This window comes from Podarcis bocagei (assembly GCF_964188305.1).
Source record: "Podarcis bocagei genome assembly, chromosome: 16".
Taxonomy (NCBI): domain Eukaryota; kingdom Metazoa; phylum Chordata; class Lepidosauria; order Squamata; family Lacertidae; genus Podarcis; species Podarcis bocagei.
Genome location: NC_138142.1, coordinates 40,388,498 through 40,529,821, shown reverse-complemented (window position 1 = coordinate 40,529,821; position 141,324 = coordinate 40,388,498). Strand labels below are relative to the sequence as shown.

The 141,324-nt window shown below is 47.0% G+C and overlaps 3 protein-coding genes and 7 long non-coding RNA genes across 13 annotated transcripts in view; 4 read left to right on the top strand and 6 right to left on the bottom strand.

Annotated features, from left to right (window-relative positions):
* The first annotated feature begins 27,304 nt into the window (after positions 1 to 27,304).
* Positions 27,305 to 56,457, top strand: LOC308575355. The gene is made up of 2 exons (XR_014002806.1): positions 27,305 to 27,705; positions 55,764 to 56,457. It is a non-coding gene; the product is annotated as an uncharacterized lncRNA (long non-coding RNA).
* LOC308575613 lies at positions 36,169 to 38,342 on the bottom strand. The gene is made up of 2 exons (XR_014002885.1): positions 38,069 to 38,342; positions 36,169 to 36,860 (listed from the first exon to the last, which is right to left on the bottom strand). It is a non-coding gene; the product is annotated as an uncharacterized lncRNA (long non-coding RNA).
* LOC308575338 lies at positions 39,660 to 71,342 on the bottom strand. Its single transcript, XR_014002785.1, has 3 exons — positions 70,738 to 71,342; positions 42,414 to 42,518; positions 39,660 to 41,182 (listed from the first exon to the last, which is right to left on the bottom strand). It is a non-coding gene; the product is annotated as an uncharacterized lncRNA (long non-coding RNA).
* Positions 44,757 to 46,713, bottom strand: LOC308575386. Its single transcript, XR_014002837.1, has 2 exons — positions 46,655 to 46,713; positions 44,757 to 45,445 (listed from the first exon to the last, which is right to left on the bottom strand). It is a non-coding gene; the product is annotated as an uncharacterized lncRNA (long non-coding RNA).
* Positions 58,062 to 65,459, top strand: LOC308575347. 2 transcript variants are annotated; one of them, XR_014002797.1, is made up of 4 exons: positions 58,062 to 58,319; positions 63,846 to 64,411; positions 64,918 to 65,230; positions 65,265 to 65,459. It is a non-coding gene; the product is annotated as an uncharacterized lncRNA (long non-coding RNA). The 2 variants fall into 2 exon arrangements; XR_014002798.1 differs by lacking the exons at positions 63,846 to 64,411; positions 64,918 to 65,230; positions 65,265 to 65,459 and adding an exon at positions 59,527 to 60,856.
* LOC308575375 lies at positions 61,388 to 62,363 on the bottom strand. The gene is made up of 2 exons (XR_014002827.1): positions 61,969 to 62,363; positions 61,388 to 61,480 (listed from the first exon to the last, which is right to left on the bottom strand). It is a non-coding gene; the product is annotated as an uncharacterized lncRNA (long non-coding RNA).
* A 12,122-nt stretch (positions 71,343 to 83,464) lies between the features above and the next one.
* Positions 83,465 to 88,594, bottom strand: LOC308575342. The gene is made up of 4 exons (XR_014002790.1): positions 88,267 to 88,594; positions 86,069 to 86,154; positions 84,928 to 85,022; positions 83,465 to 84,049 (listed from the first exon to the last, which is right to left on the bottom strand). It is a non-coding gene; the product is annotated as an uncharacterized lncRNA (long non-coding RNA).
* A 13,500-nt stretch (positions 88,595 to 102,094) lies between these two features.
* On the top strand, positions 102,095 to 114,195 carry TNFAIP8L2 (TNF alpha induced protein 8 like 2). Of its 3 annotated transcripts, none has more exons than XM_081173852.1 (2): positions 102,095 to 102,495; positions 111,402 to 114,195. In XM_081173852.1, the coding sequence occupies exon 2, from the start codon at positions 111,411 to 111,413 to the stop codon at positions 111,969 to 111,971; it is 561 nt and encodes a 186-aa protein (XP_081029978.1). In that variant the 5' UTR covers positions 102,095 to 102,495; positions 111,402 to 111,410; the 3' UTR covers positions 111,972 to 114,195. The 3 variants fall into 3 exon arrangements, with proteins under 3 accessions (XP_081029978.1, XP_081029977.1, XP_081029979.1); XM_081173851.1 differs by lacking the exon at positions 102,095 to 102,495 and adding an exon at positions 107,075 to 107,603; XM_081173853.1 differs by lacking the exon at positions 102,095 to 102,495 and adding an exon at positions 111,193 to 111,279.
* A 4,086-nt stretch (positions 114,196 to 118,281) lies between these two features.
* On the bottom strand, positions 118,282 to 127,621 carry LYSMD1 (LysM domain containing 1). Its single transcript, XM_081173865.1, has 3 exons — positions 127,044 to 127,621; positions 123,078 to 123,418; positions 118,282 to 119,121 (listed from the first exon to the last, which is right to left on the bottom strand). Exons 1-3 carry the CDS (start codon positions 127,221 to 127,223, stop codon positions 118,956 to 118,958), a joined length of 687 nt encoding a protein of 228 aa, XP_081029991.1. The 5' UTR covers positions 127,224 to 127,621; the 3' UTR covers positions 118,282 to 118,955.
* A 3,082-nt stretch (positions 127,622 to 130,703) lies between these two features.
* The window catches only part of LOC308575208 (sodium channel modifier 1-like), a 15,201-nt gene continuing 4,580 nt past the window's right edge, over positions 130,704 to 141,324 (top strand). Inside the window, exons 1-6 of the mRNA XM_081173837.1 lie at positions 130,704 to 130,863; positions 133,165 to 133,235; positions 134,898 to 134,986; positions 138,744 to 138,841; positions 139,313 to 139,413; positions 140,639 to 140,814. Of these exons, the coding sequence (XP_081029963.1) occupies positions 130,813 to 130,863; positions 133,165 to 133,235; positions 134,898 to 134,986; positions 138,744 to 138,841; positions 139,313 to 139,413; positions 140,639 to 140,814 (586 nt within the window). The 5' untranslated portion in view covers positions 130,704 to 130,812. The remainder of the gene's footprint in view (positions 130,864 to 133,164; positions 133,236 to 134,897; positions 134,987 to 138,743; positions 138,842 to 139,312; positions 139,414 to 140,638; positions 140,815 to 141,324) is intronic.

Sequence of the window (141,324 nt, the reverse complement as noted above, 5' to 3'; positions counted from 1 at the left end):
ACATAACAGTTACCCTAAGAGGTTTTGGCACCCTTCACAAACTACAATTCCCAGGAATCTTTGTGGGTTGGGGGGGAATCAATGTGTTATAAGAAAAAACTGCTCCTTTCCCCCTTATGGGGTATCCAAGAGCCCGTATAGAGTCCTTACGTAGGTTTTCTATCAGTAGGAGAAAATACTGTAACAGAGGCCAACCAGAGAATATTGAGAAGCAAAGCAGCTAGTAAGCCTGATCTTTATTAAACTGTTGCAACAGGGTCCCCCGCTCACCCCACGCAGGGAGGGAGGAGAGGCACCCAGAACAGTGGTGTGCAAGCTCTTATATAGACATCTGAAATTGCCTCACCTGTAGCTGAAGACCACCCCCCAAAACATCATACATACATCACAAAAGGAGGTGGTCCCCAGCAGAAATTTGAGTGTGTTGCTTCTCTCCTGTCTGCCAGGATACCTGATCATGCCTTATCAATTGCCTTTTCTGGGTAGCCTAGCCATTCCTTGGAGATGGTAAATACTTGGTTCCTGAATCTCTTACGCATATTGATAGTGTGCTCAACTTAACAGATACAGTGGTACCTCAGGTTACAGACGCTTCAGGTTACAGACGCTTCAGGTTACAGACTCCGCTAACCCAGAAATAGTACCTCAGGTTAAGAACTTTGCTTCAGGATGAGAACAGAAATTGTGTGGTGGCAGTGCGGCTGCGGCAGGAGGTCCCATTAGCTAAAGTGGTACCTCAGGTTAAGAACAGTCTCAGGTTAAGAACAGACCTCTGGAACGAATTAAGTTCTTACCCAGAGGTACCACTGTACTTGCCAGTCTGTATTTACAGGGAGGGGTAAGCCCCCACAGTCCAAAGACAATTGGAAAGCTTTCCCCATCTCCTTTCTCCTTGCAGGGAAATATTTGAGGTTAATTTGGGAGAGTTAAAATGGCTTCAGGATTGTTCTCCTGTACTATTTCAGACACGTGGTTTATATACAGTGGTACCTTGGTTTACAACCATAATCCGTTCCCGGAGGTCCAGTTGTAAACCAAAACAGGTTACAACGCAAGGTGCACTTTCGCCAATGGGGCCTCCCAAAAAAATGGGTTGTAATCCAAAAAAAGGGACACGCACTTCCGGGTTTGACGTGGTTGTAATCCAAAACGGTTGCAAACAAAGGTAAAGGTAAAGGGACCCCTGACCATTAGGTCCAGTCGTGGCTGACTCTGGGGTTGCAGCGCTCATCTCGCTTTACTGGCCAAGGGAGCCGGCGTACAGCTTCTGGGTCATGTGACCAGCATGACTAAGCCACTTCTGGCGAACCAGAGCAGCACACGGAAACGCCGTTTACATTCCCGCCGGAGCGGTATCTATTTATCTACTTGCACTGGCATGCTTTCAAACTGCTAGGTTGGCAGGAGCAGGGACCGAGCAACGGGAGCTCACCCCGTCGCGAGGATTCGACCCGCCGACCTTCTGGTCGGCAAGCCCTAGGCTCTGTGGTTTAACCCACAACGCCACCCGCGTCCCCTGCAAACCAAGGTACCACTGTACTTATGTATGTGTTTGCCTTGTACATTTATTGAACATTTATTTTATATATATAAGACCTTAGAATTCCTATAACACATGGATGTTTAAAGTGGTATCATAGTGCTCTAAATGCATGGTGCAGATGGGACCTAAGCATCAAATGTGGAGAGTGGGATCCTGTCCACCTCTACTCTGAGTGAAGCAAGCCCGGTTGCTCTGAGTGAGACTTACTCGCACGTATGTGCGTGGCCGTAGGACTGCCACCTTAGGCACTTTAACAAGTTCAGGTTTTATTGCGGCCAAAGCCAGTGACACTAAACACCACAAGATCAGACAACAAGAAATCAGCAACAACCTCAGAAAAGAAAAAAGGTTACACAAGGGAACTTTGCAGTGTGCCATTCAACAGAAGAGATTTACGCTTCCTAATTACTAAAGTGCAAAATTTAGCCACCTCATATGATATTGAGCTTGAGGAATCTTCCAGGAGGTATTTTCGAAGAATTTCAAGGGAGGATTCCAAATAATATTGAAGGGGTATAAATTTTGATAGAAGCGGATTGTTGTAGGCACTTTAACTAAACAGCAGCAACTGCCTATAACTTATAGGTTGTTGAATTTAAAGAGCCGGAAGCTCTTCCTTGGGCTGCTGAGAGGATTAAATTAATTTAACCTGCCCCGCAATTCAATTTAATTGACCGCCATCACTTTATGAGTTATTCTTCTCTCATCTCCATTGCTCTGCAAGGCAGATTCCTGGAAAATAGCAAGGATGCCCCAGCAGGGATGAGCTACATAGGAAACTGCGCATACAGAGTCAGACCATCGACCAGTGTAGCTCAGTGCTGTCGACACTGACTGGCAGAAGCTCTCCAGGATACTGTCCGTCCCCCCCCAAGTCCTACCTGGAGAAGCGGGAGAATGAACCTGAGACTTTCTGCATGCAGGGCTGCTGCTTGTGCTGGGCCCAGGGGTAACCTGGGTAACCCGGTCCAGGTCCAGTCCCGAATCCAAGGGTTCTGCGAGGAGTCAGTCCAACAGGGCCAAGGCAGGAAACCAGGCAAGGTCAGGCACAGGGTCACAGGCAGGTTCTGGCAAACAGCAACGTTGCTCCCACAACCTGGGGCAGGGTCCAGCAGCCCTTTATCTTTGTCGGGGTAACGGCCAGTCCTGATCCCCCGGCGATTCACCTCCCTGTCTCGCCTGAAGGCGAGCACTCCTCCTGCGAATACCAGCGGCGTAGCGTGGGTTGTCAGCACCCGGGGCAAGGCAAGTAATTTGCGCCCCCTAACCCATGGATTTGCGCCCCCTAACCCTACAAATCTATGCCTATGAATGATGGTCCCTCTCTCTCTCTCTTTCTCATATTCCAGTTGATTCCCATTTCCGCCGATCGATCCCCGAAGCTCTCACCCAGCGAAATTCGTGCGTAATTACGCTTCGCCATCCCTAATCCTGCCGCTTCCACCGGGAAATCATGACGATGCGTTTCTCCTCTCCAAACTTTCCCCGGCCCTTTGCCGGCCGGTGCAGCCCTTTTGGCTACGAGCTCCCCTCCTTCTCTGCCCGCTTCCGACCCCACCTCCCTGTCCAGCCTCCCTACCTCCTGAAAAAAGGCGCTGGCGCCGAGCAGGACACCCCCGCGGCCATCGGAGAGAGGCGGGGCCGAGGGAGGCAAGCCAATGGGCGAGGCGGGGGTAGGTGGCCACGGGGGCGGGCGCTGCCGCAGTCCTTGGGTGGGCAAGGTAGGAGCAGGCAGAGGCTGGCCGGCCGCTCTGACAATATTGTCCAGACTCGCGCCCCCCCAGATGTTGCGCCTGGTGCAGCCGGCACCCCTGGCACCCCCCACGCTACGCCACTGGCGAATACTCAGGTCCCTCCTTCTCTCAGACCTCAGTCTCTGCAGCTCGGGAGAGGTTGGTGGTTTACTAGACCCAGAGGCCGTCTCAGCCTCTCCTGACCAAACCGGTAGTGGAGCAGCTGTAAGTAATGGCCCAGCTGGAGGCAACGAGGTCATCCCCGCATCTGGAGCCAGGGCAGGATCAGGCCCCTGACTCGGCCCAGCTGGTGCTTGTTGCAGGGGAGCCAGTGCAGAATGGGGCTCTTCAGAATCAGGCCCCAGACTTAGAATCATAGAATCATAGAGTTGGAAGAGACCACAAGGGCCATCGAGTCCAACCCCCTGCCAAGCAGGAAACACCATCAGAGCACTCCTGACATATGGTTGTCAAGCCTCTGCTTAAAGACCTCCAAAGTAGGAGACTCCACCACACTCCTTGGCAGCAAATTCCACTGTCAAACAGCTCTTACTGTCAGGAAGTTCTTCCTAATGTTTAGGTGGAATCTTCTTTCTTGTAGTTTGGATCCATTGCTCTGTGTCCGCTTCTCTGGAGCAGCAGAAAACAACCTTTCTCCCTCCTCTATGTGACATCCTTTTATATATTTGAACATGGCTATCATATCACCCCTTAACCTCCTCTTCTCCAGGCTAAACATGCCCAGCTCCCTTAGCCGTTCCTCATAAGGCATCGTTTCCAGGCCTTTGACCATTTTGGTTGCCCTCCTCTGGACACGTTCCAGGTGAGGTCTGACCAGAGCAGAATACAGTGGCACTATTACTTCCCTTGATCTAGATGCTATACTCCTATTGATGCAGCCCAGAATTGCATTGGCTTTTTCAGCTGACGCGTCACACTGTTGGCTCATGTCAAGTTTGTGGTCAACCAAGACTCCTAGATCCTTTTCACATGTACTGCTCTCAAGCCAGGTGTCCCCCATCTTGTATTTGTGCCTCTCATTTTTTTTGCCCAAGTGCAATACTTTACATTTCTCCTTGTTAAAATTCATCTTGTTTGTTTTGGCCCAGTTTTCTAATCTGTCAAGGTCGTTTTGAAGTGTGATCCTGTCCTCTGGGGTGTTAGCCACCCCTCCCAGTTTGGTGTCATCTGCAAATTTGATCAGGATGCCCTTGAGTCCATCATCCAAGTCGTTGATAAAGATGTTGAATAAGACCGGGCCCAAGACAGAACCCTGTGGCACCCCACTGGTCACTCTTCTCCAGGATGAAGAGGAACCATTGATGAGCACCCTTTGGGTTCGGTCAGTCAGCCAGTTACATAACCACTGAGTGGTAGCATAGTCAAGACCACATTTTACCAGCTTCTTTACAAGAATATCATGGGGCACCTTGTCAAATGCCTTGCTGAAATCAAGGTAGGCTACATCCACTGCGTTCCCTTCATCTACCAGGCTTGTAATTCTGTCAAAAAACGAGATCAGGCTAGTCTGACATGACTTATTTTTCAGAAATCCATGCTGACTATTGGTGATCACTGCATTCCTTTCTAGGTGCTCACAGACTGTTTGCTTAATGATCTGCTCCAGAATCTTCCCTGGTATTGATGTCAGACTGACTGGGCGGTAATTATTTGGGTCCTCTCTTTTCCCCTTTTTGAATATAGGGACAACATTTGCCCTCCTCCAGTCTGCCGGGACTTCGCCTGTTCTCCAGGAATTCTCAAAGATGACTGCCAGTGGTTCTGAGATCACATCTGCCAGTTCTTTTAATACTCTTGGATGCAGTTCATCTGGCCCTGGAGACTTGAATACATATAAACTAGCCAAGTATTCTTGTACTATCTCCTTAGTTATTCTGGGCTGTGTTTCCTTTGCTGAATCATTTGCTCCAAATTCTTCAGGTCAGGCATTGTTTTCTTTATCGGAGAAGACTGAGGCAAAGAAGGCATTGAGGAGTTCAGCCCTTTCTGTGTCCCCTGTTTGCATTTCACCATTTTCTCCTCTGAATGACCCCACTGTTTCTTTGTTCTTCCTTTTGCTACGAACATACCCATAAAAGCCTTTTTTTGTTGCTTTTAACCTCTCTAGCAAGCCTGAGTTCATTCTGTGCTTTAGCTTTTCTGACTATGTGTCTACACGTGCTGGCTGTTTGTTTAAATTCCTCTTTGGTGGTTTCCCCCCTTTTCCATTTTTTGTACACATGCTTTTATAATCTTAACTCAGTTAAAAGTTCTTTAGATAGCCACCCTGGCTTCTTTAGGCACCTTCCATGTTTCCGTCTCATTGGTATTGCCTGAAGTTGTGCTTTTACTATCTCCCTCTTAACAAACTCCCAGCCATCATGAACTCCCTTTCCTTTTAGTATTACTGTCCATGGGATCTCACCCAGCACTTCCCTAAGTTTTATGAAGTCGGCTTTCTTAAAGTCAAGAAATTGAGTCCTAGTATGCTTGGCTGCTCCTTTCCGCTGTATAGTAAACTTCAGAAGAGCATGATCACTTGTGCCTAATGATCCTTCCACTTCTACCCCACTAACCAGGTCATCAACATTGGTTAGGACCAGATCTAAAATGGCTGTTCCTCTTGTTGCTTCTCCCACTTTCTGGACAATGAAGTTGTCTGCAAGGCCAGTGAGGAATCTGTTTGACCTTATGCTCTTGGCTGAGTTTGACATCCAACAAATATCCGGGTAATTGAAGTCCCCCATTACTACTATCTCCCTTCCTTTTGCATGCTTGGCCATCTGTTCCAGGAAGGCATCATCTATGTCCTCCGTTTGGCTTGGGGATCTATAGTAAACTCCCACAATGAGGTCCCTGTTATTCTTCTCTCCCTTAATTTTGACCCAAATGCTCTCACTTTGGCTTTGAGGTTCTAAATCTTGGATCTCTTCACAGGTATACACATCCCTGACATATAACGCCACTCCTCCTCCTTTCTTGTCTGGTCTGTTTCTCCGAAATAGATTGTATCCCCCCATTATTACATTCCAATCGTGGGACTTATCCCACCAGGTTTCAGTGATGCCTATTATGTCATATTTAGTTTGCTGTACCAAGAGCTCAAGCTCATCTTGTTTATTTCCCATGCTTTGCGCATTAGTGTACAGACATTGAAGTCCATTAATCATTCCCCCATGTCTCTTATTTAAGGATTTTTTCCTCCCACCACTAGGTCTGCATGCTGTTTGCTCCATTTGGTCTATGACATTTGAATGATCATCTTCATCAATTGATAGACTCCTACCTTCAGGAGCACTGTCTCCCTCCCCCACATTAGTCAGTTTAAAGCCCTCCTGATGAGGTTTCTGAGATTTTTGGCAAAAACATTCCTCCCAACCGTTGTGAGGTGCAGCCCATCGCTTGCCAGAAGTCCATCTTCAAGAAACTGCAGTCCGTGATCTAAGAATCCAAACTGTTCCTGTTTACACCATTTGCGAAGCCAGCTGTTCACGTCCACTATTTTTCCCTCTCTCCCTGGGCCACGTCGTTCAACTGGGAGGACAGATGAGATGACAATTTGTGCATTTAATTGCTTCAATTTCCTGCCCAGAGCCTCGTAGTCTCTTTTGATCTTCTGGAGGCTATTACTTGCAGTGCCATTGGTTCCCACATGAACCAAGAGGAGGGGGTATTTGTCAGTGGGTTTTATGATTCCTTGCAGTCGTTCAGTTACATCTTGGATCTTAGCCCCGGGGAGACAGCACACTTCCCGAGACATCTTGTCAGGCCCACAGATCACTGCTTCTGTTCCCCTCAGTAGGGAATCCCCTATCACCACTACACGCCTCCTCTTAGGTTTGGTCGGGGTTCTTCCGTGAGCTGTCCGTTCCAAAATCGCCTGCACATTCTCTGAGGACTGACTTTGCTGCTCGTCTTCATATACCTGATCGACTGTAATGAGGGAGAGATCCTCAAATGGAGTCTGCTCTTCGTCTTCCATGCTAGGGAAGAGGACCTCAAAGCGATTGTGTATTTCTAAACAATCAGAGCGAACCCTGGGCCTCCTACTTATTTGAGTCACGTTTCTCCATATATCTGGCTCCTGTGTTGGTGAACTAGCCTCCTTCTCAGGGGAGTCCCCTGTCTCCTCCTTGGTGGAGACGGTGTGCTCTGTTGCTTCCAAGAAGAGCTCCAGCTCTCTAATTCTTTGGAGCGTAGCTACACGTTCCTCCAGTTGCTGGACTTTGTCTTCTAAGAGGGCAACCAACATGCAATTGCGGCAGGTAATGCTGCCTGCAACCTTTGGCAAGATGGAAAACATTGCGCAGGAACCGCAGGCGACTGCAGCTGTTCCCTCCCTCTCCATCTTGAGAACGTGTCATTGGGGGTGGCTCAGCGGTCCTCCATCATAAAAAGCGTGAAGACAGGACAAATAACTCCCCCCCAAAAAAAAACCTAGGTCTCCCCCAACAAACGTTTGAGACTAGCTCCCCTAAATCTAAAGGATGGATCAAACTGATCCACTTGGACCAGCTGGTGCTTGTTGCAGGGGAACCTGTGCAGACTGGGGCTCTTCAGAATCAGGCCCCAGACTTGGTTCAGATGATGCCTGAGGCAAAGGATCCAGTGCGGACTGAGACTCCTCTGGCTCCGAGTCCAAGCACGAGTCCCAGGCCATCACACTGCTACTACTTCTGCAGTGGTTGGGAGTTACTCGTGCGTAATCCTGCCCCGTTTGGGCATTAAATTGCCTGGTTAAACCCTCCGGACTGCACAGCCCATCTCAGCGTGGCTGCCCTTAGTCACTCGTAGAATCTGACTGTGGGCGTTTCTTAAAGCGTTGCCAACATAAGAGTTGTTTGACGCCCAATCGTCTCCGCCTCTCACTGCGCAGGAGTCTCCTGCGCAGGGCGGGCGTGGGCAGTGGGGTGCTTGGGCTCTCCTCACTAACTTCCAACGAAGAGTCCTGGAGCCCCTGCACCTCCCTGTCCCGTTGCTCTCCTGGATCCCTGGTGTTACACTCGTTCTCTTCCCCTTCTTCCCGGCTGAGTCTCTCCCTAGCGCTGGGACCTTCTCCTGCAGAATCAGAGACCCTCTCCTTCTCCCGTGCCTCTGATGTCAGTTCCCTGACAACTTCCATCCTTAAGGTTTCATTGGCACAAAATGCAGTACAGATCTGTAGGCGTAGACCACCTCCCAACTTAAACTACAGTGGTACCTCAGGTTTCATACGCTTCAGGTTACAGACTCCACTAAATAGTGCTTCAGGCTAAGAACTTCACTTCAGGATGAGAACAGAAATCGGGCTCTGGCAGCGAGGCGGCAGCAGGAGGCCCCATTAGCTAAAGTGGTGCTTCAGGTTAAGAACAGTTTCAGGTTAATTACCGACCTCCGGAACGAATTAACCTGAGGAACCACTGTAATTCGTTAAGAAAACCCCCAAACTTGGTTCTATGGGTGACTCTGGGTCAGCTCCCTGCGGTAGTTTATTGTTGTACTTTGTTTTTAAATTTATTGTTGTACATTGTTTTAATCGTTTGTTTTCCTTCTGTGACTGTACCCCCAAGTTTGTTTTATAAGCTGGTCTCCGACCGTAATAAATTATCTATCTCTCTATCAGTCGCCAAGCAAAGTGTGGTCAAACGTGGCCTTGGAATTTCTGGATATAAACTTCTAAAGCTGAGAAACTCACTTTGGAATCAGATGAGCGTGAGAAGAGCCCAAATACCAGGATCGGTCTGAAAGGGGCCAACCTAGTCCAGCATCCTGTCTCTGTAATGGTCCGATGCCCCATAGAACCTAGGAATCCAGATAGACTTGCTCTGGACCTGGAGGCTCCATAGGAACATCGGCTGGCTGCTGGATGAGCCAGAGGGGACCCAGTCTAGCCCAGTCTCCTGTTCTCTTTTTTTTTTATAAAATTTTTATTAGTTTTACAAAATTTTAGAGAACAAACAAACACTTAAAAAGACAAACATACACGTATAATTTCATAACATATTTTCATAAACCTCTTTTCTGGGACTTCCCCATACCCCCCCTTTCTGCATCCCAATGTCCATAATTTTATAGCAACTCCCAATTGTTACTTTCCAACCTCTGTCATCTTAGTCATCTCTATATTCTGACCTTATATCACTGTATCCCTTTGTTCCTGAAAACCACAACACTCTAACATTCATTAAGTTTATAATAGTCCTTAAGATAACTTTTGAATTTTCTCCATTCTTCTTCCGCCGTCTCTTTTCCTTGGTCACGGATTCTGCCTGTCATCTCGGCCAGTGTCATATAGTCCATCACTTTCATCTGCCATTCTTCCAGAGTGGGTAGATCTTGTGTCTTCCAGTACTTTGCGATGAGTATTCTTGCTGTTGTTGTAACGTACATAAAAAAAGTTCTATCCCTCTTTGACACCAATTGGCCGACAATGCCCAAGAGAAAGGCCTCTGGTTTTTTAGGGAAAGTACATTTAAGTACCTTTTTCATTTCATTATAGATCATTTCCCAGAAAGCCTTAATCTTCGGGCATGTCCACCAAAGGTGGTAGAAGGTACCTTCAGTCTCTTTACATTTCCAACACTTGTTATCGGGCAAATGATAAATTTTTGCCAGCTTGACTGGGGTCATGTACCACCTATAGACCATTTTCATAATGTTTTCCTTTAAGGCATTACATGCCGTGAATTTAATACCGGTGTTCCATAACCATTCCCAGTCAGCTGACATAATGTTATGACCAACATCCTGTGCCCACTTAATCATAGCCGATTTGACTGTTTCGTCCTGTGTATTCCATTTCAGCAACAAGTTTTACATTCTGGATAAATTCTTAGTATTGGGTTCTAACAATTCAGTCTCTAGTTTTGATTTTTCCACCTGAAAGCCAATTTTCCTGTCCTGTTTGAAAAACTCCATTATTTGATGATATTGAAACCAATTTTGTACTTTATGTTTCAATTTCTCATAACTTTGTAATTTCAACTTATCTCCATCCTGTTCCAAAATTTCCCAATACTTCGGCCATCCGACCTCCATATTGAGTTTCTTCACTGCCTTGGCCTCCACTGGTGACACCCATCTAGGGGTTTTGTTTTCCAACAGATCTTTATATCTTATCCAAACATTGAACAATGCTTTTCTAACAATGTGATTTTTAAAGGCACTATGCAGCTTGATTTTGTCATACCATAAATATGCATGCCAACCGAAAGCATTGTTAAAACCTTCCAGATCCAAAATGTCTGTGTTCTCGAGGAGCATCCATTCTTTCAGCCAGCAAAAAGCTGCTGCCTCATAGTACAATTTTAAGTCCGGCAGGGCAAAACCCCCTCTTTCTTTAGCGTCTGTCAATATTTTAAATTTGATTCTGGGCTTTTTGCCCTGCCAGACAAATTTCGAAATATCTTTCTGCCACCTCTTGAAACATTCCATCTTGTCAAGAATCTGCAAGGTCTGAAACAAAAATAACATTCTAGGCAATACATTCATTTTAATCACTGCAATTCGGCCTAACATTGACAATTTCAAATTTGACCATATTTCTAGATCTTTTTTAATCTCTGACCAACATTTTTCATAGTTATCCTTATACAAATTCACATTTTTAGATGTCAAATAAACCCCTAGGTATTTCACCTTCTTGACCACCGTCAACCCTGTCTCCTCTTGGAATTTCTCTTTTTCCATATCTGTTAAATTTTTTCCTAAAACTTTGGTTTTTTGTTTATTCAACTTAAATCCAGCTACCTGGCCAAACTGTTGGATTATTTCTAGGACCTTTTTCGTACTAGTGTTTGGCTCTTGCAAAGTCAATACTAGGTCATCTGCAAATGCTCTTAACTTATAATGTTTAGCTCCGACCTGCACTCCTTTAACCTGCTGGTCATTCCTAATCATATTCAGCAACAGCTCCAGAACTGAAATGAAGAGTAATGGGGAAATTGGGCACCCCTGTCGTGTTCCTTTTTCTATCTTAAGTTCCTCAGTTACTACATTATTTACAATCAATTTAGCTTTTTGTTCAGAATATATTGCAGCCATACCATTCTCAAAACCTTGGCCTACCCCCATCCCATGAAGATTCTTTATCATAAAGCTCCAAGAAATATTGTCAAAGGCTTTCTCCGCGTCCACAAAAATCAGTACTGCTTTAGTATTTATATTCACCTCTAGCTTTTCCAAAATATCTATTATATTCCTTACATTGTCTGCTAGGTGTCTTTTTGGGAGAAAGCCTGCTTGGTTCTTATGAATCTTTTCCATCAGCACTTTTTAAAATCTTTTTGCCAAAATGTCTGCAAAAATTTTGTAATCCACATTAAGTAGTGATATTGGGCGGTAGTTCTTCAGTTGAGTCTTTTCAGTCTCTGTCTTTGGTATGAGTGAAATATATGCTTCTTTCCACGATTCAGGTGCCTTTTTTCCCTCAAGGATCTCATTACAGACTTCTTTTAGTGGTTGAATCAACCATTCCATCAGCGATTTGTAGTATCTGGAAGTCAGTCCATCTGGTCCTGGAGATTTGCCCAGTTGCATATTCTGAATGGCAGCCTCTATCTCTTGTTCTGTTATTCTCTGGTTCAGATCCATCTTGCTTTGATGAGAGATTTTTTGTAATCCATATTTATCAAGGAATTTGTCTATATCTTCTTCATTTTGCGGGCCTTGAGTATAAAGTTTTTTAAAATAACTCAAAAAGCAATTTCTAATTTCATTAGGTTTAGATATATTCTTTCCATCCACTTCTAGGCTTGTAACTGTATTTAATTTCTGCCTTTTCTTCAATTGCCATGCCAGAAGTTTGCCACATTTATTTGCTGATTCAAATGTCTTTTGTTTCATTTGCTTTATCTTCCATTCAATCTCTTGGTTCATCAATTCCATATATTGTGTTTGATATAACTTAATCTCTCTTAAGATCTCCTGGGACTTTGGTTTTACTCTTAATTTTTTCTCTCCTTCCTTTATCTTTTCCAAAATCTTTTCTTTTTTCTCATTTTGTTTTTTCCTCTTTATTGAGTTTTGTTGAATCAAGAAACCTCGCATCACCGCTTTGCTTGCGTCCCAGATCACTCTTTTCTCCACGTCAGCCCTCAAATTTATTTCAAAATAGTCTTTTAAAGTTTTTTGGGCCTTCATAAGGATCTCCTTGTCTCGAAAGAGGGTGTCATTCATTCTCCATCTAAATTGACCAGTTGTTGTAAGTTTCATTTCCATCTTCACGGCGTTATGGTCGGAGCAAGTTTTTGGGCAGATTTCTACCTTCTTAATCTTTGGAGCCATGCCACTAGTAATCCAAATTTGATCAATTCTGGTCCAGGTCATCATTGCTTGGGAGAAAAAGGTTCCCTCTCTCTCCAGAGGGTTCCTTGTTCTCCATATATCTATCAAGTCCATGTTTTCCGTCATTTCAAAAAAGGTCTTAGGAAGTCTCCCTTCCTTGGTAACTGTTAGTCTTTGTGCCTTGTCCATGTTGGTGGAGACCACACCGTTCATGTCTCCCATAATTATCATATTGTAATCCAAATAGTCCGTCAGAGTTTCATGAAGTCTCTTGAAGAAGTCAGATTTACCTTCATTTGGTGCGTAGATTCCAACAACTAAAAGTTTTTCTCCTTGTACTTGTATCTCCACTGCCAAATATCTCCCTTGCTCATCTTTAAACATCATTTTTGGGGCCCATTTCTCTTTTACATAAATCACAACTCCTCTTTTTTTAACTTTGTCTGATGAGATAAATTCTTGTCCTAGTCTTTTGTTTGTAAGTAATCTCCTGTGAGCTCTGGTTATGTGGGTTTCTTGTAGACATATCAAGTCCAATTGTTCTCTGTTCAAAATGTGAAAAACTTGTCTTCTCTTCAAAGGCCCATTGAGCCCATTACAATTCCAGCTAAGAAATTGCAGAGCCATTTTGTTATTTCTCTGACACTCCTCCAACAGCTCCAAGTTGTTGCTCTTCCTCTGATGGTGGTGGTTTGTGTCCAAGCGAGAGATTCAGAATGTCTAATGCTCTCCTCTGTTCTGCAATTGGGTCCACAGTCCCCTTCTGCAGGTCCTCTTGATTTCTTTCCAAGAATTTGTCTTTGTCTTTAATAGTCTTTATTTTGACCTTCTTTCCCTTGTAATCAAAAGACAGTCCCTGTGGGAATTCCCACCTGAAGCGGATGGAGTTTTTCTTTAACAAAAGAGCTAAGTCCTTATAAAAGTTTCTCAAATCCAAAATATATTTTGGAATGTCTTTAAAAATCTGTACAGCTGAGTTTCCAATTTGCAAGGCCTTTTCAAAGTGTAGTCCTAGTATTTTATCTCTTTCTTCCTTAGATCTAAGTGTAATCAGGCAGTCTCTCGGGGTCTTTCTATCCTGCTTTTTGCCCAATCTGAAGGCTGTTGTAATTTTAAATTCGTCTTCCTCCAGATCCCAGCAATCAGCAAACTCCTGTGTTAAAAACTCCGCAAGGTTGTCACTTTCGTTCTCTGGAATCAATCTCAATTTCAAATTTCTCTCTTTTCTCTGTAATTCCCACAGAGCCAAAGTTGCGTCGTGCTCATGAACCTTCTTGGCAATCGGTTCTAAATTCTCTTGTGTCTCTCCAGCGATAGCCCTCGCTTCTTCAGCAATTTTACGTGTAGTAGAATTTTCCTCAACCAATTTGTTTATAGATTCTGTGTTCTGGTCTAGTCTTGCTGAAATTTCTGTTAATTTTTGTGTATTTTCTGAAGTCTGTTTTGTCAAAGACTCCAGGGATTGATTTATCTTGAGCAGGGCTTCTGTCACGGCTTCCATAGAGACAGCTGTCACTTTTTCTTGTCCTGTTATTCCTGTAAGTCCGGCAGTTACGCCTGTGATTGAGCCTCTTTTCTTTAGCTGTTGTTGCTGCAGCTGGTGCTGTTGTTGTTGTTTGGTCTTGGCTCTTGTGACTATCTCTTCTTGTGAGCCACTCATGTCAAGGTCGTTTCCCACAGGAGCTGTTCCCCACTGGAAAATTCCACTGTCTTAGGCTGTGCCAACCTTTACTTTACCCTCTAGGGGGAGCAAATCAAAATGGCCAAATATAAAATGTTCAAATACAAAGGCAAAGAGAATATCCAAATACGTAGGAAAGGGAGAAAGAGAAAAATTAAAGCAAGTGTAGCTGGAGGCTTGTAACTGCAAATTGCCACAATTTCCCAGTAGATACTGTCTCAACTTACTCTGATGTACTGTATCCAGTCAATGCAGAAACTTTGTATCACAATGTAACTTTCACAGGGAAAAGTCAGTTCAGTGTCCTATTGTCCTAAAAGGCAGACCGTTTCATGCTCTTAGACAGCTGAGGCAGCAGAGGATTTTTCTTTTAAATAAATCATGCAGTTGCCAAAGTCTCTTTTGCCTCCCCTCTGCCCTGCTAGCTAGAGGGGAGATCTAAAGTCCAAATGTCAGGTTTGATTAAATAAGAACGAAGTCTTTAACGGATGCAGCTTTAGAGTTCCGTTGCTTTCACTTTCATGCAGTCGGGGGGAGGCAGACTTCCTTGATTTTGACCTCCCCGCTTTCAGCCAAATCTCCAAATTTTAGATCCAAATAAAAGTTCCGTTTTACTCACGGGTTTTTTTCTGTCCGTAATTTACAGGAAGGAATCGGCGCTCTCCACTAATAGTGACGCGGCTTCACCCTGCGGGCTGGGTAGCGATTCTCAGCACCGCGCTCCCCCGATGTTGTTCCAGAGCCTTTAAAAAGGCTCTTTCTGCGGTAAAGAGGGGGCGCTTTTGGTGCCCACCGAATCTCCTCGTTCACAGGCTTCCGCGCCTGTGATTTTAGGGGTCCCCCGCTTGCCGTAGCGGGACAGACCCGAACTCGCAGGGCAGTCCTTCTCCGGAGCTCGGAAAAAGGACCGCCATTAGCGCTGGCGCCGACCGGAAGTCTCCAGTCTCCTCTTTCTCACAGTGGCAAACTAAAAGCCTCTTCTGTTAGACACGAAAAATTTTCTTTTCTTTTCTTTTCCAATGCCCTGGATTTGAACTGACTCCCTGGGAGCAAACTGCTCTCCACTCCAAGCAAGCAGTTTCTAAATGCTGTGAAATAAAATAAATATAATATTATGAACGGTGACGAGTTTTAGCTTTAGGGAACAAAATTTCAAAACACTCTCATTTCCTAAGCTTTAAGGAGGAGTCTGTGATTCTGCCATGTGTACAAACTTCCTCCTTCTGCTGTACATCCACTTGGAAGATGCATCTGCCATGCTAAAGCGTCCACATGAATACAGATAGAAATAGAAATACAAATCATATCACTGAACATCACACGCAGAGGAAAATTGCTTTGCAAAAATGTCACCACCCGCCGTGTGTCTCCCCCCCCCCTTGGAGTCCTTCAGAGAGAAAATGGTTCCCCTTGTTCTTTTGGTTCCCTGAAATGAGCCACAAGAGATGGGCGTAAGAGATGCATGGAAGAAGGCACAGAGAGTCCCAAAGTCATGGGAAGAGCCTTTTGCCTCTGTGGGAAGCGGAAACGGCCCTTTTGCTGTGGGGCTCAAGATGGCCGCTGGAATCCACTGTAAAGGAAAGGCTCTGGGCCTCAGCCATTTGCCACAGGCACTAGAGAGCTGTTTCCTCAAAGGCTCTTGTCTCTCCTTTAGTGGAAAACAGAGAACCGCTCTGAAGCCCCACAGCAACGTTACACGGAGAGGACTAGTGGCTCCAAGCCGTTGCTCTCCCGAGGAAAATGGCCGCCTGCTTCTCCCTCTCGCACAAGGGTTGGTGTGTGGCAAAGGTCTGCGCTGAGATGAGAACAGGGTGAAGAGGAAGGGCAGCACTCTGCTCCTCATACCCAGGAGTTGCTCTTTACCATTATGGAAATTGGCGTGGGGCGAAACGGCATTTTCTCATCCCACTGGAATGGCGCCCCAGTTCTTAATCAAGACAGCCACCATCCTGTGTTACTGGAATTCCCCTCCAGAGAAAAGAAAAAACAATTTTCACAATATGTAATTAAACTGCGGAACTCCCCCCCACAGGAGACAGCGATGGCCGCCAACTTGGATGGCTTTGAAAGGCAGTTTCGTGGAGGATAATAAGGCTACCAATGGCTACTGGCCATGGAGCCTTCCTTCTCCCTCCTCCGCTTTCTGCCTCTGGGTACCCGCTGCTGGGAAATGCAGGTAAGCCTTTGTTTGGATGGAGGGGAGGTTGTAGCCTCTTTAAGGGAGCTGGGTGTGTGTGTAGCCTCTGCCTGCCCCTCCTCCTTAAGGATATCCTCTTTAAGGGATCCGGGGTATGTGGATCCTGTCCAATGCCTGTCCCCCCCCCTCACAGTGCTACAATTCCCAGCGCCCTTAAAGATCTACAGTGCCTAATAATAATAATAATAATAATAATAATAATAATAATAATAATAGTAATAATAATTTATTCACAACCCACCCATCAGGCTGGGTTTCCCCAGCCACTCTGAGCGGCTTCCAACAAAAGATTAAAATACAATAATTCATCAAATATTAAAGCCTTCCCTAAACTGAATTCTATGAAGAGGGGAAAGTGTTTTAAATGTGTTTCAACGATGAAGTTTGTCTGTAGCCGTGATGCTCCACATATGATGCTTCAGAAGCATGAAGGCTTAAGAAAAAAACCCAAATCCCATAAAGAGGAACACGAAGAACTTCCAAGATGAAGCTGAGCCAAAAGAAAGCAAAGCAGTTTCCTGAGCCAAGAAGTCGCCTGACATGTGTTGTGACGTGGGGTTTGTGATTTCAGCTCTCTTGACATAATATGCTGGAGACAGTTCTCTAGTAACACTTCTTTATTAAGGCAAACAAGACTGACTCCTGAGGAGGGGAAAGCTACATTTATAGGGACAGGGGACTAGCTAGAAAGGATACATTTTGGAGGGAACAATATCAGGCAATCATAGTCCTGCCTTTTGGAGGGAACCAATAAGACAGAGGATCCAAATACAGCAGCTTAAATGAACCAATAGTAGCTGTACCCTCTGGAACCAAAAGGCAGTTACTTTACCCTAATGCAAATACAGACAATAATAATACAGATATAAAATCCTTTGACTCAATACACAACACCCCTCCCCCCCTAGTGAGCACAGCAGACGTAATCTCTCAGGTACTGTGGGGGCCTACAACTTCTACTTGATCTCCTGACAACAGGTGTTGCAGGTTCTGGATTGGGTGTTACCTGTGGTAGAGGGGCTGCTCTAGGGGTTTCGTCAGGAACAGATGGAGTCCCAGACATTTCAGGGTCCCCTACCTGTACCTCGTCATCATGAGGACTAGCAGACCCTGGTTCATTAGCTGAAGCCCCTGGTGACTGCACCTCTGGGCCATTTTCACTCTGGTCTTGCCGCTCTGCGTCGTTAGCCAGGGATGAATTATCTGATTCCTCCCTGCTGCGCGCCCGGCGCCTCAGCTGATCTATATGTCTCTTCCAAACTTGCTCATTTTCCACGGTCACATAATAGGACACAGGTCCACTAGCCCGGGTGACCACACCAGCCACCCACCGCGAACCTCGTGAATAGTTCCTCACCCAGACCAGATCTTCAGGGGCGAGATACCTTGTTGTGTCAGTCTCAGCCTGGGGGGTTGCTCTTGAATTACGGTTTGGCATTTTATCCGGGTGGACATAATCCAGCACCGTTACCAGTCTTCTACCCAAGAGCAGCTCAGCTGGCGACTTGCCCATTGCAGTACACGGCGTCGCATGCTGCAAAAATAACATTCGTGCGATGCGAGCTGACCAGTTACCCTCCATTAATAATAATAATAATAATAATAATAATTTATTATTTATACCCCGCCCATCTGGCTGGGTTTCCCCAGCCACTCTGGGCGGCTTCCAAAAGAATATTAAAATACTATGGTACATCAAATATTAAAAGCTTCCCTAAACAGGGCTGCCTTCAGATGTCTTCTAAAAGTCTGGTAGTTGTTGTTCTCTTTGACATCTGGTGGGAGGGCATTCCACAGGGAGGGCGCCACTACCGAGAAGGCCCTCTGCCTGGTTCCCTGTAACTTGGCTTCTCGCAATGAGGGAACCGCCAGAAGGCCCTCGGTGCTGGACCTCAGTGTCCGGGTAGAACGATGGAGGTGGAGACGCTCCTTCAGGTATACTGGACCGAGGCGCAATGGATTCTTTGGCTGTTCTTACCATGCGCTCAGCCTGCCCATTGGAGGATGGGTGAAAGGGCGTGGATGTGACCCCTCTTATGAAGTTATCAGCCAAGAATGCCCTGAATTCTTGGGATACAAAAGCTGCCCCATTATCTGATACAATGGTCTCAGGTAACCCGTGGGTTGCAAACAGCTGCCTCAACACCTTGATTACGGCAGCTGATGCCATGCTAGGGACCATCGCCACTTGTAACCATTTGGAATATGCATCGACGATAACCAAAAAGACCTTCCCCTGGAATGGCCCAGCAAAATCTAAGTGCAGCGGCTCCAGGGAGATCTGGACTGCTCCCACCAGTGGACTGGTGCTCTGGCCACTTCTGGCCGCACCTCTTGGCATGCCTTGCATGTTCGTACCCATTGTTCTATGTTCTGGTCCATTCCAGGCCACCACACATAACATCGGGCTAGCGACTTCATCCTGACCATTCCCGGGTGTCCCATGTGAAGCGTCTCAAGAACCCTGTTTCTCAGTGGTGCTGGGATGATCACCCTATCTCCCCACAGGAGACAACCCTTATGCATGGACAACTCGTGCTGCCTAGTCGCATAAGGCCTGAATTTGTCTTCATGCGGACCACCTGGCCACCCCCTCCCCACCCAAGTGAGCACACGGGAGAGAACAGCATCTTTCCTCGTTTTCTCAGCTATATCAGTAGCCGTTACAGGAGCCCCCGGAAGTGTTTCCAGCATCATTATGTGCTCTGCTGGAGCGGGATCCTCAGTGCTCCCGCCAGGGAGGGGCAATCGACTCAGCGCATCAGCGTGGCACAACCGTTTCCCCGGCACATGGGTCAAGGTGTACTGGAACCCGTTCAGGAATATAGACCAACGCAACATTCTGGGGGAGAGAATTTGTGGCGTTTGTTTGTTCGGGTTGAACAACCCTAACAGTGGTTTGTGGTCCGTTTCAATGGAGAAATGGCAACCGTACACATAATCATGGAACTTTTTGATTCCTGCCACAATTGCAAGCGCCTCTTTGTCAATTTGAGCATAGTTGCGCTCCGTGGGCGACAACGTAAGGGAATAGAAAGAGATGGGCTTTCCCGACCCATCCGGTTCCCTATGACTTAGCACCGCCCCCAGGCCGTATTGAGAGGCATCACATGCCAGGACCAGCGGCTTTGCCTCATCATAATGAGCAAGGACGCTCCTGCTACTCAGCATTCCTCGCAAGGAGTCAAAAGCCTTCTGCTGCCCCTGCCCCCATCGCCACACATTCTTTTTCTGCAACAGTCTATGTAATGGTTCAGCTACCGAAGCTTTCTGGGGTAGGAACGAATGATAAAAGTTAATAAGTCCCAGGAATGACTGCAACTCCGTCTTGTTCTGTGGTCGTGGCACCTCGATGATGGCCTTAATCTTAGCATCTGTGGGGTGGATGCCTGATGCATCAATTTTAAACCCCAAGAAATCCACAGTTGGCACCCCAAAACTGCATTTATCCTTTTTCAGTTGCAACCCCACCTCCTTGAACTTGAGCAACACTGCACGAACACGCGCAACCAGTTCCTGTGGGTCTTTTCCAGCAATCAAAACGTCATCAAAAAATGGCAAGACCCCCGGCAGACCTCTTAACAGGCGTTCCATGAGCCCTTGAAAAATCCCTGGGGCCACACAAACTCCAAATTGTAATCTGTTAACTCTGAACGCCCCTTTATGTGTGACAATAGTCTGTGCTTCCGCTGATTGTGGGGTTACTGGCAGCTGTTGGTAAGCTTGTGCCAGGTCAATTTTGGTAAACACCTTGCCCCCAGCCAGTTTAGCCAACAGATGTGATACGACTGGAATGGGGTATGAGTTTCCCCTGAGTGCCTTATCGATAGTGCATTTGTAATCTGCACAGATCCTGACTTCCCCATTTGCTTTAAGGGGCGTGACGATTGGAGTCTCCCACTTAGCAGAGTCCACGGGTGAGAGAACTCCCTGCTTGACCAATTTATCCAGCTCTGCTTCGATCTTGGGTTGCAGTGCAAATGGCACTCGCCTTGGTTTGAGTCGGATTGGGGCCACCCCAGGGTCCAACTCGAAGTCAACTGGGGGCCCTTTATAACAACTCAGTTTTCCATTAAAGAGACCAGCAAATTCTTTGCATAATGCCTCGCTCATCTCAGGGCAGGTTTGGATTGAATTAAGCCCTGATATACTCAGTCCCAGGGCGGGGAACCAGTCAGTGCCCAGGAGACTGGGGCGACTGCCCTTCGCAATCACCAGTTTGAGTACAGCCTGCTTGTCCCGGAACTGTACTCTCACGGCACACATTCCCATAACATGGATGCGGCCCGCTGAGTATGACTGCAAGGTTGCCGGGAAGGGCTCCAGAGGGGGCAACTTACCCCTGGGGAAGCATGTCCTCGCGGTCTGGTCCGACACGATAGTGAATCCAGATCCGGAGTCCACCTCCATGTCGCACTGCTGACCCTCAATCTTCACCTTGACGTGTGCCTTGCCTTGCGCTGGGAACTGCACGACCCTCCCGTTGATCTCCGTTACGTAGTGGCAGTCCTTTAGAAAATGGGTTGCTGTGGGCGGTCTGCGATGCTCCGGTCTAGGTGCTCCTGTCGCTCCCAACACCGCCGATCTACAGACCCTGGCGATGTGACCTGTCTTCCCGCACGTCCGGCACATAGCATCCCGGAAACGACAACTCTTCCGCTCATGGTTTCCGCCACAACCTGGGCACCTGCCTCGGTGATCTTTGTACACTGTGCAGGCCTGACGCACTGACTCGACCCCACAGACTGGGCTCTGGCTCAGAGTAGCCTCTAGCTCGTCCATGGCATGCGCAACTTCTATCTGTGGCTTAGGGGCCTTGCGACTGGCTTCAAGCTCCTCTCTTTCATAATTCTCCGTGGCGGTGGCCTCCTTCAAGGCTGAAGCAAGGGTAACCTCTTCTTTAGCCACGATGCGTCTTCTGGCTTTCTTGCTGCTCAGACCACCGATAAACCGATCCAGGAGAGTCTCTTCCAGATTTTGGAAGTCGCAGTGCTGAGCGAGCTTCCGCAGTTCAGCGAGAAATGCAGATACAGACTCCCCAGTATGCTGCTGCCTCTTATGAAACTCCATCCTCCGGGCCATCTTGGTCTCAGTAGGCGCCAAGTGGCTTGTTAGGCAGGCAAGAATATCTCTGAGAGATGTCTCACATAGCTACGCTGGAGCAAGCAATGCCTTGGCCAGCTTGAAGGTCTCAGGCCCACAGTAGCTCAGGAATGTGGCCCTGCTTTTGCTGGCATCGGTGATCCCTTGAGCCTCTGCGAAGAACTCGAAGCATTCGACGTAGTCTTCCCACATGTGGGGCTCTGATGGCTGGAAGGGCTCCAATACCCTTGGACTCTCCATTGTCCTGTGGGCAGGGTCGTCTTCTCAGCTGGCCAGTGAGTCTTGTTCTTAGCTGCAATCCGGACTCTGAGGCAGGGCTGCGTTTAACCGCTCCTCAGCATTCTGGATCCCACCTTTGTCGCCAGTTGTTGTGACGTGGGGTTTGTGATTTCAGCTCTCTTGATATAACATGCTGGAGACAGTTCTCTAGTAACACTTCTTTATTAAAGCAACAAGACTAAAGACTGGGGAGAGGAAAGCTACATTTATAGGGACAGGGAACTAGCAAGAAAGGATACATTTTGGAGGGAACAATATCAGGCAATCACAGTTCTGCCTTTTGGAGGGAACCAATAAGACAGAGGATCCAAATACAGCAGCTTAAATGGACCAATAGTAGCTGTACCCTCTGGAACCAAAAGGCAGTTACTTTACCCTAATGCAAATACAGACAATAATAATACAGATATAAAATCCTTTGACTCAATACACAACACTGGGCCTCAGCCATTTGCCACAGGCACTAGAGAGCTGTTTCCTCAAAGGCTCTTGTCTCTCCTTTAGTGGAAAACAGAGAACCGCTCTGAAGCCCCACAGCAATGTCACATGGAGAGGACTAGTGGCTCCAAGCCGTTGCTCTCCCGAGGAAAATGGCCGCCTGCTTCTCCCTCTCACACAACGGTTGTTCTTGAGTTGTTTAGCCGTGTCCGCCTCTTCGTGACCCCCTGGACCAGAGCAGGCCAGGCACTCCTGTCTTCCACTGTCTCCTGCAGTTTGGTCAAACTCATGCTGGTAGCTTCGAGAACACCATCCCACCATCTCGTCCTCTGTCGTCCGCTTCTCCTTGTGCCCTCCATCTTTCCCAACATCAGGGTCTTTTCCAGAAAGTCTTCTCTTCTCAGGAGGTGGCCAAAGTCTTGGAGCCTCAGCTTCAGGATCTGTCCTTCCAGTGAGCACTCAGGGCTGATTTCTTTCAGAATGGAGAGGTTTGATCTTCTTGCAGTCCATGGGACTCTCAAGAGTCTCCTCCAGCACCACAATTCAAAAGCATCCATTCTTCGGCGATCAGCCTTCTTTATGGTCCAGCTCTCACTTCCATCCATCACTACTGGGAAAACCAGAGCTTGAACTATACGGACCTTTGTTGGCAAGGTGGTGTCTCTGCTTTTCAAGTGTGTGGCAAAGGACTGCGCTGAGATGAGAACAGGCTGGGAAGGAAGGGCAGCGCTCTGCTCCTCATTCCCTGAAGAGACAACTCCCAGAGCCGGCCCTACCATTGGGCAGAGTGAACCAGAGGACGATGGGGAAAACTTGTGGTGGCCCCACAGCACCATTTCTTCTTTATTGGATAATAATTTTTATTAGTTTTCAATTACAATAACCCCGTGCTTTTTTTCCCTGTGGGAATGCAGTGGTGCGCATCCCCCTAAACGTTTTGTGAATCTAAGTTTGGCCTCATTGAGGAGCAGTATTTCAACATGAGTAGGAAAATGAGAGTACCCCTAAACATTTTTTTTAGAAAAAAGCTCTGCAATAATCCAAGAATAACCTCATTATAAAAATGCCAATTTAGAATACAATTACTAATACTAACCCTTCAGGTACCAAATTATATAATTTAAATGCCCCCCCCAGTGTACTAGAATTGATGGTTTGATGATTTACTTTATTTCTGCGTTCCAAAATCTTTTCAATTACACTCTGGTCAAAATAACAATCCCTTATATAACAACTGTAATATTCCACACATTGAATGGTTTATAAAACCACAGGTGGGGCACTCAAACTATATCCTCGCTCTTCCTGTGTGTGGCAATTATTCTGCTCCTCATATCCAGGAGTTGCTGTTTACCATTATGGAAATCGGAATGGGGTGAAAAGGCATTTTCTCATCCCACTGGAATGCCGCCCCAGTTCTTCATCCAGACAGCCACCATCCTGTGTTACTGGAATCCCCCAAAAGGCAGGCGCCTCCAGAGAAAAGACAAAACAATTTTCATAATACATAATCAAACTGCGGAACTCCCCCCCACAGGAGACAGCGATGGCCGCCAACTTGGATGGCTTTGAAAGACGATGAGGCAGTTTCGTGGAGGATAATAAGGCTACCAATGGCTACAGGCCATGGAGCCTTCCTTCTCCCTCCTCCGCATTCTGCCTCTGGGTACCTGCTGCTGGGAAATGCAGGTAAGGCTTTGTTTGGATGGAGGGGAGGTTGTAGCCTCTGCCTGCCCCTCCTCATTAAGGATATCCTCTTTAAGGGATCCGGGGTGTGTGGATCCTGTCCAATGCCTGTCCCCCCCCCTCACAGTGCTACAATTCCCAGCGCCCTTAAAGATCTACAGTGCCTAATAATAATAATAATAATAATAATAATAATAATAATAATAATAATTTATTCATAACCCACCCATCAGGCTGGGTTTCCCCAGCCACTCTGAGCGGCTTCCATGTGATGCTTCGGAAGCATGAAGGCTTAAGAAAAAAACCCAAATCCCATAAAGAGGAACACGAAGAACTTCCAAGATGAAGCTGATCCAAAAGAAAGCAAAGCAGTTTCCTGAGCCAAGAAGTCGCCTGACATGAAAGATAGCATCTTACAATTGGGTTACAGGGTCTGGGAGGGTCGCCAGGAGCATTCTGGTAAAGTCTAGACTTGACTGGGGTGGGGTATACTTAGCCAAATTAGTGACGCCATGTTGCTCGAAAAGTCCAGAGAGAAACCGTATAAAAGGCTTTTCCACCAGTGCCTTGAAACATCTCCTGTCTTCCGCCACTCGGCTTCTCCATCACTTGGTAAGTTGTCTTTCACTGAATCGCTTCTTAGAGGAGAGAAGGAAGGAACTGTTTGGTTATGGAACAGAGATCTTTTTGAAATTTGGTTCGACTCAATTAGCTGTCAATTGAGAGACAAGAAGCAGTTTTGGGAAGAAGAACTCAAATCTCCACATCCTAGGAGTTGTGCTACTAGGATTGTTTTGGGCTCAACAGAAAATTTTAACCTAGAGTTGTATTGGGACTTTTAGAAATGCGAAACTGGGTACTTTCATGGTTGGAGCCAGCTAGGATAAGCAGATATCAGCCGTGGTCCTGAGTGGTTTTGCAAAACCTTGCCTAGTGCTCCTGTTCCCTGTCTTTCTGGAGAAAGCTGCTCTGGCCATGGTCACACCTGCTGCCCATGGAGCATCTGAACTGGGTTTTTGAGGCTCACTCTATGCAGGGCTGCCTTGTTCCAGCCCCACTGACCCTTTCTTGCATGAGGCAGGTCTGGCAGAGCCAGCTGCTCCCCTGAAACCCTGGAAAGGGAGTCCTTCTTTCTGGTGAAGAGAGGTGGGGAACCTCTGGCCCTCCAGACATGGCCAAACTACAACCATCATCTTCCAGAGCCAGTGTGGTGTAGTGGTTAAGAGCGGTAGTCACGTAATATGGGGAACCAGGTTCGCTTCCCTGCTCCTCCACCTGCAGCTGCTGGGTGACCTTGGGCCAGTCATACTTCTCTGAAGTCTCTCAGCCCCACTCACCTCACAGAGTGTTTGTTGTGGGGGAGGAAGGGAAAGGAGAATGTTAGCCGCTTTGAGACTCCTTAAAGGGAGTGAAAGGCGGGATATCAAATCCAAAGTCTTCTTCTTCTTCCCTGCTTTCTTCAGCTGCTGAGATTTGTAGTTCAGATTCAAACCGTTCCCCATTCCTGCTCTAGGGACGACCCTCTGCTAGAAGGTCAGACACATTAAAAGGAGCTCCCTGTCTTCTGAATGTAATGCTGAATGTGGGAAGGGGTATTGCTGGCTACCAGCCACCATGGTTATGCTTTCCCCTCCACGATTGGAGGCAGCATGTTTCTGAACAAAAGTTCTGGAAATCACAAGAGATTTCCTGTGCCTGATCCAGCCAGCTCTTCTTAGGTTCTTTTTAAAATTGTTGTTTAACCTGTCACCAATCCCATTCCCTTGCGTCCCAGGGCAGGCTACAACATTAAACACTTACTTAGATGGGAATCCACATCTTTCTGAAAGTATCCTTGAAAATGTTCTCATTTCAGGTTCTCCAAGACTCCTCCAAGATGTCCAGTGTCAGCATGGGAGTCACCCTTAAGATGCTGCCGATGCCAGACATGGGACCAATTTTCATTCCTTTTCGTTCTGCACTATCGACTGATGAAGTCATAATGTCAGTCACTGTAATGGAACTCAGAATGTTGATCGTAGAATAGCCCACGTTCCCCACCCTAAAGGAAAGCCCCCAGCTGGAAACTGAAATAACAAACCTGGAGATGGTCCGTAATCTCGGAGGCCAGCCATGTCTCCGCGATGACAGGGATGCCATCTTTTCTGACATCCGTAGCCGCCCACACCTCATCTTTGCTCTGTCCCACATGACTCTTTCCTTACAAATTTTCCTTCTAGCTCTGCTGACTGTGTATCTTTCCTCCATTTGCGCCAAGCAACCCTCAAGAGCTGCACATCTTCCCCTGAGGATTCCCGTCTGGGGCCGTTTTTAGCCGTCTGGGCCAGGGCAAAGGGAAGGATGAGATGCATTCCCTATGCAACCGTGAGATGAATTTTTACAGAGATCCTGGGAAGGCAGCTCAGTCTGCAGGACTGTAGGAGGGTCTGTTGACTGGGGAGAAGGCGTTTGACCAGAATGAGGGGTCAGAAAGGGGTGGCAGGCAGGACGCAGGCTTGTCACGGAGAAACAGCTGGAATCAGACAAAGCTGCCCAGATGCACAGACAGCAGAAAAATTGTTTTGCGAGTATCATCCTTAAAAGCCTGCCGGTGTGCGTGTCAACTGTCGGGACATTTCCATCGCTTCTGTTCAGTTATGAACCTGCTCCCTGGCTCATTTATTGACTTCTAAGCTTGCGCTAATAGCCTGAATAAAGATGCTTTTCTTCCTTCCTTCCTCTTTTCTTAAAAAGCGTTTATTAATTTTCCAGTAAGAACATCCAATTAACATATCCAATCCAATCCAATAAAAATAAAAAACTAAAATAAAAAAGTCCAACTGCCTTCCAAATTGTAATCTTATTTTTTACTTCCCACGGTCTGAATTCCAAAGCATTTTCCACATCCTCATAGTCCTGCCTCTTGTCATCAGTTCCATATCATGATTTTATCCGCCTTTCTTCCTTTCAAGCAAGAGTCGTGGCGTGTTTGGGGATGGGAGCCCAACGTCAGCCTTGTCTCCAGTCCTCCCAGTCCTACCTGGAGACGCTGCTGGTTTGCAAGACATGGGCTCTGCCAATGGAGTTTGATGCTCCTACTCATCTGGCTGGTTTCCCTTGTTAATTAGTCGGTGCACTCATTAGCTCTTCTCAGGCATGATCTACACCTTTAAAAGCAATAGTAATGATACATAATAGCTCAGTCTCTGGCAGGCAGCTCGGCACCTTTGATTACAGAGGGTGCCTTGCCAAGGAAGCATTTCCTCAGCTGTTCGTTTCTGAGGGGAATTATGTTGTTCTCTAAAATTTGGATCAGTATGGAAAGTGTCTCCTGAAAGCAGACAGTTCAAAAAATATCGGAAACCCCACGTCCTGGGAAATACTGATCAGTTACTGTATCATTTTCCCTCTCTCTTGTGGCTCCTCTGAAGGACTGAGGGGGAAATGTAGACTGGAGTAGCCACACTTTGGGGGGCTGACGTTCCTGAGGTAAAAAAATGGGGGGAAGAGGGAAAACAGAAGAGGCTCGGGGTTTTTTGCAGGAGGATTTGAAGTGGGAGCCATTTCTTTGATAAATGCCACCACCACTATGGACCCTTGTTTGATTTTTGCTGCTGTTGTTCTCCACGCCTCAGAAAACAACCACAACCGCAAACTATATGTGTTTTATTTGATCACTTGGGTTCTAATCTGCCAGAAGAATAGAGGAGTCAGCCTTCTGCCATGTCTCTGCTCTGAGGCACTGAGGAGGTAAAAAGGAGGCTGGGGCAGCCATGTTGCCGCTGGGGGCGACCTTCCTGAGGTAAAAAAAAAAAGGGAGGGAAAACGGAAGATTTCAGGTAGCAGCCATTCGCTTGATAACCCTTGTCCCCTCCGGCTTTATTAACTTTTCTATTCCAATCCAGCAGTAGAGTAATCTCATGAAATGAAGAAATTAATATTAAGTAAGTAGGTATTTATCCTTCCAGGCTCAAAGCATATGTGTTTTCATGACCACAAGGACTTGCAAAATCCATTTTTGCTGCCTTCTTATTCTAGGGCTGCCATACGACCGGGAATCGCTAAGCAAAATGTCGTCTGGGCAGATTCTTGCTGAATGTTCGGAAAATCTAACTTATGGCAAGTTTAATAATAATAATAAAGCCCCCAGAACTTTTCCAGATGTTCAAACAAAACAAAGAAGAAACACCTCAACAACTTTGAAACTCCCCACAAAAAAGCAGCTCAACAGCTCTGTCCAGATTTTCACTTTGGGGAATACGGCAACCCTAATTAATCCCCAAACCATGAGTTGATAATTTAGAAGTAACTCATCAGTATTTCCCAGGACGTGGGGTTTCCGATATTTTTTGAACTCTCTGCTTTCAGGAGACACTTTCCATACCGACCCCAATTTTAGAGAACAACATAATTTCCCCTCAGAAACGAACAGCTGAGGAAATGCTTCGTTGGCAAGGCACCCTCTGTAATCAAAGGTGCCAAGCTGCCTGCCAGAGTTGGGTGGCGGGATTTAAATTAAACAAGCAAAAAACCAAGGTTTGGGGGGAAAAATTGACATCTTTGGAATCAGAAAGGTTTCAGAAAGAGACAGACTTAAATGTGGTTAAAACGGTGAAATACCTAGGGGTGAACATGACTGCCAAAAACCTGAATCTATTTAAGGACAATTATGACAAGTGTTGGTCAGAAATCAAAAAGGATTTAGAAAGTTGGTCAAGACTGAAACTTTCCTTGTTGGGCCGAATTGCTGCTATAAAGATGAATGTATTGCCAAAAATGCTGTTTTTGTTTCAGACCCTACAGATTGTGGACAAGGTGGAATGTTTTAGAAAGTGGCAGAGAGACATCTCCAAATTTGTCTGGCAGGGCAAAAAGCCCAGAATAAAATTTAAAATATTAACTGATGCTAAGGAAAGAGGGGGGTTTGCCCTGCCAGACTTAAGGCTGTATTATGAATCTGCAGCTTTCTGCTGGTTGAAAGACTGGTTCCTTCTTGAGAACACTGATGTCCTGGATCTGGAAGGGTTTAATAATGCTTTTGGATGGCATGCTTATTTGTGGTACGACAAGGTAAAAATTCATAAGACTTTCAAGAACCATATTGTCAGGAAAGCAATATTTAATGTCTGGATAAAATACAAAGACTTATTAGAAAACAAGACCCCAAGGTGGCTGTCACCAATGGAGGCTAAGGCTTGGAAAAGACTCAATATGGAGGCCAAATGGCCGAAATATTGGGAAATACTAGAAAAAGTAGGAGATACTTGGAGGTTGCAGAGTCTTGAGAAATTAAAGGATAAAGTGCAAGATTGGCTACACTATGCTCAGATCAGGGAGATCTTTATTTTGGATAAAAAAGTAGGTTTCCAGGTGGAAAAATCAAAACTAGAAACAGAATTGTTGGAACCTAAGTCAAAGGTACTTTCAAAAATGTACAACTTGCTGTTAAAATGGAATACTCAGGATGAAACAGTTAAATCAGCCATGATAAAATGGGCACAGGACATTGGGTACAACATCATGTTTGCTGACTGGGAAAGGTTATGGACCACCGGTGTGAGTTTCACGGCATGTAATGCCTTGAAAGAAAATATTATGAAAATGATATACAGGTGGTACATGACCCCAGTCAAGCTTGCAAAAATATATCACTTGCATGATAACAAATGTTGGAAATGTAAGGAGACTGAAGGAACATTCTTTCACCTTTGGTGGACGTGCCCGAGAGTTAAGGCCTTTTGGGAAATGATATATAATGAACTAAAAAAGGTATTTAAGTATACCTTCCCTAAGAAACCAGAGGCCTTCCTTTTGGGCATTGTCGGCCAGAGGGTGCTAAAGAAGGACCGAACTTTCTTTATGTATGCAACAACAGCAGCAAGAATACTTATTGCAAAATATTGGAAGACCCAAGATTTGCCCACCCTGGAAGAATGGCAGACGCAACTGATAGACTACATGGAACTGGCAGAAATGACTGGCAGAATTCGAGACCTGGGAGAAGAGGCAGTGGAAGAGGACTGGAAAAAGTTTAAGGACTATCTACAAAAACATTGTAAACTGTATGAATGTTAAGAAAATGCACGATAGAAAACATCAGTAATTTAGATGCATCAGTAATTTAGATGAAAGACATGTGAGAATAAGTGATGGTTTAGAAATTGACGGAATTTGAAGTAATATTATGTCTAAATTAAGCAGTTCAGTATTTGGGAAAATATTTAAAGTTTGAGACATAATATCTGAGAACTACAAAATAAGAATTGAAATAAGGTAATAAATTGCTGCCTTTAATCTTATTTTTAAGAACGCAGGAAAGGGAGATGTGAGGAAGTCCAAAGGCTATGGAAATTCGATATATGAAAAGTTGTTTTTGTTGTATTTTTTCTAATTTATGTTTAACTTTTTGTTGTTCTGGGTTTTTCTTTGTTTGTTTACTTCGGTGATGGTGTTACATATGTTTGGTGTCAGAGCCGCTTCCAGGTCCCGGCTCACAGAGGACCACGCTAGCTGGTAGTATTGTACAAAAGTCTTTATTGAGTTACAGTTTCCATTTTGAGCCACAGCGTGCAGCTCTCCGTCTTAGAAGCTAGACCGGTGAAGCTCCGTCTGAGTCTCCGCCTCCTGTACACCAACTTAATACTCTAGCCTTCCTCCACCTCTTCCGTCTTTCCTTCCTCCTCTGGGTCCCTCTACCCCCCGTGGTCTCTTCCTTCCTGGACTCTTCTGACGCCGACCCCCCGGACTCTTCTCCCTCCTTGCGGCGGGCTTTAGGACCTGGCTCCCTATCCGGACTGCTTACTGTGCCGCCTTCCTGTGCATTTGAACTTGGTGCGCGCGCGCAGCCTTCAACCTTCCTCTTGACCGTTTCCTCGCTCCCCGATGGAGGTGTGGCCAATCCTAACTCCTGCCTTCCCGCTTGCGGCGAGCCGCCAGCTCCCGATACCTGGGACCCCTCCCCCCTACCGTGCTCTGGTGGGGAAGCTGGTCCCGATTTCCAACTGCTGCTCTCTGAGTCTCCTCTGGTCCCTTCTTCCTGGGATGTCCCCTTAGGTGCCCCCCTTGCTCTGACCACTGGCGCCCCTTTCTGTGAATCCTCCGATTCACTGGAAAGACTCGGAGATCTCGGGCCGCCGTCATCGCTCATATTTCCTTCGGATTCCTCCCCCTCGCTCTCTGTTTCCTCCCTTTCCTGTGCCTCTGCTCCTGAACGCCTGACATTTGGTGTTTTTCTTTTTTTCTGTTTAAAATCTGCAATAAATATCTTTATTAAAAAAAAAACAAGCTGCCTGCCAGAGACTGAGCTGTTATGTATCATTACTATTGCTTTTAAAGGTGTAGATCATGCCTGAGAAGTGCTAATGAGTGCACCGACTAATTAACAAGGGAAACCAGCCAGATGAGTAGGAGCATCAAACTCCATTGGCAGAGCCCATGTCTTGCAAACAGAAGATCAACAACAAGCAGCGTCTCCAGGTAGGACTGGGAGGACTGGAGACAAGGCTGACGTTGGGCTCCCATCCCAAAACACGCCACGACTCTTGCTTGAAAGGAAGAAAGGCGGATAAAATCATGATATGGAACTGACGACAAGAGGCAGGACTATGAGGATGTAGAAAATGCTTTGGAATTCAGACCGTGGGAAGTCAAAAAAAATTAGATTACTATTTGGAAGACAATTGGACTTTTTTATTTTAGTTTTTTTATCTTTATTGGATTGGATTTGATATGTTAATTGGATGTTCTTATTGGAAAATTAATAAACGCTTTTTTAAAAGAAGAGGAAGGAAGGAAGAAAAGCATCTTTATTCAGGCTATTAGTGCAAGCTTAGAAGTCAATACATGAGCAAGGGAGCAGGTTCATAACTGAACAGAAGCTATGGAAATGTCCCGACAGTTGACACGCACACCGGCAGGCTTTTAAGGATGATACTCGCAAAACAATTTTTCTGCTGTCTGTGCATCTGGGCAGCTTTGTCTGATTCCAGCTGTTTCTCCGTGACAAGCCTGCGTCCTGCCTGCCACCCCTTTCTGACCCCTCATTCTGGTCAAACCCCTTCTCCCCGATTAACAGACCCTCCTACAGTCCTGCAGACTGAGCTGCCTTCCCAGGATCTCTGTAAAAATTCATCTCACGGTTGCATAGGGAATGCATCTCATCCTTCCCTTTGCCCTGGCCCAGGCGGCTAAAAACGGCCCCAGACGGGAATCCTCAGTGGAAGATGTGCAGCTCTTGAGGGTTGCTTGGCGCAAATGGAGGAAAGATACACAGTCAGCAGAGCTAGAAGGAAAATTTGTAAGGAAAGAGTCATGTGGGACAGAGCAAAGATGAGGTGTGGGCGGCTACGGATGTCAGAAAAGATGGCATCTCTGTCATCGCGGAGACCTGGCTGGCCTCCGAGATTACGAACCATCTCCAGGTTTGTTATTTCAATTTCCTGCTGGGGGCTTTCCTTTAGGGGGGGGGGACGTGGGCTATTCTAGGATCGATATTCTGAGTGACATTAAAACTGCATTCTCTTCTAAACATGAGAACATCTAGGATATCCAATTAAGCAGCAGAAGCAAATCTTCAAAACTTCATGACGTCAACGACTAATATTTGCAAAATAAAAGGAAGGGAAATTGGTCCCTTGACTAACATCTTCAGCACCACTGGGCTGAGTCCCATGCTGACAGTGGACATCTTGGAGGAGTCTTGGAGAACCTGAAATGAGAACATTTTCAAGGATACTTTCAGAAAGATGTGGATTCCCATCGAAATAAGTGTTTAATGTTGTAGCCTGCCCTGGGACCCAAGGGAAAGGGATGGGTGACAGGTTAAACAACAATTTTAAAAAGAACCTAAGAAGAGCTGGCTGGATCAGGCACAGGAAATCTCTTGTGATTTCCAGAACTTTTGTTCAGAAACATGCTGCCTCCAATCGTGGAGGGGAAAGTATAACCATGGTGGCTGGTAGCCAGCAATACCCCTTCCCACATTCAGCATTACATTCAGAGCTCCTTTTAATGTGTCCGACCTTCTAGCAGAGTGTTGTCCCTAGAGCAGGAATGGGGAACGCTTTGAATCTGAACTACAAATCTCAGCAGCTGAAGGAAGCAGGGAAGAAGAAGAAGTGTTTGGATTTGATATCCCGCCTTTCACTCCCTTTAAGGAGTCTCAAAGCGGCTAACATTCTCCTTTCCCTTCCTCCCCCACAACAAACACTCTGTGAGGTGAGTGGGGCTGAGAGACTTCAGAGAAGTGTGACTAGACCAAGGTCACCCAGCAGCTGCAGGTGGAGGAGCAGGGAAGCGAACCTGGTTCCCCATATTACGTGACTACCGCTCCTAACCACTACACCACACTGGCTCTGGAAGATGATGGTTGTAGTTTGGCCATGTCTGGAGGGCCAGAGGTTCCCCACCTCTCTTCACCAGAAAGAAGGATTCCCTTTCCAGGGTTTCAGGGGAGCACCTGGCTCTGCCAGACCTGCCTCATGCAAGAAAGGGTCAGTGGGGCTGGAACAAGGCAGCCCTGCATAGAGTGAGCCTCAAAAATCCAGTTCAGCTGCTCCATGGGCAGCAGGTGTGACCATGGCCAGAGCAGCTTTCTCCAGAAAGACAGGGAACAGGGACACTAGGCAAGGTTTTGCAAAACCACTCAGGACCACGGCTGCTATCTTCTTTTCCTAGCTGGCTCCAACCATGAAAGTACCCAGTTTCGCATTTCTAAAAGCCCCAATACAACTCTAGGTTAAAATTTTCTGTTGAGCCCAAAACAATCCCAGTAACACAACTCCTAGGATGTAGAGATTTGAGTTCTTCCCAAAACTGCTTCTTGTCTCTCAATTGACAGCTAATTGAGTCAAACCAAATTTCAAAATTATCTCTGTTCCATAATCAAACAGTTCCTTCCTTCTCTCCTCTAAGAGGCAATTCAGTTAAAGACAACTTACCAAGTGATAGAGAAGCCAAGTGACAGGAGAGAGGAGATGTTTCAAGGCACTGGTGGAAAAGCCTTTTATACAGTTTCTCTCTGGACTTTTTGGGCAACAGTTTGGCATGGCATCGCCCTCCCACCCCTGGCCACCCTCCCAGACCATGTAACTCAATTTTACTATGTTGTAAGATGTAATCTTTCATGTCAGGTGACTTCTTGGCTCAGGAAACTGCTTTGCTTTCTTTTGGCTCAGCTTCATCTTGGAAGTTCTTCGTGTTCCTCTTTGTGGGATTTGGGGTTTTTTCTTAAGCCTTCATGCTTCTGAAGCATCATATGTGGAGCATCACGGCTACAGACAAACTTCATTGTTGAAACACATTTAAAACACTTTTCCCTCTTCACAGAATTCTGTGTAGGGAATTTTTTAATATTTGATGAATTATTGTATTTTAATCTTTTGTTGGAAGCCGCTCAGAGTGGCTGGGGAAACCCAGCCTGATGGGTGGGGTATAAATAAATTACTATTATTATTATTATTATTATTATTATTATTATTATTATTATTAGGCACTGTAGATCTTTAAGGGGGCTGGGAATTGTAGCACTGTGAGGGGGGGGACAGGCACTGGACAGGATCCACACACCCCGGATCCCTTAAAGAGGATATCCTTAATGAGGAGGGGCAGGCAGAGGCTACAACCTCCCCTCCATCCAAACAAAGGCTTACTTGCATTTCCCAGCAGCAGGTACCCAGAGGCAGAATGCGGAGGAGGGAGAAGGAAGGCTCCATGGCCAGTAGCCATTGGTAGCCTTATTATCCTCCACAAAACTGCCTCATCGCCTTTCAAAGCCATCCAAATTGGTGGCCATCGCTGTCTCCTGTGGGGGGGAGTTCCGCAGTTTAGTGAGAGGAGAAAACAGGATGGGTGCACCGATAGATAAAACCATGGGTAGGCAAAGTAAGGCCTGGGGGCCAGATCCAGCCCAATTGCCTTCTAAATCCGGCCCTCGGATGGTCCGGGAATCAGCATGTTTTTACATGAGTAGAATGTGTCTTTTATTTAAAATGCATCTCTGGGTTATTTGTGGGGCATAGGAATTTGTTCATTATTTTTTTCCAACACAATGTCTGAGGGACAATGGAGTTTGCAGGTGAAGCACGTTTTCTGCCTCAAAAGACTCTGGTCCCTATAGCTGGCTAAGGGTGCTGGGAATCATAGCTCTGTGAGGGGTAAGCTACATTTCCCAGAATTCTTGGGGAGGACAATGTTCCGTGATTCCTGGAACTGTCAGTGTTCAAGGCCTTTTTTATGCTGTTACAATGACCCTGCAAATGTTTGGAGCAGAGATTATTGGTGAGCAGGCCTTTGAGAGAGGGAAGGAGATGATGCTTCTGAAGCCTGAAGGAGTCAAGAGAACACCCTGAACTCCATTAAAAGGAACACAGAGAATATCATCCAAGGTGAAGCTGAGCCCAAATGAAGCAAAGCACATTCCCGAGGCAAGGTGTAACCAGGCTGCAAGATACCTTTCGGAACATAGTGGGGGAAGGTTGAATATTGTCCTGGTCTTCTGGTCACAGCTTAGGAATGTTTGTCCCTTCAACCTGTTAATTTTAGAAATCCCAGTTTCTCACTGTTTCCAAATGTGAATTCAGCTCTCTTCGTGTCTGCAGCAGTTTTTTATTTATTTATTTATTTATTTATTTATTAAACCTTGTGAAAATTCATAAGCATCAATGCAAAATTCTCCCAATCCCCCACATTTTGACATGGAATTTTGCAATCAAAGTCCACTGATATAATCCAGATTTGTATGTTAAACTAATTCACTAATCTCTTCATTTTATGCACTCTTTCATCTTAACTTATGGGTTTTTCTTTCTTTCAAAATATTGCTTGCTTGGGGAACAGCATCACACCTTCATACAAGTGTGTATTTCGAAGGGTGCCGTGTTTTGGCTATTATGTCAATTTGCAAATTGTGAATTGGATAGATTCACCTTTAAATGCAAACTAAACTCAACGCCCCTAATCCCATTCCTGGCAAGGGTAAAAAGTACTCTCAGAAGAGTCCTCTTTCTGCTGACTTCATCACGACTGGACACCTTGGAACTGCAGAAAGAGCTTCCAAGGAGTAGCTGGGAACCCCTCCTTCCGCCCGAGCGGTGCCTGTCTTGGCAGGGACTTTCAGGCAGGAGAAGCTAATCGGGGTCAGGGCAGATGGGTGTTGGACAGGATCAGACACATATCAAGGAGACATATTTGTGATTGCCAGTTGCACTTCATGAAAGGTGAGCTGAGAACCAGTAAAGCAGGAGAAAAAACACGCAAGAGGCCTCTGTGATGCTGCAGTGAAGCTTTAATGGTTAGCAAGGAAGGAGGGAACATTCTCTGGGATCAACAGGTCAAGCAGGAGAAGACATTCAACATTAAGAGATTAAAGGAAAGCAAAACACTCATAAAAGTGTTCACAGGAGGCCAAAATGGCCCCAGGCAAGAGCCTCTCGGTGGAAGATGTGGAGATCTTCCGCCAATTCTGACTCAGTGAACTGAGGCTTGCTTGGCAGAAATGGAGGAAAGATACACTCAGCAGAGGAGGAAGGAAGATTTGCAAGGGGAAAGAATGTGTTACAGAGCAAAGATGACATGTCGGCAGCCATGGATAGTTTGCGTAGTGGGCGCTCAGCATTTTGGACTTCCTGGCCCTCAAGAGCACAAACCATACGCAGGTTTCTTGACTCAGCTGTCAGTTGGGGGCTTTACCTTAGGATCAGAAAAGCAGACGATTCTCAACTGGGTGCATCTGGTGAGTGACATGACTGCCCTGCATTCTGTTCAAAACGTGAGACCATCCAAAGTATCAAAGGAAGCATCAGAAGTGAATCCTCAGTGAGGGAATTGTGGCCGCTTGATACTGAATCTGAATTTGTTTACTATAGCTAAAAATTGATCTATTCGGTCGGAGCCCTCCGGGATATCTGAAGAGGGAGTTCCATTGTTGATACTGGACATCTTGCAAGAATCTTGGATACTCTGAAATGATACGTTTTCAAGGATACTTTCAGAAACACGTGAAAACAGGGGAAATCAGACATTATCTCTCATAACCAGAGAAATATTTGTCAGACAGGAAGGAGGCAGTTCCGCTTACTTTTCAGCTTTTATATTGAGATTCCTTTATGATGACTTAAAGAATGCATATCCAGGAAGGAGACAGTTCAGATAACGAGAGATATGAAAGATTAATTTAATGTTGATTTTTAATTGTTGCAGCCAGGCCTGGGACAGCAAGGTGAATGATGGTAAAGCATTAAAATAGTGATCTTCAAATGGAAAAGTCTCAATGATTCCCACCCCCATTTGACAGGTTGTGTCTCTCTGACCCTTCTCCCTCTCCCTCTGAAATTTGAGAGACGTCTCTCATGCTCTGGCCCTGCAGGATCCTTCCTCTTCTGGGCTCAGACTGTTGGTCCCCCTAGTTGAGTGTTGTTTCTACAGCAGGGATGGGGACAGGTAGCCTTCCAGAGCTTGTGGAACTACAACTCCCAGCAGCCCTAGCAGCCAACATTGGCCAAGGCCAGAGGGGGTGGGAGTTGTTTTACATCTGGAGGACCACAGGTTCCCCAGCCCTGCTAAGCTGTGAGTGGGATTGACGTCCCAGGAGTCCAGCTGAGCCTCTTTCCCTGTCTGACCTGCCTCACCCAAGAAAAGGCAACTGTCAGCCCTGCCTAAAGTGCTCCTCAGTCCTCCCGTTGAGATGCAACGTGGGCATATCCTGTGACAACGGCACAGCGCCTTTCTCAGAAGAAGAGGAGGATGGGGCACTGGCCTGAGATTCCCAGAGGAGGGAAAATGGGTCCAGGGATCTTCCCATTACACAGAGCTGCTCTTTCAAACAAAGCACAACCAGATCCAGAACAGGACATCTTCCCCTTGCCAGTTCTGGTCTCTTAGGAGGAAGAGATCCCCCTTTACACCCTCATCCAACTCCATCCCAGAGAGGGCCCAGCTCCACATTTCAGAAGTCCTATTAGAAGTGGGACTTCTCTTTGAACCCAAAACAATGCCAGCGGCACAGGGAATTGCAAGTAAAGAACTGAAGGTCTCTTCCGAAATCTGATTTCCATGTGAAGCTAAGAAGGAAGGCATGTTGGGGGAAAAACCCAGTAAATAACTACCCCATAGTCAATCCTTTGCAAACTTCTTTGCTCTAGTAATCAATTTACTTAAAAGGAGCTAACCAAAAGCTGAAGAAGCTGAGCAGCCGAAGAGAGGAGATCTTCAAAAGCGCTGGTGGAAAAGCCCTACGCGCTGAGCCCTTTTATACCGTTTCTCTCTGCCCTTGGAGCAAATACTTTGGTGCAGCATCACTAATTTGGCTACGTATAGCCCACCTCCACTTTTTGGCCAGACTGTCCCTAGCCATTGGAACTCCATCCGACTGCAATGCAATGTGTTCCAAGAAGTTATTGGTCATGTCAGCCTCCTGCTTGGCTTTCTTTTGACTAGGCTTCAATTTGGGTGATGTTCATTGTGTTCCTTTTAAATGTTATTTGTGGCATTTACTTGACTCAGCCCTGCTTACGCCTTTGCACCTATGAACACACTCGTTGTCGCAATCGCATATGAAGCCCATTTTCTGCCTCATAGGACTCTGTACCTATAGATGGCTGGGAATCATAGCTCTGTGAGGCGTAAGCTACATCTCCCAGATTTTTTTGGGAGGAAAACGTTCTGTGATTTCTGCCATGAGCTATGATTAGCCAAATTAGTGGTGCTTAAGCAAGATATTCGCTTCAGCTGCAGAGAGAAACTGCGTAAAAGGGCTCAGTGCGTAGGGCTTTTCCACCAGCGCTTTTGAAGATCTCCCTTCTTCCCCTCAACTTCTTCAGCTTTTGGTAAGCTCCTTTTAAGTAAATTGATTACTAGAGCAAATAAGTTTGCAGCTGATTGTTTATGGGGCAGTTATTTGGACAGAAGGGACTTCTTCACCCAGAACAGAGTCATACTGTGCCAGTCTCTCCCATGCTCACATGACATTTTGCCCTCACAGTTCTGCTGTTCCCAACACCCCTAAGAGTCTACAGTGCCCAGAGTTCTATGAAGGGGAACAGTTGCTTAAGGTATGTTTTAAAGAAGTCATCCGTATGTAGGTTATGCTCCATAGATGATGCTTCAGAAGCCTGAAGGAGTCAAGAGAACACCTTGAATACCATGAAAAGGAACACAGAGAACATCATCCAAGGTGAAGCTGAGTCAAAATTAAGCAAAGCAGTTTCCCGATCCAAGGTGTAATCTGGCCTGCAAGATACCTTTAGGAACATAGTAGGGGAAGGTTCGATGTTGTGGGAAGATGGCTAGGAACATTTTGGTATAATCTAGAGTTAACTGAGGTGGGGTATACTTAGCCAAATTGCTGATGATATGTAATGATACATTGGCCGGGGTATTGTTATGCAAATGAGGTCGGGGGGAGGATCGCCATCACCTCCCCCAATTCTTGAAGGGTAGTTCATTAAAGGACTCCGGGGGGCGTTGCCTTGTCCGAAACCTACGGAGGCTAGGGCCTAAAGCGCGCTCCCGAGCGGTAACCCCTTGGGGAGCGCCTAGGGATGTGCATCACGGGGGCTCCCCCTGTTGGTGCTTAAACCCTTCCCGGTTAGACCGGATAGTCTGTTAGGGCCAATGCCTAAGGCCAATACCGCTCTTACCTGTAATCAATAAAGTTGTGGCCATTTTTCGCCCATTAACCTAAATTCTGGTGTCCGGTGTCTTTATTTATTCCATCTGTGGGAGGGGGCGGGTATTGCCACGCAGCAGGAGACACTTTCCATACTGATCCAAATTTTAGAGAACAACATAATTTCCCCTCAGAAACGAACAGCTGAGGAAATGCTTCCTTGGCAAGGCACCCTCTGTAATCAAAGGTGCCGAGCTGCCTGCCAGAGACTGAGCTGTTATGTATCATTACTATTGCTTTTAAAGGTGTAGATCATGCCTGAGAAGCGCTAATGAGTGCACCGACTAATTAACAAGGGAAACCAGCCAGATGAGTAGGAGCATCAAACTCCATTGGCAGAGCGCATGTCTGGCAAACCAGCAGCGTCTCCAGGTAGGACTGGGAGGACTGGAGACAAGGCTGACATTGGGCTCCCATCCCCAAACACGCCACGACTCTTGCTTGAAAGGAAGAAAGGCGGATAAAATCATGATATGGAATTGTGAAAACACTGGCGACAAGAGGCAGGACTATGAGGATGTGGAAAATGCTTTGGAATTCAGACCGTGGGAAGTAAAAAAAAAAAAAAGATTACAATTTGGAAGACAATTGGACTTTTTTATTTTAGTTTTTTTATCTTTATTGGATTGGATTTGATATGTTAATTGGATGTTCTTATTGGAAAATTAATAAACGCTTTTTTAAAAGAAGAGGGAGGAAGGAAGAAAAGCATCTTTATTCAGGCCATTAGCGCAAGCTTAGAAGTCAATACATGAGGAAGGGAGCAGGTTCATAACTGAACAGAAGCGATCGAAATGTCCCGACAGTTGACACGCACACCGGCAGGCTTTTAAGGATGATACTCGCAAAACAATTTTTCTGCTGTCTGTGCATCTGGGCAGCTTTGTCTGATTCCAGCTGTTTCTCCGTGACAAGCCTGCGTCCTGCCTGCCACCCCTTTCTGACCCCTCATTGTGGTCAAACGCCTTCTCCCCAATTAACAGACCCTCCTACAGTCCTGCAGACTGAGCTGCCTTCCCAGGATCTCTGTAAAAATTCATCTCACGGTTGCATAGGGAATGCATCTCATCCTTCCCTTTGCCCCGGCCCAGACGGCTAAAAACGGCCCCAGACGGGAATCCTCAGTGGAAGATGTGCAGCTCTTGAGGGTTGCTTGGCGCAAATGGAGGAAAGATACACAGTCAGCAGAGCTAGAAGGAAAATTTGTAAGGAAAGAGTCATGTGGGACAGAGCAAAGATGAGGTGTGGGCGGCTACGGATGTCAGAAAAGATGGCATCTCTGTCATCGCGGAGACATGGCTGGCCTCCGAGATTATGAACCATCTCCAGGTTTGTTATTTCAGTTTCCAGCTGGGGGCTTTCCTTTAGGGTGGGGAACGTGGGCTACTCTAGGGTCCATATTCTGAGTGACATTAAAACTGCATTCTCTTCTAAACATGAGAACATCTAGGATATCCAATTAAGCAGCAGAAGCAAATCCTCAAAACATCATGATGTCATCAGCCAACATTCGAAAACGAAAAGGAAATAAAATTGGTCCCATGTCTGGCATCATCGGCGCCTTAAGGGTGAATCCCATGCTGACAGTGGACATCTTGGAGGAGTCTTGGAGAACCTGAAATGAGAACATTTTCAAGGATACTTTCAGAAAGATGTGGATTCCCAAAGAACTAAGTGTTTAATGTTGTAGCCTGCCCTGGGATGCAAGGGAAAGGGATGGGTGACAGGTTAAACAACAATTTTAAAAAGAACCTAAGAAGAGCTGGCTGGATCAGGCACAGGAAATCTCTTGTGATTTCCGGAACTTTTGTTCAGAAACATGCTGCCTCCAATCGTGGAGGGGAAAGTATAACCATGGTGGCTGGTAGCCAGCAATACCTCTTCCCACATTCAGCATTACATTCAGAGCTCCTTTTAATGTGTCCGACCTTCTAGCAGAGTGTTGTCCCTAGAGCAGGAATGGGGAACGCTTTGAATCTGAACTACAAATCTCAGCAGCTGAAGGAAGCAGGGAAGAAGAAGAAGTGTTTGGATTTGATATCCCGCCTTTCACTCCCTTTAAGGAGTCTCAAAGCGGCTAACATTCTCCTTTCCCTTCCTCCCCCACAACAAACACTCTGTGAGGTGAGTGGGGCTGAGAGACTTCAGAGAAGTGTGACTAGCCCAAGGTCACCCAGCAGCTGCAGGTGGAGGAGCAGGGAAGCGAACCTGGTTCCCCATATTACGTGACTACCGCTCCTAACCACTACACCACACTGGCTCTGGAAGATGATGGTTGTAGTTTGGCCATGTCTGGAGGGCCAGAGGTTCCCCACCTCTCTTCACCAGAAAGAAGGATTCCCTTTCCAGGGTTTCAGGGGAGCACCTGGCTCTGCCAGACCTGCCTCATGCAAGAAAGGGTCAGTGGGGCTGGAACAAGGCAGCCCTGCATAGAGTGAGCCTCAAAAACTCAGTTCAGCTGCTCCATGGGCAGCAGGTGTGACCATGGCCAGAGCAGCTTTCTCCAGAAAGACAGGGAACAGGGACACTAGGCAAGGTTTTGCAAAACCACTCAGGACCACGGCTGCTATCTTCTTTTCCTAGCTGGCTCCAACCATGAAAGTACCCAGTTTCGCATTTCTAAAAGCCCCAATACAACTCTAGGTTAAAATTTTCTGTTGAGCCCAAAACAATCCCAGTAACACAACTCCTAGGATGTAGAGATTTGAGTTCTTCCCAAAACTGCTTCTTGTCTCTGAATTGACAGCTAATTGAGTCGAACCAAATTTCAAAATTATCTCTGTTCCATAATCAAACAGTTCCTTCCTTCTCTCCTCTAAGAGGCAATTCAGTTAAAGACAACTTACCAAGTGATAGAGAAGCCAAGGGACAGGAGAGAGGAGATGTTTCAAGGCACTGGTGGAAAAGCCTTTTATACAGTTTCTCTCTGGACTTTTTGGGCAACAGTTTGGCTTGGCGTCACCCTCCCACCCCTGGCCACCCTCCCAGACCATGTAACTCAATTTTACTATGTTGTAAGATGTAATCTTTCATGTCAGGCGACTTCTTGGCTCAGGAAACTGCTTTGCTTCCTTTTGGCTCAGCTTCATCTTGGAAGTTCTTCTTGTTCCTCTTTGTGGGATTTGGGTTTTTTTCTTAAGCCTTCATGCTTCTGAAGCATCACATGTGGAGCATCATGGTTACAGACAAACTTCATTGTTGAAACACATTTAAAGCACTTTTCCCCCTTCACAGAATTCTGTTTAGGGAATTTTTTAATATTTGATGAATTATTGTATTTTAATCTTTTGTTGGAAGCCGCTCAGAGTGGCTGGGGAAACCCAGCCTGATGGGTGGGGTATAAATAAATTACTATTATTATTATTATTATTATTATTATTATTATTATTATTATTATTATTAGGCACTGTAGATCTTTAAGGGGGCTGGGAATTGTAGCACTGTGAGGGGGGGGGGACAGGCACTGGACAGGATCCACACACCCCGGATCCCTTAAAGAGGATATCCTTAATGAGGAGGGGCAGGCAGAGGCTACAACCTCCCCTCCATCCAAACAAAGGCTTACTTGCATTTCCCAGCAGCGGGTACCCAGAGGCAGAATGCGGAGGAGGGAGAAGGAAGGCTCCATGGCCAGTAGCCATTGGTAGCCTTATTATCCTCCACAAAACTGCCTCATCGCCTTTCAAAGCCATCCAAATTGGTGGCCATCGCTGTCTCCTGTGGGGGGGAGTTCCGCAGTTTAGTGAGAGGAGAAAACAGGATGGGTGCACCGATAGGTAAAACCATGGGTAGGCAAAGTAAGGCCTGGGGGCCAGATCCAGCCCAATTGCCTTCTAAATCCGGCCCTCGGATAGTCCAGGAATCAGCGTGTTTTTACATGAGTAGAATGTGTCTTCTATTTAAAATGCATCTCTGGGTTATTTGTGGGGCATAGGAATTTGTTCATTTCCCCCCAAAAAAATATAGTCCGGCCCCCCACAATGTCTGAGGGACAATGGAGTTTGCAGGTGAAGCACGTTTTCTGCCTCAAAAGACTCTGGTCCCTATAGCTGCCTAAGGGTGCTCTGTGAGGGGTAAGCTACATTTCCCAGAATTCTTGGGGAGGACAATGTTCCGTGATTCCTGGAACTGTCAGTGTTCAAGGCCTTTTTTATGCTGTTACAATGACCCTACAAATGTTTGGAGCAGAGATTATTGGTGAGCAGGCCTTTGAGAGAGGGAAGGAGATGATGCTTCTGAAGCCTGGCGGAGTCAAGAGAACACCCTGAACTCCATTAAAAGGAACACAGAGAACATCATCCAAGGTGAAGCTGAGCCCAAATGAAGCAAAGCACATTCCCGAGACAAGGTGTAACCAGGCTGCAAGATACCTTTTGGAACATAGTAGGGGAAGGTTGAATATTGTCCTGGTGTTCTGGTCACAGCTTAGGAATGCTTGTCCCTTCAACCTGTTAATTTTAGAAATCCCAGTTTCTCACTGTTTCCAAATGTGAATTCAGCTCTCTTCATGTCTGCAGCAGTTTTTTATTTATTTATTTATTTATTTATTTATTTATTTATTTAGCCTTGTGAAAATTCATAAGCATCAATGCAAAATTCCCCCAATCCCCCACATTTTGACATGGAATTTTGCAATCAAAGTCCACTGATATAATCCAGATTTGTATGTTAAACTAATTCACTAATCTCTTCATTTTATGCACGCGTTCATCTTAACATATGGGTTTTTCTTTCAAAATATTGCTTCCTTGGGGAACAGCATCACACCTTCATACAATTGTGTATTTCGAAGGGAGTCGTGTTTTGGCTATTATGTCAATTTGCAAATTATGAATTGGATAGATTCACCTTTAAATGCAAACTCAACTCAACGCCCCTAATCCCATTCCTGGCAAGGGTAAAAAGTACTCTCAGAAGAGTCCTCTTTCTGCTGACTTCATCACGACTGGACACCTTGGAACTGCAGAAAGAGCTTCCAAGGAGTAGCTGGGAACCCCTCCTTCCGCCCGAGCGGTGCCTGTCTTGGCAGGGACTTTCAGGCAGGAGAAGCTAATCGGGGTCAGGGCAGATGGGTGTTGGACAGGATCAGACACATATCAAGGAGACATATTTGTGATTGCCAGTTGCACTTCATGAAAGATGAGCTGAGAACCAGTAAAGCAGGAGAAAAAACACGCAAGAGGCCTCTGTGATGCTGCAGTGAAGCTTTAATAGGCTAGCAAGGAAGGAGGGAACATTATCTGGGATCAACAGGTCAAGCAGGAAAAGAGATTCAACATTAAGAGGTTAAAGGAAAGCAAAACACTCATAAAAGTGTTCACAGGCGTCCAAAATGGCCCCAGGCAAGAGCCTCTCGGTGGAAGATGTGCAGATCTTCCGCCAATTCTGACTCAGTGAACTGAGGCTTGCTTGGCATAAATGGAGGATACACTCAGCAGAGGAGGAAGGAAGATTTGCAAGGGGAAAGAATGTGCTACAGAGCAAAGATGACATGTTGGCAGCCATGGATAGTTTGCGTAGTGGGCGCTCAGCATTTCGGACTTCCTGGCCCTCAAGAGCACAAACCATACGCAGGTTTCTTGACTCAGGTATCATTTTGGGGCTTTACATTAGGATCAGAAAAGCAGACGATTCTCAACTGGGTGCATCTGGTGAGTGACATGACTGTCCTGCATTCTGTTCAAAACGTGAGACCATCCAGAGGATCAAAGGAAGCAGCAGAAGTGAATCCTCAACGACGGAATTGTGGCCGCTTGACAATGATTTTGAATTTGTTTATTATAGCTATAATATCCTCTATTGGGGGGTGTTCCACTGGCATCTCAGAAGAGGGAGCTAGATTGTTGATACTGGACATCTTGCAAGAATCTTGGATACTCTGAAATGATACGTTTTCAAGGATACTTTCAGAAACACGTGAAAACAGGGGAAATCAGACATTATCTCTCAGATAACCAGAGAAATATTTGTCAGACAGGGAGGAGGCAGTTCCCCTTACTTTTCAGCTTTTATATTGAGATTCCTTTACGATGACTTAAAGAATGCATATCCAGGAAGGAGACAGTTCAGATAACGAGAGATATAAAAGATTAATTTAATGTTGATTTTTAATTGTTGCAGCCAGGCCTGGGACAGCAAGGTGAATGATGGTAAAGCATTAAAATAGTGATCTTCAAATGGAAAAGTCTCAATGATTCCCACCCCCATTTGACAGGTTGTGTCTCTCTGACCCTTCTCCCTCTCCCTCTGAAATTTGAGAGACGTCTCTCACGCTCTGGCCCTGCAGGATCCTTCCTCTTCTGGGCTCAGACTGTTGGTCCCCCTAGTTGAGTGTTGTTTCTACAGCAGGGATGGGGACAGGTAGCCTTCCAGAGCTTGTGGAACTACAACTCCCAGCAGCCCTAGCAGCCAACATTGGCCAGGCCAGAGGGGGTGGGAGTTGTTTTACATCTGGAGGCCCACAGGTTCCCCAGCCCTGCTAAGCTGTGAGTGGGATTGACGTCCCAGGAGTCCAGCTGAGCCTCTTTCCCTGTCTGACCTGCCTCACCCAAGAAAAGGCAACTGTCAGCCCTGCCTAAAGTGATCCTCAGTCCTCCCATTGAGATGCAACGTGGGCACATCCTGTGACAACGGCACAGCGCCTTTCTCAGAAGAAGAGGAGGATGGGGCACTGGCCTGAGATTCCCAGAGGAGGGAAAATGGGTCCAGGGATCTTCCCATTACACAGAGCTGCTCTTTCAAACAAAGCACAACCAGATCCAGAACAGGACATCTTCCCCTTGCCAGTTCTGGTCTCTTAGGAGGAAGAGATCCCCCTTTACACCCTCATCCAACTCCATCCCAGAGAGGGCCCAGCTCCACATTTCAGAAGTCCTATTAGAAGTGGGACTTCTGTTTGAGCCCAAAACAATGCCAGTGGCACAGGGAATTGCAAGTAAAGACCTGAAGGTCTCTTCCCAAATCTGATTTCCATGTGAAGCTAAGAAGGAAGGCATGTTGGGGGAAAAACCCAGTAAATAACTACCCCATAGTCAGTCTGTTGCAAACTTCTTTGCTCTAGTAATCAATTTACTTAAAAGGGGCTTACCAAAAGCTGAAGAAGCTGAGCAGACGAGGAGAGGAGATCTTCAAAAGCGCTGGTGGAAAAGCTGTACCCGCTGAGCCCTTTTATGCAGGTTCTCTCTGCACCTGCAGCGAATACTTTGGTGCAGCTTCACTAATCTGGCTAAGTATTGCCCACCTCCACTTTTTGGCCAGACTGTCCCTAGCCATTGGAACTCCATCCGACTGCAATGCAATGTGTTCCAATAAGTTATTGGTCATGTCAGCCTCCTGCTTGGCTTTCTTTTGACGCGGCTTCAATTTGGGTGATGTTCATTGTGTTCCTTTTAATGTAATTTAGGGCATTTACTTGACTCAGCCCTGCTTACCCCTCTGCACCTATGAACACACTCGTTGTTGCAATCGCATATGAAGCCCATTTTCTGCCTCATAGGACTCTGTACCTATAGATGGCTACGGGTGCTGGGAATCATAGCTCTGTGATGCGTAAGCTACATCTCCCAGATTTCTTTGGGAGGAAAATGTTCTGTGATTTCCGCTATGAGCTGTGATTAGCCAAATTAGTGGTGCTTAAGCAAGATATTCACTTCAGCTGCAGAGAGAAACTGCGTAAAAGGGCTCAGCGCGTAGGGCTTCTCCACCGGGGCTTTTGAAGATCTCCGCTCTTTGGCTGCTCAGCTTCTTCAGCTTTTGGTAAGCTCCTTTTAAGTAAATTGATTACTAGAGCAAATAAGTTTGCAGCTGATTGTTTGCGTGGCTATTCCCTCCCCCCCCCCCACAGGTGGAATAAATAAAGACAACGGACACAGAAATTTAGGCGTCAGCAGCTAGGAAGAAAAGGGGCGAGCCGAGGGCTGCCCCGACCTTATGTGGCCTCTGGAAGGCCCGCCCCTGCCGCCAGCCGATTGGCTGGCGCTGCAGGGGATGCAAATAAGGGAATCCCTGAGTGTGGGCGGGGTCGTGAGCCCGCAACCCCCCCTCCTCCTGAAGTTCGGAATGGGCATTATGGGGCAGTTATTTGGACAGAAGGGACTTCTTCATCCAGAACAGAGTCATACTGTGCCAGTCTCTCCCATGGTCACACGACTTTTTGCCCTCACAGTTCTGCTGTTCCCAACACCCCTAAGAGTCTACAGTGCCCAGAGTTCTATGAAGGGGAAAAGTTGCTTAAGGTATGTTTTAAAGAAGTCATCCATATGTAGGTTACACTCCACAGATGATGCTTCTGAAGCCTGAAGGAGTCAAGAGAACACCCTGAACTCCATTAAAAGGAACACAGAGAACATCATCCAAGGTGAAGCTGAGTCAAAATTAAGCAAAGCAGTTTCCCGAGCCAAGGTGTAACCTGGCCTGCAAGATACCTTTGGGAACATAGTAGAGGAAGGTTCGATGTTGTGGGATGATGGCTAGGAACATTTTGGTATAATCTAGAGTTAACTGAGGTGGGGTATACTTAGCCAAATTGCTGATGATATGTAATGATACATTTTCAAGGATACTTTCAGAAACATGTGAAAACGGGGGAAACCAGACATTATCTTGTTAAATAGTTTTTTCAATGTTAGGGTTCATTATTGTTCCACAGAATGGGTACCACTTTAAAAGCCCCGGTGCATAATCTGACCTAGTTCTTACAGCTGTGTAGCAGGTGCTGATAAGTCACTGCAATTAGCTGTGTCAGCAGTTGTGAATGGTATGTAATGTGCTATATGTACCTTAATCTGCTCCCTGGTGGATGGATGGGTGATGATTATAACCACTATGTAAGATGTATTGTTAGGGGACGCGGGTGGCGCTGTGGGTTAAACCACAGAGCCTAGGACTTGCTAATCAGAAGGTAGGCGGTTTGAATCCCCGCCACGGGGTGAGCTCCCGTTGCTCGGTCCCTGCTCCTGCCAACCTAGCAGTTCGAAAACACGTCAAAGTGCAAGTAGATAAATAGGTACCGCTCCAGCGGGAAGGTAAACGGTGTTTCCGTGCGCTGCTCTGTTTTGCCAGAAGTGGCTTAGTCCTGCTGGCCACATGACCTGGAAGCTGTACGCCGGCTCCCTTGGCCAGTAAAGCGAGATGAGCGCCCCAACCCCAGAGTCGGTCACGACTGGACCTAATGGTCAGGGGTCCCTTTACCTTTTTAAGATGTATGTTTGAGGAGTTTTTGTTATTAAACCTTGCAAAGATCTCTCTGCGTCTCTTTGGTGATTCCATCTGTGTGGTCTACTCTGCGGCATGTTTCAAATGCCCAATATCTCTCTCACATAACCAAAGAAATAATTGTCAGACAGGGAGGAGGGAGTTCTTCTTTCTTTTCAGCTTTTAGATTAAGATTCCTTTATGATGACTTAAAGAATGCCCATCCAGAAAGGAGACAGCTGGGGGGGGCGGAGGGTCTTTGTAGGGCCGGCAAGCTAGGAAACATCTCTCAGGGTGGGAGAACAGGCAATCTATGCTGCCAGGTGCCATAAGAAAGAGGCAGAGATAGCACATGATAGTACGCACCCCGGAAATGATCTCTTTCAGCTTCTGCCTTCTGGAAGAAGGTATAGGGTTATAAAGACTACGACTAGCCGCCTGAGTTTGTACGCTAATGCAATTCTGGTTCTAAATGCAGCATAAGGGGTCTCTGTAGTATAGTGTATTTTAAAATGGGGTTTTAGAGTTTTTAGGGGTTTTTGAATGTTTTATGTAGTTTTTATGTAGTTTTATGTAGTTTTTCAATTTCATTGTTCCGCAAGGGACAATGACAATAAAGATATCGTATTGTATCGTATCGTTAGCATCCAGGTGAGACCTTCTGCCTGTGGGGATGAATGATATGACATGTAGGACATGAGGGGAGAGACTCCATCAGGCAAGGCCTCCTTCCACCTGCCTTCTCTACCCCCTAGTCTCTGCTTCTCAATGCGTATTGTATTGGTTTATGTACTGTGGCTTGCCGTTGTTTTATTGATTATAGTTTAGATATTATTGTAACTGTTGAGTGGATTTCTGATTAACTTTTATATGTTGATATTATTATTGTATACTATTCTAATGGCTGTTGAATGTTACTTTTTTGATGGAGGTTGCCTATTTTAAAGTTATGTTTTATTATCGCATTTTTGTATTGCATTAGATTGTTGTAAGATGTACATTTTTTGTTTCTTCAGCTTGTAAACCGCCTTCAGTACTGTAAGATAGAAAGGCGGTATACAAATTAAAAATGAGGAGAAGAGGACATAAAGAGTCTTTCTTTTTCTTTTTCCTATATGATTGTGTTTGTATTTTTGTATAGATGAGATAGAGTTTTAGTGTTCAATGCATTAAAAAACGTTCAATGAAGATGTTATTGAAAAAACATTCGCGGCCTTATGCTGTTACAATGACCCCGCAAGCGTCTGTAGCCCAAATAATTGGGGAGCAGTCCTGTGAGTGGAGACAGAAGGAAGGACTTCATTTAATTCAGAGGGGCCTGGGTTATTTTTCGCCATTGTTCTCCTGGCTGCTTGGACGCATCAGCCACCATATGTCGCCTTCCTCTTGTCAGAACTTCGCACAGGGCACCCTCTCAGACCAACTCAGCTCCCTTGCACTGATCTTCCCTGTAATGAATATAGGGGTTGCTCGTGCATAAGTTACCGCCACTCCTGGCTATGTTGCCTTGTTAAACCTTTTCTGTCTGGACAGCCCTTCACTTCGTGGCTGCCTCAGTCGCTAGCAGAATCCGTCAGTGGGCGTTTCTTAAACCTTTTCCAGCATAAAAGCTGTTTGACGCCAAGTCTCCTCCTACTCTCCCTGCGCGGAAGTCTTCTGCGCAGGGAGGGCGTGGGTAGCAGAGGACCCGTGCTCTCCCCGCTGGTGTCCAGCGAAGAGTCCTGGAGCCCTCTCGCCGATTCCTCCATCTGCCCCCCCCCCTTTATCCCTGGTGTTGCGCTGATTTGCTTCCCCCGCTGAGCTATCTGTCTCCCTGCTGGGTCCCTCTCCAGCATCACTTGAGAGCCTTCCCTCCGCCTCTGGCTCCGATGTCAGTTCCCTGACATCCCCCAAGCAAGTATGAAGAACACACAGAGTCTCCAAATCCTGGTCTCAGGTTTCCCCGTGGCTTTTTCATTTTTTCTCCTCCTCCCACCTTCCTCGCCAACTTCCTTTATTCCCTCGGAATCCTCTCAGCTTCGAAACCCACCTGAGGACCAGGAAACTTCCCAGACAGGAGCACTTCTGCCTGTATGGCTAAATTCCTGCTTTTTGGAACAGACAAAGGAATTGTGTATATGCAGGGCTCACTTAAATATTGTTGCATGCCACTTCAATCTCGGAGCAGTGAGAAACTGGGATATCTAAAATTGAGAGGTTGGAGGGACAAGGATTCCTAAGCTGTTACCACAAGACCAGGACAATATTCAACCTTCCCATACTATGTTTGGTATCTGAAGAAGTGTGCATGCACACGAAAGCTTATACCAAGAACTAACTTAGTTGGTCTTTAAGGTGCTACAGGAAGGAATTTTTTTTTATTTTGACTACGTTCCGAAAGGTATCTTGCAGGCCAGGTTACACCTTGGCTTGGGAAGCTGCTTTGCTTCATTTGGGCTCAGCTTCACCTTGGATGATGTTCTCTGTGTTCCCTTTAATGGAGTTCAGGGTGTTCTCTTGACTCCTTCAGGCTTCAGAAGCATCATCTGTGGAGCATAACCTACATACAGACGACTTCTTTTAAACACATCTGAAGCATCTTTTCCCCTTCATCGAACTCTGGGCACTGTAGACTCTTAGGGGTGTTGGGAACGGCAGCATTGTGAGGGCAAAATGTTGTGTGACCACCGGTACGATTGTGTGCGATTGTGTGCAGTAGAAGTCCTTGGTGAGAGGTCCTGTGAATGCAGGGAGAGAGGAATGCGTGGAGAATCGATTAAGCAGGGTCAGAATCAGGTCCGTGGATCTTCATTGCTCTTTGTGACCACAGACCCTGTTTGGCTGGAAGTTCCAGGTACTTGGGGGCAGAGTCAGCTGAGAGGAGTCTCTGGGAAGAAAGGAAGTCGGTGAGGAAGGTGCAGGGAGGAGGAGACCAGGAAAAACCTGTGGGAGAAACTGAGACAAGGATTTGGAGATCCTGTGTGCTTTGCATGGACTTCCAGGGAGTTTATCTTTGGGGAAGTTACTGATGGGTGCAGGCAGTGGCATAGCGTGGGGGGTGCAGGGGGGCCAGCCGCACCAGGCGCAACATCTGGGGGGCGCGCTCGCACTCGCAGATCTTGGCCCCTACCTGGCTCACTCACTCTCTCTCACTGCCTTGCCCCGGGTGCTGACAACCCACGCTACGCCACTGGGTGCAGGACATGAGTAACTGACACAACACAGGACATGGGTTTGGGGATTTTGGCAGCAGTGAACCAAGATCCAGGAAGGCAGAAGAAAAGTGAACAAGACACATCAGTGATGCTGCACTGAAGCTTTAATAGAGAAGCAGAAATGAGTGAACGTTCTCTGTGATGAACAGTTTAAGTGGGAGAAGAAAAATAAAAAGATCCCATTCCGAGTAAAGAGCACATTCACTATTGAGATGATAGATTATGAGAAAACAAAATATCTGGCACAGTTTGACTCTGTTCTGTGTGAAAAAGTTCTTTCTGTCCAAATAACTGCCCCATAGTCAATCAGTTGCAAACTTCTTTGCTCTAGTAATCAATTTACTTAAAAGGAGCTTACCAAAAGCTGAAGAAGTTGAGGGGAAGAAGAGAGGAGATCTTCAAAATCACTGGGGGGAAAGCCCTACGCGTGGGGCCCTTTTACAGAATTTGTCTCTGCACTTGGAGCGAATATCTTGTTGCAGCACAACTAATTTGGCTAAGTATAGCCCACATCCACTTTTTGGCCTGAATGTTCCTAGCCACCAAGTGCCCAATAAATTTTTGAATGGTCCTTGCCACTAAGTGACCAATAACTTTTTGGAACACATTACATTGCAGTCAGATGGAGTCTCAGTGTCTAGGAACAGTCTGGCCAAAAAGTGGAGGTGGGCTATAGAGTCTGTGGGAATAAAGGAAGGTGCAGGGAGGTGGAGACCAGGAAAAACTGGAGGGAACAGACCAGGATTTGGAGACCCTGTTTGTTATTTATACTCATTTGGGGAAGATCAGAAGAAGGGAGCCAGGGGCTGAGGTGGTCTGAGAGGGTGCCCCCTGTGAAGGTCTGACAAGAGGAAGGTGAGATAAGTGAGCTGAAGTGTCCAAGCAGCCAGGAGTACAGTGACAAGAAGTAATCCTGGCCCCTCTCGTTTAAATAAAGTCCTTCCCTCTCTATCTACTCAAAGGCCTGCTCACCAATAATCTCTGCTACAAATGTAACAGCATAAAGGCCTCGAAAGGTTGACAGTCCCAGGAATCACAGAACATTGTCCTCCAAAGAATTCTGGGAAATGTAGCTCATCCCTCACAGAGCTATGATTCCCAGCACCCTTAGCCATCTATAGGGACCGGAGTCTTTTGAGGCAGAATGTGCTTCACCTGTGATTGCAACATCCAGTGTGTTTGTAGGCGCAAATCGAAGCCAAGTCAAAAGAAAGCAAAGCAGAGTCTGTGATGAAGGGATCAGAGCATGGAGATCCCATCAGGTTCTTCCTTCTTCCATAGCCACATCATCGCTATAGTCAAACAGAAATCAAACATGTTCCCAAGTGTGGCTCTGACCCTGGGTCCAGCTTGCTGCATTTTACAGGCTGAAACCTTTCTGCAAAAACTCAGTCCACAACTCAGCTCTGTACTCCATCTCAAATTCTCCTTTGTCTTCAAAACTAACTCTGGGTCCCATTTTCTGTGTGGCACAGATTGACTATGGGGCAGTTATTTACTGGGGTTTTTTTCAACATGCCTTCCTGCTTAGTTTCACATGGAAATCAGATTTGGGAAGAGATCTTCAGGTCTTTACTTGCAATTCCCTCTGTGAATCTCAGGCCAGTGCCCCATCCTCATCTTCTTCTGAGAAAGGTGCTGTGCCGTTGTCACAGGATGTGCCCACGTTGCATCTCAACGGGAGGACTGAGGAGCACTTTAGGCATACCTTAAGCATCTTTTCCCCTTCATAGAACTCTGGGCACTGTAGACTCTTAGGGGTGTTGGGAACGGCAGCATTGTGAGGGCAAAATGTCATGTGACCATGGGAGAGACTGGCACAGTATGACTCTGTTCTGGGTGAAGAAGTCCCTTCTGTCCAAATAACTGCCCCATAAACAATCAGCTGCAAACTTCTTTGCTCTAGTAATCAATTTACTAAAAAGGAGCTTACCAAAAGCTAAAGAAGCTGAGCAGCCAAAGAGCGGAGATCTTCAAAAGCCCTGGTGGAAAAGCCCTACGCGCTGAGACTTTTTACGCAGTTTCTCTCTGCAGCTGAAGCGAATATCTTGCTTCAGCACCACTAATTTGGCTAATCATAGCTCATAGCAGAAATCACAGAATGTTTTCCTCCCAAAGAAATCTGGGAGATGTAGCTTACGCGTCACAGATCTATGATTCCCAGCACCCGTAGCCATCTATAGGTACAGAGTCCTATGAGGCAGAAAATGGGCTTCATATGCGATTGTGACAACGAGTGTGTTCATAGGTGCAAAGGCGTAAGCAGGGCTGAGTCAAGTAAATGCCCCAAATTACATTAAAAGGAACACAATGAACATCACCCAAATTGAAGCCGCGTCAAAAGAAAGCCAAGCAGGAGGCTGACATGACCCATAACTTATTGGAACACATTGCATTGCAGTCGGATGGAGTTCCAATGGCTAGGGACAGTCTGGCCAAAAAGTGGAGGTGGGCAATACTTAGCCAAATTAGTGATGCTGCACCAAAGTATTTGCTCCAAGGGCAGAGAGAAACGGTATAAAAGGGCTCAGCGCGTACGGCTTTTCCACCAGCGCTGTTGAAGATCTCCTCTCCTCGGCTGCTCAGCTTCTTCAGCTTTTGGTAAGCTCCTTTTAAGTAAATTGATTACTAGAGCAAAGAAGTTTGCAACAGATTGACTATGGGGTAGTTATTTACTGGGTTTTCCCCCAACATGCCTTCCTTCTTAGCTTCACATGGAAATCAGATTTGGGAAGAGACCTTCAGGTCTTTACTTGCAATTCCCTGTGCCACTGGCATTGTTTTGGGCTGAAACAGAAATCCCACTTCTAATAGGACTTCTGAAATGTGGAGCTGGGCACTATCTGGGATGGAGTTGGATGAGGGTGAAAAGGGGGATCTCTTCCTCCTAAGAGACCAGAACTGGCAAGGGGAGGATGTCCTGTTCTGGATCTGGTTGTGCTGTGTTTGAAAGAGCAGCTCTGTGTAATGGGAAGATCCCTGGACCCATTTCCCCTCCTCTGGGAATCTCAGGCCAGTGCCCCAAGCTCCTCTTCTTCTGAGAAAGGTGCTGTGCCGTTGTCACAGGATATGCCCACGTTGCATCTCAACGGGAGGACTGAGGAGCACTTTAGGCAGGACTGACAGTTGCCTTTTCTTGGGTGAGGCAGGTCAGACAGGGAAAGAGGCTCAGCTGGACTCCTGGGACGTCAATCCCACTCACAGCTTAGCAGGGCTGGGGAACCTGTGGGCCTCCAGATGTAAAACAACTCCCACCCCCTCTGGCCTTGGCCAATGTTGGCTGCTAGGGCTGCTGGGAGTCGTAGTTCCACAAGCTCTGGAAGGCTACCCATCCCCATCCCTGCTGTAGAAACAACACTCAACTCGGTGGACCAACAGTCTGAGCCCAGAAGAGGAAGGATCCTGCAGGGCCAGAGCGTGAGAGAAGTCTCTCGAATTTCAGAGGGAGAGGGAGCAGGGTTAGAGAGACACAACCTGTCAAATGGGGGTGGGAATCATTGAGACTTTTCCATTTTAAAATCACTATTTTAATGTTTTACCATCATTCACCTTGCTGTCCCAGGCCTGGCTGCAACAATTAAAAATCAACATTAAATTAATCTTTTATATCTCTCGTTATCTGAACTGTCTCCTTCCTGGATATGCATTCTTTAAGTCATCATAAAGGAATCTCAATATAAAAGCTGAAAAGTAAGGGGAACTGCCTCCTTCCTGTCTGACAAATATTTCTCTGGTTATCTGAGAGATAATGTCTGATTTCCCCTGTTTTCACGTGTTTCTGAAAGTATCCTTGAAAACGTATCATTTCAGAGTATCCAAGATTCTTGCAAGATGTCCAGTGTCAACAATGGAACTCCCTCTTCAGATATCCCGGAGGGCTCCGACCGAATAGATCAATTTTTAGCTATAGTAAACAAATTCAGATTCAGTATCAAGCGGCCACAATTCCCTCATTGAGGATTCACTTCTGATGCTTCCTTTGATACTTTGGATGGTCTCACGTTTTGAACAGAATGCAGGGCAGTCATGTCACTCACCAGATGCACCCAGTTGAGAATCGTCTGCTTTTCTGATCCTAAGGTAAAGCCCCCAACTGACAGCTGAGTCAAGAAACCTGCGTATGGTTTGTGCTCTTGAGGGCCAGGAAGTCCGAAATTCTGAGCGCCCACTACGCAAAACTATCCATGGCTGCCAACATGTCATCTTTGCTCTGTAACACATTCTTTCCCCTTGCAAATCTTCCTTCCTTCTCTGCTGAGTGTATCTTTCCTCCATTTATGCCAAGCAAGCCTCAGTTCACTGAGTCAGAATTGGCGGAAGATCTGCACATCTTCCACCGAGAGGCTCTTGCCTGGGGCCTTTTTGGCCGACTGTGAACACTTTTATGAGTGTTTTGGTTTCCTTTAATCTCTTAATGTTGAATCTCTTCTCCTGCTTGACCTGTTGATCCCAGAGAATGTTCCCTCCTTCCTTGCTAGCCTATTAAAGCTTCACTGCAGCATCACAGAGGCCTCTTGCGTGTTTTTTCTCCTGCTTTACTGGTTCTCAGCTCACCTTTCATGAAGTGCAACTGGCAATGGCAAATATGTCTCCTTGATATGTGTCTGATCCTGTCCAACACCCATCTGTGCTGACCCCTATTAGCTTCTCCTGCATGATAGTCCCTGCCAAGACAGGCACCGCTCGGGCGGAAGGAGGGGTTCCCAGCTACTCCTTGGAAGCTCTTTCTGCAGTTCCAAGGTGTCCAGTCGTGATGAAGTCAGCAGAAAGAGGACTCTTCTGAGAGTACTTTTTACCCTTGCCAGGAATGGGATTAGGGGCGTTGAGTTTAGTTTGCATTTAAAGGTGAATCTATCCAATTCACAATTTGCAAATTGACATAATAGCCAAACACAGCACCCTTCGAAATACACACTTGTAAGAAGGTGTGATGCTGTTCCCCAAGGAAGCAATATTTTGAAAGAAAAACCCATATGTTAAGATGAAAGCGTGCATAAAATGAAGAGATTAGTGAATTAGTTTAACATACAAATCTGGATTATATCAGTGGACTTTGATTGCAAAATTCCATGCTGAAATGTGGGGAATTGGGAGAATTTTTCACTAATGCTTATGAATTTTCACAAGCCTTAAAAAAGAAATAAATCACAAACTGCTGCAGACACTAAGGGAGCTGAATTCACATTTGGAAACAGTGAGAAACTGGGATATCTAAAATTGAGAGGTTGAAGGGACAAGCATTCCTAAGCTGTGACCAGAAGACCAGGACAACATTCAACCTCCACATACTATGTCCCAAAAGGTATCTTGCTTGGCTCGGGAACGTGCTTTGCTTCATTTGGGCTCAGCTTCACCTCGGATGATGTTCTCTGTGTTCCTTTTAATGGAGTTCAGGGTGTTCTCTTGACTCCTCCAGGCTTCAGAAGCATCATCTGTGGAGCATAACCTACATACGGACGACTTCTTTTAAACACATCTGAAGCATCTTTTCCCCTTCATAGAACTCTGGGCACTGTAGACTCTTAGGGGTGTTGGGAACGGCAGCATTGTGAGGGCAAAATGTCGTGTGACCATGGGAGAGACTGGCACAGTATGACTCTGTTCTGTGTGAAGAAGTCTTTTCTGTCCAAATAACTGCCCCATAGACAATCAGCTGCAAACTTCTTTGCTCTAGTAATCAATTTACTTAAAAGGAGCTTACCAAAAGCTGAAGAAGTTGAGGGAAGAAGGGAGATCTTCAAAAGCACTGGTGGAAAAGCCCTATGCGCTGAGCCCTTTTACAGTTTCTCTCTGCAGCTGAAGCGAATATCTTGTTTCAGCACCACCAATTTGGCTAATCACAGCTCATAGCGGAAATCGCAGAACGTTTTCCTCCTAAAGAAATCTGGGAGATGTAGCTTACCCCTCGCAGAGCTATGATTCCCAGCACCCGTAGCCATCTATAGGTACAGAGTCCTATGAGGCAGGAAATGGGCTTCATATGTGATTGCGACAACGAGTGTGTTCATAGGTGCAGAGGCGTAAGCAGGGCTGAGTCAAGTAAATGCCACAAATAACATTTAAAAGGAACACAATGAACATCACCCAAATTGAAGCCTAGTCAAAAGAAAGCCAAGCAGGAGGCTGACAAGACCAATAACTTATTGGAACACATTGCATTGCAGTCGGATGGAGTTCCAATGGCTAGGGACAGTCTGGCCAAAAAGTGGAGGTGGGCAATACTTAGCCAAATTAGTGATGCTGCACGAAAGTATTTGCTCCAATTGCAGAGAGAGAAACTGTATAAAAGGGCTCAGCGCGTAGGGCTTTTCCACCAGCGCTTTTGAAGATCTCCGCTCTTCGGCTGCTCAGCTTCTTCAGCTTTTGGTAAGCTCCTTTTAAGTAAATTGATTACTAGAGCAAAGAATTTTGCAACAGTTTCACTATGGGGCAGTTATTTACTGGGTTTTTTCCCAACATGCCTTCCTTCTTAGCTTCACATGGAAATCAGATTTGGGAAGAGACCTTCAGGTCTTTACTTGCAATTCCCTGTGCCACTGGCATTGTTTTGGGCTCAAACAGAAATCCCTCTTCTAATAGGACTTCTGAAATGTGGAGCTGGGCACTATCTGGGAAGGAGTTAGAAGAGGGTGTAAAGGGGGATCTCTTCCTCCTGAGAGACCAGAACTGGCAAGGGGGAGATGTCCTGTTCTGGGTCTGGTTGTGCTGTGTTTGAAAGAGCAGCTCTGTGTGATGGGAAGATCCCTGGACCCATTTTCCCTCCTCTGGGAATCTCAGGCCAGTGCCCCATCCTCCTCTTCTTCTGAGAAAGGTGCTGTGCTGTTGTCACAGGATATGCCCACGTTGCATCTCAACGGGAGGACTGAGGAGCACTTTAGGCAGGGCTGACAGTTGCCTTTTCTTGGGTGAGGCAGGTCAGACAGGGAAAGAGGCTCAGCTGGACTCCTGGGACGTCAATCCCACTCACAGCTTAGCAGGGCTGGGGAACCTGTGGGCCTCCAGATGTAAAACAACTCCCACCCCCTCTGGCCTTGGCCAATGTTGGCTGCTAGGGCTGCTGGGAGTTGTAGTTCCACAAGCTCTGGAAGGCTACCCGTCCCCATCCCTGCTGTAGAAACAACACTCAACTAGGGGGACCAACAGTCTGAGCCCAGAAGAGGAAGGATCCTGCAGGGCCAGAGCGTGAGAGAAGTCTCTCAAATTTCAGAGGGAGAGGGAGATGGGTTAGAGAGACACAACCTGTCAACTGGGGGTGGGAATCATTGAGACTTTTCCATTTTAAAATCACTATTTTAATGTTTTACCATCATTCAACTTACTGTCCCAGGCCTGGCTGCAACAATTAAAAATCAACATTAAATTAATCTTTTATATCTCTCGTTATCTGAACTGTCTCCTTCCTGGATATGCATTCTTTAAGTCATCATAAAGGAATCTCAATATAAAAGCTGAAAAGTAAGGGGAACTGCCTCCTTCCTGTCTGACAAATATTTCTCTGGTTATGAGAGATAATGTCTGATTTCCCCTGTTTTCACGTGTTTCTGAAAGTATCCTTGAAAACGTATCATTTCAGAGTATCCAAGATTCTTGCAAGATGTCCAGTGTCAACAATGGAACTCCCTCTTCAGATATCCCAGAGGGCTCCGACCAAATAGATGAATTTTTAGCTATAGTAAACAAATTCAGAATCATTTTCAAGGTGCCACGATTCCCTTATTGAGGATTCACTTCTGCTGCTTCCTTTGATCCTCTGGATGGTCTCACGTTTTGAACAGAATGCAGGGCAGTCATGTCACTCACCAGATGCACCCAGTTGAGAATCGTCTGCTTTTCTGATCCTAATGTAAAGCCCCCAACTGACAGCTGAGTCAAGAAACCTGTGTATAGTTTGTGCTCTTGAGGGCCAGGAAGTCCGAAATGCTGAGCGCCCACTACGCAAACTATCCATGGCTGCCGACATGTCATCTTTGCTCTGAAACACATTCTTTCCCCTTGCAAATCTTCCTTCCTCCTCTGCTGTGTGTATCTTTCCTCTATTTCTGCCAAGCAAGCCTCAGTTCACTGAGTCAGAATTGGTGGAATATCTGCACATCTTCCACCGAGAGGCTCTTGCCTGGGGCCATTTTGGCCTCCTGTGAACACTTTTATGAGTGTTTTGCTTTCCTTTAACCTCTTAATGTTGAATCTCTTCTCCTGCTTGACCTGTTGATTCCAGAGAATGTTCCCTCCTTCCTTGCTAGCCTATTAAAGCTTCACTGCAGCATCACAGAGGCCTCTTGCGTGTTTTTTCTCCTGCTTTACTGGTTCTCTGCTCACCTTTCATGAAGTGCAACTGGCAATCGCAAATATGTCTCCTTGATATGTGTCTGATCCTGTCCGACACCCATCTGCCCTGACCCCTATTAGCTTCTCCTGCCTGAAAGTCCCTGCCAAGACAGGCACCGCTCGGGCGGAAGGAGGGGTTCCCAGCTACTCCTTGGAAGCTGTTTCTGCAGTTCCAAGGTGTCCAGTCGTGATGAAGTCAGCAGAAAGAGGACTCAGGAATGGGGTTAGGGGCGTTGAGTTTAGTTTGCATTTAAAGGTGAATCTATCCAATTCATAATTTGCAAATTGACATAATAGCCAAAACACGTCACCCTTCGAAATACACACTTGTATGAAGGTGTGATGCTGTTCCCCAAGCAAGTAATATTTTGAAAGAAAGAAAAACCCATATGTCAAGATGAAAGAGTGCATAAAATGAAAAGATTAGTGAATTAGCTTAACATACAAATGTGGATTATATCAGTGGACTTTGATTGCAAAATTCCATGCTGAAATGTGGGGAATTGGGAGAATTTTTCAATGATACTTATGAATTTCTACAAGGCTTAAGAAATAAATAAATCACAAACTGCTGCAGACACGAAGAGAGCTGAATTTACATTTGGAAACAGTGAGAAACTGGGATTTCTAAAATTAACAGGTTGAAGGGACAAGCATTCCTAAGCTGTGACCAGAAGACCAGGACAATATTCAACCTTCCCCTACTATGTTCCCAAAGGTATCTTGCAGGCCAGGTTACACCTTGGCTTGGGAAACTGCTTTGCTTAATTTTGACTCAGCTTCACCTTGGATGATGTTCTCTGTGTTCCTTTTAATGGAGTTCAGGGTGTTCTCTTGACTCCTTCAGGCTTCAGAAGCATCATCTGTGAAGCATAACCTACATACGGACGACTTCTTTTAAACACATCTGAAGCATCTTTTCCCCTTCATAGAACTCTGGTCACTGTAGACTCTTAGGGGTGTTGGGAACGGCAGCACTGTGAGGGCAAAATGTTGTGTGACCACCGGTACTTTTGTGTGCAATTGTGAGCAGTAGAAGTCCTTGGTGAGAGGTCCTGTGAATGCAGGGAGAGAGAAATGCGCTGAGAATCGATTAAGCAGGGCCAGAATCAGGTCCGTGGATCTTCATTGCTCTTTGTGACCACAGACCCTGTTTGGCTGGAAGTTCCAGGTACTTGGGGGCAGAGTCAGCTGAGAGGAGTCTCTGGGAATAAAGGAAGTCGGTGAGGAAGGTGCAGGGAGGAAGAGACTAGGAAAAACGGGAGGAAACAGACCAGGATTTGGAGACCCCGTTTGTTCATACTCATTTGGGTAAGATCAGAGGAAGGGAGCCAGTGGCTGAGTTGGTCTGAGAGGGTGCCCCCTGTGAAGGTCTGACAAGAGGAAGGTGACACAAGTGAGCTGAAGTGTCCAAGCAGCCAGGAGTACAGTGACAAGAAGTAATCCTGGCCCCTCTCATTTAAATAAATTCCTTCCCTCTCTATCTACTCAAAGGCCTGCTCACCAATAATCTCTGCTACAAATGTAACAGCATAAAGGCCTTGAAAGGTTGACAGTCCCAGGAATCATGAAACATTGTCCTCCCAAAGAATTCTGGGAAATGTAGCTCCCCCCTCACAGAGCTATGATTCCCAGCACCCTTAGCCAGCTATAGGGACCGGAGTCTTTTAAGGCAGAAAATGTGCTTCACCTGTGATTGCAACACCCAATGTGTTTGTAGGTGCAAATTGAAGCCGAGTCAAAAGAAAGCAAAGCAGCGTCTTGAGCGAAGGAGGAGGCTGGCAGGACCAATAACTTCTTGGAACACATTACCTCTCCTAACTTTTAAGGCTCGCCAGGTTCTGGGAGATGGAGAGTCTGGAATCCTTCTACTGATATGTCAGTCAGCTGCTGCCAACTTCATTTATTCCCATGGAATCCTCTCAGCTTCGAAACCCACCTGAGGACTGGGAAACATCCCAGACAGGAGCACCTCTGCCTGTATGGCTAAATTCCTGCTTTCTGCACCAGACAAAGGAATTGCGTATATGCAGGGCTCACCTAAATATTGTTGCATGCCACTTCAATCTCTGAGCAGTGCCAGATTCAAAGGGGTACAAGCGCTGAACCAGGGACTGTGTTTCCTTTGGAAATGAGGGACAGTGGGGACTGCAGTGTCTTTATGACATATGGTTTATTTGCATATATATACCACCTGAGCCCAAGTGTGGCTCTGACCCTGGGTCCAGCTTGCTACATCTTACAGGCTGCAACCTTTCTGCAAAAACTCAGTCCTAAACTCAGCTCTGTACTCCATCTCAAATTCTCCTTTGTCTTCAAAAGTAACTCTGGGTCCCATTTTCTGTGTGGCACAGTCTCCCTTCTCTCTGGCTATCCTGATGTACCACAGGCCCTGATTGGCTGGAGGTTCCAGGTTCTTGGGGGGAGAGTCAGCTGAGAGGTTTCAGGGAGGAGGAGACAAGGAAAAACTGGAGGAAACAAACCATTTGGAGACCCCGTTTGTTCATACTCATTTGGGTAAAATGAGTGGCTGAGCCAGGGGCTGAGGTGGTCTGAGAGGGTGCCCCCTGTGAAGGTCTGACAAGAGGAAGGTGACACAAGTGAGCTGAAGTGTCCAAGCAGCCAGGAGTACAGTGACAAGAAGTAATCCTGGCCCCTCTCATTTAAATAAAGTCCTTCCCTCTCTATCTACTCAAAGGCCTGCTCACCAATAACCTCTGCTACAAACAATTACAGGGTCATTGTAACAGCCTAAAGGCCTCAAACGTTGACAGTCCCAGGAATCATGGAACATTGTCCTCCAAAGAATTCTGGTAAATGTAGCTCACCCATCACAGAGCTATGATTCCCAGCACCCTTAGCCATCTATAGGGACCAGAGTCTTTTGAGGCAGAATATGTGCTTCACCTGCGATTGCAACATCCAGTATGTTCGTAGGTGCAAATTGAAGCCGAGTCAAAAGAAAGCAAAGCAGGAGGCTGGATTGACCAATAACATCTTGGAACACATAACCTTAGAGTCGGATGGAGTCCCAGTGGCTAGGGGCAGTCTGGCAAAAAAGTGGAGGTGGACTACACTTAGCCAAATTAGTGATGCTGCGCCAAAGTATTTGCTCCAAGTGCAGAGAGAAACTGCAGAAAAGGGCTCAGCGCGTAGGGCTTTTCCACCAGTGCTTTTGAAGATCTCCTCTTCAGCTGCTCAGCTTCTTCAGCTTTTGGTAAGTTCCTTTTAAATAAATTGATTTGGAGAGCAGGGAAGGTAGGAAGTGACTGTGGGTCAACACTCTTCTTGATGGTCTAAAGGCAGAGGAAGCTTCTTGCATGCCCAACCTGAGAAGAATGCTGGATTTCAGCACAGGCAGGGAGAGAAGGAGAACAGGCACAGAGAGCTGGGCTTTAATACCAATAATAATACTTTTAAGTATTGGGGAGATTACCAGCCCTTGCTTAAAGTAATGCCCAACAGTTAAATACATTTTCATCTGTTTGGCAATCAGAAGGCTAATGACTAATTTCCCTCTGTTTCCACATATTTGTAAATATATGTCTTAAAAATGATTTATTTCAGATACTCCAACATTCCTCCAAGATGTCCAGTGCCAACATTGGAGCAAGTCTTACGATTCCCATGATACTACGCCCTGGTTCTTCAACGCCATTTTTATAGGTTTTCGGGTCCAGTTATACCTCCGAAAATAAGAGGTTTTCGACAGTGGACCAAACACCCTCAGAAGTTTGTGAACTCTGTTTCACTGGAGAATTTTTAAGCAGAGGTTGAATGGCCCCCTGCCATAGTTGAGATTCCTGCTTTTCCAGGGTTGGACTAGATAACCCCTGGGGTAATTCCAACTAATTCTATGATTCTCTAATTCTATGATTCTGCACTGCAACAATTTAAAAATGTGTTTCTTAGGAGAAAGTGTGTATAAAAATGAGTATATTAGTGAAAAGAACACACAATAGTCATGCAAGATTTTAGCTAAGGTTTATGTTATGTAATCATACCCCCCAAAAAAGTATATCTAGAAGTATATACAGACGTTTTTCCTGTTTCAGTGATCTTGACCGGACCATCAGCCTCTGCGTTAATTTGTGTTCCTTGTGGCTAAAGATTCACTTCTGGAATACTGTCCAGTTCTGGGCACCACAGTTCAAGAAGGACACTGACAAACTGGAACGTGTCCAGAGGAGGGCAACCAAAGTGGTCAAAGGCCTGGAAACGATGCCTTATGAGGAACGGCTAAGGGAGCTGGGCATGTTTAGCCTGGAGAAGAGGAGGTTAAGGGGTGATATGATAGCCATGTTCAAATATATAAAAGGATGTCACATAGAGGAGGGAGAAAGGTTGTTTTCTGCTGCTCCAGAGAAGCGGACACGGAGCAATGGATCCAAACTACAAGAAAGAAGATTCCACCTAAACATTAGGAAGAACTTCCTGACAGTAAGAGCTGTTCGACAGGGGAATTTGCTGCCAAGGAGTGTGGTGGAGTCTCCTACTTTGGAGGTCTTTAAGCAGAGGCTTGACAACCATATGTCAGGAGTGCTCTGATGGTGTTTCCTGCTTGGCAGGGGGTTGGACTCGATGGCCCTTGTGGTCTCTTCCAACTCTATGATTCTATGATTCTATGGAATACTACAAGGACTACTCATGTTTTGAGAAAAATTCCTATACCTGATTTTGCAGACCCTACTGTAAAGAGTCCAAAATAATTATCCTAAAAGAAGGGCCCCAGTCTGAAATGTAATGTGGTTGTGATCTCAGGGGCCAAAAAGTCAGAAATGTTCAGCATCCATGATCCAGATCTATCTTTTCTGATGTCCAGGGCTGCCAATGCTGAAACTTTCCTCTGCAACACATGACTTGGTCCTTCTTCCTCTGCTGCCTGTGTATGTTCCCTGTGCTGATGCCAAGCCTTCGTCCGTTTGATGAGTCAGAATCAGGGGACCCCCGAGGTCTGCCTTTTCAGCCAGCTGGGCTAAAGGGAAGGTCTGGGGAGAAGCTTCCAGCCTTCCACTTTTCCAATACAACCACCTCCAATGATGGGTTCATTGGTTTCCCCGCATATCTCCCCTTTGAATGTGGAATTTCCCCTTCCTTTGTTTTGGAATGTATTTGTTTCTCTTCTTCTACCTGAACTGTTGATCCCAGAGAATGTTCCCTCCTTCCTTCCTATCCATTAAAGCTTCACTGCAGCATCACAGAGGCCTCCTGCGTATTTTTTCTCAAAGCTTCCTATGTCTTGCTCCTCATTTCGTGAAATACCCCTGACCAGTCTCAAAGTTCAAGTGTGTCCAGTCCTGATGAAATCAAGAGAAAGAGGACTCTTCTGAGAATACTTTCTGCCCTTGCCAGGGATGAAGGGGTGGATCAATTTAGCTTGCATTTCAAGGTGAATCTATGAAACTCATATTTTCCAAAATGATATCAGAACTGAAACACACTACCCTCTGAAACACACACTGGGTTTGCGCGGCATGGTCCCAGACTCTCCCGGGAAGTGGAATAAAGACACATGAAACAGTATTTTTGGTTAATGGGAGAAAAAGGCCACAACTTTAGTGGTTACAGAATGTGAGTGGTATTGGCTTAGGCATTGGAAACCACACGACTATATCTGACTCCTGCCTGTCTGCAGGAGTCTTGGAATGGTTGACCTCCAGTAGGGGGAGCCCTACTGGTCCAGGGTCACCGCTAGGGGTCATGCCATGGCCCTAGCCCCCCGCCTGGGGCTTCAGGTGGAGACCACGCCCCCCAGATTCCTTTAACAGAATAGCCTTGAATTAATCAATTTGATTTGAAGTAATTTTTTTAATGAAATGACTTTAGAATGTTGTATTGTTTTATTGTTGTTAGCCGCCCTGAGCCCGGCTTCGGCTGGGGGGGGGGCGGGATATAAATAAAAAATTATAATTATAAGTATAATTATAATTATTCTGCAGCACAACTAATCTGCACTAATAAATTCATTGTTGTGCCCACTTATCACTTAACAGATGCTCTTTTTTAATAAATAATGTTTAGATAGGGAACTGCATCACAGATTCAAATAAGTGCAAATTCTGGTGGGTGGCTGTGAGTTAGATAGATTCGCTTTTAAATACAAACTGAAATGACCTTCTGCCTGATTCCTAGTTGAGGTTAAAAGTACTCTTTGGGTTGAACTCGACAGGACTGCAGAGCCTGGAATGGCACAAACGGTGGCTGGGAATTCCTCCTTCATCTCAAGCGCTGCCGGCTTGGCATGGACTTCCTGAGAGTTTATCTTTGGGGATATCACTGATGGGGGGCAGGACACGGGTCATTCACACATCAGAGGACACGGGTTTGGGGTGTGGCTTTGGGGGGTTTGGTGACGGTGGACCAAGTTCCAGGAAGGCAGAAGACAAGACACATCTGTGATGCTGCAGCGAAGCTTTAATAGAGGAGAAGAAAGGAGGGAACCTTCTCTGTGGTCAGCAGTTTAAGCGGGAGAAGAAAAATAGATCCCATTCTGAGTAAAGAGCACATTCACTATTGAGATGATACATAATAATAATAATAATAATAATAATAATAATAATAATAATAATAATAATATATTTATACCCCGCCCATCTGGCTGGGTTTTCCCAGCCACTCTGGGCGGCTTCCAACCAAATATTAAAAACAATACAGCGTCAGACATTAAAAACTTCCCTAAACAGGGCCGCCTTCAGTTGTCTTTTAAAAGTAAAACAGTTGCTTATTGCCTTGACATCTGGTGGGAGGGCATTCCACAGGGCGGGTGCCACTACCGAGAAGGCACTCAGCCTGATGCCCTGTAACCTCGCTTCTCGTATTGAGGGAACTGCCAGAAGGCCCTCGGCGCTGGACCTCAGTGTCTGGGCAGAATGATGGGGGTGGAGACGCTCCTTCAGGTATACTGGGCTGAGGCCGTTTAGGGCTTTCAAGGTCAGCACCAACACTTTGAATTGTGCTCAGAAACATACTGGGAGCCATTGAAGATCAGATTGTGAGAAAACAAAATATCTCTCAAGAGAGGTGGTCAAGCGGAAGGAAGGAAGGAAGGAAGGAAGGAAGGAAGGAAGGAAGGAAGGAAGGAAGGTTGGTTCTCCCCAGACTTCCCTTTTGTCCTGGCCCAGATGGCTAAAAAGTTCCCAGTTAGGAACTCCCTGGAAGATGTTCAGACCCTGAGGCTCTCCTTATTCAGACTCAGAGAACGGAGGGTTGCTGGGCATAAATGGAGGAGAGATAGCAGAGGAAGAAGGGAGATGTGCAAAGGAACAGTCAAGAGCAACTGAGCAAAGGTGAGGCATTGGCAGCTGCAGGTGTCAGAAAAGATGAGCACCTGAGACCATCTTTGCTTTGGATCCCGGATGCTCATCATTCCTGACTTCCTGCCCAGAAAAGAAAGCAAATCATATCCTGGTTTCTCATCTCAGTTTTCCGCTTGGAGCTTCCCTTTAGGATGGGGAATGTGGACCATTCTCAGTTGGGTCCGTATTGTGAGTGACACGGAAACTCTGCCTTCTCTTCAGAACATGAGGTCACCTGGAGCGTCCAAGGAGGCAGCAGAAGGGAATACTCAGAGAGGAAGAGGTTAAACCCGGATAACATAGGTTCCTGTTGGAGTTATGATAGTAATAGTAACAGTTCCATCCATGGGTGGCAATTGCTGCAGCAGAGAGGGGCTGATACTGAACATCTTGGAGGACAGCTTTGAAACCTGAAATGAGACATTTTCATAGATAATTTCAGAAATATGTAGATTTCTAAAGAAATAAGAGTTTGAATTAACATTCTTTAATTGCTGTAGCCTGGCCTGGGACATTCGGGTGAATGAGGCATAAGAAATTCAATTAGGATTTTGAAATAGGAAATGCTAAAAGATTCTTCCCCCCTCCCCGCCATTTTGACCAAGTCTCCTCTTTCTGCTCCCTGTCCCCTCTGATGAAATCCAACCTTCTTCTTCCATAAGAACATGAGAAGAGTCGGCTGGATCAGGCCCAAGACATCTCTTCCAACCTGTGGTTTCCAGCGGCTAATGTTCAGAAGCGTTGCTGGCCCCAACTGTGTAGGGAAAGCATAACATTGGTGACTGGTAGCCATCAATAGCCTCCTCCTCCTCCTCCTCCTCCTCCTCCTCCTCCTCCTCCTCCTCTTTTTAAAATTTTTCTAATCCTCTTTGAAAGCCATCCCAGTTGCTGTCTGTGCTGGTCCTGGGGGCTAACCGAGAGGCGAGGTCTGAGTCCAGTCTGAGGTCTTTGGAGGCTGTCCATCAAAGCTGCAGCTGGGTCCAAAGCAGGGAGTCCAGTGGGGTCAGGAACTCTGGCAGAAGAGCAGGACAGGGTGCAGGCAGGAACAGGCTAGCAACAACGTTGCTCCTGCAACCTGGGTCTGGGGCTGGCTGGCTTTTAACTGCCCTGAGGCATAGGGCGGCCCCGGTCCACAGGTGACTCACCTCTCCTGGCCTGGAGGTGAGCACTCTTCCTGCAAGAACTTAGTTCCCTCTGCCTCTCTGCCCTGAGCCTCTGCAGCTCAGGAGAGGCTGGAGGGTTACCAGACCCAGAGGCAACCTCACCTTTCCCTGACGGGGCTGAGAGTGGAGCACCTGCAGGCAATGGGTCCTCCATCACCTCAGGAGCCAGAGCAGACTCAGCTGGTGCCTGCCCCTGAGGATGCAGCACAGGTGAGGACCCTTCAGGCTCAGGCCCCAGCCCCGGCTCAGCGGGTTCTGGAGGTGGGGAATCCTGTGCAGGCTGGGATTCTTCAGGTTCAGCCTCTGAGTCCGAATCCCAGGCCATCACACTGTCCTTCACTGCCTCCCATGGGAAAGACTTGCCCAGTTTGACTCTGTTCTGTGAAAATAAGTCCTTTCTGTCCAAATTTTCCAACATTTCAGCTTTGTTGGCTGTCCAGGAATTGTAGTGTTGTGAGAGAGGAAGAAAAACCTTTCTCTGTTCAACTTCCTCATGCCCTGCCTGGTTTTATAAACTTCTATCATCATGACTCTTACTCGCTTTCCCCCAAAACCAAAAACTCCCAAACACTGCAAACTCTCTTCATAGCTCCATCCCCCTGATCATTCTTCCTGCCCTTTTCCACTCTCCGATACATTTTTTGAGGTAAGGAGACCAGATCTGTACCCAGCATTACATTCAGAAGACAGGGAGCTCCTTTTCATGCGTCCGACCATGGGTTCATCTAGCAGAGGGTCGTCCCTCGAGCAGGACTGGGGAACACTTTGAATCAGAACTACAAATCTCAGCAGCTGCAGGAAGCAGAGGAGAGGAGGGCTGTAGTTTGGCCATGTCTGGAGGGCCAGAGGTTCCCCACCTCTCTTCACCAGTAAGAAGGATTCCCTTTCCAGGGTTTCAGGGGAGCACCTGGCTCTGCCAGACCTGCCTCATGCAAGAAAGGGTCAGTGGGGCTGGAACAAGGCAGCCCTGCATAGAGTGAGCCTCAAAAACCCAGTTCAGCTGCTCCATGGGCAGCAGGTGTGACCATGGCCAGAGCAGCTTTCTCCAGAAAGACAGGGAACACGGACACTAGGCAAGGTTTTGCAAAACCACTCAGGACCACGGCTGCTGATTATCTGTTTTTCCTGAGCTGGCTCCATAATAATAATAATAATAATAATAATAATAATAATAATAATAATAATAATAATAATATATTATTTGTACCCCCCCCCCATCTGGCTGGGTTTCCCCAGCCACTCTGAGCGGCTTCCAACAAAGATTAAAAATACATTAAAATGTCACAATTAATTTATCTGGATCTGGTTATTATTATCTTTCATCCTGTCCTGACCATCCCTCCGAGGTTATATTTATATGTGTTTGCCTTTGATGCTATGGCCTGTCGGCTACGCAAATAAAGTCTATTGATGATTGATTGATTGATTGATTGATTGATTGATTGATTGATTAAAATGTCACACATTAAAAACTTCCCTGAACAGGGCTGCCTTCACATGTCTTCTAAATGTCTGGTAGTTGTTTATCTCTTTGACATCTGATGGGAGGGCGTTCCACAGGGCGGGCGCCACCACCAAGAAGGCCCTCTGCCTGGTTCCCTGTAGCTTTGCTTCTCGCAATGAGGGAACCGCCAGAAGGCCCTCGGAGTTGGACCTCCAACCATGAAAGTACCCAGTTTCGCATTTCTAAAAGCCCCAATACAACTCTAGGTTAGAATTTTCTGTTGAGCCCTAAACAATCCTAGTAGCACAACTCCTAGGATGTAGAGATTTGAGTTTCTCTTCCCCAAACTGCTTCTTGTCTCTCAATTTGCAGAACCAAATTTCAAAATTATTTTGTTCCATAATCAAACAGTTCCTTCCTTCTCTCCTCTAAGAAGCGATTCAATGAAAGACAACTTACCAAGTGATGGAGAAGCCAAGTGGCGGAAGAGAGGAGATGTTTCAAGGCACTGGTGGAAAAGCCTTTTATACGGTTTCTCTCTGGACTTTCTGGGCAACATGGCGTCACTAATTTGGCTAAGTATACCCCACCCCAGTCAAGACTAGACTTTACCAGAATGCTCCTGGCCTCCCTCCCAGACCCTGTAACCCAATTGTAAGATGCTATCTTTCATGTCAGGCGACGTCTTGGCTCAGGAAACTGCTTTGCTTTGTTTTGGCTCAGCTTCATCTTGGAAGTCCTTCGTGTTCCTCTTTATGGGATTTGGGGTTCCTCCTTCTCCTCATGGCCTCTGAAGGCATCGCTGCCCTGGATGGCCAAGAGGGAGGGAGGGAGCAGTCTGAGGACAATGAATGGAAGGCACCTGCCTCTCCTGCCGCATCTTCCTCAGGTTGCCTTCCTCCCACCCTAGGCCCACCGACAATCACCAGTCCTGGGCACCAGGAGACATGCTCTGCCACTGCTCCCGAGGCTTCGGAACAGGAACTGCCATGATGGCCACAGCATAAGTATCCATCTTCCTTTTGGGACATATTATCCCTTGAATGGGATGCGGGTGGCGCTGTGGGTTAAACCACAGAGCCTAGGACTTGCCGATCAGAAGGTCGGCGGTTCGAATCCCCGCGACAGGATGAGCTCCTGTTGCTCAGTCCCTGCGCCTGCCAACCTAGCCGTTCAAAAGCACATCAAAGTGCAAGTAGATAAATAGGTACCACTCTGGCGGGAAGGTAAACGGCGTTTCTGTGCGCTGCTCTGGTTCACCCGTCTCGCTGAAGCCATGCCTAGAATGTCTGCCTCTTTCCCACCGGAGGAGCCGCCCTCCGGCTGCTGCCCGCCTCCTCCAGCCCCGCAAAGCTGCCGGCATCTCCGTAAAAAGGTTGGCAACTCTGGGAAAGGGGGCCGTGCCGGAGGGATCTTTGCACCACACGCCGGATATACGTAAGACTTCTTTACCAACTTCTAGGAGGTTTGGAAAGCATTCAGAGTGAGCTGGAGTGGTGGTGGCAGTAAATCCAAACAGGACAAATAGCTAAACCTGGCTTTTTAAATGTGAGGCTGAGGAGTCAGGTATCCTCGACTGAGATGAATCAAATGTCTCGCAGAATCCGTGTAGTGTAATCTTACTGTAGCTGGAAGTGCCTGACATTCATGAATCTCTTTCTAAGTGTGAACTCAAGTTGATGGGCTCCTGCTGCTTTGAACAAAAGGCCATTGCAAAAGCAGGAAGGCCAAAGCCTTATTGCGCTGTTGGAGAAAATGTCTTGAGGGCTTTAAGTGCGAAGGTGGAATGTTCTGGAGCAGGCTGTTTGCCTTCAGGAGAGTCGATGGAGAACATTTCCTACTTGGAGCCAATTAACTTGCTTTCATTTCAGGTAATTAAAAGGCTAAGGACGGCCACCCTGTTGCAATTAGGAATTAGACTAGAAGTTATGGCTTCTAAAATGTCACCATCATCAGGCCCAACAACAGCAACACAACATTTTGGCACTTAAAATAAATCAAAGCAGCTGATTGTGCCAAGGAGGAGCCTGGCATGAAAGATAACATCTCTGAAAACATTACATCAAGAGTGTCTTAATGGCTAGGAATATTCTGGCCAAATTCTGAGCTGTGGTTGGGTATACTTAGCCAGATTACTACCGCCAGGCCAAACGATTAGCTTCCAGGGCCAAGAGGAACCATAGAGAAGGGTCACCTCCTGGCTGTGCCCCTGGGACTCCTTTGCACTCCCAAGGAATTTCACTCAAATTTGAGCTTGCACTTCTCATTAGACTCTGAGAAACGTGCAGCTGGCTGCACTGATGTATCATATGTACATAACCAACAGTCCGCTTAGACTACTGCAACGCGCTCTACGTGGGGCTACCTTGGAAGGTGACCCGGAAACTACATCTAATCGAGAATGCGGCAGCTAGACTGGTGACGGCTGCCGAGACCACATAACACCGGTCTTGAAAGACCTACAGCCAGATGGGCAGGGTACAAATAATAAATTACTTTTATTATTATTGTTATTTCTTGTTTGTGTCAGGGACTGGAGTGTCTTCTCTCCTCTGCAAAGCCAGGAGGCCCCTTTGACACGTGGACTACCCCATGGGACTCTTGTGAAGATAAAAAGAGGAGCTGAAGGAAACGTACACACGGAAACCCGTGCCCGTTAAGGAAAGCCGTTCAAGAGCAGATTCCTCATGATGAAGCTGCAAGGCGCTTTGTGACTGCCTTGGCCGTGTTGCTGGGCAGAACTGGCACAGTCATGCTGGGCAGGAAAGGGGCTCAAGTTACAGCATTCAAGGGCAGAGAGCGTAGAGCACTCTGGAGAGAAGCATGGGAGCTGAGGCCTTTGAGGAAGAGTTGCAGGACTCCATTGCAAGAGAATTGCAAGAGAACTCTTGTCTTACGGACTTTGACGCAGCAAGGGCTTCGTAAGCAAAGAAACCGTCCGGGCTCAGAGAGGGAAAGCTAGTTGTAACATCTTGTAAATAAATACGTGTGTGAAAGAAAGAAAGAAAGAAAGAAAGAAGGAAGGAAGGAAGGAAGGAAGGAAGGAAGGAAGGAAGGAAGGAAGGAAGGAAGATAGATCTCTTGCTCCCAACAGAGCAGAACTTGCAGGCTGGCTGTGTGTGTGTGTGTGTGTGTGTGTGTGTGTGTGTGTGTGTGTGTGACCTGTTCTGGATCTGGTTGGCCTATGTTTGAAAGATCAGGTGTGCAGCAAGGGAGCTCCTTGGGCCCATCCCCCCCCCCTTTCTGGGGTGCTCCATTCATGGTTGCTGTCGTGACTTGCTTTACAAAGCTTTGGCTGGTGCTCCCGCTCTGAGCTCTGCTTCCCAGCACCCTTAGCAATCTGGAGGGGCCAGTGTCCTTTGAGGGAGAAAATCTGCTTCACCTGCGATTGCAACATCCTGTGTGTTCGTAGGTGCAGAGCCATAGGTCCTAAAGGAGGGTTGAGTCAGGAAAATGCCCCAAATTCCTTTAATAGGAACGCGAAGAACATTACCCAAGGTGAAGCCGAGTTAAAAGAAAGCGAAGTGGTGCCTTGAGAGAAGGAGGAGGCTGACAGGACAGCTAATTTATTGGAACACATGACATTGCAGTCGGATGGAGTCTCAGTGGCGAGGAACGTTCAGCCCCAAAAGTGGAGGTGGACCATATTTAGCCAAATTAGTGATGCTTCACCAAAGTATTTGCTCCAATTGCAGAGAGAGAAACTGTATAAAAGGGCTCAGCGCGTAGGGCTTTTCCACCAGAGCTTTTGAAGATCTCCTCTCTTCAGCTGCCCAGCTTCTTCAGCTCTTGGTAAGTTCCTTTTAAGTAAATTGATTTGTGATGCGGGTGGCGCTGTGGTCTAAACCACAGAGCCTAGGGCTTGCCGATCAGAAGGTCGGGGGTTCGAATCCCTGCGACGGGGTGAGCTCCCGCTTCTCAGTCCCTGCTCCTGGCAACCTAGCAGTTCTAAAGCACGTCAAAGTGCAAGTAGATAAATAGGTACCGCTCCGGCGGGAAGGTAAATGGCATTTCCATGCGCTGCTCTGGTTCGGCAGAAGCGGCTTAGTCATGCTGGCCATATGAACCAGAAGCTGGCTGCGGACAAATGCTGGCTCCCTCGGCCAGTAAAGCGAGATGAGTGCCACAACTCCAGAGTCATCCTTGACTGGCCTTAACAGTCAGGGGTTCCTTTACCTTTAAATTGATTCATAGACCAGGGAAGGTAGGAAGTGATAGACCATGGGCAGTGCTTTGTTCCTGGGGGGACGCAGGGGGACGCATACCCCTAAACATTTTGTGAATCTAAAGGAAGAAGAAATTTTTAGTTTCTTCTCTAACACGGTGAATCGTCAGTTCCATTGCTACGCCTGATGGTGGCCTCATTTCCTGTCACGGTGTTTCCTGAGTCTCAGGCGGAATGAGAGTACCCTAAATATTATTTACGATAAAAGCACAGACCATGGGGCAGATATTTATTGGGGGCTTTTCTTTTCAACATGCATTCCTACTTAGTTCCACATAGAAATCAGATTTGGGAAGAGACCTTCAAAGGTTTACATGTAATTCCCTGTGCCGCTGGCAGTGTTTTGGCTCAGACAGAAGTTTCTCTTCTAAGAGGGCTTTTGAAAAGTGGAGCTGGCACTTTGGTGAATGGAGTCTGATGCGGGTGAAGAATGAGGATCTCTTCCTCCTAAGAGATCAGAGCAGGGAAGGGGGAGATCTGCTAGGATTCTGTGTGCAAGAGCAGGTGTATGGCATGAGAGCATCCCTGGATCCACTTTTCCAGCCTTGCCCTTTTTGAGGTGAGGCAGGTCTGGCAGAGAGAGATGCTCACCTCAAACTCTGGGAAGGGAATCCCATTCCTGGCTGAGCCCCGTGCCCTTGAGGTGTTGCCAAACTAAAACTCCCGTCTCCCCTGGTATTTGGCCATGCTGGCTGCCGGGGCTTCTGGGAGTTGTAGTTCCATAAGTTACGGAAGGCCGATGCTTCCCCTCCCTGCTGTTGGGTCAAGGCTCTTCTTGGTGGTCTAAAGGAAGAGGAAGCGTCTTGGAAGTCCAGCCTGAGAAGAACGCTGGATTTCAGCACAGACAGAGGAAGAAAGGAGAACAGGCACAGAGAGCTGGCCTCAGGGTTTTTTATCCCAATAATAATAATAATACTTTTCAGTTACTACCTGTCCTTGTTTAAAATAATGCCCAACCATCAAATACTTTTTCATCTGTTGGGCAATCTGAAGGCTCATGACTAATTTCCCTCTGTTTCCACATATTTGTGAACATATTCTTGAAATTGATTTATTTCAGATTCCCCAACATTCCTCCAAGATGTCCAGTGTCAACATTGGAGTAAGTCTTATGATTCCCATGCCACAACCCAGGATACTACGCCCTGGTTCGTCAACTCCATTTTTTACAGGTTTTCGGCCCCAGTTCTACTTCCGAATGTAAGAGGCTTTCGACAGTGCACCAAGCGCCCTCAGAAGTTTCCGGACTCTGCTTCATTGGAGATTTTTAAGCAGAGGCTTGATTGCTTTTCCTCGAGTTGGACTGGAATTACCTTTGGGTAATTCCAACTCTACAATTCTATGATTTTACAATTCTATGATTCTGCACCACAACAAATTTAAAATGTGTTTCTTAGGAGAAAGTGTGTATAAAAATGAGTATATTAGTGAAAAAAACACACAAGAATCACGCAAGATTTTAGCTAAGGTTTCTGTTACGTAATCAAGCCATCAATTCTAGTACGTGGGGGCCACCTTATCTAAATTATATAATTCGGTATTTGAACTATTGGTATTAATGTATTACAAATTAGTATTGTTGTAACAAGCCTATTAATGGATTGTGATTGAAAACTAATAAAAATTATCATCAAAAAAGAAGAAGTAATACATACAGAAGTTTCTCGTGTTTTGGTGATCTTGGCCGGACCATCGGCCTCTGGGTTGATTTCTGTTCCTTGTGGCTAAGGATTCATTCTGGAATACTACAAGGGCTACTCATGTATTGAGAAAAATTCCTATCCCTGACTTTACGAACCCTACTGTAAAGAGTCCAAAATACTTATCCTAAAAGAAGGGCCCCAGTCTGAAAAGTGATGTGGCAAACCTGGATAGAGATTATGCTCTCAGGGGCCAAAAAGTCAGAGGTGCTCCTGCCTGGGACGTGTCCTGGTCCTCAGGTGGGTCATGGCAAAGTGATGTCTTTGCCCCCAGAAGTGCTCAATGTCTTAGAGAACTGCCAAGCTGACTGCAGATCCCAGAAGAAGGTTGCAGGAGAGGCCATATTGCGCATTGAGGCTGCTGCTCAGGTACAGAACAGACACAGGGAGCCCACCTGTCAAGCTCGCTGCCGCCCCCAAACCCACTCCCATCAACAAGACACCTCTGTGATACTGCACTGAAGCTTTAACAGTGGACTTCCTGGGCGTTTAATGGACTTCCTGGGAGCTGGTCTTTGGGGATATCACTGATGGGGGGTCAGGACACGGGTCATTCACACATCACAGGACATGGGTTTGGGGTGAGGCTTTGGGGGTTTTGGTGACGGTGGACCAAGTTCCAGGAAGGCAGAAGACAAGACACATCTGTGATGCTGCACTGAAGCTTTAATAGAGGAGAAGAAAGGAGGGAACTTTCTCTGTGGTCAGCAGTTTAAGCGGGAGAAGAAAAATAAATAGATCCCATTCCAAGTAAAGAGCACATTCACTATTGAGGTGATACAGATTGCGAGAAAACAAAATATCTCTAAAGAGAGTTGGTCAAGCGGAAGGAAGGAAGGAAGGAAGGAAGGAAGGAAGGAAGGAAGGAAGGAAGGAAGGAAGGAAGGAAGGAAGGAAGGAATAATGGTTGGTTCTCCCCAGACTTTCCTTTTGTCCTGGCCCAGATGGCTAAAAAGTTCCCAGTTAGGAACTCCCTGGAAGATGTTCAGATCCTGAGGCTCTCCTTATTCAGACTCAGAGAACGGAGGGTTGCTGGGCATAAATGGAGGAGAGATAGCAGAGGAAGAAGGGAGATGTGCAAGGGAACAGTCAAGAGCAACTGAGCAAAGGTGAGGCATTGGCAGCTGCAGGTGTCAGAAAAGATGAGCACCTGAGACCATCTTTGCTTTGGATCCCGGATGCTCATCATTCCTGACTTCCTGCCCTGAAAAGAAAGCAAATCATATCCTGGTTTCTCATCTCAGTTTCCCGCTTGGAGCTTCCCTTTAGGATGGGGAATGTGGACGATTCTCAGTTGGGTCCGTATTGTGAGTGACGCTGAAACTCTGCCTTCTCTTCAGAACATGAGGTCACCTGGAGCGTCCAAGGAGGCAGCAGAAGGGAATACTCAGAGAGGAAGAGGTTAAACCCGGATACAGTGGTACCTCGGGTTACATAGGCTTCAGGTTACAGACTCTGCTAACCCAGAAATAGTGCTTCAGGTTGAGAACTTGGCTTCAGGATGAGAACAGAAATAGTGCTCCGGCGGTGCGGCAGCAGCTGGAGGCCCCATTAGCTAAAGTAGAGCTTCAGGTTAAGAACAGTTTCAGTGAAAGTTCTCATCTCCGTATCTAATGGTGCACGAAACCCGAGGTACCAGTGTATCAAATATTCCTGATGGAATGGTGAAAGTCATAATAACAGGTTGATCCATGCCTGGCTCTTGCAGCTCCAGTTCATAGATGACAATGGACATCTTGGAGGAAACTTTGAACTCTGAAACGAGACATTTTCATAGATACTGTCAGAAATATGTGGATTCCTAAAGAAAGAAGAGTTTGAATTAATGTTGTTTAATTGCTGTAGCCTGGCCTGGGATATTAGGCTGAATTCAATAAGGATTTTGAAATAGGAAATGCCGAAAGATTCTACCTCCCCTCCCTGCCATTTTGAACCACCTTCTCTTTTCTTCTCAACTATAAAGACCCCCAAACTGCAAACTTTCTTTATATGAGAGTTGCTGCTGCAATCCCTTGATCATTAGGGCTGCCCTTTTCCACTCTCCAATAGATTTTTTGAGGTCAGGCGACCAGATCTGTACGCAGCATTACATTCAGAAGACAGGGAGCGCCTTTTGATGCGTCCGACCATCTAGAAGAGGGTCGTCCCTCGAGCAGGACTGGGGAACGCTTTGAATCTGAACTACAAATCTCAGCAGCTGCAGGAAGCAGAGGAGACGAGGGCTGTAGTTTGGCCATGTCTGGAGGGCCAGAGGTTCCCCACCTCTCTTCACCAGAAAGAAGGATTCCCTTTCCAGGGTTTCAGGGGAGCACCTGGCTCTGCCAGACCTGCCTCATGCAAGAAAGGGTCAGTGGGGCTGGAACAAGGCAGCCCTGCATAGAGTGAGCCTCAAAAATCCAGTTCAGATGCTCCATGGGCAGCAGGTGTGACCATGGCCAGAGCAGCTTTCTCCAGAAAGACAGGGAACAGGGACACTAGGCAAGGTTTTGCGTGGCGATTCCCGCCTCCCACCATTTGGAATAAAGACACAGGACACCATTATTTTAGGTTAATGGGCAAAAATTGGCCACAACTTTATTGGTTACAGGTAAGAGTGGTATTGGCTTAGGCATTGGTCCTATCAGACTATCCGGCTTCAGCCTGTTAGCATGAAAACCGGAAACGATTAACCCCAGCAGGAGGAGTCCTGCGATGCACATCAACTAGGAACTCCCCCGGGGTCACCGCTCGGGGGGGGTGCCTTAGGCCCTGGCCTCCATAGGTTTTGGACGAGGCAACGCCCCCCAGAATCTTTTACCGGACTACCCTTAAATATTTGGGGGGTGGTGATGGCGCTCCCCCCCAACACATCTCCATAATAATACCCCTACCAATGCCTAACCGCCAGAACCAATTGTGACAATTTGCTACGAGGTAGGCGAAAAACCAAATGGCCAGTGCCAATTCGCCAAGTGGGAAAAATTCCTACCAGGCCCCTCAATGGCGACCAACTGAAGTCCATAGCAAGGTCAGAATAAAGACCTAAAGGGTGGGTGGGTGGGAATCAGCTGCGTGGTCGAAAAGGGGAGATCCTGGGGCTGCACCAGCCTTAAATGACCCAGGCCACGCCCCCAGAGCCAGCTGATCGGCTGGCTCCGGGGCTGACACGGCCCGAGGATTCCCCTGGTCGCGCAGGGCTGAAAGCCAGCCACCGCGCGTGTGTTGGGGGCGTGAGCCCGCAAGACCACCTCCCCCTGATGTCGGAAGTGGCTTTGCAAAACCACTCAGGACCACGGCCACAATCTCAGCATCCCAGAGGCAGGCATCCTTGAATACTGCACATCTGCTCTTGGAAACACAGTCCAAAGTAATCCGGAGCTGGGCATCTCCCCTTCCCAGTTCTGATCTCTTAGGCGGAAGATATCCTCATTCTTTGCTCCCATTGCACTCTGCTTCAGATTTCTAAACACCCAAAAGTCAAAATTTGTGTAGATTTTTCTCTTGAGCCCTAAAAATTGCCAGGGGCACAACCCACTGGATCTTGTGATTTGAGTCTCTCTTCCCAGAACAGATCCCAACTCAATCTCTGCTCCATAGTCAAACAATCACTTCCTTCCCTGCTCTAAGAAGTCATTCAGTTGAAAACAACTAACCAGTCATTGATTGATTGTGTTTGACTAAAAGCCATTACAAATTCAATTACAGATCCAGCAAGTCAATTAAAACCTGATAAAATAAAATCCAGAGATGTACATCCATTTACAATAAGTCAAATTAAGGAATCGCCTGCACAGAACTTACCAAGTGTGGGAGAAGCTAAGTGGCAGATGAGAGGAGATCTTCCAAGGCGCCAGTGGAAAAGTCGTACGTGGTGAGCCCTTTTATACAGTTTCTCCCGAGAGTTCAGGCAAACAGTTTGGCGTGGCGTCACTCATTTGGCTAACTATACACCCACCTAAGTTTACTCTAGATTTTGCCAGAATGTTCCTGGCCATCTTCCCACACCATCTAACCCATTCTACGTTCCAAAATGTTGCCTTTCATGTCAGGTTTTTCCTTGGCTCAGGTCACTGTTTTGCTTTATTTTGGCTCAGCTTCACCTTGGGTGAAGCTGTTCTTCAGTGTTCTTCATGTTCCTTTTAATGGAATTTGGGGCGTTCTCCTGAATCATATTTGGAGCATAAATCATGGCTGCTACCTGCAGACTTCATCTTTAAAACACACTTGAAGCACCTTTTCCCCTTCGCAGAACTCTGGGCACTGTATATCATTAAGGGCGCTGGGAACTGTAGCACTGTGAGTATCAAATGAGTCTTGTGATATGAGGAAGTGTTAGAAAAAGTTTAAATTAGATATAGAAAAATATTAATAAGAAACTAGGTAAAAAAAAAATGGAATGCAAAATAGTACAATGGGTTTAGTCGGACATTTCTTTTCTTTTACTATTTTTTATTCTATATGTAATTAGGTTCTTTTTTCTTATAGAATGTTTGTACTGGATGTTTGTTTTGTGTGTGTTTTAAGATATTTTCTTGTTTAATAAAGTTTATATATTAAAGAGAGAGAGAGTGACTTCAGAAACTCTCAGAAATTGCCATGAAAGCTACAGTTAAAGGTATCCATCTTTTTGGTACATGCTATCCATTTAATACTGGGACGTGGGTGGCACTGTGGGTTAAACCACAGAGCCTAGAACTTGCCGATCAGAAGGTTGGCGGTTCGAATCCCCGTGATGGGGTGAGCTCCTGTTGCTCGGTCCCTGCTCCTGCCAACCTAGCAGTTTGAAAGCACGTCAAAGTGCAAGTAGATAAATAGGTACCACTCCGGCGGGAAGGTAAACGGCGTTTCCGTTCGCCACTCTGGTTCACCAGAAGCGGCTTAGTTCTGCTGGCCACATGACCCGGAAGCTGTACCCGGCTCCCTCGGCCAATAAAGTGAGATGAGCGCCGCAACCCCAGAGTTGGCCACGACTGGACCTAATGGTCAGGGGTCCCTTTACCCTTTACCTTTATCCATTTAATAGAGCAGAACCAGAGTTCAAAATTCATCTTGTCTCTAGCAATGGGGATCAGCTCATCCCTAAGCCGCCTTTACCAACTGCATTTGGAGGAAACTGGTGGGGGTGGCAGAAAATCCAAAAAGTGGATTAGATAAATCTGGGTTTCTAAAAGTGAGGCTGAGGGAATGGGTATCCCTGACTGAGATGAATCAAATGCCTTGCCGAATCAAAATGATAATATCTATTGTGGTTGGAATTGCTATATGTGAGTCTCCTTATAAGTACGAAGCTTTTGGAGTCCTCTGGAAGCACCCTGCTGCTGTGAGCCAAAGGCATTTGCAGAGTCTGGAACGTAAAAGCCTTACTCAGGTGTTTAAAAGCCTTGAGGGTTGAAGCAGAGAGAGCAAGCATATTGTAGAACACGTTGCATTCCTACAGCTCTATTGATGGAGAACATTCACTACTCAGAGCCAAAATCCTTGGTCAAACCCTGAATTATAGTCCAATTGGTCTCTTTAATTTCAGGATATTAAAGAGCTAAATAGGACACACAACCTCCCTCACTGTTGCAATTAATTGATTCTAGTTACAACAAAGGAGATTCCGATTAAACATCAGGAAAAACACTCTGGCAGTAAGAGCTGTTTGACAGTGGAAAATATTTTTTTTTTTTAAAAAAAAGGAAAGTCTCGGGAGAACCACCCATCCTTCCTTCCTTCCTTCCTTCCTTCCTTCCTTCCTTCCTTCTGCTTGACCACCTCTCTTGAGAGATATTTTGTTTTCTCACAATCTGTATCACCTCAATAGTGAATATGATCTTTACTCGGAATGGGATCTATTTATTTTTCTTTCTTTTTTAAATATTTTATTAGGTTTTATCAATAGAAAAGTTCAGAAAAATACAAAAACAGAAAAATACAAAATTACAAAATTACAAACATTAAACACAAAAAAGAAAAAAGAAAAAACACATATAAAAGAAAACAAAACTCCCTCTTTTTTGATTTCTCATCTTTAGTTAACTTATTTTCCTGACTTCCTCACGCCTCCCTTTTTTGTATCCCTTTTAAGAATTGGTTCAGCAAATTCATATCCTATTAGTTTATCTATTATCAATCCCATCTTACATTTTACCTTGTTGCTAGAACCCCTTCAATTCATTTCAATGTCATCAGCATTCAAAAATTTTACAATATTTCTGTAAATAAGTTTTAAATTTCCTCCAATCTTCTTCCACCGACTCTTCTCCCTGGTCTCGGATTCTGCCAGTCATTTCCGCCATTTCCATATAGTCTATTAGTTGCATCTGCCATTCTTCCAGAGTGGGTAAGTCTTGTGTCTTCCAATGCTTTGCAATGAGAATTATTGCTGCTGCTCTAGCGTACATAAAGAAAGTTTGATGCTTCTTTAGCACCAATTGGCCAACTATGCCCAGGAGAAAGGCCTCTGGTTTCTTCAGGAAAGTATATTTAAATACCTTTTTCATTTCATTATAGATCAACTCCCAGAAAGCCTTAATCCTTGGGCACGTCCACCAAAGGTGAAAGAATGTACCTTCAATTTCTTTACATTTCCAACATTTGTTATCGGGCAAATGATATATTTTTGCAAGCTTGACTGGAGTCATGTACCACCTGTATTTTTCTTCTCCCGCTTAAACTGCTGACCACAGAGAAGGTTCCCTCCTTTCTTCTCCTCTATTAAAGCTTTACTGCAGCATCACAGATGTGTCTTGTCTTCTGCCTTCCTGGAACTTGGTCCACCGTGACCAAAACCCCCAAAGCCTCACCCCAAACCCGTGTTCTGTGATGTGTGAATGACCCGTGTCCTGACCTCCCATCAGTGATATCCCCAAAGACCAGCTCCCAGGAAGTCCATTAAACGCCCAGGAAGTCCACTGTTAAAGCTTCAGTGCAGTATCACCGACGTTTCTTGTTGATGGGAGTGGGTTTGGGGGCAGCAGCGAGCTTGACAGGTGGGCTCCCTGTGTCAGTTCTGCACCTGAGCAGCAGCCTCAATGCGCAATATGGCCTCTCCTGCAACCTTCTTCTGGGATCTGCAGTCAGTGTGGCAGTTCTTTAAGACAGGCAGGAGCACCTCTGACTTTTTGGCCCCTGAGAGCATAATCTCTATCCAGGTTTGCCACATCACTTTTCTGACTGGGGCCCTTCTTTTAGGATAAGTATTTTGGACTCTTTACGGTAGGGTTCGTAAAGTCAGGGATAGGATTTTTTCTCAAAACATGAGTAGCCCTTGTAGTATTCCAGAAGTGAATCCTCAGCCACAAGGAACAGAAATCAACCCAGAGGCCGATGGTCCGGCCAAGATCACCAAAACACGAGAAACTTCTGTATATATTACTTCTTTTTTGATGATAATTTTTATTAGTTTTCAATTACAATCCATTAATAGGCTTATTACAACAATACCAATTTGTAATATGTTAATATCAATAGTTCAAATACCGAATTATATAATTTAGATAAGGTGGCCCCCACGTGCTAGAATTGATGGCTTGAATACATAACAGAAAGCTTAGCTAAAATCTTGTGTGAGTCTTGTGTGTTCTTTTCACTAATATACTCATTTTTATACACACTTTCTCCTAAGAAACATATTTTAAATTTGTTGTGGTGCAGAATCATAGAATTGTAGAATCATAGAATTGTAGAGTTGGAATTACCCTAAGGGTTATCCAGTCCAACCCCGGAAAAGCAGGAATCTCAACTATGGCAGGGGGCCATCCAGCCTCTGCTTAAAAATCTCCAATGAAGCAGAGTCCACAAACTTCTGAGGGCGCTTGGTCCACTGTCGAAAGCCTCTTACATTCGGAAGTAGAACTGGGGCCGAAAACCTGTAAAAAATGGAGTTGTCGAACCAGGGCGTAGTATCCTGGGTTGTGGCATGGGAATCATAAGACTTACTCCAATGTTGACACTGGACATCTTGGAGGAATGTTGGGGAATCTGAAATAAATCATTTTCAAGAATATGTTCACAAATATGTGGAAACAGAGGGAAATTAGTCATTAGCCTTCAGATTGCCAAACAGATGAAAATGTATTTGATGGCTGGGCATTATTTTAAACAAGGACAGGTAGTAACTGAAAAGTATTATTATTATTATTATTATTATTATTATTATTATTATTATTATTGGGATAAAAAACCCTGAGGCCAGTTCTCTGTGCCTGTTCTCCTTTCTTCCTCTGTCTGTGCTGAAATCCAGCGTTCTTCTCAGGCTGGGCTTGCAAGACGCTTCCTCTTCCTTTAGACCACCAAGAAGAGCCTTGACCCAACAGCAGGGATGGGAAGCATCGGCCTTCCGTAACTTATGGAACTACAACTCCCAGAAGCCCCGGCAGCCAGCATGGCCAAATGCCAGGGGAGATGGGAGTTTTAGTTTGGCAACACCTCAAGGGCACGGGGCTACCTTCCCTGGTCTATGAATCAATTTAAAGGTAAAGGGACTCCTGACTGTTGAGTCCAGTTGAGGACGACTCTGGGGTTGTGGCACTCATCTCGCTTTACTGGCCGAGGGAGCCAGCATTTGTCCGCATCCAGCTTCTGGTTCATATGGCCAGCATGACTAAGCCGCTTCTGGCAAACCAGAGCAGCACACAGAAACGCCATTGACCTTCCCGCCAGAGTGGTACCTATTTATCTACTTGCACTTTGACGTGCTTTCGAACTGCTAGGTTGGCAGGAGCAGGGACCGAGCAATGGGAGTTCACCCCGTTGCAGGGATTCGAACCCCCGACCTTCTGATCGGCAAGCCCTCGGCTCTGTGGTTTAGACCACAGCGCCACCCGCATCACAAATCAATTTACTTAAAAGGAACTTACCAAAAGCTGAAGAAGCTGAGCAGCTGAAGAGAGGAGATCTTCAAAAGCTCTGGTGGAAAAGCCCTATGCGCTGAGCCCTTTTATACAGTTTCTCTCTCTGCAATTGGAGCAAATACTTTGGTGAAGCATCACTAATTTGGCTAAATATGGTCCACCTCCACTTTTTGGGCTGAACATTCCTCGCCACTGAGACTCCATCCGACTGCAATGTCATGTGTTCCAATAAATTATCTGTCCTGTCAGCCTACTCCTTCTCTCAAGGCAAGGCTTCGCTTTCTTTTAACTCGGCTTCACCTTGGGTAATGTTCTTCGCGTTCCTATTAAAGGAATTTGGGGCATTTTCCTGATTCAACCCTCCTTTAGGACCTATGGCTCTGCACCTACGAACACACAGGATGTTGCAATCGCAGGTGAAGCACATTTTGTCTCTCAAAGGACATTGGCCCCTCAAGATTGCTAAGGGTGCTGGGAAGCAGAGCTCAGAGCAGGAGCACCGGCCAAGAAGAAGAAGAAGAGTTTGGGTTTGATATCCCGCTTTATCACTACCTGAAGGAGTCTCAAAGCGGATCACATTCTCCTTTCCTTTCCTCCCCCACAACAAAAACTCTGTGAGGTGAGAGGGGCTGAGAGACTTCAGAGAAGTGTGACTGGCCCAAGGTCACCCAGCAGCTGCAGGTGGAGGAGCAGGGAAGCGAACCTGGTTCCCCATATTACGTGACTACCGCTCTTAACCACTACACCACACTGGCCAAAGCTTTGCAAAGCAAGTACCGCCAGCAGCCATGAATGGAGCGCCCCAGAAGGGGGGGGGAATGGGCCCAAGGAGCTCCCTTGCTGCACACCTGATCTTTCAAACATAGGCCAACCAGATCCAGAACAGGACACACACACACACACACAGCCAGCCTGCAAGTTCTGCTCTGTTAGGAGCAAGAGATCCTAATTCTTCACCCTCATCTGTTTCCACCCACAAAAGTGCCCAGCTGCCCCTTCCTTCCTTCCTTCCTTCCTTCCTTCCTTCCTTCCTTCCTTTCTTTCTTTCTTTCTTTCTTTCTTTCTTTCTTTCTTTCTCACACATATTTATTTACAAAATGTTACAACCAGCATTCCCTCTCTGAGCCCAGACGGTTTCTTTGCTTACGAAGCCCTTGCTGCGCCAAAGTCCGCAAGACAAGGGTTCTCTTGCAATTCTCTTGCAATGGAGTCCTGCAACTCTTCCTCAAAGGCCTCAGCTCCATGGACGTCCGGGGTGGCGCCATCGGAAATGGCGGACTCCCTCTGAACTGGAGGGACTAGCTCTGTGTGAAACGGGTCTTTTCTGCTACGGCGAAGCGGGGACCCTGCTAAAAATCACAGGCGGATGAAGCCTGTGACCATGGGACTCGGCGGGCACCCTTAGCGCCCCACCAACCCGCAAAGGAACCCACTAACGGGCTCCGAAGTGAAGAGGGGGAAGTGGCGCGGTGCTGTGAGTCAACTGCTATTTCCGTGGAGCGAAGCCGCATAGCCGTTGCCGGAGAGCGCTGCCTTTTTCCTGGGACAATTTGGCTTCTAAAATAAGCACCCGTGAGTACTTAAACTTTGAACAATCGGACTTTAAATAAGGACTTACGAGCAGAAAGGAATTGGACTTAAAAATTTATTTCAATTTGGTACTGAAACGGGAAGGTCTAAACAGGAAGTCAGCCTTCTGTTTCTTTGTAGACAGAATAAAGCAAAGACAACTTAAACTAGAGCTCAGAAAATTGCTTCTAAAGGATTGGCTTTCATCATTTAAAATTGTTGAACCCCCCTTCGGCAGCAGGAGAAGAAGGGGGATCTTTTTTGGACTCTTTAAACCTGCAGAAGTGAGTTTAAAGTGAAGTAATTTTCCACCGTCCTGATCCTGGAGCGGGGTGTCAGGACTGACGTTTGAAGCTCATTGACCAGAGACAAACGCTTTTGACAGACAGTTAAAAGAAGAGTAACATTGTGATTCCACTGTTTCCTTTCGCACTTTAAAGGAACAAATATTGACAAAATATCTCAAAAAGGATACTTTGTTGCAAGAACAAATAGAAGTTCTGCCCCTAGAGGGAGACTGTGAAACTGCAACTAATTCCAGGGAGCTTGCAGCTGTTTCAGATTACAATCGTGGGAATGGACTTGTGACCTTGTAGGACAATGTATTCAGAGGCTCTGTTGTGTGCTCTCTGTAAAACAAGTGCCCTACTGGAACAGTTAAGTGAGAAGATGGATTTGATGACTAATGCGGCCAGAATTTTTGAACAGGCAGTGGGAAACTATGTGGAGCCCACCCAGGAATTAGACCAGGAGTGTGTCCTGACAGAGCAGATGAGAGAAGAGGATGTTGCTGAATCTTGGGCGCCAGAGATGGAGGGAGCTGCGGCCTTGCAGGAACATGAGCTTTTGGATTTGACAAATGAACTTGGAAAAAGCCAGATTTGGAAAGATAAAGTTTGGATTGGTTTGGAAATGGGGGGTTGGATAGACCCCCCTATGCAGGGATGTTTGGACTTTCCGAGTCTGGCAATGGGCCGTGAGATGTTTGGAGCTGTGGGGGCTCTCAATTTTGGAGGGATTCTGAAACATGTTTTTAAATACCACATGGAGTTGAGTCTGGACTATGAAAAAGGGGCTGATTTGTTGAAAAGGGTCAAAAACATCACCAAGCTGGAGTTCCCACAAGTGAAAGGAGAATATGAAGAAGAGCTGCAGAAGGGACATGGAAGAGATTTAAGGGTCTCGGATATAAGGTTACCAGGTTAATGCGCTAGATCGATGGGATATAAAGGACTGACAAAACCCGGGACCAGGAGGAAGGGACGCTGGATGAAGATTGGATTGTTTTTATTTCTCTTTTTATTACCAGGATTGTTTTATAAAATTGATGAATGTTAGAAAAATGTTGGAACGAAATTACTTGGCTTTAGCAAAAATGTTTAAAGAATTAGGTAAGAATATTAAGGTTGTGAGAAGTTGGTAAAAATAAGATTTAAGTTTTAAGTTTTTAAGGTTTTCTATAAGATAAGATGAAAATAGATTAAGGTAATGTAACGACAGAATACTATGAAATATGGAAAGGATTTGCTGTGATAATTATTAACCAGGATACAAAAAAAGGGAGCAGGAGGAGGTCAAAGAAAGAAGGTAATGAGAGTTGAGGATTTGAGAAAGATGGATTTATTTTTGTCTGTTTGCGGTGTATTTTTGTTTTTTGAATTTGTATTGTTTGATGTGGTTTGTTTTTTTCTTTGTTTTTTTCTTTTTTGTTTTTCTGCTTTGTTTTTTCTCTGTAATTCAAAAATTTTCAATAAATATCATATAATAAAAAAAGGCCTCAGCTCCAATGCTTCTCTCCAGAGTGCTCTACGCTCTCTGCCCTTGAATGCTGTAACTTGAGCCCCTTTCCTACCCAGCCTGACTGTGCCAGTTCTGCCCAGCAACACGGCCAAGGCAGTCACAAAGCGCCTTGCAGCTGCATCGTGAGGAATCTGCTCTTGAATGGCTTTCCTTAACGGGCACGGGTTTCCCGTGTGTACGTTTCCTTCAGCTCCTCTTTTTATCTTCACAAGAGTCCCATGGGGTAGTCCACGTGTCAAAGGGGCCTCCTGGCTTTGCAGAGGAGAGAAGACACTCCAGTCCCTAACACAAACAAGAAATAATAATAATAATTTATTATTTGTACCCTGCCCATCTGGCTGGGTTTCCCCAGCCACTCTGGGTGGCTTCCACAGAGACCAAAAATACACTAAGATGTCACACATTAAAAACTCCCCTGAACAGGGACATTCAGATGTCTTCTGAATGTCAGGTAGTTGTTTATCTCTTTGACATCTGGTGGGAGGGCGTTCCACAAGGCGGGCGCCACTACTGAGAAGGCCCTCTGCCTGGTTCCCTGTAGCTTTGCTTCTCGCAATGAGGGAACTGCCAGAAGGCCCTCAGTGCTGGACCTCAGTGTCTGGGTAGAACGATGGGGGTGGAGACGCTCCTTCAGATATACTGGACTGAGGCCGTTTAGGGCTTTAAAGGTCAACACCAACACTTTGAATAGTGCTTGGAAACATACTGGGAACCAATGTAGGTCTTTCAAAACCGGTGTTATGTGGTCTCGGCAGCCGCTCCCAGTCACCAGTCTGGCAGCAACATTCTGGATTAGTTGTAGTTTCCGGGTCACCTTCCAAGGTAGCCCCACGTAGAGCACATTGCAGTAGTCTAAGCGCACTGTTGGTTATGTACATATGCTACATTAGTGTAGCCAGCTGCACGTTTCTAAGAGTCTAATGAGAAGTGCAAGCTCAAATTTGAGTGAAATTCCTTGGGAGCGCAAAAGAGTCCCAAGGGCCCAGCCAGGAGGTGACCCTTCTCTATGGTTCCTCTTGGCCCTGGAAGCTAATCGTTTGGCCTGGCGGTAGTAATCTGGCTAAGTATACCCAACCACAGCTCATAATTTGGCCAGAATATTCCTAGCCATTAAGACACCTCTTGATGTAATGTTTTCAGAGATGTTATCTTTCATGCCAGGCTCCTCCTTGGCACAAGCAGCTGCTTTGATTTATTTCGGCTCAGCTTATTTTGGCTTTTAATTTGTGGAAGGTTGAAGTCCAACAAATACCCTGTACATTTCTTGCCCGATCCTGTTACCCAGATTTGTTTCTTCCATACAGAAGTGATGGTACAAGTGCTAAAATGTTGTGTTGCTGTTGTTGAGCCTGATGATGGTGACATTTTAGAAGCCATAACTTCTAGTCCTAATTCCTGATTGCAACAGGGTGGCTGTCCTTAGCTTTTTAATTACCTGAAATGAAAGGAAGTTAATTGGCTCCAAGTAGGGAATGTTCTCCATCGACTCTCCTAAAGGCAAACAGCCTGCTCCAGAACATTCCACCTTCGCACTTAAAGCCCTCAAGACATTTTCTCCAACAGCTCAATTCCTGGTTTTGCAAAGGCCTTTGGTTCAAAACAGCAGGAGCCCATCAACTTAAGTTCACGCTTACAAAGAGATTCATGAATGCCAGGCCCTTCCAACCACAGTAGATTACTCTACGCGGATTCTGCGAGGCATGTGATTCATCTCAGTCAAGGTTACCTGACTCCTCAGCCTCACATTTATAAAGCCAGGTTTAGCTATTTGCCCTGTTTGGATTTTCTGCCACCACCACTCCAGCTCACTCTGAATGCTTTCCAAACCTCCGAGAAGTTGGTGAAGAAGTCTTTGGCATGAGCTGAACCAGGGCCGTCTTACGTATATCCGGCGTGTGGTGCAAAGATCCCTCCGGCACGCCCCCCTTTCCCAGAGTTGCCGACCTTTTTACGGCGCTGCTGGCAGCTTTGCGGGGCTGGAGGAGGCGGGCAGCAGCCGGAGGGTGGCTCCTCTGGTGGGAAAGGTGGGTATGGCGCTGCTTCAGCGAAGCAGGCGAGGGCGGCAAGCTGATGCTGGGAGGCACCACTTATAGCCTCTGCCTCTTCCCTGGCGTCCTCCAGAACTTGGCGACCTGGCGCCCCGCACCACTTGCCTCTATGGGCAAGACGCCCCTGAGCTGAATCTCAATGATAGAGGCACGATGAACGTTGAACTTAGATTCTGATCTATTCAAGGGATAGGTAAAGGTAAAGGGACCTCTGACCATTAGATCCAGTCATGGCCGACTCTGGGTTTGCGGCGCTCATCTTGCTTTATTGGCCGAGGGAGCTGGCGCACAGCTTCAGGGTCATGTGGCACTTTGACGTGCTTTCGAACTACTAGGTTGGCAGGAGCAGGGACTGAGCAACAGGAGCTTACCCCGTCACGGGGATTCGAACCGCCGACCTTCTGATCGGCAAGTCCTAGGCTCTGTGGTTTAACCCACAGCGCCACCCGCATCCCATTCAAGGGATAATATGTCCCAAAAGGAAGATGGATACTTATGCTGTGGCCATCATGGCAGTTCCTGTTCCGAAGCCTCGGGAACAGTGGCAGAGCGTGTCTCCTGGTGCCCAGGACTGGTGATTGTCGGTGGGCCTAGGGTGGGAGGAAGGCAACCTGAGGAAGATGAAGCAGGAGAGGCAGGTGCCTTCCATTCATTGTCCTCAGACTGCTCCCTCCCTCCCTCTTGGCCATCCAGGGCAGAGGCCATGAGGAGAAGGAGGAACCCCAAATCCCATAAAGAGGAACACGAAGAACTTCCAAGATGAAGCTGAACCAAAAGAAAGCAAAGCAGTTTCCTGAGCCAAGACGTCGCCTGACATGAAAGATAGCATCTTACAATTGGGTTACAGGGTCTGGGAGGGAGGCCAGGAGCATTCTGGTAAAGTCTAGACTTGACTGGGGTGGGGTATACTTAGCCAAATTAGTGACGCCATGTTGCCCGAAAAGTCCAGAGAGAAACCCTATAAAAGGCTTTTCCACCAGTGCCTTGAAACATCTCCTCTCTTCCGCCACTCGGCTTCTCCATCACTTGGTAAGTTGTCTTTAACTGAATCGCCTCTTAGAGGAGAGAAGGAAGGAACTGTTTGATTATGGAACAGAGATCTTTTTGAGATTTGGTTTGACTCCATTAGCTGTCAATTGAGAGACAAGAAGCAGTTTTGGGAAGAAGAACTCAAATCTCTACTTCCTAGGAGTTGTGTTACTGGGATTGTTTTGGGCTCAACAGAAAATTTTAACCTAGAGTTGTATTGGGGCTTTTAGAAATGCGAAACTGGGTACTTTCATGGTTGGAGCCAGCTAGGAAAAGAAGATAGCAGCCGTGGTCCTGAGTGGTTTTGCAAAACCTTGCCTAGTGCTCCTGTTCCCTGTCTTTCTGGAGAAAGCTGCTCTGGCCATGGTCACACCTGCTGCCCATGGAGCATCTGAACTGGATTTTTTAGGCTCACTCTATGCAGGGCTGCCTTGTTCCAGCCCCACTGACCCTTTCTTGCATGAGGCAGGTATGGAAGAGCCAGGTGCTCCCCTGAAACCCTGGAAAGGGAATCCTTCTTTCTGGTGAAGAGAGGTGGGGAACCTCTGGCCCTCCAGACATGGCCAAACTACAGCCCTCGTCTCCTCTGCTTCCTGCAGCTGCTGAGATTTGTAGTTCAGATTCAAAGCGTTCCCCAGTCCTGCTCGAGGGACAACCCTCTTCTAGATGGTCGGACGCATTAAAAGGAGCTCCCTGTCTATTGAATGGAATGATGCGTACAGATCCGGTCGCCTGGCCTCAAAAAATATATCGGATAGTGGAAAAGGGCAGCCCTAATGATCAAGGGATTGCAGAATGTTTGCAGTTTTGGGAACTTTTTAGTTGAGAAGAACAGTGAAGAAGGGTCAAAATGGCGGGGGGGGGGGAGAATCTTTTAGCATTTCCAATTTCAAAATCCTTATTGAATTCCTTATGCCTCATTCAGCCTAATATCCCAGGCCATGCTACAGCAATTAAACAACGTTAATTCAAACTATTTTTTCTTTAGGAATCCAAATATTTCTGAAATTATCTATGAAAATGTCTCATTTCAGATTTTAAAGCTTCCTCCTTTTAAAGTTCAGTGTCAGCCCCTCTCTGCTGCAGCAATTGCCACCCATGGATGGAACTATTATTATTAATGTCATTGTTACTATTACTGTCATAACTCCAACAGGAACCTATGTTACCCGGGTTTAACTTCTTCCTCTCTGAGTATTCCCTTCTGCTGCCTCCTTGGACGCTCCAGGTGACCTCATGTTCTGAAGAGAAGGCAGAGTTTCCGTGTCACTCACAATACGGACCCAACTGAGAATGGTCCACATTCCCCATCCTAAAGGGAAGCTCCAAGCGGAAAACTGAGATGAGAAACCAGGATATGATTTGCTTTCTTTTCAGGGCAGGAAGTCAGGAATGATGAGCATCCGGGATCCAAAGCAAAGATGGTCTCAGGTGCTCATCTTTTCTGACACATGCAGCTGCCAATGTCTCACCTTTGCTCAGTTGCTCTTGACTGTTCCTTTGCACATCTCCCTTCTTCCTCTGCTATCTCTCCTCCATTTATGCCCAGCAACCCTCCGTTCTCTGAGTCTGAATAAGGAGAGCCTCAGGATCTGAACATCTTCCTGGGAGTTCCTAACTGGGAACTTTTTAGCCATCTGGGCCAGGACAAAAGGAAAGTCTGGGGAGAACCAACCATTATTCCTTCCTTCCTTCCTTCCTTCCTTCCTTCCTTCCTTCCTTCCTTCCTTCCTTCCTTCCTTCCTTCCTTCTGCTTGACCAACTCTCTTTAGAGATATTTTGTTTTCTCACAATCTGTATCACCTCAATAGTGAATGTGCTCTTTACTCGGAATGGGATCTATTTATTTTTCTTCTCCCGCTTAAACTGCTGACCACAGAGAAAGTTCCCTCCTATCTTCTCCTCTATTAAAGCTTCAGTGCAGCATCACAGATGTGTCTTGTCTTCTGCCTTCCTGGAACTTGGTCCACCGTCACCAAAACCCCCAAAGCCTCACCCCAAACCCGTGTCCTGTGATGTGTGAATGACCCGTGTCCTGACCCCCAAAAATGATATCCCCAAACACCAACTCCCAAGAAGTCCATTAAACTCCCAGGAAGTCCACTGTTAAAGCTTCAGTGCAGTATCACAGACATGTCTTGTTGATGGGACCGACCCCTCTCGCTCTCCAGGCTTCAGTGAAAGCCTGCTTTCACCCCATAGGACGCACACACATTTCCCCTTCATTTTTGGAGAGGGAAAAGTGCATCCTATAGGGTGAAAAATACGGTAAATAATAAATTATTATTATTATTATTATTATTATTATTATTATCATCATCATCATCATCATCATCATCATTATCAATGCACCCTCCTGTATCTGAATTCACAGGACATCTCACCAAGAACATCTACTGCACACTATCGCAGGCTGGACCTATAAACCGTATAAAGCCACAAACGTTCCCAGGGACACAGCACATTTTGCTGTCCAAAAATTCAGAGCAACGTAGCTTTCCCTTCACGGTGCTATGATTCCCAGCACCCTTTGCAATCTACAGCGCCCAGAGTTCTAGGAAGAGGGAAATGTGCTTAAAATGTGTTTTAAATATGACGTCTGTACGCAGCAGCGATGATTTATGCTCCAGATGGGATGCTGCAGGTGTGTCCATTAAAAGGAACAGGAAGAACATCGTCCAAGGTGAAGCTGAGCCAAAATAAAGGAAAACAGGTTCCGGAGCGAAGGAGAAACCTGATACGAAAGACAACTTCCAGAAAGATTTGTTATCCAGCTTCCACGCCGTGGTCTTTGAGGATTCCCTTCTGCTGTTTCAATGGATGCTCTCAATGTCCTCATGCTCTGAAGAGAATGCAGAGTTTCAGTGTCACTCACAATATGGACCCTATTGAGAATACACCGGAACTTCGGTTGTCGAATGATTCAGAAACTGAACAATTCGGAACCTGAACGCCGACAACCTGGAAGTGAATGCTTCTGTTTTCGAACGATTTTCGGAAGCTGAACGGTCTTCCAGTATGGATTAAGTTCGAAAACTGAGGTTCAAACTCTTCTTTCTTTAGCAATCCACATATTTCTGACAGTATCTATGAACATGTCTCGTTTCAGATTTCAAAGTTTCCTCCAAGATGTCCAGTATCAGCCCCTCTCTGCTGCAGCAATTGCCACCCATGGATGGAACTGTTACTATTACTGTCATCATTCCACCAGGAAGATTCGATACACTGATACCTTGGGCTATGTACACCACTGGTTACGGAGATCAGTACTTAGACTGAAACCGTTCTTAACCTGAAGCACCACTTTAGCTAATGGGGCCTCCAGCTGCTGCCGCACCGCCGGAGCACAATTTCTGTTCTCATCCTGAAACACTATTTCTGGGTTAGCAGAGTCTGTAACCTGAAGCCTATGTAACCCGAGGTACCACTCTATCCGGGTTCAACCTCTTCATCTCTGAGTTTTCCCTTCGGCTGCCTCCTTGGACGCTCCAGGTGACCTCATGTTCTGAAGAGAAGGCAGAGTTTCAGCGTCACTCACAATACGGACCCAACTGAGAATCGTCCACATTCCCCATCCTAAAGGGAAGCTCCAAGCGGGAAACTGAGATGAGAAAACTGGATATGATTTGCTTTCTTTTCAGGGCAGGAAGCCAGGAATGATGAGCATCCGGGATCCAAAGCAAAGATGGTCTCAGGTGCTCATCTTTTCTGACACCTGCAGCTGCCAATGCCTCACCTTTGCTCAGTTGCCCTTGACTGTTCCTTGCACATCTCCCTTCTTCCTCTGCTATCTCTCCTCCATTTATGCCCAGCAACCCTCCGTTCTCTGAGTCTGAATAAGGAGAGCCTCAGGATCTGCACATCTACTGTACTACTGTAACTCGCTCTATGTGGGGCTGCCCTTGAAACTGTCCCACAAACTCCAGCGGGTGCAGCATGCTGCATTGAGGTTCCTCATGGGGTCCCTGCCATGGGAGCATATTCATTCAGTGCTTTACCAGTTGCACTGGCTCCCAGTGGAGTATAGGGCCAGGTTCAAGGTGCTGGTCTTGACCTTTAAAGCCCTTTGTGGCTTAGGGTCCTCGTATCTAAAGGAATGCCTCTCCTGGTCTGCCTCGCAGAGGACCTTAAGGTCCATAAATAACCATAGTTTAGAGGTCCCGGGCCCTAAGGAAGTCAGACTATCCTCCACCAGGGCCAGGGCTTTTTCAGTGATGGCCCCGACCTGGTGGAATGCTCTGTCCCATGAGACTAGGGCCCTGCAGGATTTAACCTCCTTCCGTTGGGCCTGTAAGTCAGAGCTATTCCGCCTGGCCTTTAATTTGAATTCAGCCTGATCTTTTATTCCCCTTCCTTCTCTCCACCTCCCCTTTTATGAAGATCACCCACTCTGCGACCCCCCAGCTAATTCTCCCCTGGCCTCCTCGCTGACCCAAGTAGGACTAATTCAGCCAGCTATCCCTGGGGATTATCTAATGCTTATTAGATGGATTTCCCCTAAATTGATTTCTGAACTTTGTATTTTATTGTTATTCATGTTTTTATACTGTATTTTATGCTGCTTTTCCAATTAAGTGTTTTAAATTTGTTGTTAGTCACCCGGAGCCCGGTTTTTGAACCGGAGAGGGCGGGGTATAAATAAAAATTCAGATTTTTTTTATTTTTTAAAAAAATACTTTGCTTTTTTGCATTTTATTTATTTATTAACATTTAAATATCATAACTAATGTCTCTCTTCTTTGCAATATTTCATATATTCCTCCCTACAAAACTTTTTGTAGTCCTACTAGCGTAATTTGTTGATTACATTTGCTCTTCAAATAGTTCGTATATTTCTTCCAATCTTCTGCGAATCTCTGGTCCCGCAGGTTTCGAATCCTTCCTGTCATGGATAAAAGACTTTTTATGAACGCAATGACGGCAGCGAGAATGCTACCAGCCCAGAGATGGAAGGAAGGAGAGGTACCAACAAAAGAAGAATGGCAGACAAAACTGATGGAATACGCAGAGATGGCGAAACTGACGGGGAAGATCCGAAACCAGGAAGATCGAGTATTTTTAAAAAGCAGGAGTAAATTCTTAATTTATTTAAAAGACCACTGTACACAGTTAAAATCATTGGCAGGGATGCAATGACACTTGTAATGTGGAATTCACTACGGTAACTATGGATATACAACAGATGGATAATGGTAAAAGAGGCAGAAAATTTAATCTTAAATCTGGAACCTGTGGAGGGAGGGAGAGGAAGTCAGAAGGTTCAAAAGAACCTTCTGCTTTAACGTTTGAAACTGTTAAAGTTAAAATGTATGAAATTGTGTAAAACCAATTTGAAAAATTATTTGAAAAAAGATATACAGTGGTACCTCGGGTTACGTACTTAATTTGTTCTGGAGGTCCGTTCTTAACCTGAAACTGTTCTTAACCTGAAGCACAACTTTAGCTAATGGGGCCTCCCGTTGCCGCCGCAAGATTTCTGTTCTCATCCTGAAGCAAAGTTCTTAACATGAGGTACTATTTCTGGGTTAGTGGAGTCTGTAACCTGAAGCGTATGTAACCCGAGGTACCACTGTGTATCTAGCCATCAGTTCAGGATCCTTCTTCCTACCTCTGATGAAACGGTTTCAAGCACTTGCACCATAATAAATTGCGCCAGCCTCCAGGGCGCCACAGGACTCTTTGATGTGACTGCGGCGGCTGACTTAACGCCACAGCTTCTTCTGTGAAAGGAATTTCAGGCGGACTGTGAAGGTAAACTGCATTCCAGTGAAACTTTTGAGAGTTTCAATATTGCCTTCAAGGTGCCTTTGTAGGCTGCCGGACAGGCTAGGTGGGTTTCAACCTGACTCTTTCGGTCATGTTTTTCCCCCAGGTGGTTGAACGAGGCTATTGCTTTGTATCTTTCTGTTTGCTGCCGCTTAAAGGTAAAGGGACCCCTGACCATTAGGTCCAGTCGTGGCCAACTCTGGGGTTGCGGTGCTCATCTCGCTTTATTGGCCGAGGGAGCCGGCGTTCAGTTTCCGGGTCATGTGGCCAGCAGGACTAAGCCGCTTCTGGTGAATCAGAGCAGCGCACGGAAACGCCATTTACCTTCCCACCGGAGTGGTACCTATTTATCTACTTGCACTTTTAAGTGCTTTCGAACTGCTAGGTTGGCAGGAGCAGGGACTGAGCAACGGGAGCTCACCCCGTCGCTGGGATTCGAACCGCTGGGATTCGAATCTGCAAGTCCTAGGCTCTGTGGTTTAACCCACAGCGCCACCCGCGTCCCCTTGCTTCCGCTTATCCTGCCCTGAAACTCGACGGTTCCTGTCACCCTCAGCCATCTTACATGAACATAGGAACCTGCCTTAAACTGGCCTCCATTTTGGGCTCTGCAGAGCCTTTAACAATGGCCTGGAGGAGCCTGGGGCCTTCCATCTGCTGCTGAACTCCCAGTCCCTATCAAAACCCCTGACCACTGGCCAATAGGACTGATGGGAGCTTGGGGGGGGCAGGGTCAAACGACTTCCGCATCTGGCTCAACGGTTTTGTGGAACACTCCGCATCGCATTTCTGACATCTGGGGTCTGTATTTGCTTTGTAACTCACTCTGTGTGGGGCTGCCCTTGAGACTGACCCAGAAACTCCAGCGGGTGCAGAATGCCGCGGCAAGACTCCTTACGGGGTCCCTGCCATGGGATCACATTCACCCAGTGCTATACCAGCTGCACTGGCTCCCGGTGGAGTACAGGATCAGGTTCAAGGTGCTGGTTTTAACCTTTAAAGCCCTATACGGCCCAGGACCCTCGTACCCACGGGACTACCTCTCCTGGTATGTGCCACAGAGGACCTTACGGTCTTCAAACAAAAACATATTGGAGGTCCCGGGCCACAGGGAGGTTAGGCTGGCCCCAACCAGAGCCAGGGCCTTTTCAGTACTGGCTCCGACTTGGTGGAACGCTCTGTCCCAAGAGACTAGAGCCCTGCGGGTCTAGACATCTTTCCGCAGGGCCTGCAAGATGGAGCTGTTCCACCAGGCCTTTGGCCAAGGCACAGTCTGTAATCCTCACAGAACTCTAGCCCAATGGTTGCCATTAATTTGATTTTGAATTGATTTTAGAATGAATTGGTTTTAGAATGTTGTGTTACTTTTATTGTTGATAGCCGCTCTGAGCCCAGCTTCGGCTGGGGAGTAAAGGTAAAGGGACCCCTGACCATTAGGTCCAGTCGTGACCAATTCTGGGGTTGCGGCGCTTATCTCGCTTTACTGGCCGAGGGAGCCGGCATACAGCTTCCGGGTCATGTGGCCAGCAGGACTAAGCCGCTTCTGGGAAACCAGAGAAGCGCATGGAAATGCCGTTTACCTTCCCACTGGAGTGGTACCTATTGATCTACTTGCACTTTGACGTGCTTTTGAACTGCTAGGTGGGCAAAAGCAGGGACCAAGCAACGGAAACTCACCCCGTCGCGGGGATTCGAACCGCCGACCTTCTGATCGGCAAGTCCTAGGCTCTGTTGGTTGGGGAGGGTGGGATATAAATAAAAAAAATCATTATTAATTATTATTATTATTTCGCACAGCTGCCAATGGCTTTCTCCTCTGCTGAGGCACCCCCCCCCCTTGTATATTTTGCATTTTCTGCAGTTCCGATGGACTGATTAAACAAACAGAACCCCCACCGCTTTATGAAGTCTCCGCTCAGCAAAACTTCCCCTTATCTGCCCCTCACCCTGCCTCGTGGCTTCCTCTCGGCTTCTTGCGGTTTTGCTGGGTGCTTCCTCTACGCAGTCGCAACCACCACCACGCATTTGTGTGTCAAGCATTAGAAGGAGTCTTATTTAGAAACCCCAAAGCTATCTGCCCAATCAGCAAAGATCAGCCAGAAGAAGAAAGGGGGTGAAATTGCCCCTGTGATTTGGGGGCGAGCAACCGCCGCCGCTCAACAGGTCTCCTCTTCAGCACAGCGCGGGAGAAAGCGTTTCCATCCCCTTAAAAAGATTTATCTGCATCTCTCGGTGCTCAGAAAAATAATCAGCCTCCCTCCTTTCACTCGTCCATCACGGAAACTTTCGATTTCCGGGAGGGGAGGACAAGACGGCTTCGGAGAGAATCAGTAAAACGTTAAATCAATTAATCACGCTGCTGCTGCTTCTGTGAAGCGAAACAGCTACTGAATCAAACCCCACGCCAGCCAGACGAGGTGGGACACATTTGGTAAGGTTTTGGTCGTGCTTTAAAAGCATTTCCTGTTGTTGTTTTTCTGGTTTTTAATTATGGTATATGCAAACTGCCTTGAGATGGTGGTTTAAGAGGCGATGAATAAATGAAGAAACAGAGAAATCGTTGCAAGTGGTCCTCTGAAGTGGCAAAGCCCACCAGGAGGACCTGAGGACCTTAGAGGCCACACACACACACAATCCAATTTGGGGCCAGATCCAGTGCTTTGGAGCAGCCCTGATGTGACCCTGGGCCAGCCTAACACAACCCCTCTCTGGTCAAATCCTGAGCTGACCCAAATCGCATTGGGATGTGGGGTTTGGCCGAACCCAACACAATTTTCCCTAACGTAATGCATTTCTGTACGCGAGGCTCATTCATACTTAAGGATTTAAATTCCCTCTTTACCCCTGGAGACCTCGCTGGAGAACTGCGTTGCAAAATTCAAAGTGCAAAACTCATTACTTAACAAAATTCAAAATGCAAATTTCAAAGGTTGGTTGCATTTCTGCCTTGTTTGGAAAGTGGAAATAGTTTCAGCCTTAACTCCAAACTGAGGTCCCTGTTTGTACTGCACACACCACATTAACAGTCATTCCCAAAGAATCCTGGGAATTGTAGTTTGTTAAGAGCGCAGCTGAGAGTTGTTAGTAGACCCCCCACACACACACACACACATTTCCCTCACAGAGCTACAATGCCCAGAGTGCTCCAACAACCAATCTCTCTTCCCAGGGAACTCTGGGAAATGTAGGCCTGAGAAATAAAATAGGGCCCTTAACAAACTACAGTTCCCAGAATGCTTTGGGGGAAGCCATGGCTGTTTAAAGGGCTATCATCGTGCTATAAATCTATAGCGCTTCTGGGCCTGAATTTGATTTCTGCCTCCTCCTGACTGTCATTGGGCATTATCGTCACCAACCTGGTTAAGCTCCGCTGGTTACACTAAGGATGTTCAACGTCCTTCTTCAAATGAGGCTCCCAAAATAACACCCCAGTGGTGGGCTGACCCCTTCCTAGGAGGTTGGAGGGGAGTAAGAGTCCCAGGCCAGACAATTTCTCCTCCAAACCCTCCTTTCCCACGAGGTCTTTGGCTGAACCCCATTTTGGTCACACACCCCAAACTGGAACCAAACTCTCAGAGAGAGAGATTATTCATTCATGCTCAGCCCTTGAACTGCTCGCCTTTCTCTCTCCCACCCGTTTCTTACAGTCGAACTGAGATTGTGTAAGCGCCTTGCGGGCAGAGACTTGTCCCTTGGCCCATGTTCGGCCTTCACCTCTTCCTGTCCCCTCCCCTCTGCCGCATTCCAATGTCCAGCTTAGATTGTCAACTCCCTGAGGGCAGAGATCCTCTTCCCTTTCCCCCTCTTCCCTTTCGCTTATGAGACCTCGTAAAACAGGGAAATAATATGGCAGGGCGCCATATAAAAGTACTTCGGAACTCCCTGCCCATTGACGCATCCGGCAGGCCCCTTCGCTGTACTCTTTTCAGCACCCGCTAAAAGCATTTTTTCTTCAGGCAACACAACCCTGTTGATGTGTGAGTTTTGCTTGCTTTCGGTTTATCGGTGCAAACGCTTTCGAGTGTTTGTTTTTAGCTGTTTCCAACCCACAATTTTATTGTCTCCTTTTTTCCCGCTACTGTGGGTCCCCTGATGTTGTTGGACTACAAATTCCCATCATTCCTAGCCAGCATGACCAGTGGTCAGGGATGATGGGAGTTGTAGTCCAATAACACCTGGGGACCCACAGATTGAGAACCGCTGCGCTACGTGATGAAATACAGTGGTACCTCAGGTTACAGACGCTTCAGGTTACAGACTCCACTAACCCAGAAATAGTACCTCGGGTTAAGAACTTTGCTTCAGGATGAGAACAGAAATCGTGCTCCGGCGGCGCGGCGGCAGCAGGAGGCCCCATTAGCTAAAGTGGTGCTTCAGGTTAAGAACAGTTTCAGGTTAAGAATGGACCTCTGGAACGAAGTACTTAACCCGAGGTACCACTGTACTGTATTTTTCTGTGTATAAGATGCCCCCATGTATAAGACGACCCTTATTTTTTGAGCCCAAAATGAAGCAATAAATTTATTTATATATTTAATTGCAACATTTGGTGTATAAGACGAAGCCCCAATTTTAAACCTAAAAAAATGTGGGGGGGGGGATATAGTATTATACATGGAAAAATACAGTAAATTTACAAGTTAGGAGGGAACCAGGCAGAGGGCCTTCTTGGTGATGGCACCCGCCCTGTGGAACGCCCTCCCACCAGATGTCAAAGAGAACAACAACTACCAGACTTTTAGAAGACATCTGAAGGCAGCCCTGTTTAGGGAAGCTTTCAATGTTTAATAGGTTATTGTATTTTAATATTCTGTTGGAAGCCGCTCAGAGTGGCTGGGGAAACCCAGCCATATGGGTGGGGTATAAATAAGAAATTATTATTATTAGAAATAAATGAACCAAATGCTCTGCCCAAACAGACGCCGCTGCCGCCAAGGCCCTGCACCGGCATCCCCGTGGGCGCCAGCGACGCAGAGAAACACACACGCACACATTCTCAGGTAGGCAGGTAAGGCCTTGTCTGGTCAAGTCTGGAGCTGAACCTCCCAGCAGGAGTGGGTGGGGAAGCCTCCAGGCTACAGATGCTAACAGAGCAGGTCACAAAATATGCAGACGGTCGAGGCGGCCGGCCAGTCGCTCTGCTCCCTGGGCACCTTTCAACAGGCAGCTGTGCTTTCCGCCTGTGAAGAATGAAGCCGAGATCCGTCAGCTGACACAGGGCGGGCCTGTCGCTCGAGGAAGTCTCCCCGAGGCCACCCGAGAGTCTCGCTCCTGCCTGCTGAGTCCGGGCTGCTTCTGCTTTCGCTCCTCGAGGACTGGCGGAGGGCCGCTCGCATGACTTGCAGAGCATCGTGGTCCCACGGTGAGTGAGGCGCGCTTTGCCGGGAGGGCTCAATAACAGAGGTGCTTCAGAGCAAGAGGCAGAGAAGGCAGGTCTGTTTGGGCAAGGAGACGCCCGCCGGTCTCTTTTCTCTTTTCAACAAACGCTGAGCATTCGTGCTCCTCCCGGGCGAGCCGCAACAAGTCAGCGGGGTTGAGTCACCAGGGCAGCGAGAGAACAAAAAACCGAGAAGTGTGTCCGCAGGTTAAGATCAGGGAAAACTTCGGCCCCAGAAGCTAAGCTTCTAAGTCAGGGCTTTTGCTTAGGGCAAGCTAAGTCTTCCGAGAGAACCGCAGCGCCCCTGGGCATGGGCAGAGTGCATCGGGACCCCACGCAAAGTAAACAGACCTCAGGCATTTGAGGCTGGGCACATGGGAATTAATGCGCCAAAGGCCCATGAAAAGCGCGACAGAATCGTAGAGTTGGGACGCCAAGGGTTCGCTAGTCCAAGCCCCTGCAATGTTGAAACTTAGCACTGCTGGGAAGCTAGTCTGAATGGTTATCGTCCTTTAAGATGAGACCACATGTGGGCAGAGTGTAGAAATTAATAATAATAATAATAATAATAATAATAATAATAATAATAATAATAATTTATAATAATACATCAAACATTAAAAGCTTCCCTAGACAGGGCTACCTTCAGATGTCTTCTAAAAGTCTGGTAGTTGTTGTTCTCTTTGACATCTGGTGGGAGGGCGTTCCACAGGGAGGGCGCCACTACCAAGAAGGCCCTTTGCCTGGTTCCCTGTAACTTGGCTTCTCGCAGGGAGGGAACCGCCAGAAGGCCCTTGGAGCTAGACCTCAGTGTCTGGACCGTGTTCTGGGTGCATGGTTGAGTGCCTTACTTTCTTTGGAAAGTGTGCAGCAAGGTGCTAGTCCTCAAGACTTGAAAATGCAGCTGCACAAAGGTGATGCATGGGTGAGGCAAAGATCAGCCTTTTTTCCATTATTAGGACCTTTGGCAAAGGGAGCAGGCCACAGTTTTCCAGCGTGAGGACAGCTTGCCTCAGCCCTATAAGAACCGCTTTGCCGTATCAGACCCAAATAGTTCCATCTTGCTTTGCACCCAGGTTCCTGACACTGTGGACAGCCAGGTGTCTCCCTGAGAAAGCTCCCTGCCACTATTTGTCCCCGCTACCAAATGTTCAAAAAGGTAGCCTATCCCTGTATATGGAGGTTCCTCTAGACAGATGAAGCCTCTCCAAGAATCTGTGCAACCCTTTCTTTGAACCTAGCAGCCGCCACCCCGTCATATGGAAGGAAGTTCCACAGGTCCACCACAAGTCGCCTTTTAGGGCCTCCCGCCAATCAAATTCGCTCGGCAAAAAACCCTAAATTCCACACTTGTGAGACAGGAAAGTCCCTCCCCACACCCTTCTCTCCCCGTGCTGTTCCCAATTTCAAAAGCTTCGCTCGCATTTCCCCATCGATGCCTTTCAAGTTCTGCTTTTCTCCTTTTCGTTGAGATGGCGGAAGTGTGGAAAAACAGTTTCGCCTCACAGTTTTGCCTGTTTCTGCTTCTGTTGCCACTAACCTGAGTACGGCGTTGAGGAGACAGCCGGGAATGGCGACCCTCGTTTTATGTCGCCTTGCTGTGACTCTAGCTAAGTGACCCGGCCCTCATAGAACGAGAGGAAGGTACGAGGGCTGCACCTGTTGGATTTCTGCCTGCTGCTCAGCTACCCAGACCCTGCCAGGATACAGTAGGGGGAGGTGGCACACCTAGAGTAAATGGTTCTCCTCCCAAATATGCCTTCTGAGGGCTTGCGCCTGGGTCCACACACCGTCAAGGATGTCTATTTCAGTCCCCTGCAATTAAGACACACTCATTCATTATTACATGGAGCCAGGAAGCCATTAAGTGGCAAGGCTAAACGGCGGCTCGTCAGCCAGCTAATTAGCATCCTCCCTCCTGGAACAGAGGAATCGTTAAAAGGGGACAGGATATGCAAGAGGCAAGGATGTAGCTGCAAGAATGTTTTTTGTTACTTTTTTTTTCCCTTTACAAACCACACAAGGATCTGGAACACAGGAAGAAGAGAGCGTGATGCCTTTGTCAGAGTCAGGCCGGTGGGGTTCATCAAGCTGTGTGTTCCCCACACTTACTGGCAGGTGGTCTCCAGGGTTTTAGACAGGGGTCTCTTACCTGGATATGCCTATTGGCACTGGTTGCCTGCAAAGCAGAGCTATAATAATAATAATAATAATAATAATAATAATAATAATAATAATAATAATAATAATAAATTTATTATTTATACCCCACCCATCTGGCTGAGTTTCCCCAGCCACTCTGGGCGGCTCCCAATCAAGTGTTAAAAACAGTACAGCATTAAATATTAAAAACTTCCCTGAACAGGGCTGCCTTCAGATGTCTTTAAAAGATAGGAAAGCTGCTTATTTCCTAGTGGGAGAGCGTTCCACAGGGTGGGCGCCACCACCGAGAAGGCCCTCTGTCTGGTTCCCTGTAACTTCCCTTCTCACAATGAGGAAACTGTCAGAAGGCCCTCGGAGCTGGACCTCAGTGTCCAGGCTGAACGATGGGGGTGGAGACGCTCCTTCAGGTATACAGGACCGAGGCCGTTTAGGGCTTTCAAGGTCAGCACCAACACTTTGAATTGTGCTCGGAAACGTATGGGGAGCCAATGCAGATCTCTCAGGACCGGTGTTATGTGGTCCCGGCGGCCGCTCCCAGTCACCAGTCTAGCTGCCACATTCTGGATTAATTGCAGTTTGCGGGACACCTTCAAAGGTAGCCCCACGTAGAGCGCATTGCAGTAGTCCAAGCGGGAGATAACTAGAGCATGCACCACTCTGGCAAGACACTCTGCAGGCAGGAAGGGTCTCATCCTGCGTACCAGGTGGAGCTGATGGACAGCCACCCTGGACACAGAATTAACCTGCACCTCCATGGACAGCTGTGAGTCCAGAATGACTCAAGGCTGCACTTGAGCTACTATCCTTCCCTTTAAAATGAATAATGAACCATGAGGACTGGAGAAGGGAGAGGTTTAAGCAGGGGGGAAAGAAGTTGCTTTCTGCTGCATTAGACCATTGGTTCATCTCACCCAGTGTTGTCTGCACTGACTGGCAGCAGCTGTCCAGGTTTTCAGACAGGAGACAATTCCAGGGATTGAACCCAGAAGCTTCTGCATGTGAATCATGTACTCCACAACAGTGGTACCTTGGAAGTCGAACGGAATCCGTTCCAGAAGTCCATTTGACTTCCAAAACCAAGGCACGGCTTCCAATTGGCTGCAGGAAGCTCCTGCAGCCAATCGGAAGCCACGGAAGTCATGCCGGACGTTCAGGTTCCAAAGAACGTTTGCAAACCAGAACACTCACTTCCGGGTTTGCGGCGTTCAGGAGCCAAGACGTCCGAGTAACAAGGCGCTCAGGATCCAAGTTACGACTGTACTCCCTTTGAAATACAGTGGTACTTCGGGTTAAGTACTTAATTCGTTCCAGAGGTCCGTTCTTAACCTGAAACTGTTCTTAACCTGAAGCACCAATTTAGCTAATGGGGCCTCCTGCTGCTGCTGCGGCGCCGGAGCACGATTTCTGTTCTCATCCTGAAGCAAAGGTCTTAACCTGAAGCACTATTTCTGGGTTAGCGGAGTCTGTAACCTGAAGCGTCTGTAACCTGAAGCGTATGTAACATGAGGTACCACTGTAATGCTAAGTTCCCAGTCCATGTCAAGGGCTGACTTGGGAATTTGCCTTGTTCCAAGTCAGACAAGCAGGTACAGTGGTACCTCCAGTTGCGGACGGGATCCATTACTGAGCTCCAGTCAGATCCCAAGGTTTCTGCAACCGCAGGGACCGCTTCTGTGCATGCGGCGAAACCCGGAAAAATACTTCTGGGTTTGCCGCGTACGTATCCCGAAGGATACATAACCGGAGGTGAACGTAAGTAGAGGTACCACTGTACTTTAACCATTGAGTTCTGCAGCTTTCCTTCAAAAATAAAATAAGGTTCCAGTCTTCATTGTCCTGATATAAGGGGCTGATTTAAACAGCAGTGTCGGAAACTGCCTTAAGTCGAGGTTGGACGGCCATCTGTCTTGGGTGCTCTACGATTCTACGAAGTCCAACCACTGGTTCGAGATATCGCTGGGGATTGAGCTACAGCATGCAAAGCAGGTGCTTTAACCACTGAGCAGCGCAGCCCTCCCCTTCAAGGATCGAAGAAGCATTGCAAGATGTGGCGTGAGCAGATTGTAAGGGACTACATTTCCCCGCTACTAAAGACTGGAGGCTCTCGTCATGCCAGCCGCCAAAAAGTTTTCCTTGCAAACGGGGACCTCGACTCCGCCTTTTCCTGGGGCTGATGATTCTCTCGCTCAAGATGTTCATCCCCAAAAAAGAAAGTACCGTATTTTTTGCTCTATAAGACTCACTTTTTCCCTCCTAAAAAGTAAGGGGAAATGTGTGTGCATCTTATGGAGTGAATGCAGGCTGCGCAGCTATCCCAGAAGCCAGAACAGCAAGAGGGATTGCTGCTTTCACTGCGCAGCGATCCCTCTTGCTGTTCTGGCTTCTGAGATTCAGAATATCTTTTTTCTTGTTTTCCTCCTTCAAAAACTAGGTGCGTCTTGTGGTCTGGTGCGTCTTATAGGGCGAAAAATACGGTAATTGGGCAGAGGGGCAGAGCGAAAGGTCAGGAGGGCTCTATTGTGTGCCGCTCAACCTCCACCTTGAAACTCTGAAACAGACTTCAGGAAAGAGCTGGGCTTGTTGGCTTTTGACAGAAGGATAAAAACAGGAAACCCCAGCGCATCTGTGGGGGTGGCGAGGAGAAGAGAAGGGAAGGAAACGCTGACTTTTAAAAATATATTCCGAAGCATCGTGAGAACGCAGGGCTGCAACGGTGCCTGGCAGATCCCTCTCAGATGCTGGCTTTAAAAAGAAGAGGCTACAGAAAAAATCAGCTTTGCGCTGCAAGCCGCATTTGGAGATTTGGCGGTGCACTGGTTCACAGGAGTGGAAAGAGAGGCCTGTTCCGTCGCGGTGTTGGTGTACGAAGACTGCCACGACCCCACGTTCCTCGCTGGGCATCCCTGAAAACATCTCACCCTACTGAGGAGGTACGGAGAGACCAAGCAGAGATTAAATCATTGCAATTAATTTTTTAAAAAAAGAGTTAAGGTAGGTTCGGTTCCCAGAGGGGTAGCCGCGTTCGTCCGTCTTTCTGCCAAAGCAGCGGCGTCTTAAAGCAGGATTTATCTGAGGCCCACTTCCTCACAGTGAGCAAAAACCACAGGCACGTCATGTGCAGAAATGCAGAACTGCCTTGGCTTGCCACATCGCTCCGAGACTCTCAGATTTAGCTTCTTCTTCCGAACTCAGCCGGCATTTTGGGTCCGTCGTTCATGCCCAGCATCAACCGCCTTGTTCCTTATCTGAGCATGCAAAGATACCTTCCTGCGGTCAGTTCCGCAGATGTTGGCTGCTTCCAGTGTCCCATAGATGGATGAGAATATATTTTCTCTCCGCACGCACCCCTCTCGCAGAAACGCACACATACACCCTTCCTTTATTGCAGGAGTGCGGAATATACAGTGGGCGCTCGGGTTGTGCACGTGATCCATGCGGGGTGCACATTTTCAACCTGCAGCAGCGCGTCTGCACACGCGCGGGTTGCGATTCGGCGCTTCTGCACATGCGCAAAGCGCAATTTAGTGCTTCTGCACATGCGCGACCGCCCAAAACCCAGAAGTAACTTGAGAAGACACTGAGGTCCAGTTCCGAGGGCCTTCTGGCGGTTCCCTCCCTGCGAGAAGCCAAGTTACAGGGAACCAGGCAGAGGGCCTTCTCAGTGGTGGCACCCGCCCTGTGGAACGTCCTCCCACCAGACGTCAAAGAGAAAAATAACTACCAAACTTTTAGAAAAAATCTGAAGGCAGCCCTCTTTAGGAAAGCTTTTAATGTTTAATAGGTTATTGTATTTTGGTGTTTTGTTGGAAGCCGCCCAGAGTGGCTGGGGAGGCCCAGCCAGATGGGCAGGGTATAAATAATAAATTGTTGTTGTTGTTGTTGTTGTTGTTGTTGTTGTTATTACTATTATTATTCTGGTACTTCCGGGTTTTGGTGGGTGCGTAACCCAAAAAAAGCAACGTGAAGTGGCTGTAACCCGAGGTACGACTGTATACATATATAATATATATACAGTGGTGCCTCGCAAGACGAAAAGAATCTGTTCTGTGATTCTCTTCGTCTAGCGGTTTTTTCGTCTTGCGAAGCAAGCCCATTGATGGATTAGCGGATTAGCGCTATTAGCGGCTTTTAGCGGCTTATCTGCTGATCGGATCAGCTGATAAGCAGCTTAGAAAAAGGGGGGGGAGGAAAAAATACCAGCAGGAACTCGCAAGACATTGTCATCTTGCGAAGCAAGCCCATAGGAGATTCGTTTTGCGAAGCACCTCCAAAACGGAAAACTCTTTCGTCTAGCGAGTTTTCCGTCTTGCGAGGCATTCGTCTTGCGGGGCACCACTGTATTTCTGTCAAGGGCCACATTAATAGAATCATAGAATTGTAGGGTGGGAACTCAAGAGTCATCTAGACCAACCCCCTGAAATGCAGGAATCTCAGCTAAAAAAGTATCCATCTAACCTCTGCTTACAAACCTCCAAGGAAGGGGAGTCCACCACTCTTACTCTTCCTGGTGCTTCATTGGAATCATAGAATAGAATCATAGAGTTGGAAGAGACCACAAGGGCCATCGAGTCCAACCCCCTGCCAAGCAGGAAACACCATCAGAGCACTCCTGACATATGGTTGTCAAGCCTCTGCTTAAAGACCTCCAAAGTAGGAGACTCCACCACACTCCTTGGCAGCAAATTCCACTGTCAAACAGCTCTTACTGTCAGGAAGTTCTGCCTAATGTTTAGGTGGAATCTTCTTTCTTGTAGTTTGGATCCATTGCTCCGTGTCCGCTTCTCTGGAGCAGCAGAAAAGAACCTTTCTCCCTCCTCTATGTGACATCCTTTTATATATTTGAACATGGCTATCATATCACCCCTTAACCTCCTCTTCTCCAGGCTAAACATGCCCAGCTCCCTTAGCCGTTCCTCATAAGGCATCGTTTCCAGGCCTTTGACCATTTTGGTTGCCCTCCTCTAGACACGTTCCAGTTTGTCGGTGTCCTTCTTGAACTGTGGTGCCCAGAACTGGACACAGTACTCCAGGTGAAGGTGGCTATCATATCTACCCAGCTTCCTCAACTGTTCCTCATCAGGCCTGGTTTCCAGACCCTTGATCATCTTGGCTGCCCTCCTCTGCACACTTTCCAGCTCCTCAATATCCTTCTCAAACTTTGGTACCCAGAACTGGATGCATAATTCCACGTGGAATCTGACCAAGGCAGAATACAACAGTACAGTCATACCTCATGTTACATCCGCTTCACGTGACGTTCTTTCAGGTTACATCCCGCAGCTACCCAGGAGTACTGGAAAGGGTTACTTCCGGGTTTTGCCACTCGTGCATGCGCAGACGCGCAAAATGACGTCACGCGCATGCGCAGAAGCAGTGAATTGCAACCCACGTGTGCGCAGACGCGCCGCTGCAGGTTGTGTTCTTTTCATGTTCCAAACGGGCCTCCGGAACGGATCCTGTTTGCAACCGGAGTTACCACTGTATTATCACTCCCCTTGATCTGGACACTAGACTTCTGTCAATGCAGCCTAGAATTGCATTGGGGGTTTTTGCTGCTGCAGCAAAAATGAGTATCTGTCTGGGGCTGCATGCTGACAATGGGCAAGGCCAGAGCCACTGGTAGACAGTGTTATAGACTTCTGTCTATCTGTCTGTCTCTCCATCTCTCTTTCTGTCACCTACCACCCACTTTTCCTGCTTTGCTCCTCTCCCTCAGTGCTATTCCCACCCCCATGAAATTACCACAGGGGCTGCATGCCCAACCCTTGATTTTGTTGGTGGTAAGGGGGGGGGAGTTAAATTAAAGGAGAATTCCATGGAAGCCAAGATCCAGGTTTGGGGCAAGTACTCTTTGGTAAGAGAACCCTTCCAGAGATGTAAAATCACAAAATAAGTGTGGAAACATAGGTTGTTAGGCTTTTAAAACATGCTCTCGTGAACGAGCTCCAGAATAGTCCCCTCTTCCCCTAGCATAGAAAAAGGCGACATGTTTGGTAAGTTAAAAATGGTTTACTTACAAACTCTCTAAAGGTCATATTCATGTGTTTTTTCCACACAGCGTTCAGAAAACAATGCACAGGCAGTAAAACGTGGCTTCATTACAGTGGTGATAGTTCTTAAATTATTGGTATAGGAACACAAGAATGGCTTGTAAGAGCCATGCGGTCTGAGCTTGGAGCAACCCGCTCACTGAGCTTCTCAGGTAGATAGGAGGGGAACAAAGTCTTGATTACCTAAGTCCCTCCCAAGGTGTGCTAAGCCTGGCAGGACAGCTTTATGGTTTTAACCCCTTCATGCATTAATTAAGACTTAAGCATGTTGGTTATATCTGGCTGGTTATCCCACACATAACTCTTATATTCCTCACCTCTGAATTCTGGTTCGACACAGAGAATGTTCAGACAGATCATATAGACACAACACTGTCCTGAGAAGTCTCTGTCAGCAGCCATTCTCCTTCTCACACACAAACAGAAGCCAGTTAAAAACGACAGTTAGTGGAATAACAGTCACAACAGAAACGGAATGACATTCTCATGTGACTCACAGTCAGCATATCACATGAGAGAGGGGAAACCCCATGTTAAAAGTACACAGTAATTTAATGTAAGTAAATATTCCCATTTCGGGAAATTAAGTAATTATCCTTAACAGTGGCCTGGGGAGAGGAGGGTTATCCTGGGGCGAGTCCAGCCTGCCTTGTAAAACCTCTCCGTTGCCTTTTCCAGGCAGCCACGATGGAGGCGTTCAGCTCCCGCAACTTGGCCATGCAGGCCGAGAAGAAGATTCTCAGCCGAATGGCCAGCAAGTCCATGGCCAATATGTTCATTGACGACACCAGCAGCGAGATCCTGGACGAGCTCTACCGGATCTCCAAGGAGTACACGCAGAACCGGACCGAGTCCCAAAAGGTCATCAAGAACCTCATCAAGGTGGCGGTCAAGATCTCCGTCCTGTACCGCAACAACCGCTTCAGCCCCGAGGAGCTGGGCCTGGCGGAGGAGTTCAAGAGGAAGCTCCACCAAGGAGCCATGACGGCCATCAGCTTCCACGAGGTGGAGTTCACCTTTGAGAAGGCCGTCCTGGCCGAGCTGTTGAGAGACTGCAGGGACCTGCTGCTCCGGCTGGTCGAGAAGCACCTGACGCCCAAGTCTCACGGGCGCATCCGGCACGTCTTTGACCACTTCGCCGACACAGAGCTCCTGGCCAAGCTGTACACCCCGGGGGAACCCTACCAGCCACGGTTGAAGAAGATCTGCGAGGGGATGAACCGTCTCATCGACGAGGGGAAGTTGTGAGACCCACCGAGGAGGAGGAGGAGAAAAAAGGTGGAAAGGAACGCACATGCGGGGTGGGGAGGGGGAGACACAAAATTTAACATCCGCCAAATCCTTCACAGACCTAGGGATTCAGATAGACTGCCTCTGGACCTGGGGGCTGCATAAGCAGAGAGCCCTGCTGGGTCAAGCGAGAGGGGACTTGTTAAGTTGTGGGTGAACATATCAGACGACACAGCGACTCTTCAAACAGCTCTTGTTTATTCACAGGCCAGGACAGAACTGAACTGAAGGGCTCAGTCAGCCTGCTTATATAGAGCTCCAGTACCACGTTACTGTAACAACTTTCTAAAACTATCCAATCACTGAATGACACTTTCGATCCTTCATTTGCATAACTATCTACAGTATCCCCCTGCTGGCCCAGGGTGAGAACTTCAGTACATAACAGGACTCATCCACTCTCACAGTGCTCAAATGCCTGTAAGAAGCTAGGGGTCCAGGTAGACTGCTTGTGGGCCTGGAGGTTCCATCAGGGCATGAGACGAGCCCTGTTGGATCAGGCCAGCTGGAGAAGAATAAATGGGTTCACCCTGTCGTGAGAAAACAAGGCGAGGGGTGCTTCTCTTTGGCAGGCCGGTAGCACCCACAGAACTTGTTTGTGGGGTGGCCCTATCAGAAACTCAGCCCCTCCCAGCCTCCCTTCCGATGTCTTCAGAAGCCTGTGTGTTCCGCAGCTCATCTCTGCAGCCAGTAAGGACTAGAAACTTGGAGATGAAAACCGAGTTTCGAAAAATCCAGAGGGGAGAGTGATGGGCAGTAAACCGCAAAACCACCTCTGGCTGCGTACACCGGAGCTCTATCCCAAACCTTCCTGGTCCATCATCAATGAGAAGAAATGTTGTGTTTTATATTCTTTAAATGCTGTTTGCGGGTGTTTACTTTGTTATGTTTGGTGCGGGGGGGAGGGGGAGAGACCTTGCCACTACTTTTTTTTAATTTTTGCTTCTCCTCTGAAGTCACAGATCCTTTCGACCTCTGTATCACCACCTCTGGCTGTTGATCATGATGGTCTCTGACGAGGTTGATGGGAACCATAGAGCTCAGGCGCCAGTTGATGGGAAAGCGTTCCCTAGGAAAAGGGACCGTTTGCTAAACCTCTCTGGGAATCGTAGCTCTCCTGGGGGGTTGGGAGGTCTCCTAACAACGCTTATCACCCTTAGCAAACTACAGTTCCCAGGATGTCCCGGGGGGGGGGAGCCACGGCTGTTTAAAGCGGCAGGCACAGAGCTTTAAATGTATTGCGGCCTTGGTGAGTTGCAGGCAAGAGTCCGTCCCTCGCTGCAAGATCAGCACCCTGGACAGCTGCCCCAGAGGAGGACTAGCTTGCAGCAAAGAAACGGGTTGCTCTCTCTTTCGTCCCTTGAGAAGAGTTTTGCTCAAGATCTAGGGGATTTCGACTCAGGGATTGCGCAGACTGAAAACCAAAGAAATAAAGGTTTCTTTTCCAATGCACAGAGTGTTCCCATTTCCTTAAGACAGGCAGCCATGGCGGGGCAGAAGAAGAAGGGGCAGCCAAAACCGTGAGCCCCCTGCAGACCCACCTGGCCCAGTCCTGACGTCTAGCATAGGGAGGTTGAGAAACGGCCTGTTTTTGTTTCAATAGCTTTCTTATTGGTCCTTCTTCGGCTCCTCAGATTTCAACAGCCGCTTGCATTTTTTTTTTTTTAAAAAAAAAGGAAAGTCCTCGTGGAAATTCTCTAGCATTTTTTGGCATGCATTTATCCCAATGCACAGAATTCTGTCTCGCACACACATTTTTTGCAAGCCGTTTCCCGCAGTATAAGGCGTTTCTGTGCATCGCTTTGCCTACCTTTCACATTATTTGAGATCAGAGAGGTTTGGGGTTTTATTATTATTATTTTTAAAATAATTTTTATTAAGTTTTCCATTTTAATAAACCAATCAAATCACATTAAATACTCCAAATTGTACAAATACATATCATAAAGTCCAAATATTTTGCCAAATTATAATTTTTTGGTTGGGGGTGCCCATGCTTCGAGTTCAGTGGGGTCCAATCATCTCATGTTTCTACTGCCTTGAGAGTCAGGTCTGTGGTTTTTTTAGGACCCGGGCTATTTCTGCAATTGTAAGTTGTTTTCAACTGTTAATATTTCATTTAAACGTTGTAATCTTCCCTGGCACCTTGGGGTGAAGGACCGGTAATAAACAGCAGCAGCAACATTCTCCTTTTTTCTCTCCAGGTCCCCCATCCCTCCTCCTTGGAGAACCCCATCAGGAAATTAAGAAAAGTGTGAATTTGGAACAATAGCCACGGTTTGCTTCAAGAAGTGCAATTGCAATATGAACCAGAGCAAACTTCTCCCCTTCCCAGCCCAGTCCCTATCCAATGTTGCTTTTTGCCAACTATTTTTTTAATACGGGGCAGGTGAGAGTAGGCTCAGCTTGAATGCCAGCAAGGACTGTGGAGCCCATCATCCTGGCTCCACTGACTGACTTGTTTCCTTTGGGCAGAGATGCTCATGAGAAGACCGTGAGAGACCTGCCTGAAGGGGTTAAAACCATAGAGTAAGCTGTCCTGCCAGGCTTAGCTCACCTTGGGAGGTAATCAACTACCCCTGACAACCTAGATCAGGCATAGGCAAACTCGGCCCTCCAGGTGTTTTGGGACTACAACTCCCACCATTCCTAGCTAACAGGACCAGTGGTCAGGGATGATGGGAACTGTAGTCTCAAAACATCTGGAGGGCCGGGTTTGGGGATGCCTGATCGGGATAGACTGCATCTGAACCTGGAGGTTTCATAAGAACACCCAAAACAGCCCTGTAGCTCTTCAAGCTCTTCAAGCCCATATAGTGGTAGCTATATATATAAATAATTTATACCCTGCCTATCTGGCTGAGCTTCCCCAACTACTCTGAGCGGCTTCCAACCAAATATTAAAATACAGTAATGCTGTATTAAAATACATTAAAAGCTTCCCTAAACAGGGCTGCCTTCAGATGTCGTCTAAAAGTCTGGTAGTTCTTCTCTTTGACATCTGGTGGGAGGGCATTCCACAGGGCGGGTGCCACTACCGAGAAGGCCCTCTGACTGGTTCCCTGTAACTTGGCTTCTCGCAGGGAGGGAACCATCAGAAGTCCCTCGGAGCTGGACCTCAGTGTCCGGGCAGAACGATGGGGGTACAGACGAGGTATACTGGTCCAAGGCCATTTAGGGCTTTAAAGGTCAGCACCAACACTTTGAATTGTGCTCGGAAATGTACTGGGAGCCAATGCAGGTCTTTCAGGACCAGTGTTATGTGGTCTTGGCGGCCGCTCCCAGTCACCAGTCTGGCTGCTGCATTCTGGATTAGTTGTAGTTTCCGGGTCACCTTCAACGGTGGCCCCACGCAGAGCGCATTGCAGTAGTCCAAGCAGGAGATAACCAGAGCATGCAGCACTCTGGCAAGACAGTGTGCGGGCAGGGAGGGTCTCATCCTGCGTACCAGATGGAGCTGGTAAACAGCTGCCCTGGACACAGAGTTGACCTGTGCCTCCATGGACAGCTGAGAGTCCAAAATGACTCCCAGGCTGCGCACCTGGTCCTTCAGGGGCACAGTTGCCCCATTCAGAACCAGGGAGTCCTCCACACCTGTCCGCCTCCTGTCCCCCAAAAACTACTTCTGTCTTGTCAGGATTCAACCTCAATCTGTTAGCCGCCATCCATCCTCCAACCGCCTTTTTATCCTCTGATGCTTTTTTAAAGTCACCCAAGTTGCTGGCCCTCACTGCCTTCCGCGGCACCCAGTTCCATAGTTTCACTGTGCTCCCATGTCAAGAAACACTTTCTTTCGACTGTCTTGAATCCGTCCACATTCAGCTCCATTGCGTGGGCTCCCCCAGCTCCTAGCATTAGGGGAAAGGTAGAAAAGCCTCTTTTCTCTCTCATCCTTTTTACTCAGGAGCATGAGGCCTAGAATCTTAACTTTTTTTTAGATTTGGAAGCAGGTGGCATTTGGAGGTAGACTGAACACAGCCATGGAGGTTCCATCTAGCTTTAACAAGCAAATCGGTGCTTACACGAGGATTTAAGTGTACAAGAACTGCACTGGGTCCCGCCAAACGGAGAAGCCATGCAGACCAGTTTTCCTGTTTCACAGAGCAGCCCGCCAGCTGCTTCCGGGAATCCCACAAGAAAGACAGGAAGGAAACAGACTTCCCTTGTTTTTCCCCTCCACCACCACCAGCAACATCTGCTATTCAAAGATAGATTGTGCTTCGACACAGAGGCTTGATTAAGCTATTATAACTCTTGCAGGCTAAATCAATAAAAAGGAAAGGAGGAATTGCCAGAGGTATTCCAGATTCCACTTTACGGATGTTTCCTGTTGGTGGGAGAAAGAGTTGAAGTGGTGAAGGACCCTACTAGATCAGGTCAAGCTGGGTTTGGCTAGCCTGGGCTAAAATTGTCTATCCAAAACTTCACTCTTGTGGTTTATCACCACAACAGCTACTCACTTTGGGTTTTAGTAAAGCAAACTGTCTAATTTGTCAGCGCCTAAATGATATTGAAGGGACGCGGGTGGCGCTGTGGTCTAAACCACAGAGCCTAGGGCTTGCCAATCAGAAGGTCGGTGATTCGAATCCCTGCGACGGGGTGAGCTCCCGTTGCTCGGTCCCTGCTCCTGCCCACCTAGCAGTTCAAAAGCACTCAAAGTGCAAGTAGATAAATAGGTCCCGCTCCGGGGGGAAGGTAAACGGTGTTTCCGTGCGCTGCTCTGGTTCGCCAGAAGCGGCTTAGTCCTGCTGGCCACATGACCCGGAAGCTGTCTGTGGACAAACGCCATTTCCCTGAGCCTATAGAGCAAGATGAGCATGCAACCCTAGAGTCGTCCGCGACTGGACCTAATGGTCAGGGGTACCTTTACCTTTACCTTTAAATGATATTGAGCGTCAGAACAACTTGGCCACAATAAGGACATTTTGCCCATGGTATGACTATTTTCCACCTTCCAATTTTGACTCTCTGGCACCCTAGCTTCATAACCCAGCAATTCTAAAATATAGATGCGCTTTTACTCTCGCAAGATTGAACATATTGCCCTCGGCTGTACTTGAGGGACGATTCCAACAGATTCCCCATGAAAAACGCTCATGTCTCTGTGAAGATGGCATTCCCGAATCGGTGGCGCATGCCCTTCTGGCTTGCACTCTTTATAAAGACTTGAGGAATAAGATTATCACCCCTCTCTTATTGTCCATTCCAGGTCGCCCAACCACTGCCAGAGTGTCCTTTCTCTTGGCAGATCAAGATGAGCAGGTGACAGCAAAGGCTGCAAGGTTTTTGGCTGGGGCAATCAGAATAAGATCCAGTATTTGACTATTGATTCAATACCCTGAAATGTAAAGTTTATATAATTGACTTTTTATTTATATTCTTTGCATATCGTGTTGTTGTATGGCCAATGGCTGACGCAAATATTCATTCATTCATTCAAAGCTGGGTTTGGCTAACCCATTCCCCCACAGAGGCAATACGGGCTGCAGCGCATCAGGCAGACTGCTCCTGTCCATGGAATCCCAGCATACACCACAGCCTGAAGTATGCTCCCTCCCATTCCTGGGATATTGTATATTGAAGAAGGTTTTATATTTAAAGTATGAGAAAGAGTTATTGTAAAAAAGCACCTCTGGATGCCACATACCCCCCCCCAGCCTCTATGTGCCCCCCACTGAAGAGGGAAAGAAATCTAGCCCAGAGCATTGACTCATGCAGAGGGGCGGCAGGCAGCCTCTTCTGAAGGCAGCCTGCTCCACTGCATCCCTCGATCGGGGGGAGGCAATGGGACACTAGGACCCGCGTACCTACGGGACCGCCTCTCCTGGTATGCCCCACGGAGGACCTTAAGGTCCACAAATAACAACACTTTGGAGGTCCCGAGCCTCAAGGAGGTTAGATTGGTTTCAACTAGGGCCAGGGCCTTTTCAGTAGTGGCCCCGACTTGGTGGAACACTCTGTCCCAAGAGACTAGGGCCCTGCGGGACTTGACATTTTTCCACAGGGTCTGCAAGACAGAGCTGTTCCGCCTGGCCTTTGGTTTGGACTCGGTCTGACCCATGTTTCCCTCCCCTTATGATTTATCAGCTACTTTAAAATGAGGGCGGGGTATAAATTTATTTTTATTTTTATCCCACTTACGGGGAGAGGCAAAACCCCAGGGACAAAATCCCAGCGTGTTGCTCGTGGACATGTTGTGCAGCTCCCAGGTTGCCAGCGACCGTTGCAGACAAAAAACAAACAGAGTCAGACAGGCACAGAGACAAACTTGGAAGTCAGCAAAAACTGCCAGTTGTTTTAATCACAGGGGAGGCAGTACAACAAGAGGACCGGAAGTCTGCGGGGTGAGGAGATGGAGCCTTGGAAGTGGAAGGGGGGTGGGCTGGAACGGCTCAGGAATCCCACCGTTAAGTCAAGCACAGACCCAACAAGCCCTCGCCCAACGGCCAGCCACACCGGGGATCCCACGACGGCCACCCCAGCCCTAAACTGACTGCCAGAAAACAAGGGAGAGGTTTCCCACAGCACAACAGCGCCCCCTATGCTTCCGTTCAGCCAGCCGCTCCATATATACCACAGGGGGGCATTAAGGGAAGGTTATCCTTGGACTTTGAGGACAGGCAAGAAAGCACTTAAGGTGATAAATATGACAGAGGAGGGAGAAAACGAAGGTACGCAGAGACAAAAACACACAAAGAGTCTGTTCAAAATCCAGGAGGCAGAAATGGGTCGTCGATGATGCTGACGCCGCGGAGGCCCCTTCCGAAGCGTCCGTCTACGGGGGTCGTCCATCCTCCAAAAACAATTCCCGGCTCCTTGGCTGTTTGCAGCGGGAGAGTCCCCTTACCGGTGGGTCCGGTGGGGTGGGGGGTAGAGGGATGGGGAGGGTCTCTTGTGGTCGCCGGAGCCCCACGGACAGCGGAAGGAGGGAAGTGGCGCCGCTCAGAGCTTGAAGATTTCATCCTCTTGGTCGCGGAGGGTGTCGGCACGGGCGATTTTGGTGAGAGGCACGGGGCCCAGGACAGCGCGGGAAGAAGTCTCGTTCTGGTAGGAGGAGGGAGAGGAGGCGGCCGTGGCGTGGGGAGAGCCTGGCTCGCTCCCAGAAACCCTAAAGTGTGGGAAAGGGAAATATGAGAGAGAGAGGGAGAGATGTTCTGCTGCAGCTACTGTTGAGAAGGATTTGCAGTTGTGTCCCTTGTGGACACGGGTGGCGCTGTGGGTTAAACCACAGAGCCTAGGACTTGCCGATCAGAAGGTCGTCGGTTCGAATCCCCGCCACAGGGTGAGCTCCCGTTGCTCAGTCCCTGCTCCTGCCAACCTAGCAGTTCGAAAGCACGTCGAAGTGCAAGTAGATAAATAGGTACCACTTTGGTGGGAAGGTAAACGGCGTTTCCGTGCGCTGCTCTGGTTCGCCAGAAGCGGCTTAGTCCTGCTGGCCACATGACCCAGAAGCTGTACGCCGGCTCCCTTGGCCAGTAAAGCGAGATGAGCACCGCAACCCCAGAGTCGGTCACGACTGGACCCAATGGTCAGGGGTCCCTTTACCTACCCTTGTGGATCAGACCCACCTAGCCCAAAGTGGGTCGACCGCAGGCCTGTGGGAAAACCGCTGGGGAAATTTTGGTTTAGGGTGGGGATTGCTCAGAGACTCTACGTATGGTGGCAGTCTATCTCCAAGAACCAGGGGCAACCGGCTCAGAGAAACCGTTTCTTTCATGCCTCACTTGCCCAAGGCCTGATTCGGCAGGACTCTTCTCCCCTCCAGCAGGGGAGGCCCCTAAAGTGGAAACAGGGACCCTGGTTTCTTCCCCAATCTAGTTGGCATCAAGGGAACCTCCACGCTATGGAGCAGTCTACCTCTGAATGCCCAGATCCAGGGCACTTGGAGCTGGAATTGGCCATTCCCTGCTTGCCCTTGGCATCTGGTGCTCAGGGGAGCGGTACACTGCCCCTGGAGACTGGATTTCTATTCAGCCAACCCACTTAACAGCTGCTAAAGATAAAGGGACCCCTGACCATCAGGTCCAGTCATGACCGACTCTGGGGTTGCAGTGCTCATCTCGCTTTACTGGCCGAGGGAGCCAGCGTACAGCCTCCAGGTCATGTGGCCAGCAGGACTAAGCCGCTTCTGGCGAACCGGAGCAGCGCACGGAAACGCCGTTTACCTTCCCCCCCAGAGCGGTACCTATTTATCTACTTGCACTTTTAAGTGCTTTCGAACTGCTAGGTGGGCAGGAGCAGGGACCGAGCAACGGGAGCTCACCCCGTCGCGGGGATTCGAACCGCCGACCTTCTGATCAGCAAGCCCTAGGCTCTGTGGTTTAACCCACAGCGCCACCCGCGTCCCTAACAGTTGCTAGTAGACTTATAAATTCCCAGGAGTGAGGTGCCTCAGTGGGCTCCAAATCTGGGGCAGGGGCAGGGCTGGCTCCAGCTTCACTGAGGGACAATTCTGGCCCTTGCACTGCCAGCATGTGGCCCCCGAGAGACTACTCTGGAGAAAATGGGGCCCTGGGTGGCGGGCAGAATGCTCCATTAATTTTATTTCAAGGATGCCCATAAATGCTGTGTTTGCCCAAGCTGAGGACCAGAGTTGGATGAGACCTCAAAGCTTCCCACCCCACCCACAATCCGTTAGGCAGGATCACAATGTTCCCCAACAAACACACAAACGCACAATTCCTCCTCTGATCACCCGGCAACGGATCCGCCGATACAGAGGAAGGTTGTGGAAAAGAAAGCGCAGTGCGCTGGGATTGTTTTTAAAGCAAAAGGCGATCTCAGGTCGCTCGTGCTAGCCAGCCAAGCTGCATGGAACTGGGTGCAGGTGTTTGGGAGGAATGACCAGAATCTCTGCAGGTCTCCCGGTCCAAGGAGGCCCCGCTTCAAAACTCCACATGCTCTCAAGTCTTTATCTTGCACGCTTTTGCAGAAATCCGTTAGAAATGAGAATATCAGCATCAACAAATTCAAGGATGGAGCAGCTCTGTAGCAACTACGCCCTCTGGTGGCCACAGAAGGAGGCATCTAAGCATGCCAGAGTGCCTGGTTTGCTGCTTCGCAGCTGCAGCCAGGTTCTTACGCCAAATTAAGGATTTAGGCCCCCCAGTTAGAAAAAACCCACAGATAAGGTTTCCAGCTTTGTGGCCTTCAGGGCCTAGGACCCTTGTACCTACGGGACTGCCTCTCCCGGTATGCCCCACAGAGGACCTTAAGATCCATAAATAACAACACCCTAGAGGTCCCGGGCTCTAAGGAAGTTAGATTAGCCTCAACCAGAGCCCAGGGCCTTCTCAACACTGGCTCCGGCCTGGTGGAACGCTCTGTCTCAAGAGACCAGGGCCCTGCAGGATCTGATCTCTTTCCGCCTGGCCTTTGGCTTGGAATCAACTTGATCCCCTCTTTCCTTTTTCCTTTCTCCGTTTGTGATGAAACTCCTATTTGGGGACTTCCCTGGCTTTTATCTGGTCCACGTAGGACCAGTCTGGATAGTTGGCCTTGGTGAAGACTTGACGTTTTCGTCCCCAAAAAAGTTTCTGATTTGAGTTCCTACTGAAATGAGGCTGCATTTTAATGTTGTATTTTAATCTTGTTTTTTAAGTTGCATTTCAATCAACTGTTTTCATACCTGGTGTTAGCCACCCTGAGCCCAGTCTTGGCTGGGGAGAGCGGGGTATAAATAAAATTTAGTTGAAAGGATTTTGGGGACAAATCTACGATGAATTCAAGAAAATACTGAAATACACCTTCCCCCAAAAACCCGAAGCATTCCTCTTAGGTATGATCGGAGAGGAGATCAAAAATGAAGACCAAACATTTTTTCAATACGCAACGGTGGCAGCGAGGATTCTACTAGCCCAAAATTGGAAAACCCCTAACATCCCCACGGTTAGAGAATGGCAAATGAAACTATTTGAGTATATAGAGTTAGCGAGAACGACACAAAGGATCAGGCATCAAAAAAATGTAAAGCTAAAGAACGATTGGAATAAATTTTTAAGTTATATTGAAGGTAATTTGGGAATTATGAAAATCACAGTGGACGGAATTTAAAACCTGCGATGTATAGAGTTAATATAATACAACTGCAGAAAGGTTATAAGTTTATCTAACCTAAACCGAGATGGAAGGAAGCCAGTGAGTAATGTCTGTGTTTCTTTTATGTCAATATGTGTTAGTCTGATTTCTATTTTCTATTCTTTTTCTTTTTTCTCTTTTACTTTTCTTTTATTTTTAACTTTTAAACGTTTGTATGCTTTTTGATGTAGTTTGCAAGAATTCAATAAAAATTATTTAAAAATAAAATAAAATAAATAAAATTTAGTAGTAGTAGTAGTAGATATCGCAACCTAGACTTGAGTCCCTTGTGACAGGTGGAGCTCCGAAATGAAAATTAAAACGCATGTTATTATAATTACATTGTTTTAGTCGATTTTAGTATCGTGGGTGGTATAGCCAACTAGGTTCCGCTCACAACTTTTAAAAACGGGCCTTTGGAATATTTTCCCCAAATCCCTCCTTCTCTGCCCCCCCTCCCCAATTGGGCTGTGTTGCGCTGCAAGCAAGATGCAAGATGCAACAGGAGTCTGAGAATGGAGCGTTGTATTTAGGTCGCTTGGGGCAAATAAGTCAAGCTGCATTGTGGGGAAAGGGAAGCCTGAGTGCCGGGTGTGTGGGGAAAACATATTGACCCCTGTTCAGGAGACCCCTTTATTGTTGTAAACCACTCTGGGATCATATGGTTCAAGTGCAGCCTAATAATAATAATAATAATAATAATAATAATAATAATAATAATAATAATTGCCTTCCTCATAAAGCCTGTCCTTAATTTTTCCCATCTGTGAAATGGGTACAATTGCCTGGGAGGAAAATAGGAAAATGGCCCAGCACTCTGCCCTTTTCCCACAACACAGCTTGACTCACTTGCTCCGAGCGACCTAAATACAATGCTCCTGTTGCAGCGCAACACAGCCCAATCCCGGGGGGGGGGGCAGAGGAGGAAGGATCCGCTTTGTGCCACCCTTGGGACCCACGGAAAAGGGAAAAAGCAGGGTCACTCACGAGCTCCCCCCTTCCCGCAGCTTCTTCGTGGCGGCCTGCTTGGATCGGCGGATCTCAGAGTCCAGCTTGAACAGGAAGTCTGCAGCGGAGAGGTCGTGCTTGGGGGCAGAGGCCCCCGACGCCCCGTTCTTCCGCGGATGCTTCTGCTTCTTGGGGGCCTCGGACTGAAAGGCCCCCGTCTCCCCTTCTTCCACCTTCTCCTTCTCCTCCTCGTCTTCCTCGAGATCTAACCCGTTGGACAACAGCGGCTTGGGTTCGACCGGTACAGGGATGTAGAGAGTCTTTTTGAGGAAGATGGAGTCGCTGGTGTACAGCCGGTTTGCTCTCTTGATTTGCTCTGTCTGGAACGGAAAGGGAAGGGCTGCTAAATACAAGGCTCTTTAACAAAGCAAGCTGCTAGACCTCATGGACGCGGAAACACGCAAAACAGCAGAAACTGAGTGGGGGAGCTCACTTTGGCATAATTTGGGCAGAGCCAGGGCCTCGTCTTTTTGCTGGAGCACCTGAGTACAGCGTTGTTAAAACTTTGTGATGCCAAGTTCTTGATCAAGCTGGGATACGCCACAACAGCGGCGAGAATTGAAATTGAAATACTTTATTGTCACTTGTACAATTTGCAGCCCCCACTCAGCTCTCTTAGTCTTTTTTTTAAAAAAAAATATTAAAGTTTTAAAAATATAACAATGAAAAAGAATAAAAAATAAAAAGAAGAACAAAATACAAAATAAGAACATTTAAAAAACAAATAATTTTCCATAACATATCTTCCATACACTTATTTCCTCCGGCCTCCTCATACCTCCCTTCTTTGTATTCCACTTCAATTTGTTAGTTCAGCAAATCCTTACCATTAAGCTTTTACCCATTTATAAACCTTTTTTTTCGTATCTCCTAAAGCATTACAGCTGGAAACCCCTTAGTTTCTATCCAACATCCTTCTAACATTCATTCAGCTCTCTTAGTCTTGATTCCCCTCGTTTACTGACGCACACCCACCAAACCCGAAAGTCAGTTGCCCTGTTGTTATCTTTCCATTCAGCAGCCTAACAGCCCATGGATAGAAGCTGTTCTTTACCCTGTTGGTACGACGAATCGTGCTTCTATATCTTCTGCCCGAGGGCAGGAGATCAAGAAAGTGCCGGCCAGGGTGTAAATCATCCCTGAGAATTTTCCTCACTCTTCTGAGGCAACATTCATCCAGCGGATTCATGGGACAGCCCATAATATTTTGTGCTGTATTTACCGCCCTCTGTAGGCACTTCCTATCAGATGATGTCAAACCAGCGTACCACACCGTGATGCAGTAGGAAAGGACACTTTCTATTGTGGACCAGTAGAAGGAGATCACCAAATGTTGATTGACATCGTTCTTTCGCAATATTCTGAGGAGATGGAGTCTCTGCTGGGCTTTCTTAACCACCTGGGTTGTATTGATTTTCCAAGTAAGGTCTTCACGGAGATAAACTCCTAGGAATTTAAAGGAAGAGACTCTCTCTACAAAGCCCTCCCCGATGTACAGCGGGGCTAGTTCTCCTCTCTTCCTCCGAAAGTCCAACACCATCTCCTTTGTCTTGCTGATATTAAGGTGCAAGTTGTTCCTTAGGCACCATGTAGATATTTTTTTGGACCTCCCCTCTATACGCTGATTCGTCTCCACCTGTGAAATGGTGACCGCAAAGAATTGGAAAGGGGATAGCGTTCCAACAAAGGAAGAATGGCAACTCAAACTTTGTGAATATTTAGAATAAACAAGAATGGCCTCCCCAGTTTGAGGCAGCAATGCTTCGGAATACCAGTTGCTGGAAACCACAGGAGGAGAGAGTTGCTTTTGTTCTTGGGTCCAGCCCTTTGGGGCATCTGGTTAACCCCTCTTCTGGTGTTCTTATGGAACCAGAAACTAACTGCTGGATCAGGCCAATGGCCCATCTAGCCCAACACCTGTCAGGAGCTGGACAGAGGAGGAATGGTACCCCCCCCCCCGCACTTCCCAGAGAAGAGGGAGACAGTATAGATTTAGAACAGTGGTCTGCAGAAGGTCACAGTTCAGAGGCTGCAGAGGGGAGAAACTGGGAGATATTGGGAGAGTAGCAGGAAGAAGGTCCGTATAGTTAAAGCTCTGGTTTTCCCAGTAGGGATGTATGGAAGTGAGAGCTGGACCATAAAGAAGGCTGATCGCCGAAGAATGGATGCTTTTGAATTCTGGTGCTGGAGGAGACTCTTGAGAGTCCCATGGACTGCAAGAAGATCCAACCTCTCCATTCAGAAGGAAATCAGCCCTGAGTGCTCCCTGGAAGGACAGATCGTGAAAGCTGAGGCTCCAAGACTTTGGCTACCTCAAGAGAAGTCTCCCTGGAAAAGACCCTGATGTTGGGAAAGATGGAGGGCACAAGGAGAAGGGGACGACAGAGGACGAGATGGTTGGACAGTGTTCTCGAAGCTACCAGCATGAGTTTGACCAAACTGCAGGAGGCAGTGGAAGACAGGAGGGCCTGGCGTGCTCTGGTCCAGGGGGCCACAAAGAGGCGGACGCGACTAAACGACGAAACAACAACAACAACAAAAGACCTCTACTGAAAAGGCCCTTCCTGAATCTCAACAGTATTGGATATTTATCAGCCAGATTCCAATATCTCATTTCGGAGCAAGGAACTGGCATCTCAGCTCCAGGGGTTTCTGGAGGAGACGGTTCTCCTCTTCATTCTAGAGTCAATTTGAGCTCATCTATATATGTGTATATTTATTTTATTTTTTTGCTGTTAAAATGATTTATCGGCTGGCTTTGTCCAAGGACAGTTGTGCTTAACACAGAAGGTCTTATAGTTACTGCTGGTACATAAATAAGCAGGTAATGCATCAATAAAATATGCATGTCTCTTGTCCCATAGAAGTTGTATCAGAAAGAATATTTCCACCAGCTTCTATGCTTCTTCCTTCATTCAAAGTTCCGGGGTAAATGCATAAACTGAACCTGGTGGAATTTTCCCTTCCAGCTATATGATACCAACAAGCATATATATGCGCATTAAAAATGGGGCAGCTGCAAGCCAGTGGTGCCATGCACCGATGTCCTAGGCATGCTTACTCCCGAGTTGTTCAACTGTAAGTATAACGTGTATATAAAGGTAAAGGGACCCCTGACCATTAGGTCCAGTCGCGGACGACTCTGGGGTTGCGGCGCTCATCTCGCTTTACTGGCCGAGGGAGCCGGCGTACAGCTTCCGGGTCATGTGGCCAGCATGACTAAGCCGCTTCTGGCAAACCAGAGCAGCACACAGAAACGCCGTTTACCTTCCCGCCGGAACAGTACCTATTTATCTACTTGCACTTGACATGCTTTCGAACTGCTAGGTTGGCAGGGGAGCTCACCCTGTCGCGGGGATTCGAACCGCCGACCTTCTGATCGGCAAGTCCTAGGCTCTGTGGTTTAACCCACAGCGCTACCTGCATTCCTAATGTGTATATATATGTATACGTAATAGCTTAATATGCTATTCATTTCATAAAATTTATACACTGCTTGCCTGCCCCCCTCCCCCCAAAAAACCCTCAAAGTGGTTTGCAAAAAAAGGGGGGGAAGGAAATTGTTGCTAAGAAAAATTAGCCACAATAATTTAAGACATTCAAAAAGTTAAACTAGCAGTAGACTAAAAAGAGATTAAAAACTCACGTCACCTTTCTAAGCATTTGGGTAGGCCAGTCTAAACAAAAATGTTTTTTTACAGGCACTGAAGAGAGTACAGCGAAGGCACCTGCCCAATATCAATGGGCAGGGAGTTCCAAAGACTGAGCTCTTACAAATGCAAAATGGGGCAGAGTCGGCGCATATGGGGTAAGGCGACCGCCGTTAAAATTCTGGTCCCAAACTGTTAAGGGCTTTACATATGAACGGCAACAGCAACACTGTACACACCATTTCTGAGCGTACGTGTACGGATCATGACCCCTCCCTTTTCTAAGCATACTCACCGTGACCCCATACTTGACCGCCAACCCCTGGAGGGTGTCCGCAGGCTCCAGCCGATGCTCCAGCCGCCTCTCTCGCACCGGCGAGCTGACCGTCTTGACCAGGCTGCCGTAGGATCGAGTCCTGCTCCCGTGCAGCAGCCCTGCCCCGCCAGGGGACCCCTGTTTGGACGGAGAGGCCATCCCCCAGCTGCCACCCCTCCCCTTACCTGGACGGCCCCAGCTTGAGGCCAGGAAAGGGTGACCTCTCAAGGGCTGATCCTACTGCAGCCACCAACCCCTGCAGCAGCCAAATAGGCCCATTTCACAGGAGGCACCCTCAAGGCCCGGCCCCTGAGCAAGGCTGTGTCCACCCAGGACGCCTCTCCACGTCCTTCGCCCTTCCCCAGCCCCCCAAAATCTCCCGTCCCCCCAAATATAACCTTTCAGTGCAGCTGCGCTTTCACTTTCAGAAACACCCCATTGCAGCCCAGCCTCCTCCTGTACTCCCAGATACCAGATCCCCCAATGGATCTCCTGCTCCCACGTCGGTCCGCTTTTCCTCTGAAAGACCTCCCCCCCTCCGCCCCCTCTTGCAAAGCAAAAGCCCCCTAACCTATCCAGTAATCCACCATCAGGTCGCCCGGCGGCTGCGCTTTCTGTTGCAAGCAGTTGAAACAGAACCCAGCCTAGCCCTGGCCCCGCCCTCCCACCTGCTCTCGCAAAGGCTTCTGGGAGTTGTAGTATTTGGGAGGGGCTGCTGAGTAATCTGCCACCCACCACATTTTCAATTATGCTGCACATTTAGACATGCACAAACACACAAAGTGAGCCTGGGGTGGAAGGGCGCCTGGGGAGGGCGTGCGACTACATTTCCCATCATGCTCCCTGCTTAGAGGCAAGTCCCTCCCGCAGCATGACGGGAGTTGTAGTCTTCCAGGAGCAGAAAAACAAAGGCTGAGCTTTCAAAGGGGGCGGCAGCTTCACCCCTGTTGCATTTTGGGGTATTTCGCCCACGGGCAGCTGGGAATTGTAGTCCAGCCAGTTAATGGCTTTTTTTCAAAAAGATTCTCATAAGGACTTCTGATGGTCAAAGGGACTGCAGAAAGAAAGGTTGCAAATCTGGGGACTTTTAGTTTGGAGAAAGGAGTACGACAAGACTGAATATTGTCCCCCCGCTTATTTAACTTATATGCAGAATTCATCATGCGAAAGGCTGGGCTGGATGAATCCCAAGATGGAATTAAGATTGCCGGAAGAAATACCAACAACCTCAGATATGCAGATGACACAACCTTGATGGCAGAAAGCAAGGAGGAATTAAAGAACCTTTTAATGAGGGTGAAAGAGGAGAGCGCAAAATATGGTCTGAAGCTCAACATCAAAAAAACGAAGATCATGGCCACTTGGCCCATCACCTCCTGGCAAATAGAAGGGGAAGAAATGGAGGCAGTGAGAGATTTTACTTTCTTGGGCTCCATGATCACTGCAGATGGTGACAGCAGTCACGAAATTAAAAGACACCTGCTTCTTGGGAGAAAAGCAATGACAAACCTAGACAGCATCTTAAAAAGCAGAGACATCGCCTTGCCAACAAAGGTCCGTATAGTTAAAGCTATGGTTTCCCCAGTAGGGATGTATGGAAGTGAGAGCTAGACCATAAAGAAGGCTGATCGCCGAAGAATGGATGCTTTTGAATTCTGGTGCTGGAGGAGACTCTTGAGAGTCCCATGGACTGCAAGAAGATCAAACCTCTGAAGGAAATCAGCCCTGAGTGCTCACTGGAAGGACAGATCCTGAAGCTGAGGCTCCAAGACTTTGGCCACCTCATGAGAAGAGAAGACTCCCTGGAAAAGACCCTGATGTTGGGAAAGATGGAGGGCCCAAGGAGAAGGGGACGGCGGAGGACGAGATGGTGGGACAGTGTTCTCAAAGCTACCAGCATGAGTTTGACCAAACTGCGGGAGGCAGTGGAAGACAGGAGTGCCTGGCATGCTCTGGTCCAGGGGGTCACGAAGAGGTGGACACAACTAAACGACTAAACAACAACAACAATGGTCAAAGGAACTGCAGAAAGAAAGGTTGCAAATTTGGGGGCTTTTAGTTTGGAGAAGTGGCAACACGATAGAAGTGTATAAAATTATCCACATATGTAGTATGATGGCATGCATTCTAATCTGGTTTTGTTTTTGTTTTTTTAGTTTACCATTGGCTTTAAATATATTTTGATTTTTTTAAATACTTGGTTTTATTAATTTTTAAAAAACTGATAATTTAATTGCTTTATTCTTTTCCTAAACCGCTTGGAAGTTTGTTTGTTTTACAATCAAGTGGAATATCAAGTGCTATAAAGGTAAAGGGACCCCTGACCATTAAGTCCAGTTACGGCCAACTCTGGGGTTGCGGCACTCATCTCGCTTTACTGGCCGAGGGAGCTGGCATACAGCTTCCAGGCCATGTGGCCAGCATGACTAAGCCGTTTCTGGCGAACGACAGCAGCGCACAGAAATGCCATTTACCTTCCCACTGGAGCGGTACCTATTTATCTACTTGCACTGGTGTGCTTTCGAACTGCTAGATTGGCAGGAGCAGGGACTGAGCAACGGGAGCTCACCCCGTCATGGGGATTCGAACCGCCAACCTTCTGATCGGCAAGCCCAAGAGGCTCAGTGGTCTAGACCACAGCGCCACCCACGTCCCTTATCAGTGCTATGAAATAAGTCTAATTATACACGGCCTGCTTGTGGGGTCTTACGGAACCTCCAGGTCCAGAGGCAGTCTATCTGCATTACTAGGTTTTTAGGAGCATTTGGCCACCGTGAGAACAGCACACTGGACTAGAGCCCTCCCCTTGGCCTGATCTAGCAACCAGCCTCTCCTGGAGCGTTTATGTTGCACTTTCCTTACACGCTTACCTGAGAGTAAGCTTGGTTATATTCACTTACAGTTGGGGTTTTTTTTTAGCAGAGTAGCCCCTCTGAAGTAGACCAACATGGCTAATTTTAAGTTTTTTCACTGGGTTAGCTCTGAGGACGACACTAGTTAGATCCAACTCTTCATCAGGCTACAAATATGGTCCCACCAATGAGCATACTTACAAAACAACAATACCCCAGTAAAAAGACAATAATAAATATCAAAAAAGGACAAAAAACCCCACCTTCAAACAATTCCTTTATAGAGAAGCAGCATAATGTAATTTGCAGTTCTGATTTAAAACACACTTTAAAAGCCAGGGTGGATTTAAATATATATTTATAATATATTAATTAAATATATTATATTAAATATATATGTTATCATCTATTATCATTGATAGATAGATGTTTTAGGCTTGCTTTCTTCCTTTCTTTTTTTTCAGATTCTACCCCGACCCTTCTCTGATAACATTTACATTGCTCTCTGGCAGGCATGGCCAAACTTGACCCTCCAGCTGTTTTGGAACTACAACTCCCATCATCCCTAGCTAACAGGACCAGTGGTCAGGGATGATGGGAATTGTAGTCCCAAAACAGCTAGCGGGCCAAGTTTGGCCATGCCTGGTTTATGGAGCTGAAAGCCGTGCGGCATGCTGGGAAATCGAGTTTTGCGCGTGCTCCATTTTCGTTGGCTGCGCAAGCCTGCTTAGGAAATCCCTGAATCCTGATTGCTTGGGAAGGGAAGGGAGGCAAGAGACCGGCATCCAGGTGCATGCTGGGGGTTGTAGTTCTGGAGGCCAAAACAGGAAGTGCTGGAGGAGTCCTCCTGCTCCTTGCTCAGTCTTCGGAGCCTGAAGGAGTGAAGGGGGCGCAGCATGTCTTTCAAGAGGGAGGGAGACGACCCCAGCCAGCTCAATGTGCTCAAGGTGAGTGGAGGGGAAGATTGGGGGGGGGAGGCATTCAAGGGATCTTGTTGTTGTTGAGTCGTTTAGTCGTTTCCGCCTCTTTGTGACCCCCTGGACCAGAGCACGCCAGGCACTCCTGTCTTCCACTGCCTCCCGCAGTTTGGTTAAACTCATGCTGGTGGCTTTGAGAACACCGTCTCACCATCTCGTCCTCTGTCGTCCCCTTCTCCTTGTGCCCTCCATCTTTCCCAACATCAGGGTCTTTTCCAGGGAGTCTTCTCTTCTCCTGAGGTGGCCAAAGTATTGGAGCCTTAGCTTCAGGATCTGTCCTTCCATTGAGCACTCAGGGCTGATTTCCTTCAGAATGGAGAGGTTTGATCTTCTTGCAGTCCATGGGACTCTCAAGAGTCTCCTCCAGCACCAGAATTCAAAAGCATCCATTCTTCGGCGGTCAGCCTTCTTTATGGTCCAGCTCTCACATTTGCAAAAACCATAGCTTTAACTATACAGACCTTTGTTGGCAAGGTGATGTCTCTGCTTTTTAAGATGCTGTCTAGGTTTGTCACTGCTTTTCTCCCAAGAAGCAGGCGTCTTTTAATTTCGTGGCTGCTGTCACCATCTGCAGTGATCATGGAGCCCAAGAAAGTAAAATCTCTCGCTGCCTCCATTTCTTCCCCTTCTATTTGCCAGGAGGTGATGGGCCCAATCGCCATGATCTTTGTTTTTTTGATGTTGAGCTTCAGACCATATTTTGCGCTCTCCTCTTTCACCCTCATTAAAAGGTTCTTTAATTCCTCCTCACTTTCTGCCATCAAGGTTGTGTCATCTGCATATGTGAGGTTGTTGATATTTCTTCCAGCAATCTTAATTCCGCCAAGGGATTCATCCAGCCCTGCCTTTCACATGATGAATTCCCCACCCCCCAAAAAAATCTGCACAACCTCCCAGTTCGTTGTCGTCGTCGTTGCTAGGCTTTTTAGTCTCTTGTTTATTTATTATTATTTATTTGTTGCATTTCTGTTCCATTTCTTTCTCCAAGGAGTTCAAGGTGACTTGGACATGGTTTTCCCCTTCCACGTTTAATCTAAGGTTACCAGATTTTTTTTCAATGAGTCTGGGGACACTTTTCAGCTTCAATGGATTTTGTAAGGGGACTGATTTGTAAATCCGGGAACTGTCCCCGGGAAACAGGGACATCTGGTAACCTTAGGTGAATCCCTGCAAAGGAGGTTAGGCTGCGAGGCAGGGATTTGTCCAAAGTCACACAATGGGTTTCATGTGGCTGAGCAGGATTCGAACCCTGGTCTCTCCCGGGTCCCAGATCGACATTCTAACCGCCACACAACCAACTGGCTCAGACTCAGAGGTCTCTGAATGATTTGCTGTTGTTGTTGTTTAGTCGTTTAGTCGTGTCCGACTCTTCGAGACCCCCTGGACCAGAACACGCCAGGCCCTCCTGTCTTCCACTGCCTCCCGCTGTTTGGTCAAATTCATGCTGGTAGCTTCGAGAACACTGTCCCACCATCTGGTCCTCTGTCTCCCCTTCTCCTTGTGCCCTCCATCTTTCCCAACATCAGCGTCTTTTCCAGGGAGTCTTCTCTTCTCATGAGGTGGCCAAAGTCTTGGAGCCTCAGCTGCAGGATCTGTCCTTCCAGTGAGCACTCAGGGCTGATTTCCTTCAGAATGGAGAGGTTTGATCTTCTTGCAGTCCATGGGACTCTCAAGAGTCTCCTCCAGCACCAGAATTCAAAAGCATCCATTCTTCGGCGATCAGCCTTCTTTATGGCCCAGCTCTCACTTCCATACATCCCTACTGGGGAAACCATAGCTTTGACTATATGGACCTTTGTCAGCAAGGTGATGTCTCTGTTTTTTAAGATGCTGTCTAGATTTGTCATTGCTTTTCTCCCAAGAAGCAGGCGTCTTTTAATTTCGTGGCTTCTGTCACCATCTGCAGTGATCATGGAGCCCAAGAAAGTAAAATCTCACTGCCTCCATTTCTTCCTGAATGATTTAGAAAACGTAAATATCATACCAGGCCTAGAGGCAAGCTGAGCCGCTCTGCATGTTCTCCCTGCCCCAGGAGAAAGCAGCTGCGCTCTGTACATGCTCCCAGTCACTGTGGACTCTGCACAGGATCCCAGTCCTAGCACCGTGCAAACGGTCCCTGTTCCAGAATTTCTGCCCAAGGCCCGCATCTCCAATTCTCTTCTCCCTTTTTCGTGACCCTGTGGGCTCACACCCCTAATTTCTCTATCCTACTGTGACTTTGCTTGTAGCTAAACCCAGGTGAAATATTTCTCCTTCTTTATTCATTTCCAGAAAAGAAGAGTTGCTGACCTCTTGGCCAATTATATCCCTGAGGATGAAGCTTTGCTGCTGAGAGATGGCAGGTCAGAGCTAAATACCCTGGATACACCATTGTTATCTTCATTGATTGATAACACATGGTGCAGGTTTGATGCGCAGCTAACAGTGGGCAGTTAGAGCAAACTGGGCACTCTGCACATGCTACCCAATCCCAGATCGCTGATGTAGTAGGGCAGCAAAAAGAAAGAGACAACAGTTTAGGTCTCACCAAACTGGCTCTCTTATGGCATGTGTAGTTCATAAGTCAATTTTAGTTAGAATACATGGAGTAGAGGAAGAGAGTAATATTATTTATAGTTTTCATTTTTATTAACACCCCATTTTGCAGCCAAGACGGTGGCCCTAAGCTGTTTTAAATTAAGCAGAGTTGTTTGAGAAGAAGAGGAGGAGTTTGGATTTGATATCCCGCTTTATCACTACCCTAAGGAGTCTCAAAGGGACGCGGGTGGCGCTGTGGGTTAAACCTCAGTGCCTAGGACTTGCCGATCGCATGGTCGGCGGTTTGAAACCCCGCAGCGGGGTGCGCTCCCATTGCTCGGTCCCAGCGCCTGCCAACCTAGCAGTTCGAAAGCACCCCCGGGTGCAAGTAGATAAATAGGGACCGCTTACTAGCGGGAAGGTAAACGGCGTTTCCGTGTGCGGCTCTGGCTCGCCAGAGTAGCTTCATCACGCTGGCCACGTGACCCGGAAGTGTCTGCGGACAGCGCTGGCTCCCGGCCTCTAGAGTGAGATGAGCGCACAATCCTAGAGTCTGTCAAGACTGGCCCGTATGGGCAGGGGTACCTTTACCTTTTACCTTTAAGGGTCTCAGGGACGCGGGTGGCGCTGTGGGTTAAACGACAGAGCCTTGGACTTGCCGATCAGAAGGCTGGCAGTTCAAATCCCTGCGACGGGGTGAGCTCCCATTGCTCGGTCCCTGCTCCTGCCAACCTAGCAGTTCGAAAGCACAAAGTGCAAGTAGATAAATAGGTACCGCTCCGGCGGAAAGGTAAATGGCGTTTCCATGTGCTGCTCTGGTTCGCCAGAAGCAGCTTAGTCATGCTGGCCACATGACCTGGAAGCTGTACGCCGGCTCCCTCGGCCAGTAAAGCGAGATGAGCGCTGCAACCCCAGAGTCGTCCATAACTGGACCTAATGGTCAGGGGTACCTTTACCTTTACCTTTAAGGAGTCTCAAAGCGGCTAACAATCTCCTTTCCCTTCCTTCCCCAAAACAAACACTCTGTGAGGTGAATGAGGCTGAGAGACTTCAGAGAAGTGTGATTAGCCCATTTTCACCCAGCAGCTGCATGTGGAGGAGCGGGGAATCGAACCCGGTTCACCAGATTACGAGTCCACTGCTCTTAATCACTATACCACACTGACACTCTCTCTCTCTCGTGTGTGTGTGTGTGTGTGTGCTTCAAAGAAAGATTTTTAAAAACCATATGGATAATTAGAGTATTATAGAAAATGGGGTCTTTTAAAAAACGGGTAATGAATTATTGGAAAAAGAAAAGAGAAAGGCTATATACTCAAGATCACCACTGTTCTAGCATGTTTGTCATGATTTATTTACAGAGCAGTGTTGTAACAAGCCTGCTTAGAACTCAGTCCCACAGATTGAATGGGGCTAAGGCTGCCCCACTGAGTGCAATGGAGTAAGTTCTAATACAATTCTCTTTGTTCGTTCCTTCGCCCCAGCAGATATGCCTGCACCGTCTGCTTCCACCGTCCAGTTTTTGACACTCTCGACATGCTCACGGTCCACCGTTCTGGAAAGAAGCACCTCATCAGTAAGTCTGCAGAAGCTTTTATTGAGCCCCCGATGCCCCATACTCCCTCATCCAACCATCTGAGCAGATAATACCCAAGGTTTATACCACGTTGCTAAGAGCAGCATTGTGGTGGGGGAGCTAAGCCATCTCCCTGCTCTCATTGCTCCATTGGTTTTCAGGTACTGCTCAATTTGCTGCTCGGGGTAGTAAAAGAAGGGATCTGTGTGCGAGGAAAGGTGTGCTGTTGTTGTTTAGTCGTTTAGTCGTGTCCGACTCTTCGTGACCCCATGGACCAGAGCACGCCAGGCACTCCTGTCTTCCACTGCCTCCCGCAGTTTGGTCAAACTCATGCTGGTAGCTTTGAGAACACTGTCCCACCATCTCGTCCTCTGTTGTCCCCTTCTCCTTGTGCCCTCCATCTTTCCCAACATCAGGGTCTTTTCCAGGGAGTCTTCTCTTCTCATGAGGTGGCCAAAGTATTGGAGCCTCAGCTTCACGATCTGTCCTTCCAGTGAGCGCTCAGGGCTGATTTCCTTCAGAATGGAGAGGTTTGATCTTCTTGCAGTCCATGGGACTCTCAAGAGTCTCCTCCAGCACCATAATTCAAAAGCATCAATTCTTCGGCGATCAGCCTTCTTTATGGTCCAGCTCTCACTTCCATACATCCCTACTGGGAAAACCATGGCTTTTACTATATGGACCTTTGTTGGCAAGGTGATGTCTCTGCTTTTTAAGATGTTGTCTAGGTTTGCCATCGCCTTTCTCCCAAGGAGCAGGCGTCTTTTAATTTCTTTACTGCTGTCACCATCTGCACTGATCATGGAGCCCAAGAAAGTAAAATCTCTCACTGCCTCCATTTCTTTCCCTTCTATTTGCCAGGAGGTGATGGGCCCAGTGGCCATGATCTTCGTTTTTTTGATGTTGAGCTTCAGACCATATTTTGCGCTCTCCTCTTTCACCCTCATTAAAAGGTTCTTTAATTCCTCTTCACTTTCTGCCATCAAGGTTGTGTCATCTGCATATCTGAGGTTGTTGATATTTCTTCCGGCAATCTTAATTCCGGCTTGGGATTCATCCAGCTCAGCCTTTCGCATGATGAATTCTGCATATAAGTTAAATAAGCAGGGAGACAATATACAGCCTTGCCGTACTCCTTTCCCAATTTGGAACCAATCAGTTGTTCCATATCCAGTTCTAACTGTAGCTTCTTGTCCCACATAGAGATTTCTCAGGAGACAGATGAGGTGATCAGGCACTCCCATTTCTTTAAGAACTTGCCATAGTTTGCTGTGGTCAACACAGTCAAAGGCTTTTGCATAGTCAATGAAGCAGAAGTAGATGTCTTTCTGGAACTCTCTAGCTTTCTCCATAATCCAGCGCATGTTTGCAATTTGGTCTCTGGTTCCTCTGCCTCTTCTAAATCCAGCTTGCACTTCTGGGAGTTCTCGGTCCACATACTGCTTGAGCCTGCCTTGTAGAATTTTAAGCATAACCTTGCTAGCGTGTGAAATGAGTGAAATTGTGCGGTAGTTGGAGCATTCTTTGGCACTGCCTTTCTTTGGGATTGGGATGTAGACTGATCTTCTCCAATCCTCTGGCCACTGCTGAGTTTTCCAAACTTGCTGGCATATTGAGTGTAGCACTTTAACAGCATCATCTTTTAAAATTTTAAACAGTTCAGCTGGAATACCATCACTTCCACTGGCCTTGTTATTTGCAGTGCTTTCTAAGGCCCATTTGACTTCACTCTCCAGGATGTCTGGCTCAAGGTCAGCAACCACACTACCTGGGGTGTACGAGACATCCATATCTTTCTGGTATAATTCCTCTGTGTATTCTTGCCACCTCTTCTTGATGTCTTCTGCTTCAGTTAGGTCTTTACCACTTTTGTCCTTTATTATGGTAATCTTTGTACGAAATGTTCTTTTCATATTTCCGATTTTCTTGAACAGATCTCTGGTTCTTCCCATTCTGTTGCTTTCCTCTATTTCTTTGCATTGATCGTTTAAGAAGGCCTTCTTGTCTCTCCTTGCTATTCTTTGGAAATCTGCATTCAATTTCCTGTATCTTTCACTATCTCCCTCGCATTTTGCTTGCCTTCTCTCCCCCGCTATTTGTAAGGCCTCGTTGGACAGCCACTTTGCTTTCTTGCATTTCTTTTTCATTGGGATGGTTTTAGTTGCTGCCTCCTGTATAATGTTGCGAGCCTCCACCCATAGTTCTTCAGGCACTCTGTCCACCAAATCTAAATCCTTAAACCTGTTCCTCACTTCCACTGTGTATTCATAAGGGATTTGGTTTAGATTGTATCTTACCTGTCCAGTGGTTTTTCCTACTTTCTTCAGTTTAAGCTTGAATTTTGCTATAAGAAGCTGATGATCTGAGCCACAGTCAGCTCCAGGTCTTGTTTTTGCTGACTGTATAGAGTTTCTGCATCTTTGGCTGCAGAGAATATAATCAATCTGATTTCGATGTTGCCCATCTGGGGATGTCCATGTGTAGAGCCGTCTCTTGTGTTGTTGGAAAAGCGTGTTTGTGATGACCAGCTTGTTCTCTTGGCAGAACTCTATTAGCCTTTGCCCTGCTTCGTTTTGATCTCCAAGGCCAAACTTGCCAGTTGTTCCTTTTATCTCTTGATTCCCTACTTTAGCATTCCAATCCCCTATAATGAGCAGAACATCCCTCTTTGGTGTCACTTCTATAAGGTCTTGTAAGTCTTCATAGAATTGGTCAATTTCAGTTTCTTCAGCACCAGTAGTTGGTGCATAAACTTGGATTACTGTGATGTTAAAAGGTCTGCCTTGGATTCGTATCGAGATCATTCTATCATTTTTGAGACTGCATCCCAGTACAGCTTTCGCCACTCTTTTGTTGACTATGAGGGCCACTCCATTTCTTTTACGGGTTTCTTGCCCACAGTAGTAGATATGATAGTAGATATGATAGTAGATATGAATTCACCCATTCCCGTCCATTTTAGTTCACTGATGCCCAGGATGTCAATATTTATTCTCGCCATCTCATTTTTGACCACATCCAACTTACCCAGGTTCATGGTTCTTACATTCCAGATTCCTATGCAATATTTTTCTTTACAGCATTGGACTTTCCTTTCGCTTCCATGCATATCCACAACTGAGCGTCCTTTCGGCTTTGGCCCAGCCGCTTCATCAGCTCTGGATCTACTTGTACTTGTCCTCCGCTCTTCCCCAGTAGCATGTTGGACACCTTCCGACCTGAGGGGCTCATCTTCCAGCGTCATAACTTTTATATGTCTGTTGTCTTTGTCCATGGAGTTTTCTTGGCAGGGATACTGGAGTGGCTTGCCGGTTCCTACTCCAGGTGGATCACGTTTGGTCAAAACTCTCCACTATGACCTATTCATCTTGGGTGCCCTGCTCGGCATAGTTCATAGCTTCTCTGAGTTCTTCAAGCCCCTTCGCCACGGCAAGGCAGTGATCCATGAAGGGGAAAGGTGTGCTACCCGGTACCAAAATTGGAGAGGTCAAAGGGTGGCTGAAAATTAACATCACCAGCCACTTTGTTGTGTGACTGCCCATCTTGGGTTTGTTTTTAATTATTGCCGCAGTTATTCTGTGGCACTTTTAATTTGCAGTAGTTTCGTTCATCCTCGCAATGGTCAAGTAAGGATGTCTGGTCCCATTTTACAGATGAGGAAGACTGAGGCTTACGTAGAGATTTTGATTTAACCAAGGCAGCCCAGAGATTTGAACCGAGACCCTGCCATGTTCTTCTGTCTCTCGCTTTGTAATAGGTTTGCAGAAGTTCTATGGGAAGAAGCGTTCGCTCGAGAGCGAGGTCCAGAAACGCCGTCACCAGGCGTACCTCCGAGCAGAAGAAACTGGTGCCCAGGTAAGTCTGCATGCTCCTTGCCGCTTCTTAGTTGCTAAGAATTGCAAACTAGAATGGCAGCCTCTGTGTCGGCTGAGTTTTCTTCCACTGCAATCCTGGGCTCATGAGTCCCACAGACTTCAGCAAGACTTTTGGAAAGCAACCTTAGCATGGAAGATCTGCCACTAAGCTATAGTTTGCCCTTTAAAGTTAATATGATTCCAGTCCTCTTGGTTCTGAAGAAAGGGTCGATATAAATTGGAATAGAGGAGGCTGCTTTATACAGTCAGATCCCTCTAGTCTTGCTTACACTGATTGGCAGCCGCTCTCCAAAGAAGGTGCTCTACCAGTGGGCTGCGTTTTCATGTACAAAATGTGTTTGTGTGTGTGGTTTTTAGTGTTGATGATTTTATTGCTAGATTGCTTTGAGACATTTCATGAGAAAATACTCATTCATGAAAATAAATGAATTGATAAACCCTCTTTCTTTAGGTGAGTCCAGGCCCTGCACCTTTGCTTGTGGAGACCAGGAAGATCGCCCACAACGCTTTGCTGAAAAATGTCCCTTATAGCAGCTGCTGCCGGCGAAACAGGTAACGTGCTTTGCTCTCAAACCGTGGCCCCGTGAACTTTAATGCGGATGGTGTCCATGTTCCCCGTTGGCTGGGAAGTGGCACCCGGTGGCCTTAGATCTCCTTCTGAGGAACTTCCCTAGGTTCCCTCTCTGAGGCCGGCTCAGAGGATTGTGACAAGGGAGAGTGGTGCCTTTTCAGTGGTGGCTCCTTGTCTGTGGAATCCTCTCCCCAGCGAAGTCCACCTGGCACCTTCACTGACTTTTTTTTTTGTACCAGGTAAAGGTTTACCATTTCGTCCCGAGCCTTTTGATAGTCTAAGATGTTGTTACTGTGTTACTAAATAAATAAAACATTATTATTTATATTTATTATTTACTAGTGTGCAGCTGACGCTTCCGGTTGCTGTTACACAGACTATTTCTTTCTGTACAATGCATTTAAATTTATGTATTTAAGTTGCTTTGAAACCTTTAGATAATGTCTGATTAATATTTATGGCATCTATATCCTTTTTCTGAAAGGAGCTCAAGGTAGTATATGTGGTCCCCCCCCCCCATTTAAACCCCATAACAACCCTAGTTTAGGCTGAGAAGTAGTGGCCAGGTGGGGGATTTGAACCCCAGACCAACATGCGCCAGTGTTTCTCAGACTTGGGTCCCCAGCTGTTGTTGCACTACAACCCCCATCATCCCTGACCACTGGTCCTGCTTAGTAGGGATGATGGGAGTTGTAGTCCAACAATAGCTGAGAACCTAAGTTTGAGAAACAGTGCTTTAACCACTACACTGCATTGAATCTCAATAATAATAACAAGTATATCTGAAGAAGTATATCTGAAGGTCCAGTATATCTAAAGGAGTGTCTCCACCTCCATCATTCTGTCCAGACAGTGAGGGCCTTCTGGCGGTTCCCTTGCTGCGAGAAATGAGGTTACAGGGAACCAGGCAGAGGGCCTTCTCGGTGGTGGCGCCCGCCCTGTGGAACGTCCTCCCACCACATGTCAAAGAGAACAAGTACTACCAGACATTTAGAAGACATCTGAAGGCAGCCGTGTTTAGGGAAACTTTTAATGTTTGCTGCATTACTGTATTTTAATATTTTGTTGGAAGCCGCCCAGAGTGGCTGGGGAAGCCCAGCCAGATGGGCGGGGTATAAATAATAAATTATTATTATTATTAGCAACAATAATATAAGGAAGATGACTTTCTACAAGGCCTCAACATGACTGATTTATTTGGAACAGGGTGGCAGGAAGTGACATTGCCCCCAGTACCTCAAGGACAGATGCAAGCTCCAGAGAGTCTGAAGAAAATGAGCCGTCAAAACCCAAGAACTCCATTCATGCAGAAGAACATAGACTGCCTTTGCCAGAAGCCACTTCTGCTGTGGATTTGCCTGGGTGCGCAACTTCCATGTCAGGTAGAAAATTGCTTTGGAACAGTTTGGTTGTGGTGATTCCTAGAATCATAGAATCATAGAGTTGGAATAGACCACCAGGGCCATCGAGTCCAACCCCCTGCCAAGCAGGAAACACCATCAGAGCACTCCTGACATATGGTTGTCAAGCCTCTGCTTAAAGACCTCCAAAGTAGGAGACTCCACCACACTCCTTGGCAGCAAATTCCACTGTCAAACAGCTCTTACTGTCAGGAAGTTCTTCCTAATGTTTAGGTGGAATCTTCTTTCTTGTAGTTTGGATCCATTGCTCCGTGTCCGCTTCTCTGGAGCAGCAGAAAACAACCTTTCTCCCTCCTCTATGTGACATCCTTTTATATATTTGAACATGGCTATCATATCACCCCTTAACCTCCTCTTCTCCAGGCTAAACATGCCCAGCTCCCTTAGCCCTTCCTCATAAGGCATCGTTTCCAGGCCTTGGACCATTTTGGTTGCCCTCCTCTGGACACGTTCCAGTTTGTCAGTGTCCTT

Excerpts from the sequence above, each read along its gene's own strand:
- TNFAIP8L2 (XM_081173851.1), top strand. The coding sequence starts at position 107,409 with ATGCTGGCTTTAAAAAGAAGAGGCTACAGAAAAAATCAGCTTTGCGCT. Across the intron at positions 107,604-111,401 it reads CATCTCACCCTACTGAGGAG|GCAGCCACGATGGAGGCGTT; the intron begins GTACGGAGAGAC and ends TGCCTTTTCCAG.
- LYSMD1 (XM_081173865.1), bottom strand. The coding sequence starts at position 127,223 with ATGGCCTCTCCGTCCAAACAGGGGTCCCCTGGCGGGGCAGGGCTGCTG. Across the intron at positions 123,419-127,043 it reads CGGTCAAGTATGGGGTCACG|ACAGAGCAAATCAAGAGAGC; the intron begins GTGAGTATGCTT and ends TTTCCGTTCCAG. Across the intron at positions 119,122-123,077 it reads CTGCGGGAAGGGGGGAGCTC|GGTTTCTGGGAGCGAGCCAG; the intron begins GTGAGTGACCCT and ends CCCACACTTTAG.